This window comes from Lineus longissimus, chromosome 1, assembly GCF_910592395.1.
Source record: "Lineus longissimus chromosome 1, tnLinLong1.2, whole genome shotgun sequence".
In the NCBI taxonomy this organism is placed as follows: Eukaryota; Metazoa; Nemertea; class Pilidiophora; order Heteronemertea; family Lineidae; genus Lineus; species Lineus longissimus.
The window spans coordinates 9,716,274-9,838,169 of record NC_088308.1 but is presented as its reverse complement, the minus strand read 5'-3'; the positions used below and the strand labels follow the sequence as shown (position 1 = coordinate 9,838,169).

Sequence of the window (121,896 nt, the reverse complement as noted above, 5' to 3'; positions counted from 1 at the left end):
TACGTTAACCATCTTCCTCAATACAGTGGTTGGTTTGTCGTCCTTTAAAACGTTCTGTGCCTACATGTTTCTGGTGCTGATGTCGCCTCTGTGGCAGGCCATGACCAAGCCAGTATTCGTCAGACCGGTAAGTCGGGGTAATCACTAATAGGCAGTTTTCGGTAGGAGTAGTATTCGTTTAGGGGATCAAAGAAAGTGCAATTGCTAACCAGCGTCTTAAATGCATCTCACCCCATCCCGTTCGAATTTCTGATCTTGCTAGTTCTTTGATGCCGTATGTCGATTCGGACATAAGCAATTTGATAAATACTTTAGACACCTCATTGTCAGTATTGGTTGTCTCACAGAACAACGCTCGGGTCGCGGGAGATGCATGGTATTTTGCCAAGACCTCAGCTATCGAATCGGTTGTGGCCACCATTTTAGCTCCACCCTTGCGGTGTCAGGAGAGACAACAATGCCTCCAGTCCAGTATCTATTCTTTAGGCGAAGTTTCCTCAACATTTCCCTTCTCGACTCTTCAGGTACTAGTTGTGTACAACTTCATCTGCTGTTTTGTAAGCATCTGCACCTTCCTCGGATTTGTCTATTTCGGTTTCATCAAAAGTCCGTCAATCTACGGTATGAAACCCGTAGAGGGCTTGGGAAAAGTGTACTACCTGTACTACTTTACGAAGAACTTAGAACTGATGGACACTGTCTTCATGGTGATTAGACATAGACAACGCCAGATCTCCTTCCTACACGTGTTTCATCACAGTTCCATGGTAATGCTGAGTAACTTTTCTGCCGCCTACACCCCGTGGCCGGCAATAGCTTTATACCTCGGCATGAACAGTTTTGTCCATATCTGTCTCTACATCTATTACGGGATGGCCGCCATGTGTCCTGACCACCCACCTCAATGGAAAAAACAAGTCACCCAACTTCAAATAGCCCAGTTCTTGATCGGATTTTGTTTCAGCGTCTACGGGTATCTAAACCATAATTTCTGCATCTATTCCATTTTGTATGCACTCATCATGACTGTGTTATTTTCAAACTTTTACTACCATTCCTATGTCGGTAGACCCGTGGATCTTGGGAGAAAAAAAAGCAAAGCGGAATAGAGAGGTGGTTTTGTCATTGGCTTGTATAACACTGTATCACTGTATCACTACATGCGGCAGAAATCAAACAGCGTACATTGTATTGAATTGGTTTTCTCCAAGAAGCACATGCTATGTCACTGACATTTTTATCCATAATACATTCACGATTCGTACTGAACAAAAACGCGACTTAATCAAAAATAAGGTAAAAAAGCTCTATAAGACCAGGTTGATAATACCGCCCAATACCACATTTATGATGTTTATTCACAAGGATATTCATCCAGGTTAGAGGTGTTAGGCCTATACAAATTCTCGTCAGACCTCATTGGTTGGAATCGTGATTTTGGGTAATCCTACATGTATGATTAACATATAATGGGCGGGCAAGAAATATATGATCTGGTCTTATACAGCCGAGTTGAGAGTATATTGTATGTTTGGACCACCTACTGTAGTCACATATAGCTTCAAGAAATCCATATAATTTTGAATTACACTATAATTAGCCATTATATGTTTTAGCAATCAAATTGTTCCAGATGAAGAACCAACATGCTCTATGTTATATCAGCAGTGTATGATACACTAATCGACGTGCAAGGGACATGTAGTTTTGATTCATGTGGACATCGGCCGAGAGCATGGTGGCTCTTCTTCTGGTGGAGGTTCGCTTTAATGAATATTCTACGGCGGTGGGCACGATTGTCAGTGTGCACGATCTATCTGGTGCGTATCATATTGGTCTATCACCATCCGAATAAATTAGATGTAGGCTACGTCACCTATTTCGATTTCGCTCTCGTTTATTAAATAAATTTCTCTTTCTACATTATCTGCTTCTCTTGATTATATTTTCAAATATGTGGGAATGGATGAGGTCAAGTATTGGGTTTAACCAGATTTTAAAACCGGTTTTAAGAAAGTTTTAGGCTGCGCTAAAACTGGTATTTGACCTCCCAACATGTTTTTGGTTAAAACTGTCTTGAAACTGTCTTTAGACAGATTTAAGACAAGTTTGAAAACTCTGATAAAACTTTGGAAGTTTTAATCTGAACAGAGAGCTAAAAGTTTTGTAAAATGCACTACCAAATGTACATGGTCGGTTTTAAGTCCTAGGGCTTAAGACTGTGCTGAGGTCAAATATCAGAATAAAACCAGCAGTCATGTTTGCTCTACCTGTAATAGTTGCTGTTGCTCAGCAAAGAGGAGACAACTTTGTAAGAAAGCCTGCCTTCAGCGGAGAACCAATTGAGAGGCATTTGAGACTAAACCAGCGCATGATGCATGAGAACTGATTCAGCAAATCCTTAAGTTTTAGCCTGGCTTTATCTTAGTTTTTATCTAAGGTTTTATCTCGGTTTCAATCTAGTCTTAATCCTAGGGCAGTTTCATGTGGTCAAATTAAGACCGAGAGTTGGTTTTAAACCGGGATAAACTTGGTTTTAACTCGGTTTTGTCTTAAACCCAATACTTGACCTCACCCATTGTACTGTAACGTGAAGTCCTGGAACTATAGGCTTCACGGTATTCATATGGTTAATTTGTAAAACGGATAGGGACTGGCCTTCTCTTAATTCGGTAAGCTCTTCGCCTTTGTTTCGCACCTTTCTTAAGTAATCACATTGGTCAAAAGTTCGAGAGTTAGAGTCGCGCGTTCGGAGTCTAATAAACAAAGTTTCGTAAGTCATGTCTTAAAGGGATAGCTAATCAGTTTCGCTAGTAAAAGTATTGTTTAGCGTCCCGGTGTAACATCTGTGGTTTTTCCCCATGTGTCAGTGTTTCCAAACAATAGGCAGCTAGAGAGACCACGACTTTTCAATAGGGGGGATACACAGAAAAACTTGTCAATCTATTTTTGAGCGTTCCCAAACAATGAGGGGAAACACTCAAAAACAGAAACACTCAAAAACATTACACCGGTCGTGGTCACCTGGAATGTGGCTGTCCAAACACGGCTTTGCGCTGGTAAATGTCTACCAGAGGGAGGCACCTGACATGGTCAGTTCTTTCTGGACCCCCTCATATCAGATGGCCTCGGCAGTTCTTTGATTAACAACCTTTCATAATAATGCCGGACTCTGGACTCGTGGCTCGGCTCCTGAATACTGGTGCGACACACACACTCTCTCTCTCTGTTGCCAACCACCTCTGAACTAGGACTTTGAGCGTGCTCTGCCGTTAAGGATTACAAACTGATTTTGATTGTAAGTACGAATAAACTACATGTACATGTATTCTAATTAATACTCTTGTCTTCCGGCTTCATCGTCTACCAGTAGTTAGTCTCTTTGCAAGTGCAACCGGTCTAAGGCAGCAGGTCTTCTGGTTACCCCGTATCCAGGGAGCTTGTGTTCATGGTAGCAGAGCATCTATGGACTGTTCACGAGATCATTCTCTCAAATGCCAAAAACATTGATCTACATCGATTTGTTTTTTCTTTGGAAATGCTTCTCAAAAGTTCATATTACGATGTGTTCTCATTGACCTACACGGACAGCCGATGGTACACGCGCCGTTAGTCCAAAAAACAAAAATAAATTTGTAAATGAATTTAAAAAATACGTAATACACTGAACATAAATTTCAGTCTACCGCTGCATGATAACTGCATTACGGTATTGTGTATAACTGCACTTCTATTTTCTTGACCCGCGACTAATACGAACGGCGTAACTCTTTCACATAATCGCTGAGTGCCAATCAGGATCTGGTTAAGAATCAGAACGCACGAAAGGTTACACTGACCTGTCCATGCGGGTGTACTTTAATCTGTCCATAAGGCACGATAGTTACGACATTTTGCATGCAAAAGAAAACCACCAACAGACTAAAGCATAGAGTAAGCTTAGTCTATTCTTGATAACTATAAGAGTAGAAGGTGGGCAAGAATAGGAAGACCTTGACCTATCAAGATGTTTGAAAATTTAAATTTGAATTTTGTTGTTGATTAGCTGAGTTTGAAATCAAACGAGGCTAACCGTTGGCCTAGATACTTGAAAAATATACATGTCTAGGTAACCGTCATCAGCTCAGAAGCAAAAAATGGTTAAAAAGAGCCATTTTTTGCTTTGGATAGGTCAACGCTTCCTATTCTTGCCCACCGACTGCTGTTTTATTGAAGACTGGTAAAAATGTACAAGAAAACGACTACATATTTGTGCACATGCATTTAAAAATGTCAAAATGCGCTACTTGAAAGCCAAATGCCATGCAATATAGTCCTCATAGCTAGCGGTACGACAACCTTGAAGAATCCACCAGGATTTGGGGAAAAGTTTGATCATGGGTATGGGCAGTCTCTCCCTGCGTACAATTTTGATTCTGTTTTCATGATTATTGTCACATTCTTCCCTTGAAATAGTAGGCACTATTATGATGCCTTTACAGTGAATTAGTTCAGGTTTGTAAGTAGAAAAAGCAAATTCGAGTGATTGTTTCATGAAATTCGGTTGAGCGCTGCTCAAATGGGTGTACGACCTTCATATAGCTTCCAGTATTTGCTCCTAATCAGCTTGTCCAAGTCGGCAACACCAAGAAATTCCAGGCACTGGGTTATTGTTCTGACTTTTGAACGTTTCATGAAAAAGATCTTGTTCATGGTGAAAGGTCCGAATTGTTCCGATGGATCGATACTTCTGTTCAGAATGAACAGGTCGTCCAGGTGTAAGAAATTCCCCAGAGCCACTAGTGTACCTTTACCATCTTGTTTCACTTCTCGAATGTTATCGTTGTATGCCTCCTCTCCCAGCACATACACCTGTTTTGGCGAATGCACCCCGTCTGGGTAAAATGCCTGGTGCAGTGCATAATTTAGAATAGCGCGGATCGTCGAGGGCAATGATGCTTCTCGTAGGGCGTCCATTCTAGAAATGAGCACCCCTGCGCCTAATTCAGTATTATAATAATTAAGAAGTGCTGTGATATGATTGGCTGCGATATACGTACATTTTTAATGTATGCCCTGTTTGTTATCCCGAATTAGGCCAATCAAAACAGTTGACTTTGAATTTCAAATAATACAATACCCAGATGTTTTCATGACAGTCAGAGATTTGAAATTCAAATTTTAAAATTCAGAGTTGATATGATTAGGCATCTATCAGATTTGTGTACTTAACACATTCTTGCACCTTCCAGAATAAAAAAACCCCTAAAATTCTCCATCACCGACTTGGGTTGTTACTCTTAGACTCATCTGATTAGAATTACTATGAAGATTCTGTGTAAGGCATCAGTTCGTGTAAAAAGTGCTGGTACGTGTAAGTATTTCTCTTCATCAATATCAAAGCAATTGTGAGGTAGATATGGTAAAGATATTTGTTCAATATTTGTCATGAATGCATTGCCAAAATTGCATTGTTTAACTGTTTGTTTAACAAGCATGATGAAATATTCACTTTTTTATTCAAGAATACAAATAACCAGTTAATTCAGAGATGACATGATTTGTCATCTATCAGATTTGTGCACTTACAATATCTTTGCACCTTCCAGAATAAAGAAAACAACCCTAGAATCCTCCATCACCACCTTAGGTTGCTACTCATAAACTAAGCATTCACACCATTGTGTAAGTTTGCACTCTTTTATCACACATTTAAATAGATGCAGATACATGTATTCCAGGCATCCGATGCATAGGCCTACTCGGCTGTAAATGACGTTTAAATCTGTGCGTACCACCAATCGTAGAACACAGTAATTCTTTTATTATGTGTAATCAGGAAAGTAATTTGCAGTTGTGGAATAGTCAAATGTACATGAAGTAATAACTTGATCAGAACAACGTTGATTCTAGTGCTTCTGATTGAAGTATGTTTGGTCAAAGAAGTTATGTTTCCTCTTCTCTGTTTCAGAAACCATGGCGTCTTTTTCACTAGAGGCCTTTCTGGATAACATGCGACTATTGGTAAACAATTGTCTTAACGAACACCTAGAAGGCATACCAGATGTGGAAACAGAGGAATTTCAGTCTATGATCAACCCGATGCGAAGCTGTATTGATAGCGGACTCTTTCAGGGTGTGGATGGTATGTGTAATTATCTGCTATTTCCTCAGGTAGAGGAGAAATTATTTTCTGACATCCTCCTTCATGATATTGTCACCAGCTCAACCACAGACAATGGTACCTCCTCAAGACTCGGTGCTCCACCATTTGAACTGGTGGCAGAAGAGTCAGTAGTTCAGACTAACGAGGGTCAAACAAATGACCCACAAATATCATGTAAAAGTAGGCCTAGTGGTAATCATCCATCGGCACAAGAGCAAACACCAGCAGCAGCATGCATGAGTAGCTGCAATGATCAGACACCAGCACCAGCAGTACAAGTTAAAAACCAAGCTGCTAAAAAGCAAGAGCACACATCATCTGAAAACAGGCGTCACAAACAAGCCCTGAAACCAAAATTGGATTTAGATCGAAAAAGAAAAGGTACAGAATTTCATGTACCAATTTTACGCAAGATTTTGAAAAGGGAACCATTCATCGTCATATCCGATGATAGTGATGCTGATAAGAATAAAAATAATGATATAAAATGCAAAAATCCTTGTACTAGTAAATCAACAAAAAACAAGAAAAGGTAAATGCCATTAGAAAATCTTGGAGCAGCCCAACCCAAATCTGCCTAGCAACTCACAAGATTACAGTGGAACATGGAAAAGGGCTCCCCAACCAAAATGTTCTACATCCAAAAAGATATAAAAAATGAGCAGAAGCAAGAACCAAATATGTCAAAAAATGAAAAAAATAAACCGAAGCAAGAACCAAATAGATCAACAGATTTAGGTAATTTCTTAAAGAAATGGAAAAAAGAACTCAAAAACAACAAAACCGAAAACTCAAACACTCAAGACTCTAAACAAGTGTCTGATGATCTAGCACACTCAAGTACTGAAGACTTCAAAAAAGAGATTGCCGAACTCACCTCCTGTTGTGAAGAAAAATGGGTTTTTTAGGCTAAAGAACCAACAAGGCAGAAACCCCTTTCATCCATTGTTGTGGCAAAGGCCCAAATTGACAAACACAATAAATACCAATCAATCAAAAGAGATACTAAATTGCAGGAAGAATTGGCGTGTAATCTGCATAGAGGGGCAGGAGTACCATTTAAAAAATGTGGAATCAAAGAAATGAAAATGTTTCAGAATGCATTGGATGTATATCAACTCATAGTCTATAACAACAAGCATTTTGACAAAATCATATTCATAGGCCCTGAAGCACCAAACAAATTGTTTATTTACCACTATCGAGACCATTTTGCTGTAATCACTAAGATGGCGTCATTTCTGAATAGGTCATTCTTCTGTCCATACTGTTTGAAGGGTGATAATGACTATGCTTCTCATGCCTGCCAAGAAAGCTGTCCGTGTTTAGATGCCAACCAAACTGTGTTATTGTAAAATGGAAAAAGTTATGAAAAAATGTTATCAGTGCAAACGCATATTTAAGAGTTTGAATTGTTTAAGGAACCATCTGGAAAAAATAATGCAAATCATAGTGTGCGTGATCTGTTCACAAATCATGATGTTGGTAAAAAGACTAGTCTAAGAGATACTAGAAAAATCCACAAATTTACATGTCATACTGTAACACGTTAATATGTAGTGCGTTAAAGCCAAAGGAGCACAAATGCTACGTTCCCACTGTAGCTAAAGCTATTAGCTAAGTCCAATGGAAAAATGCGCACGATCTATTTTGATTTTTAATGTCGACAGGACGAACTTGTCAAAAATGAAGATGAGGAATATGAGCATAGGCTTAATTTGTGCATGGCACACAGTTGCTGTGTGAAATGTGGTATGGACGAAACCATCATGAATGCATGTGAACATTGTGGTCCTTTTAATAAGGAAATGATTTTTGAGGGTGATACATGTGCTGACAAGTTTTGTGAATGGCTTTTTGATGGCAGCAAGAAAAGGTCAACAGTACTTGCCCATAACAGTAGTGGGTGTGATTCATTCTTTATTTTTCAATATCTACACCGGAATGGCGTCAAACCAGAAAATTTCATCAAGTCAGGTCAGAAATTGATATCATTTGAGGCCAAGGGTTTGAAATTCATTGATTCACTGAGCTTTTTGACTATGTCTCTTGCTAATTTATAAAAAACCTGGGGACTTAGTACCCAAAAGGAACCTTTCCACATTTGTTCAATAAAAAGAGAATGCTGCCTATGTTGGGAAATATCCAGACATTTCCTATTATGATTCTGATTCTATGCAACCATGTGAAAGGGAGACTTTTCTCAAATGGTATCAAGAGCAAGACGGGAAAATTTTCAATTTTAGGGAGGAGTTTATTGCATATTGTAAAATTGATGTTGATATTCTGTGTAGGTGCTGTACTTCCTTCATAATCCTCTTTGAAAAGGTGACTGGTATCAATCCATTTGAAAAGAGTGCGATCGACGCAATTTCATGCCAGCTAATACTATAGCAGTTATTCCACTATATGGCTATTTGAACAAGGATAACCATTCACATATTCCTATAATGTGGCTTGAATGGCTTATGAAAAAAGAACACATCAATATTCTACATGCAAAGAATCAAGGTGAACAATATATTGGGGGTTACAAAGTTGATGGGTATGACCCCACTAACGAAGTGGTTTATGAGTTTGACGGATGTTTTTTTTCATGGCTGCCAATTATGTCATCCTAATAGGGACACTGTCAATCAACGCTGTGGGAGTTGCATGAGAATACACTATTCAGGCGTAAGCACTTGGAGGGGTTTTGTAAGAAGGTAATACACATTAGAGAATGCCAGTTCTTGAATGAGATCAAAAATGATGAAGAACTTAAGACATTCACCGAAAATATCCATTTCTTTAAGCGGTTAAACCCTAGAGATGCCTTCTATGGGGGTAGGACCAATGCATTGACTTTGTATTACAAATGCAAACCAGATGAATGTATAAAATACATTGATTTTACATCCTTGTATCCTGCAGTATGTAAATACAACCATTTTCCAATAGGTCACCCAAAGGTATTGACGGATGACCAACTTGAGGGCGTTGATCCTTTGTCATGTGAGGGGTTAATCAAATGCACTGTTTTGCCTCCGAAGGACCTGTACTTGCCTGTTTTGCCTGTTCGAGTTGGGAATAAGTTGAAATTTCCATTGTGTTACGAGTGTGCCGATCAGTGCCTCGATACATGTACACATTCTAATCCAGAACGGTCATTAACCGGAACATGGGTTATTTTTGAAATTAAGGAAGCAGTAAAATTAGGTTACAAAATTACACAGGTTTATGAAATTTGGCACTTCTCTGAAACCATGGTGTATGATCCAGGAGGCAAGAAAGGCGGTCTTTTCACTGATTACATCAATGCATTTTTGAAAATAAAGCTTGAAGTAAGTGGTTGGCCTGACGGTGCAAGACAGAAATAGATAGGCAGACATATATGAGGACGCTATTGAGGGCATTGGCCAAATTATGTTTATGCTCGGGGTAGGGTAAGATTGGTGAGTGACCTATATTTATGAAGACTGAATATGTCTCAGAACCATCAGAGTATTTTCAAAAAATGACAGATGACACGATTGAGGTCAGAGATGTACAAATGGTTAATGATGAATGTGTCCTCATGATGACCTGTTCAAAGGAGCAATTTGTTGAGGCTAACAATAAGACCAATGTGGTCATTGCAGCATATATGTAACAGCACATGGGAGACTGAAATTATTTTCAGAGTTGAGTAAACTTGGTAAAACTGTGTTGTACTTTGATACTGACAGCATAATTTATCGTGAGAGTTCAAACACTTCGTCATACAGACCTGTTTTAAACGACTTCTTGGGCCATTTTAAAGACGAACTCTCGGGAAACACAATCACTGATTTCGTGTCTGGAGGCCCGAAGAACTATGCATACAAATTAAAGACACCAGAGTGTGATGGTGTGCAAACGGTATGCAAAGTACGGGGATTCACTTTGAAATACCGAAATGGTCAATCAATTAACTTTGATTCAATGAAACGTTTGATCCTGGAGAACCGGTTTGATGAGAGGATTGTTGTTAGGAATCCTCGAAAAATCGAACGGAAGAAAGATTTCAAAGTTGTATCTGCACCCGAGTCAAAGGCTCATGGAATTGTGTATGATAAGAGGATTATCACAGAGAGTTTTCAAACAATACCATTTGGCTACCAACACTAAGGGTTAGGCATTTTTCATTTATCAGCAGATACCAACACAAGTGCATTCTTATGTTTGCTTAGTAGATAACCTGAATTGCACTCTGTATACTGTATGTATAGCCTTTTTTGGTCTACTGTGCTATGATACTGATTGTTATTATTAGCAATTATGTGTAATCTTATGATTGTGATATTAAACTACTACTAGAAATTCATATAATTGCGATAAATTGTTCGTCATTATACTAATGTCTCCTATGTAATCATGTATAATTTGCAAGTATGAACTAAATGTATGTAACATGCACTGTGTGTATGGTAATAATGATATCAAAATCATATAAATATTTTGTTTATTGGCACGCTAAGGTTGAAATACATCTCGATATATACATACATAAAAGTTTACCTTATGTTATCATTTGAGTTGTGCCTTACATGGTATTGAACATGGAGGTGACAGAGGATGCCCTCTACTTTTAGGGCAATCATCGCAGGGCCCTCAGGCTCGGGCAAATCATGCATAACGAAAGAAATCATAGCCAATGCACCAAATTTGATAAAACCTTGTCCAAAACGAATCATTTGGTGTTGTGGTGGTGATTGTGCTGATGATTTTCTAAGCTTCTCATCAGGTGTTGAAGTTGTTTCAGGACTTGATTATCCCAAAACTGACCCAAAAACCCCCATCCTTTTGATATTTGATGACCTCATGTGTGAGGCTGACGGAAGAATCACTGAACTGCTCACAAAAAAGTCACGTCATCAAAATATTAGCACAATTTTTATCGTGCAGAACCTTTTTCACAGAGGTAGGGAAATGAGGACAATAAATCTTAATGCAAGCTACCTGATGTGTTTAAAAAATGCCAGGGATTCTTCCCAAATAATGCACTTAGCACGACAGTTTTTCCCAGGGAAGACAAAGGCAGTCTAAGAGGCTTATATGGATGCCACTTCAACGCCATTTGGCTGTCTTTTTCTTGACTTTCAAGCCAATACACCATCATTTTTAAGAATGAGGAGTCCGATACTTCCAGGAGAGCAACAGATTGCTTACCTGATAAAATAGGAGACACAAGCATGTATTCTCATATTTTGATTCATATGCTGATGGATGAACACCTGCCCTCAGTCAGCCATGGTTAAGTATCACATTAAAAACTATGTACATCGATTAGAGCAGCTAAGGACTGCCCCTTTGAAGAGGAGAAAAGCCATACTGAAAACAGCTGACAAAGGGTTAATCAAAGCTGTCAGCGAGTCAGCCAGGAATTGCTTTAAAGGCAATGTTCCAATGAGCAAACATCAGTTCAGATGTTTGAAGAAGCACAGAGCTGTCCTCCGTAATTGGGCACACAAGAAAACTTCTCTGAAGACCAGGAAGAGAATCATTCAAAAAGGTGGGTTTCTAGGTGCATTATTGGGACCTGTTATTGGCGCCATAAACCAGCCTGTTTTCAAAATGAACCATGTCAGAAAAATGTCTCCGATACCTCATGAATTAGCAGGAAAACTGATTAATGAGCAGAGACATAAAGAGATCACCAGACCACAATCACATCATGCCATGAATATTGATAGGAAAATGCAACAGATTTTAGAAAGGGATGATTTATCCGAACATGATAAAGCACTAGCATATTCCCAGAGTCGCAGAAATTACCTAGAGGCATTACAGGAGAGGCCCACTGCACCAGTTATACAGCCAATTAAAGAATAACCTTCTCCAAGACCGACTGATAATGTAGAGAACAAGACTGTATCTTCAGTAGTTCCTATCTCAACTGATGACATTTTGGATAAAATACCAAAATATGGACAGAAGAAGGCCCAGAAATTCTTAGCAGCCATCCAGCGGGATCCTGGTTTCAAGTGGGATGAAAAAAGTGAGAGGAGGTTGTCTTCAAGGGTAATACCATTATTTACAATCCGTTTCCAAAGTAGGGTTTCTGCTATGTGCGCGTCATCCATGGACCAAAGGACGACGCCAATATCGGCAGAGAGTTCGTTCACAACCCTCTCCCAGTGCTCACGGTTCTGCGAGAAACCTAAACATGCACAGAAGAAGTGAACGTGCGAATCCATATAAACTTTATCACAATTTGAGCACTGTACTTTAGTTTGAGTTTAAATAGGTTGAATAGCGCCTCCAGAAGCAAGCAACAGCCCCACCCGTAGCAGAAATAAGAACTGCTTAGTGACGTCATTGTTTCGATATACGGCATCTCATTTGCATATTTTTACAACCTTATTTACTACGAGTTATAAATATGCCAGTAGCACGTGGATCATGCCGGGCAGCGCTGTCAGGTGTTTCCACTATGGGTTACATAATCGGCTACATTGAGGCCAGTGTTCTAGTAAATGAAGTTAGCAATGATAGCGAAAGAATGTTAGTGTATGTTACGCAGTCAATAGCGATAGTAGTGAGTTGGAGAGAGGAGAAAATGGAAAATGGAGAGAATAGTAGTATGGATTTCGAGTCGCCGGTGGATTCTGGGCCGGTGGAGAGCGAGGCCCCTGATCCGAACAGTACAGAAGAAATGGAGCAGCATATTATCCAAGACTTGTTTGACAACCATGACGACTCAAGATATTTGCCAGAATTGCAGGCAATGAATATGAGTGAAGAGGAGATGGGACCTGATGCGTTTATCCGCGAGCGAATCGACGAGACGAGGCATTTTTCAAGCATCCGAATGGTACCTTACAGATCCGCAAGGGGCGCGTTACCGAAAATGTTGCAAAAATCAATAAGGTGATCGTAAATATTGTCATATTTTTCAAGATGAGAGTATGTAAATGATACGCAAACGGTAAACCAATGAAAGGCCAGTATCTATTGAACCTTACAAGGGATTTGGGGGCCTTGAAACTCCTTATATTTATCAATGAAACCTTATTCCCGCCTAAGGTTTTGACCGGGCCGTGCAAAACTCCCCTTTTTTCCCGGGCACTTCCCTTTAAATAAAGTGCTACGCCACTCCTGTAAGAAAAGGTCCTTGGTCCTTATTTCAAGGAATCTTAACACATAGTTCCTATCACCGGCGTTGTTTGCAAGCCATAGATTGGACGCACCTTACCTGTTAAGAATAGAATTTATATTACTACACCAGTTGGTTAATACCTAAATCAGCAGAAGCACGTAATGACATAAACAAAGACCTTAGCAGTGGGTGAACAGTCGATATCAACTTTTGCCAATATGCTAATATTGCCAGCTGACATCTTACCCAAATTGGGTACAAACCTAATTCACCATAGCAAACACTGTTATTACATTTGGGGACACTCAGTAAACGCTTACAAAATTTCATGGGTAGAGTTTCTAGTTGGCTGCATTTACTGCTGCCCCAGACTTCGCACCCATAACTCATGGTACTTACAACATAGGTGTCGAACAGTGAGCAAGTATCCCGAATGCTGAGGTTGAATTTACTCAACCTTTCAAGAAGCAGATAGTAACTACGCTGACCACGTTCTACCATGCGATTAATTGCGACATTGAAGTTCAAGTTGTATTTAAAACGGACTCCTAGATATTCGAATTCGTCAATATTTTCCACTAGGCCATTATTGAAATAGAACGCATCGTTGGCGCTAACTCGACCATTCTTCCTAAAAACCACTGTCTTCGTTTTACTCAAGTTGACAGATAGGCCCCACATTAAGCAATACTCATGGAGAGCGTCCAAATTGCTTTTGTAGACAAACGGCCGATCTCGAAACCAAAACTGTGTCGTCTGCATACATTATACAAAAGATCCGGTTTGGACCAATCTTAAAACCACCCGACACACCGGGCACGTTCTTCTAGAAAATCATTTAGATCTGCGGTGAATAAAGAAAACAACAGAGGAGACAGCGTTTCACCTTGTTGGAGACCAGTAACACTGGTGAACTCATTACTCAGTTCACCATTCCACCTGACCTTTGAACACAAACACTTTTGCATGGAATTTAAGATACCGAGCATTTTGCCTTTCAGACCATATTTCATAAGCTTATGCAATATACCTTTTTTGTACACAGAGTCAAACGCGCGTTAGTAGTCGACGAAACAACAGTACAACCGTTCCTTTCTATTGAAAGACTGCTCCACCATACTCTTAAGTGTGAACGCTGCATCGATTGTACCAAGTCCGGGTCTAAAACCAAACTGACCATCGTCAAGCAGGTTGTGTTCTTGAGACCAGTTCATAAGCCGGGCGTTTAGCACGGATGTAAATAGTTTGCCTAAATTACTAATAAGAGAGATACCACGATAGTTAGAAGCCTCATTGGCATCGTTCTTTTTATGTAACGGCACAATAACAGAATTGCTCCAAAGCTTTGGGTAGGTGCTTACAGAGAACACGAGGTTGAATAACTTATTCAAGACCGGTAATAACTTAGCCTTGTTTTGGAGGATATATTCATTTAAGATACTGTCTTCCGCGGGGGCCTTATTCCTATTCAACTTAAAGATGGCGCGAAGAAGGATCTCAGCATCACCGATGACATAATCTAAGGACAGCTCGGGCGTGTCAACTAGGTTAGATATGTTTGCCGCTATATCGTTTTCTACTTCGACATTTTCAAAATAAAGGTCAGCATCCTGTTTCCGGATGTAGTCATAAAACTCATTAGCGACCAGCGTGCTGCGAGGGCTGACCTCTTTCCCTTTCAGGATTTTATAAAACTTCCTAGGATTGCGTTTTTTCAGCTCCTGCATTGGAAGAGATACGCCATTTAAGTAATTGCGCTTACACCTTCTTGTACATTGCTTAAACTCCTTTTTCTTAGACACTAGCAGTTCATAGTTGGACCTAGACCGGCTCCTTTTGTACACATTTAGCGCGGCCTTGTAGCATTTCATTTTATCATAACATTCACGTTTGAACCACGGTTGGGAGTGTTTCCTAGCGGGATCACGAAAGAACACTTCTTGAGAAAAATATTTATCCCCAATTGACTGTAATGTTGAGGTAACGAGTTCTGCAGACTGATTTACTTCCAATTCATTCGCCGGTATGGGCTGTAGATCTTTTGTAAGTTTGTCTGTTGCATTCTCCAAGTCATTTTTTAACTCGTTAGCGTGTGCATTGTTCAATGACAATCGATTATGCGAAATATGTGTGTTTATTCGTCGAGAAATAGTTCTGACACATGTGGTGCATTTACAGATTTGTGCTGGGTGCTAGGTGCTTGTTTACAACGATCTATTTACATATCCGTGAAAAATCAAGGTTCAAAGAATTTAACTAGTGCACAGAAAATCAATCATTTCTGTTAATTCCCTATGATTAAACGACGCATCCCCTACGTCTCGCATGACCATCAATTCGCTAATCTGTTCCGCTAACCTATTTTGCCCGTTCTTATCATTCACTATATAAAAAACCCTCAACATATCTCCCCAGCTGTCCACATTGTTCCTATCTAACCCATATTTTGCATACAACATGTTGACACTTCTCCCCAGTGAAGATTCACTCCCCTGACACACAAGCTGAAAACACAAGCTGACAAATACATTCTTAGATGAAGACATACCACCCATAAAATTCATTAACCGTTTTTCTAATTCAATTTCAATACAAAAGTCGTGAACAATGCACGGCAGTAAATCATTGTGAGTCCTGTATGGTAGATTTAAAACCCGTCGCAGACACTTCCGCCACGCAACAAACAATTCCTCCATATAAGGCTTAGACAAGTCCAGAAGCTGGGAACCATATAAAGACATACAAAAACTTTTGAAAAGTGCGTACCTTACATGCGCATGGGCAAATCTGAACTGTGTCATTAACATGTTAGTTCTTTTGTACAAGTCATTTATTAAAAGCTCTACTCTTCTCCGATCAACACGAGGACCCAAAATAATACCGAGGTGTTCTTCCTCCATAGATATGAGTATCTGTGTGCCCTCAAAAAACAATGCCCTTGGTGGATCATCTAACCCAAAAACTAAAAATCTACTTTTTGATGCATTGAACGAAATATTAAAGTCAATTGAAAAACAACTTGCTGTACTCAACATTTTCTTCAACCCACGTAATGAGGGTGCAAGCATGATTAGGTCGTCTGCGAAGGCAAAGACGCCACAAAAGAGGTTACCAACATGGCACCCAAAACCAGCCTTCTTTAAATTCGCCACTAGCTCATCTATGTAAATACCAAAGAGTACAGGAGACAATACACCACCTTGTTTCACACCATTAGAGACAGCAAATTCTGCTGAGACACATTCCCCCCATTGAACTCTCACCCGTTGTTGGGTGTATAAAGATGCCAGAAACCTTGCCGCAAACGGGCACAACCCTTTTTTAGTCAAAAGACGGAATAACTTTACAAAATGCACGCAATCAAAAGCCCGGCTAGCGTCCAGCATGACACAATATACTGCTGTGTTACAGCTTTTATAATAATTAATGACCTCATTTACAATTGAACTGCACGCCGCCGTAGAAACACCAGTCTTAAAACCAAATTGAGCATCCGAGGTCTGTAAAACCTTCTCATACTTTTTTAAGAAAATGTTGTCCATAATTTTTCCGATGATGCTACTTAAAGAGATACCACGATAATTATCTGAGACATTCAAAGACTTTCTGCTGTTCTTCGGAATTGGAATAACTCTGGTTTGAACGAAACCACGGGGACAATAACCATGACTCATCATGGAACTCAATAAAAGTGACAAATACACATTCAACCTTTGACTCCAATTGATAAAAAGATCTGACATTATTTTAGGATTACTATCCGTCTTTCCGCGCTTTAATCGCCTGATCCCACCAACTACCTCTTGGAATGAAATACCATGACTGGCATCACAATTACCATCCCGACAACCACTGGCGATTCCTAAATCCAGATCCCTCTTCAAGTCATTCATCTCATTTACATTGTACGACACCGAGTTATACAAACTTTTGAATTTTTCGCCAAAGAGATTACATGTAGCATCCATGCCACTAACTCCGTCCATGCTATTTGGTTGCATAGCTCTTGTTCCCTTAACCTTCTTCACATTCTTCCAAAACTCATTTTTATCATTATTTCCGAGTGACTCGGCTAACTTATTAGCTGCAACCCTATCATGATTTGTCTTGTTTCGTTTAACTGATAGATGATACAAGGCCCTTGTATGGCGCCTTATGTCAGCGATCACCCCCAGCCGCGGCCTACCATTCTCCTTCCAGAGATTATGCCAGAACATAGCTCGTTGCCTATACTCTTTCACCTCATCGGTCCACCCGGCTCTGCCCTGGTCCTCACGTACCCCACTTTTCACATGTTTTAGAGGTATAGATTCCTCCCCAGCCGAAATGCACGCCGCAATGATCTCCTCATGAAGCCGATCAATTACCTCATTGTGCATGACACAGAATGGATCGCCGCAGCGTGTCAGGTCATCCGGGATAGCAATAACTCTCAGGTTTTCATCTAAAGCCTCTTTGTATCTCATAATGTCCTCAGGTCCTGCTTTATCCCAGTCTAGTATTTGCCTAGACTCATTTCTTACGTCCTTATTTTCATATCCAAAGACCTGAACATCAGTACTCAATATCATAGAAAGGCTGGAGTGATCTGAGGGGTTGTCAGCCCTATGCAGAGCAGTGTACTGCTTGATCCTATTAAAAACATTTTCTGAGATTATAAAATGATCCAAAAGGGATCTTGCGCCTGTGATCTTACTCTCAAATGTATATTCTACATTACATACGGCATGCGTTCTTCCACAGAACAGACTCTCCCTCTCCAAAAAGTTCAACAACGCCCTAGTATTATCTGACCCGGCCCTGCTGAAGTCGGTATTCCAATCCCCTCCAATAATAACATCATTAACATTTGACATTTCTATAATTGCAGAGATCTCTTGCAGGACACCATTAAAAATTTCAATATCTTGCCCATCAGTAGGCATGTACACATTTATCAACAACATTTCATTTTGTAAACCAGGGCTATCAACCTGCACAGCGCATACCCTCTTTGATTCCCATTGAATTGGTTTAACACATGCATCACTGTGAGCGTTCCACGCGATTGCAGCGCCACCGTGTGGCCTGCCCACCAACAAAGATTCACTTGCCATACCAGTGACACCATGAATATTAATGGTACTCCCAATTTCACTACCAAGTTTCTTAAGTTGCTCATTATACAACCAATGTTCCTGTATGAAGAGGAAATCCGCATCCTTACTAAGGTCTCTTAAATATTCATGTCTACCAGGCCCAGTACCATTACTGTTGTAAGTAGTGCATTTCAAAGTGTTCAAAAGTGTAGCCAGAGTTATTGTCAGTAAAAGAATTAGGGACCTACTTATCATCAACACCTTGCTGTCCGTTTTGTTCGCGACTTTTAGACGGAACGACATACTTGCGGACCGTGACGCCCTCCGGCCACATGTCCTCACTCATGACACATTTAGCGCGGCCTTGTAGCATTTCATTTTATCATAACATTCACGTTTGAACCACGGTTGGGAGTGTTTCCTAGCGGGATCACGAAAGAACACTTCTTGAGAAAAATATTTATCCCCAATTGACTGTAATGTTGAGGTAACGAGTTCTGCAGACTGATTTACTTCCAATTCATTCGCCGGTATGGGCTGTAGATCTTTTGTAAGTTTGTCTGTTGCATTCTCCAAGTCATTTTTTAACTCGTTAGCGTGTGCATTGTTCAATGACAATCGATTATGCGAAATGCGGGTATGGTTGGTAGGAACGGCAGCTTCAGCATTAACACTAGCAATGGTACAGCTAATCGGGGCATGGTTGGACACTGTGTTTGGATCACCCACTTTGAATGACTCTACGACACTTATGATACTATGATAAACGAGGAGATAATCGACAACGCTCCTGCCATTATGCGTAAAGCAAGTGAATTTTCCGTTATCGGGGTTTGTTCCTCCATTTACAATTGACAAGCCGCATGAGTCACATAAGTTAAACCACACAAAATCCTCGTTTCGCTTTGACAGTAGCTTGACGAATTTTGCTAACCCATTACGGAAATATATCAACACTCCACCACTATTTCGCCTAGCGTTTCTGTGCACTATAGATCGGTAACTGTGAAAGATGTCAAAGCCCTCGAACGACAAGGAAGCATTAGACGAACGTTTACCTGTCCATGTCTCGACCAGAATTGCAATGTCATGGACCTTCACCTTCGTCAATGAATTCAGGGTCGTCCTTCGATGAGTTAAAACCTTCTACATTCCAGCATCCTATCCGAATTTGCCCAACTACGCCTTCCGTACTACGCCCCTAAACCACCAATTCACCGCCTTCATACAGTTTGTCCCTGATCAACCTGACCGACTTGCCGGCCGCTTTGGCCTCTTTTAACTTGGGAATGAGGGACTTGCGTTTCCGAACAATTTCATCTGGCCATTGCTCCGAAATACCATAACTCGACTTTGGCAGTTTTTCAAAGCCTCGTTTGCGAACCATTTCCCTCTGTTTGAATCGCGAGAACTTGGCGACGATCGGTCGTATTTTGCCATCAGATAATTTACCGATTCTATGCACTCTTTCAAATTGAACATCGTCGGCCAAGTCCAACACTTCCTTCATGAATGATTTGAGCACAGCTTCACAATCCTTCTTGTTTTCCTCTTTGATGGTGAAAAACAACAGGTTATCTCGCATGGACCTGCAGTTAAGGTCCATCAACTCATCTTTGAGCGATTGGGTACAGCGGGGGATTTATCGATCCTAGTTATATCTTTTTTGTCGTTTTCGACGGTATCTACGAGGGCCTTCTGTGAAGTTTCAAACGAGTCGAATTTGTTCGATAGGAATAAACAGAACTTTTCCATATCGACAGCATTTTCCTCCAAAGCCTTCAAACCGACTTCAACCTTTTTGATACGAACGTTAAGGGAAGTTACCATGGTCTCGATGTAATCGAGTTTGTCCAGCTTTTTTGATATTGCGTCTTAAGATGATTGAAGACTAGTGTTCGATTCAGATACGATTGCTGCTATCTTATCAAACACTAGGGGCTTGGACAAAGCCTTCTCTATCTCGCTTTCTAATGCCTTTGACACTTGAGTCGCGGACGTGCTGGGCATCTCAAAAAGGTTTGGGAGGGACAGTTGGCGTTTCAGCGGCGGTGATAACCCAGGTCAACTCCTTTTCTCTTGCACGGCTGATTCGACGAAACAGAGCGCGAACTTGTGTCGTTTTCGGGTGTCGTATTCGTCCCGGACGGCTTTCCTTTTGGTGATTTCTTCGATTTCCTCATGATTGCGATTACGTCAGCAACTAATAGGCTTGGATCAATGGAAATGTGATTTAGCCTTTTAAAGGCAGCCAAGCGGAACGAATCGCCTTCGCTGTGCTTTCTGCTGTGGTGTGTCTACACTCTGTAGCCATGTACAAGTATACGGGACGCTGCTATGTTCAAAGTTCGTCCCTGCGCATTCACAATCAAATCCTCAGAGCATCTGTCGTCGGAAAACAGGAAGAGATGCTTCCAGCGCATTGCGATACTGAATGGTATTTTCAAAGTCACTTTGAATGCATATTTTCCATTTTATATAAAAGACAGCTCACAGCCATCGTCTGTAAGACTCGAGCAGCATTCTCCCGCGACAAGATATGAGACCAAGTATATTTATTATGTAAATCATTCATTTTAGAAAAAAATGTTACAATTCAATGTATCTCCTACTGTTGAGAACGAATCGCGAATGGCGTTATGATAACACCGCGTGAGGTTTTACTTGATAGCTAAAAAAGGCACTCGATCTCCAGTTCTTCGAAGTTCAACAATTCCCAAATGCAGTGACGCTTATTTCTAGATAGGTGTAAAGGCTTTACTGTATTTGATATCAATTTGCACTTGGAAACAAAGCAAATAGGTTGAGTGTCTAAGGTCAAGATGTCATTGTTCCGGTCCGAACTCGAATATCCTACATTACTAATCCGAGAACCGCCATCCCTGTGCCTCAGTTACAAACTCTGGTATTGTTTCAGCAAGGAATGGGTGTTTGCTCGTACGTGTATTTGGAATGTCAAACGTAGTGAGATTAATCTTGTCTTTAAATTTTATTGGTAAACTCTCTTATAATTCTTTGCAACCGTAAGGAGATTTAATTATCTGCAAAGTGACACTTAGTTGTGATCCTTGGTTTTGCCGAGTATAGTGCCATGGTAGGCGATTCGCTGACTGTACCATATTCTCACGGACATTTTGTGAACAACGCATATTAGAAAATAGAGACAATTCTTTTAGAGTTTTCAATCATTGTACGTTCTCGAGCAAATGTACCAATCAAATGAATTCAGTGTCTCATAAGATAGTCTTCCTATAGCTTATACCTGTAGCAAAATAAACTGCTAGTCATCACGCTGGATTTCCTTCAAGGAAATTTGATTTGAAAGAAGCTTTGATTCGGGTCATCCACAGTTTTGTTTTTATGGCTACTCAATTTGCAGCTCTTGTCGTGCGAATTGTAGCTCACCGACAGACAGGTTAGAGACTTCCTGCAAGCGTCGAGACAAGTCAGCTCACAGCGTGAGGTGGTCTGCTCTGCTGATGCTGCAACGCCTTTGCCAGGTTCTGGGCCTACGAAAGTTCTACCTGCAAGGAAAAACTAACTCAAAGATATTGTGCATGAATGTATAATATCACCCAGTGTAACTTGAGTTACAAAATGTAATATCGCAATCTTTTGTTCTCGGAAAGTGCACTGCCCACCGCTAGCTCTTAAAATGGGGACCATGTGGTGGATAGTTTGATCTGATGAAAGAGATAAAGATTATGCTGTTGATCAGCTATTTACCGTGTGTCTCAAGATATATCGTAACTTGAGGGTTGATAGTTGCTTACCCTGACTTAATGGTCTGCTGTTCCTCGTCAACTCGAAGCAAAACCTTCTCGCCTTTCAGATGTCAGCAGCATCCAAGCCAATGTTGAAAACCATGGTGCAGCTCATTTTGCCCTTGAATACATGCGATGTCCCGGTCCTGTGTCCGATATTTAAGTGTCCGACATCTGTACGGAGGTTTATGGCCCCAGCAACATGTTCAACGACACTGTCATTCAAAACTTGCAAAAGTCTCCTTGAAACCTTGTTGAAACTCACAGCGACGAATGTCCAGTAATGTGCAGAGAAAGATCGCTTGAAATACTTGTTAGACTCCCGTTGTAGTCTGACTGTTAGAGTGTTGACATCAGGATGCAGCCAGATATATAATGGTAATGGGGGTGGTGCTCCAGCATACCATTCTATAAATGGACAAGACCCCGGGCAGCGTACCAAAATATACGCACACCATGTAAAGCCGTCACCAGTTCCAACATCAAGCTGCGGTGATACACTTATTTTGAGATATGACCTCGGGTCGTAGAATTCTAAGACAGTGTCCGGAACACCACTTGGTCCCGTCGCCAGCCGAATTTTGTTTGCCTGTGCGTGGTGTCCGTTCCCTGAGAAATCTTTGGCGAATGCCTCGAGGTTCATCGGCCATAATCCAACCAATTTAGGAGAAGATGGGTATTGGGCTGAAAGCAAGATACGACAGAATTAAGCTGACATGGTCGCTTGTCACCTCCGAAGTCGTGGGTTTGATCTCGGTCTGATCACCAATTGTAATAGAGACCGTGATGAACCGTTACATAAGACTGGGTCATACATGTACATACGACTTATGTTGTCACTTGTCACTGTTCACTGGTCACTTGTCATGAGCAAGTTTGTTGAGTATCGTGGCTTGAAAACATTATATGATACGACCTGACGGTGAAAAGTGACATCGTGATTATCATGTAGTCAGATCTTTAGAAATTACTTGTTCCATCTTCATGTCACGGATGACAAGTGAAAAAATAAGACGATACATATGAAAAATCCGGCCATACATGTGCTTTTTTCCTTCGCTCGTATAATACTTACCAAAGACGTGGGTTTCTAAAACGTAAATTATCACAATTAGTTGTGCGATTCTTGATCGAACCATGTTGAACATCTTCTTCACTCACAGGAAGAACGGAAAGGAAATTGTGTGTCTACGCAGGAGCCACCACGCACTTGCAGGCTAGTCAAGCCAAGCTAAGTTTTTGACAGCAACAAAAGCTACTTAAAAATGTGTGAGCGAGGTTACGTTCAGACCAATACTGTTGTCATGGTTTTGCTTATCACATCTCCGCCTACATTGTACCTCATGGACATAGGAATATTTAATTGCTGCCATTGATTCCATGGATTTTTAATGCTTTCGAACAACCTTCTCTCTGTGTTGGAATCCGATCAATCGCAAGCTTAATTGTTATCACGCTATGAAGCCTCTTTTTTCGATGGCCAGCTAGCTGTTGCAATGCCAAGATAAACCAGCAATGAGCTGGTTCCAAGCGTCCTTACACACGATTGTATTGGGTAACTCGTGGCAACAATTGATTCTCCTTATTCATTAACATATCAGCAATAAATATTGTGTATGACAACAACAAAATGTTGGTGCTCAGGAATAATATACAGTAACCAAACATCGCCATCGCTGTACTAGTACATGTATGTCGTGATGTCAGACTAAAATAATGCAACGCATATTCTACGCAATACAAAGATCTAGATGAAGTAATTATCAGTCTCCCGAAAGAGACACAAGACTCAGCACGCTAAGATTGTCTGAGAAAGACATAGAAGCACATGCTCCATATTCTAAAAGACGAATATTATTTCCAAGTAAGAAATTTGAAGAAAAAAGACACTAGTCAATGACTCGTAACTGTACTCACACCTTGTCCATCACTATGCAAGAATAGAACCTCCATTGATCCTTCAAATTCTCTAAAACGTTAAAATTGGCAGTTTTTAGTGGGTATCGAGTTTAATAGGGATAAATGGTATGAAATGACAGTGTACCATGGGTGCTTCATCATATATAAAATCCTCAGGCGTCAACCAACATGCAACCAACTATTAAAATCGGTCAACTATATTCCAGTGGTCATTTAGTTTATATCGTGGCAAATAAGCCATCCTTCATTTTAGCTTTCTATTGCTCTTTTTATATCGGCCAGCTGCATGTAAATGGGTTTCCCTTATGTATCGGTCTACCAGTCTCTTAGCTAGTAATTGCATGAATATTGTTGACACTGCGTACTATCTTTCGTTCTGCCATGTTTTTGATACAGTGCGCATGAATCATCACAAAAGTCGAAATCATGGCAGACGATATCTGATGCTTCAAGGCAATACTCCATGCAGTCGCCAACATTATCATTGACCATCTGTCTTATACTTCAATCATGCATACGTTTAGCTTTACTCCGTCCGTACAAGTATCATACGTATACTTCAAACGTCCATCAAACACGAATTATTCAAATTTGGTAGGCAGGAGAACCCTCGCCCATCTGTTTCCCGTGGTTAAAAACATCGCATGTTAAGTAAAAAAACAGCGCCAGGATCTGAACTACCACATTCTGCACTTCACTCTTCTATTTCACCTCCCGACCATCAGGCACGTTGATAATTCATTTTAAGAACTCCCAAGAACTATCATCATCATTTTGGTATCCGCCATACACCAGTCAGGACGGTGGTTCAAACTTCGGCTCCGAAAACTAGACCCAGGTAAGAAATACACGTACATGTACTGCGAAAAATCTCACCAGACTATTTTTCTGTTTTTCTCTTCGGTTGATGTCTTCTAAACGTCGACTAACTTTATCTACTACACGCCCGTGAGGACGGAAGCCCCTAAATAGGAATAATAATTATCGGTGGTCAGGAAAATAGAAATGCAGTAATACATGTACACACTTTGGAATGGTGCTCCATCAGATACGAGACAGATTCTTGGAACAAAAACGTTGTAGACACAAAACAGCTGCATTCCAAGTACGCGCTTTGCTAAGCATTTGGAAACTTTATGCCCTTTTCAACAGTCCATGATTGTAAACGTTTTTGTATCAATTTCTCGAAGAGTTTGTACACCATCGGAAGTAAGGCATAGCTATTCTGGTCACTCCTTTCCTTTCATTTGCCTTTGTACAAAGTGTGTATGACTACTTGTTTTGCTGCACTGGATAAGTATGCCTTCTTCAGAAACCAATTAAACAAGTCAGTCAAAATCTAAACTGCATGGCATTTATGACTACCACATTTGATATGTTTCTTTGAAATCCCATCGAATCCACAAGCTTTCCCATTTTTGAGAAGGCGAATGCAACAGGTCACCTCCTCAAGAGTGAATGGATCATCCAGGGGTGACATGCATGTGTGCGTTTACTGCGGATCTCTGCATGAGATCAACTTCGTATTCAACCTCTTCACGAAAGGTTTCATCGTATTTGCCGCTAGAGTCTGGTGTGTATATTTCGGCGAAATACTCTGACCATCTGACACTAATGTCTTGCGTATCATAGGAAAGTTTGTCATCGAAGCGTATGGGGGATGGGAGCCTCTCTGCAATTCGGCATCAGCTTCTTAGCAGCTTCCAAAAGTGAATTTGGTCGCACTCGGAGTAGAAATTTTCATCTTTTGCATGCTTTGTGATATGTGTGCGCAACGGATGAAGAATCCCCAGGTTTACCCGCTAGCACCCAGGCTCGGCGTGCCTCTTTCATGTCATTTTGTAAATCCTTCAGAGAATCGTTACAGTTTAGTCGGCAGTTTCTGCGAAAACCACTGAAAGGTATTGAAACTTCAGCCGCTGTTGCCATGGCTGAGATAACACTGTCATAGTGCTTGTCATTGACGCTGTTTGGAGCGAGATCACTCGGACATACTTTAGGAAGAGATGCTTCCAGCGCATTGCGATACTGAATGGTATTTTCAAAGTCACTTTGAATGCATATTTTCCATTTGATATAAAAGACAACTCACAGCCATCGTCTGTAAGAGTCGAGCAGCATTCTCCCGCGACAAGATATGAGACCAAGTATATTTATTATGTAAATCATTCATTTTAGAAAAAATTGTTACAATACAATGTATCTCCTACTGTTGAGAACGAATCGCGAATGGCGTTATGATAACACCGCGTGAGGTTTTACTTGATAGCTAAAAAAGGCACTCGATCTCCGGTTCTTCGAAGTTCAACAATTCCCAAATGCAGTGACGCTTATTTCTAGATAGGTGTAAAGGCTTTACTGTATTTGATATCAATTTGCACTTGGAAACAAAGCAAATAGGTTGAGTGTCTAAGATCAAGATGTCATTGTTCCGGTCCGAACTCGAATATCCTACATTGCTAATCCGAGAACCGCCATCCCAGTTTTGCGTCACCTGTGCCTCAGTTACAAACTCTGGTATTGTTTCAGCAAGGGATGGGTGTTTGCTCGTACGTGTATTTGGAATGTCAAACGTAGTGAGATTAATCTTGTCTTTAAATTTTATTGGTAAACTCTCTTATAATTCTTTGCAACCGTAAGGAGATTTAATTATCTGCAAAGTGACACTTAGTTGTGATCCTTGGTTTTGCCGAGTATAGTGCCATGGTAGGCGATTCGCTGACTGTAGCATATTCTCACGGACATTTTGTGAACAACGCATATTAGAAAATAGAGACAATTCTTTTAGAGTTTTCAATCATTGTACGTTCTCGAGCAAATGTACCAATCAAATGAATCCAGTGTCTCATAAGATAGTCTTCCTATATATTTTATACCTGTAGCAAAATAAACTGCTAGTCATCACGCTGGATTTCCTTCAAGGAAATTTGATTTGAAAGAAGCTTTGATTCGGGTCATCCACAGTTTTGTTTTTATGGCTACTCAATTTGCAGCTCTTGTCGTGCGAATTGTAGCTCACCGACAGACAGGTTAGAGACTTCCTGCAAGCGTCGAGACAAGTCAGCTCACAGCGTGAGGTGGTCTGCTCTGCTGATGCTGCAACGCCTTTGCCAGGTTCTGGGCCTACGAAAGTTCTACCTGCAAGGAAAAACTAACTCAAAGATATTGTGCATGAATGTATAATATCACCCAGTGTAACTTGAGTTACAAAATGTAATATCGCAATCTTTTGTTCTCGGAAAGTGCACTGCCCACCGCTAGCTCTTAAAATGGGGACCATGTGGTGGATAGTTTGATCTGATGAAAGAGATAAAGATTATGCTGTTGATCAGCTATTTACCGTGTGTCTCAAGATATATCGTAACTTGAGGGTTGATAGTTGCTTACCCTGACTTAATGGTCTGCTGTTCCTCGTCAACTCGAAGCAAAACCTTCTCGCCATTCCGATGTCAGCAGCATCCAAGCCAATGTTGAAAACCATGGTGCAGCTCATTTTGCCCTTGAATACATGCGATGTCCCGGTCCTGTGTCCGATATTTAAGTGTCCGACATCTGTACGGAGGTTTATGGCCCCAGCAACATGTTCAACGACACTGTCATTCAAAACTTGCAAAAGTCTCCTTGAAACTTTGTTGAAACTCACAGCGACGAATGTCCAGTAATGTGCAGAGAAAGATCGCTTGAAATACTTGTTAGACTCCCGTTGTAGTCTGACTGTTAGAGTGTTGACATCAGGATGCCGCCAGATATATAATGGTAATGGGGGTGGTGCTCCAGCATACCATTCTATAAATGGACAAGACCCCGGGCAGCGTACCAGAATATACGCACACCATGTAAAGCCGTCACCAGTTCCAACATCAAGCTGTGGTGATACACCTATTTTGAGATATGACCTCGGGTCGTAGAATTCTAAGGCAGTGTCCGGAACACCACTTGGTCCCGTCGCCAGCCGAATTTTGTTTGCCTGTGCGTGGTGTCCGTTCCCTGAGAAATCTTTGGCGAATGCCTCGAGGTTCATCGGCCATAATCCGACCAATTTAGGAGAAGATGGGTATTGGGCTGAAAGCAAGATACGACAGAATTAAGCTGACATGGTCTCTTGTCACCTCCGAAGTCGTGGGTTTGATCTCGGTCTGATCACAAATTGTAATAGAGACCGTGATGAACCGTTACATAAGACCGGTGTGGCGGAGATAGTAGTCCTAGGGCTGATAGTTCGTGTAACAATAGCCCGCATTGCTAAATGTTTTGGTTAGGGTTAGCGGTACAATAGATCATGCTGCTTAATTGGTCAAATACAATGCTACCGGACTATGACTCCAGGGGGACAATATCCGCTGTCACACCGGGTATTACATGTACATACGACTTATGTTGTCACTTGTCACTGATCACTGGTCACTTTTTCACTTGTCATGAGCAAGTTTGTTAAGTATCGTGGCTTGAAAACATTATATGATACGACCTGAGGGTGAAAAGTGACATCGTGAATATCATGTAGTCAGATCTTTAGAAATTACTTGTTCCATCTTCATGTAACGGATGACAAGTGAAAAAATAAGACGATACATATGAAAAATCCGGCCATACATGTGCTTTTTTCCTTCGCTCGTATAATACTTACCAAAGACGTGGGTTTCTAAAACGTAAATTATCACAATTAGTTGTGCGATTCTTGATCGAACCATGTTGAACATCTTCTTCACTCACAGGAAGAACGGAAAGGAAAGTGTGTGTCTCCGCAGGAGCCACCACGCACTTGCAGGCTAGTCAAGCCAAGCTAAGATTTTGACAGCAACAAAAGCCACTTAAAAATGTGTGAGCGAGGTTACGTTCAGACCAATACTGTTGTCATGGTTTTGCTTATCACATCTCCGCCTACATTGTACCTCATGGACATAGGAATATTTAATTGCTGCCATTGATTCCATGGATTTTTAATGCTTTCGAACAACCTTCTCTCTGTGTTGGAATCCGATCAATCGCAAGCTTAATTGTTATCACGCTATGAAGCCTCCTTTTTCGATGGCCAACTAGCTGTTGCAATGCCAAGATAAACCAGCAATGAGCTGGTTCTAAGCGTCCTTACACACGATTGTATTGGGTAACTCGTGGCAACAATTGATTCTCCTTATTCATTAACATATCAGCAATAAATATTGTGTATGACAACAACAAAATGTTGGTGCTCAGGAATAATATACAGTAACCAAATATCGCCATCGCTGTACTAGTACATGTATGTCGTGATGTCAGACTAAAATAATGCAACGCATATTCTACGCAATACAAAGATCTAGATGAAGTAATTATCAGTCTCCCAAAAGAGATACAAGACTCAGCACCCTAAGATTGTCTGAGAAAGACAGAGAAGCACATGCTCCATATTCTAAAAGACGAATATTATTTCCAAGTAAGAAATTTGAAGAAAAAAGACACTAGTCAATGACTCGTAACTGTACTCACACCTTGTCCATCACTATGCAAGAATAGAACCTCCATTGATCCTTCAAATTCTCTAAAACGTTAAAATTGGCAGTTTTTAGTGGGTATCGAGTTTAATAGGGATAAATGGTATGAAATGACAGTGTACCATGGGTGCTTCATCATATATAAAATCCTCAGGCGTCAACCAACATGCAACCAACTATTAAAATCGGTCAACTATATTCCAGTGGTCATTTAGTTTATATCGTGGCAAATAAGCCATCCTTCATTTTAGCTTTCTATTGCTCTTTTTATATCGGCCAGCTGCACGTAAATGGGTTTCCCTTATGTATCGGTCTACCAGTCTCTTAGCTAGTAATTGCATGAATATTGTTGACACTGCGTACTATCTTTCGTTCTGCCATGTTTTTGATACAGTGCGCATGAATCATCACAAAAGTCGAAAACATGGCAGACGATATCTGATGCTTCAAGGCAATACTCCATGCAGTCGCCAACATTATCATTGACCATCTGTCTTATACTTTAATCATGCATACGTTTAGGTTTACTCCGTCCTTACAAGTATCATACGTGTACTTCAAACGTCCATCAAACACGAATTATTCAAATTTGGTAAGCAGGAGAACCCTCGCCCATCTGTTTCCCGTGGTTAAAAACATCGAATGTTAATTTTTAAAAAAGCGCCAGGATCTGAACTACCACATTCTGCACTTCACTCTTCTGTTCCACCTCCCGACCATCCGGCACGTTGATAATTCATTTTAAGAACTCCCAAGAACTTTCATCATCATTTTGGTATCCGCCATACACCAGTCAGGACGGTTGTTCAAACTTCGGCCCCGAAAACTAGACCCAGGTAAGAAATACACGTACATGTACTGCGAAAAATATCACCAGACTATTTTACTATTTTACTCTTGGGTTTATGTCTTCTTAACGTCGACTAACTTTATCCACTACACGCCCGTGAGGACGGAAGCCTCTAAATAGGAATAATAATTATCGGTGGTCAGGAAAATAGAAATGCAGAAATACATGCACACAATGCCTTAGCTAGTGCAGTTATTATGCATTGAATCTGCTGAAACTTGGTATTCATAGTATGTCTACACAATGGCAATGCTGAAATTTATAGTACGTATTTACGCAATTGGAAATTTTCAAATTCAATTCACAAATTTCAAATTTTTAACGAATGGCGTATGCCTCGGTTTTGGTCTACATTTTAGCTCCACCCTCGCGGTTTGGGTGAGACAACCAATACCTCCAGTTCGGTATCAATTCCTTAAACCGTCGACTCACTTGTGCTACATTACATGCCCGTGAGCACGGAATGCCCCGATGTAGGAAAACAATCTTGGGCGTCAAATGCTCCATAAACCGTACGAGCCTCTTCTATAATAAGGAGTTTTCGCTAAGCGCCCGAAACGCTATTATTCCATTGTTTGCCATCATTATCAGGCGCGCGGTCGAACAATTGGATGGGCGTTCACGTCGGGGTTTCGGGGCATTTTCAAAAACTCCCTATATATACACGCCTTTCGCTTCGAATGCTATTCGAAAGCAGGTTGAGGCCGACAGTCAGAAATTCAAAAAAAGATTTTCTTTTGACTGTGGCAACGTCAAACTACCCCGGAAACTATCAGCTAATATTGGAACGAAGAGGCGAGATAAGTACATGAGTTAAAGTAAAACAGACAGGATTTAGAATTCTCGACACGACTCATATTCCTTTTACATCCCAGGAGGATTGTTTTGATTGACAGAAACAGAAAAGTATTGCACATTTCAGCTAAGTGAAAAAGCATAACCTAAAGTCCTACGTCTTCGTATCTATTCTATTTTTTTAGGCCTCAGGTAAATAGAAATTGTCGGTGCAGTTATTATGCAAGCAAATGACCTTATGTGTATTCATAATATCAGTCTACACAAAGGCTTTGTTTAAAAACAGCTACCAAGATTCAGTTCGACGCAATAACTGATTAACATCATCGTTCCGTTTGTTTCAGGATGAAATATCTTCTACCCTTTTGCCTTGTCCTAATAGCGGTCATCGTCGAAGTCACATCAGGTACGTTCAGGTATAGTCCACCGAGCTGACATTTGTTGGGTGGGCCAGCGCCGGTCTAGTTCAGGCACGACAAAGAAAGCCTTTCAATTGTATTACGCGAAGTCACTATTATTATGGGCGGTTATTTCCGCATTAAATGATGTCCTAAAACGCGTCTTAATAACTGGCGACTCGTGTGTGAAGAGCAACCCGTGCGTACAGAGCAAAACGCGCGTATCTAACTCGCGACCCCTACAAAGAACATAACGCGAATGTATAACTACTGTCGCATAAACGTGCCGTCGGATAACTAGTGTTGGATAACTAGTGTCGCATAAGTGCTGTCGCATAAGTGCTGTCGCATATAAGGTTCCTCAGCCTCCCGCATCGCGGCGCTCTTGTGTCTTGATGATTATTGTTTTTGCTCTAAGGACGACATTAAAACGAATAATTAGGCTATTGCTTGTAGGCCGAGGCCCTTATATACATGTAGTACACTATGTACCGGTATCCTTATTGCATCAATTTTATTCTTACCACCAGGTACAGGTGTGGAGGTTGAGGTCGTAGATCTACTAGTACTAGTAGCAGGCACTGCAGATGCTGCAATATTATCAACCCGATTATCAAGAGGGACCTGGTTCTGTGTAGGCCTGCCCAACAAATTCACAACGTCTTGCAGCATGCGTGCTGCCCGCTGGAGCACATGTGGATCTTGATTAGTAGCCATTTTTCTCTTCTGTCTCAAACTCGGGATTACGTCGCTTAGAACAAAAGTAATAATAACTAGCGCCGCGATGCGGGAGGCTGAGGAACCTTATATGCGACAGCAGTTATCCGACAGCACTTATCCGACACTAGTTATCCGACGGCACGTTTATGCGACAGTAGTTATACATTCGCGTTATGTTCTTTGTAGGGGTCGTGAGTTAGATACGCGCGTTTTGCTCTGTACGCACGGGTTGCTCTACACACACACACGAGTCGCCAGTTATAAAGACGCGTTTTAGGACATCATTTAATGCGGAAATAACCGCCCATATATTATCATCCGGCTAGCGCGACGCTGCAACGTAAACAAAACGTATTCGAGTCTATAAAGCACCTCACATTCAGTTGCAGTGAAATATAGTCTTTTTCTTAAAAAAATATTTTACACAGCGTCGAAGAAATACCTTTATAATTCTCCACTAAGACTTGTTATAGTCGTCTGATAAACAAATCAGATTATGATCATCTCATCTATTGATTTCTTTGACATATTTGACATCACACATACCAAGCATGACAGGTATATGCCGACATTAAATTATCTTCATTGTAACAATCACAAATCATAAACTTTAGGAAGTGACTATTTGGCAAGCTCGGCTTACCAAACAGCGACTTTTTTTGTCCTGAATGGAGAGCCGAACTCATTAATATTTATAAATGCCCAAGGGCTCATTAATATTCATAAGTTAGTAACACTGTAACCTCGTACCCAGTGTAACACATGATCAGAAATCCCAATGTAAAATGACACGAGAATCCCTGGGGACGAGGTTGCTGACACCGGGGCCATTCGGTTATCTGAGACCGTGTGCATCTGTCAGTATTTTCAGATTATGCACAAAAGGGTTTTCAGATTATGCACAAAACTTCAATGATCGAACGTACGCACACGGCAATCGAGTGCCATTGCCGTCATTTCGCTTCAGAGGAATTTGGTTACTCTAAAGGAAAAACCGCAGTAACAGACCATTTTCAGATCAATACGCCATTATGCATATTCATGAGTAGGCGTGGTTTATTCATCGGCTTGCCAAACAGGAAAGAAATTTTGCTCTGTTTGGCAAGCCCGGCTGCCAAACAGGGTGGCTTTTTAGTGCTGTTTGGCAAGCGGCTCTCCAAACAGGACAAACAAAGATGCCTGTTCGGCGAGCGGCTTACCAAATAGACCCGGCCTAAACTTTTATACAAGTCGTGTATTTGAAAAAGTTTAATCACAAAACGTATTCATCGTGTGGCTTCACATAAAACCGGTCGATATACAGTACCTACTTGTATGATTTGCCGCGGCCTGAGCAGCCGTCCGAGTATTTCAAGTGGGGGTAAATAGGAAGAGCACCGCCATAAAGCCATGCATACTGGTGTGTCAAAGGACCACTCATACATGACATACTGGTTGCGGAGGGAAGTATTCAGGCTGGGGAATGTGGCCACGTCTATGCCTGGGCGATGTGAAATTTCTGTTGAACGTTGGCCAGAACAAAGTTAACAATCATGGGCAATTAAACAAAATGGTACGCGATCATCTTTTGCGCATCGTTTGGAGCAATTACATGAAACGGCTGTCGTACCCATTTAGAAGCAGTGATAGGACAGGACCAAGGACATTTGGAAGAACCAACTTTATTGATTCAATTACTGACAACATTTATGTTTCATGGCTAAAATTCTGCTTAGGTGAGAATACTTGTCGTTAGGCATTTGCTTTTATAACTTTTTGACATTGTCACATCTCAATTTCATAGAATTTTGAAAGTGTCAAAGGATTACCTCATGAGTATAAGAAGCGACAGTTACATCGAGAAATGTCATCAAAAGAATAAGCAATAATTCCATAGCCAAGTAAAACCACAGAAATTCATAACAGGTCATCTTCAGGACTTATTACGGCTTTAAGGCCCGGTTTTGGATATCATTTCTCACTACACATGTTACATGATCACCCCGGGATTTGCGTTATTATAAGCGGCTGTTCTTCTAGACACACTCACTCCGACTGTATGAACCATAATATGGACTTAGAAAATTTACTAGGCCGAGGATGCGGCAAATTATACAAGTATGTACTGTATACCAGAGTAGCGGAAAACCTGGTCGAGCGGTAAGGCGTCACCATTATAACCGATAAAGACAATGTCACAACCTTGGGCGTCCAAATATCGACGATATTAACTAGTTCGTCAGGTACAATACCACTGATCCGTCACCAATCTTATCCTTATGGACCAATGAACTAATGATCTCAGAAACAGAGGCTTAGACTTGATATCTAATTCATAAGTTTTATTTACAACAACGGAGTTCAGAATAATGACGTGCAACATAATTATCCGTGGTGCCTGTTTACATCATACTTATATCTAGAGCTTCATAACACCCCAAAACATCGCACAGTTTTGACACACCTCTCAATTCATGAACCCGTTCATGATTACCGCATAATTAAACCTAAAGGTGGGCCCAACAGGCTCGCACATGAGGCCTATAATTACAACTGGAGCCTCCATTAGATAGGCACTGATGCATTGTCGGGGAAGGGTTAGACTACCTTCATTCTCAGTTGTTTTAGCAATCTGCAAAGGACTTTCCCAAGAGGATATATGGCTACCTCCCATGCTTCATTCTGACAATATCAGGCCATTTCACTCGATACATACTTATGCGTAAGGGGAAATCGTGTTGTAGGCCCTGTTCGGAAGAGGATGCTCATGCTTAGCCTTGCTAGCATTGTCCCTTAGACCAGAAATTTGAGGATTGGGTTACCTCTCATGCCTCGTCGTGCTGGCATTCTCCAGTGGGGCTGAAGGGGTGGATGTCGTCCTGGGTGCCGACAAATGGTACCCAGGTTCGAGATCGACTGGACAATAAGCACCCTGGGTACCATTACACTAGACAAACAGCACCCAGCTTCTTTTTGCCTGGCTTACGGATCTTAGGGACGAGGACGTTTCTTGCAATCTCGTTTTATCTCGCGCCGTGGTACTTGCGGCATAAGCAGTGCGCGAAATAAAAAGAACAGATAAACAGAAAAAAACGCGTTTAGGCCTACAGGTCTTTGAAAGCACATTTTGGATGATTTATTCAGAAAAGGTATGTAGGAGGGATCTATTCAGAGAGCGCAGTTGGAAACAGGGACGGTCGCCATCTTGCAAAATGAGATGTGTCATGCCATTTGGTGGAGACGGGAAAAACTCTGTTAGATGGGTCATTATCTTATTGTGAAACTGATCTACTACTCGGTCAATAATCTGTCAACAGCATAGCCCCTCAACCCTCTCAACCCCCCCCCCCCCCCCCCCCCCCCCCCCCAATGTCGCTCAAAACACTCCTAGAACATCAAACTCGGAATGTACGTCTTTGAAAGAAGACTGCTTTCCTTGGTCTCTTTATATTAAAATCTTTACAATTGACATCTGGATAGTTTGAATTAATAAAAAGATTAATCAACGACAGTGAGCGTCGTTTAAAAAAAAAATCCTTCAATAAACATCCTGGGCACGTCAGCTGTATTCTTGTTGTCCGTGGGAAGTAGCAAACTTGAGGACCATCCCAATCGAACTGCCCTCACTGCTCCCCACGGCCTTCCTCGAACTAAATCCGTTTGCAAATACAAATAAGCGATGCTGTTAATTAAAGGAATGGTCGGCTTTTTATTGCAGTATGTTTGTTCTTCTTCTGGTTGATGAGTAAACTATTTTTCTGAACTTGTTTGATGCTTTTCCAATTTTGTTTCAGCTCTTAGAAAGTAGAAACGCGTTATTCGTTATTTTCAGTACGCGCAAGTACTGGCGCGAACGACCTTTCCCGCCACGAGAGTGCACCTAGATCCTAACTCCAGGAAACGCCTTCTAGTGCATCGTTCCACATGGAAAGGGTCGACGCATGGAGAGCTAACTCAGGTCAAATCGGAGTCAACATCGGAAAAGCACGATAATTCAGTCAGATTTTGAATTTTTCCTTTTTTTGCAATTTGTTGATGGATACTACTTATGTAGAATACATGCAGGGGGTAACTGGGCAGCCGACAGCTGGGTTATATTCTCCTTAATAATACCAATGGTCCTTTAAATATTGATAGACAGCAAATTTTACTCATAGTTTTTAATAAAAAGAAGATCATTATTTTGTTAATTTTAACAAGACGAGGGGGGCGCAAATCTAATTAGAATATGATGTATATAATCCATAGAAACTTGAGTATTCGTCACTCTGTTCTTGGAGCTCGTGAGGATGACCTCGCTAGTCCTTGTCAAGTTGCTTTTGCTGGTGATTGCCTTTCTCTGTGCCGAAGGTGAGTTATGATACATGAATTACACAATATTGTCGTTAATGCCTACTTGGGCACAAGACAACCGGTCATTCTTGAAACTTGGACATGTTGGATGTTTATGCACAGGATGAACAGTCGCTTCCGCAAGTGTCAAAATCCGCATCTTAGCTGCACTCAATGATTAGTTGCAATATATAGTGTCGGAGGGATAAAACTACTCTGTTGTGGCCATTTTCCGTGTTTCTCTGGAATTTGAATTTCCCGCCTTGTAAACCCTTTTAATGAGCCCTGTTTGTTACTTGTGTGAACCCCTTTGCTCTGGTGGACCCTTTTTAGCCTCCTTTTTATTGATCTACACCATTTTGCTTTCTTCTTACTCATTCATTTCTAGTTTTACCAGTTTCAAGTTATGATTTTCCTTAGGGTAGCTCCCCTTATCAGCACACAAATCGCTTGGTAAGCTTAAATAATATGTATAGAACCCTTTTTTTAATATGATTTATGTATAAACGGTCCGCAGGAAGGATTCTTGTGCCCCTTTGTGCAGCCCTAAACCACTTTCCAGTGTCCATGTTCTCAGGCAGCCCTGCAGAGCATGCGGTCCCTTTATAAGTTAATTTACATGGGGGTTTTCCTTGGGATTTCCCTCATTATCATGCAAATCTTTGGGAATTCCCAGCTCTGGCTTTTTGCTACCTGGTTTGTTTACAAACAATAATGCACTTTAGATGTGGTGGGGGAATTTATTGTAAAAACGTATATAGGATAAGTTAGGTCTTTTTCTTTTCTCTGGTCTTTGGTCTTTCTAATGTTTATTTTCTGTACTTGTTGGCTATTATTTCTGTACTTGTTGGCTATTGTTTCACATGTTGATGTTGTACTTGTATTTACATATGTACTTGTCTTTATTTGTATTTTCAGTAAATCTCTGTAATCAAGGGAATTTCTACGTTTGTGTTGTTTTTTGAGCTGTCCCAATATACTCGACTATCGTACAGTACAAAGTGAATCCGATACCGGCCTGATTGATTAAGGGTTGAGAAAGGTACCACCGTTTTGGCTAGAACTTGAAATCTAAAATCTTCAAAATGATCGTAAATGCCCAGTTGCAACCTGGAAGGCTGTTCTCTAGGAAACAAAGAACAGACACCCCCTTGAAATTAGCATACACTTCGTTTTAAACAAATTCTAATTGCTTTTAGATTTCAAGCACTAGCCAAAATGATTATGCCTTTTGGTCAACCAACAATTCAATCAATTTTGTGCCTTATCTTTCCGATTCGGGACTCACTAAAAAAGCTGGTTAATGCTGTAGCCAGTGTTGTAGTCTCTTATGCGGCCGGTGCGGACTTTGAACTAAGATGACATCCTGCCTATACTTGACGGTCTGTATAGTAGCTGGTGTCAGTGTCATATTACTGGTGTTCGTCCATCCTGATTCACGGCCGTGTTTGCCTCTCTGAAGGTCAGGGACAGATCGCTGCGCTGTTCCCACTCTATATTCATTTCAGGCCTACAGCGCAATGAACGAGGGGATGATGATGATCGCCGAGAACTCGACGAATTCAGTGGCAAAATCCCAGGTAAATTCAATCTGAATCGCATTTGCAGAAAATGAAAGACTGCGGTTGTTTATACCAGCGTAACACTGAATATTAATCCAGTCATCTTGATTTTATACTAAAAATTAGTAGCGAAATTGACAACCATTTCAAACATATACATGTACTGTGTCGGGGAGCAACATGTCATTTGTGTGAGTCTCGTTCCATGGCTTATACATGTACATGTAGTCTATTCGTAATGTCATACCCGGATTGTTAGTAAGGCGCAGGAGGGCGGGACTTCTGGGTCAGGTTTCTATGAAATTTGGTTGGTTATTGGTCTTACCCTTAAAACCAAACGGGATCATTTCATTTCAGTAACCATGTTCACGAGATATTTCTTTGTATGCATCTGTGTACGTTAACGTAGCGCATTGAATTTGGACATTTTCCGCACTGTAACGGTTTGTTTTTCTCCCATTCTCGATTAAATGTTCGAGCTATAACTTTTTTGTGTCCATCTACTCATGTCCCAACAATAAATGAGGAATATTCAGAAACAAAATATGGAATGCGCAGCATACCTTTCAAATGACCATCGGACTTCAGTGAAGACATTTTTTAAATTTCAGTCTGCACTGAGAATGCTGAACGAGTAGAATCCTGTTTGGTTTTCAGCCAAGCATCAATAAAAACCTAACCTTAAGAAATCCGACCAGTTGCTCGCCCTCCAGAGCCCAAAACGTTGCGGACATGGGGTTTTCGAATGGACTGAAATTATTAACTCGATATAAAGGTTTACTGCATGGGGTTAGCACCCACCGATATTCTTAAAGTTTGAAGGTACACCAAGCCATGGATGATCCTCCGTCTGTGTAGGTTCAGCCTGTGCCTCCCCATCGTGGCCTTTCAGTTAGGTATTTTTTCCTTGACGAAGACGATGAAGTCCCTTTGCCTGCGACGGACAAATCACGTCACACCACACCATTCCCTCATGTCATTGTAGAAATACCACTGATTCTAACTGACGATGCCGGTGAAAGGCCTTTGAGCAAGAGATCCGTGACTATTTTTGACCGGCCCGGCCATGCCTCAGAGACGCATGCCTGCACCACTGTCACCGCGGTCCCAGAAGATCTCCGAAACCCTGAGATAATGATGCCAAACGGACTTGATGTCTTCTACCAGAAATATACCCACGCGTATGGAATCCCTATCATTGGTAAGGTTACTCTCCAATGACAAGATCCAAATTCACCAAGCATAAAAATGGAAACCAGTGCATTTCAGACTATTGCACACAAAACAGACCGTATCTCCCGCCGTAATTCTTCTCAATACACGCTCCGTTCTTTTTATCAACATGATCAATGCGGCGTAGCGTTCTGTTGCTTTTTCTAGTAACTGGAGCTGCTCCTTAGTCAAGGTGATTAACTTATTTTGATTTACCGGGCCGTGGTGATCATTCACTTGCTAGGGACTCCTTGTTCATTTTACGTTTCATGGGGCTACCTTTCGAAAGGAACATTCGGTGCATAATCACGAGAGTTCCCCTAAAGCCTAATTCGTTAGGGGCATCAGCAAACTGTTTCGTCGGGGTCAGTTCTTGGTGTGACAGATACATGTATTTCAAAAATAACTTATAAGTTCATTAAAGACTTGAATATCCATTAACCATCTTTTTTTCAGGTTCCCAGAAAGTGACCGATTCTGCGTTACGTCGGGCGTGTTACCTGGTTCGATTCTTGTTTGCCGATAGACCCGATGTCCGAGAGATGTTCTATAAGAAGTATACTCGATTCGGTCTTATGGCTTATGATGAAATGACCTCAGACATCCCAGAACATAAACACCTGACACCCCATAGTTACTGGGATGGGAGAGCCCGAGGCCTTGGGCCAACACTCGATTGGCCAATCGTTACTGGGGGTGAGGAAAATACTGTATGCTTGAAGGCAGACAGGTGAGCTGTGTGACCTACGTCAATTTCAAATATTTTTCCTAAAAGCGGGGCGAAAACCCCATCTCCTTCCTTTCCACGCCTCAGTAATTGTATACTGCTATTGAAGGGCGCGGCCATGAAAAAGCCAGTGTCAGACAAACAGTTAACAAATAAACTTAATTTGCACTAGGAATCAAACAGATCGAGATAAAAGCAAACACTCATGTAGCCATTATGGTCCCTCAGGTTTTTTCCTCTTCTAGCACGTGGTAACCTAATATTTCAGATTTTTTAAGTCGAGGACTGATTTGGAAGAAATTTGGCCAGTATTAATTTGTAAATCCGCTTAATGATTCACATTGTTACTTGCAAAGGTACACCACTGAGGACATTCCTCTTCACGAGTTAGCCCACGGGGTAGCTCAACATGGCGCCCGTTATGCCATTCCTGACTTCGATGAGCGACTGGATGCGTTATATGCGGCAGCCAAGGCCAGTGGAGAGTGGAACTCGACATACGCCATGACCAACAGCGGAGAATATTGGGTGAGCAGTAAAGCTTGCAGCACACTAGCCGCCAACTTCGGCGTTCACCGGCGTTTTTTGCCGCAAGAGTCCTGAACGCCTGAAAAACCCCTAGTCTGCTACGTACGGCGTCGGCGGACGCGACTTGACGCCACTTGCCGCAACTAAACGCCAAATAACTAACATGTTTGATTTTTGACGCGTGTCACCGCGCTTGAACGCAAGAAGAAGCCAGGTGTCTTACGGATGGCCGCCTGACTTGGCGTCGGCGGCGAGGCTATGGCCAATCAGCTTGCGTCTTGATATCACATGATTTCAAAAGGGCAGCCTAAAGTGGCGGAAAAGACGCTACTGGTCGCCAATTCTGGGCAGGTGTGCTCTGACCGTGATCCACTGGCCGCCAACTTTGGCGTCGAGAGGCGTCAGCCAAACGCTTCTTGTCGCCAAAGTTGGCGGCTAGTGTGCTGCAGGCTTAAAGCAGCGAGTTGTCGCCAATTCGGGGGACTACACGCTCGAATTGGGAACTCATTGTTGAAATCAACAAGGACATGACGTGTAGATGTGCGCTTGTTTGCGAAAACCTATTTTTAGACATGGCGCGGGTTGATCCCAGACAACGCGGTGCCTGTGCTCGAACCGCCGGGCGTTCAGTTTCGGGAAACACGTCTTTCTTGGATATTTGTCTGACTGGTCGTACTGAGTGTATACACATTCTATACGAAATACGACCAACGGAAATCGCCGAACGAAGCCAAGTTTGATTCATATTGTGTTGGGTAATTCAGAACTGTAAGGTTCTTTTATCCATAAGGTGTAGAAACAAAAAGTGGCAAATATATCTACGCATGTCTACGCACAATGGCTGTTGAAACTGTTAAACAGTCATGACATTTGTTCGACTCCTTGACATCACAGTATAAGTTAATGATTATTTTTCCTTGAAAATAGGTAAATAATTCATTTTGGATAAAAAGCCCCAGACCACAAAAAGACAACAACAACAACATCGACATTAATTAGCTACAAGAATATCACACCACATCTGTTTGAATGTTATATACGAGATTTGACTAGTGATTTGGTCAGATAGATGATTGGCCGTCATTGGTGTTACGTCATTACTATTTCTGAGCGCTTTAGGTTTTACATAATGATGATGCACGCGTCAATAGTTTGATTATTAGAAAATGACCCATATTTTCCGCATCAATTATTGTTGCAATTGCTATAAAGCCAATAGTAGATCATACAGCCAATAATGATGTCCATACATTTCGTTAAAACATACTTCCGCACAGCCTGGACCCATTTTTGAGTACAGGTACAGGGCCGTATTTAACTTTTTTGTCCAGGGGGGGCAGTGGGATAGATCGCCGAAGGCGATCTGCATGCGCCGCAGGCGCATCCGAACGGGGGGGGGGGGGGCCGGGGGCCCTCCCCCAGAAAAATTTGAAAATAAAAGGTCTGAAATGGCATTTTCCTGGCATTTGGAAGTGTGAATCAATAGTATTTTTACTCTAAAAAAGGACCACTTTTATGAAGTATTTTACGAAAATACCACATTTGGACAGAAAATGTTAATTTTCATAGTTTTTCATAGCTAGTCTTTACCTAATGTTGCATCATTGTGTATAACCATAGAAGACTAGGGTCAGGGCACTCGACTGGTCAGATTAAGGGTTGCCCCTGAGTTGATAACATCTGCTATCCATAATATGCTGCTATCATGCTGGTAAAGCTATGGCTAAGATTAGTTTGTCTTTTTATTACTGTCTGAAAATTTTTTTTTCAACATTTATTGCACAGGGGGGGGGGGGGGGCAGCTGCCCCCCCCCCTGCCCCCCCTCTAAATACGGCCCTGAGGTAGTAAATTATTTGCTGTGGATATTTTAGAATCATGCCGTCATTTAAGCGAAAACTAATTAGATTTTTGCAGTTCTTTCGGGCCAAAAACGCCAAGCAGCTAACTTTTAACGTCTCATTTAACAATACATGTACCGCATGAATAAATGAGTCGAAGTAAAAAACTGTGCGGTCATCAAGTTCTTAATATTGCATGCCTGCTCGTGACTAAATTTAGCTTGAAAACGTGAATTTTGATACGGATATTTTGGCTTCAAAGAGTTTCCGAGGATTCATTCTCCTTGCATTCCCTTACCGTAGTTCCGAAGAAATGTTGGATTTCCTGCTTCCTATTATATCTAGCAGTGAACTAGCACCTGTACGAGCATGGACATGTCATGCAGAGATTCTGAAACCAGGTGCACTGTTCAATAGATTGGTGTAATGAATGAAGACATAATCGTAATGATGGCGGCGTAGGCGTTTAATACTGCATTGGAGTGTGTATGTCGGCCGGGTGATCAGCTTTTGCACTGTCTAGTTTTGTGTGTTTTTCCTGTTTTGGAGAAAAATTGAAATATTTCGAAAATGAACAGACTAAACTACATTTTTTTCGCATTTTTCTCGAGCATTGGCTATGGTGCTTCGCGAGAAAAAAACTTTATTTTTGGATATACAGTACCAACAAGAACATTTTATAAAATCACGGTTTTTAGTGATGTCTGGTTTGAAATTTTTAGTTTGAGGTGGTCTCATGTGCTCGGAGCCAATCGTGCGCTAATTACTGACTTGTATTCATTAAATAAATGAGACGAGTTCGTGTAGAAAGAGGAGATCACGGCCTTTCTCGTGATGTACAGCACCAACTGGTCATTCTTTGAAAAGCGCCTTCAAAACGCATTTTGAAATGGGTGTCATTTGCAATTGAGAACACCCTGACGTCATGCACTTTTGGGAAAACTGTTGAGCATGACCTCACACAGTTTACAAGTCTCATGTAAAACGTATAGTACAATAGCCACCGTGCTGAAATCTACTCAATATTTTTATGTTAGTTGAGCCTGACTGTGCACAAATTGTACATACTTTCTCTTTGTCCAATCCATCTCCAAGATATACAACCTTAAAAGAAACAGTTTTTTTCTCTTGAATAACACGAAATAACGCGCCACTTTCCCCGGACAAATCTGGGTGTTCAGAGAAGACATTCGTTTTGTCTTCCGCTGGAGATTAGGTTCAGACCACAGGCTTTACTTGACCCAGGAACAAACCTTCAACAGATAGTGTAAACAAGGATAAGTCCTACAAAAAGTCTTCAAGAAAGCTTCAACTTAAAGAAGAATTAAAAACATCTTAACGACTTCCTTTTATTATTCAATATGAGGTAGCGACATTATCGCCGCTATTTTTCATATAAATGTACATTTCTATTATTTTCCATTCGCAATCACCAGGCAGAAGCAACGCAGAGTTTCTTTAATGATAATTTAGGCTCGAAAGTACCCAACAGGGCAGTACTGGAGGAGAAGGATATGGGGATCGTCAAGCTTCTCCAGGAGATCTGGCCGTGTAAAAACAAGTATCTCAAAAGATGCTACAGTTCAAGAGGTAGGAACCTTTCGCCGTGCCCTTGGTTTTTTAATGTGGCCATCTGGGCGACCACCTTTAATTTCCGTTAAAGCCTGCCCGGGTAACCGATCATGTAGAAAGAAGTACATGTACTAGCCATGTTAAACACTTTTTAGGATTCGTCTCGTCCCGTTAGTTCTCTTGCTATGTTTCTCGTTCTAGAACTTGAAGACGCACAAGTGTTGAAGATGAACTGCAATGGAACGAAGAGTACGGTATTTACCGTTTCAGAAGGTGAGTCATTGGGGGCTTTTTGTAATCAAATCAGCTCAAATTCATTAGACGTTGAACTTGTCGAATTGCTTCTGCGGCCTGAATTATTCATTGGAACACCATACTCAATATTTCCCGCAAACAAAATGGGTTAATCATGCTGATCCAAAAATAATTCTTTTGAAAAATCAAATAAGGCTGAGAGCCCAACTTTTGTGACCGATTAAAAAATTGAGAATGCACAGATTTTCTTGTTTTTCCTTTATTTACAAAAATCAAAGTACATGTAGCTAATTTACTATAGCAAGTATAAAGATGAGAGAGGTACATGTTTATACTAGTATGTTTTGCTCGTATGAAACCTTGCAGACTAAAATTTCGGTCCAGTTCGAATCCAGGTTTGGCCATCAGGTGGCTAAAATCGAAAACACGGAAACTGCTTGATCATTGGTAAATTTTTATTATATGACATGAAGCTTGATACATATGTTTTCCTATGTAATGACACCTGGAAGACCAAAGTTCGGTCCGGTTTGATTCCTGATTTTGCCACTAGGTGGCTGAAACCGAAAACAGAAAAAGTGCTATATCTCCTGAACTGATCGAGGGTTTAATCATCATTGATGATGCGTTCAGTGATGCGGGTCGGCCGTTGATTCATTACCTGATGGTTGAAACGCGGTAGGCCTATATAGCACTGGCCGCACCTTGTGAAAATTGCCTAGCGGGTTCGTTAACATGGAGGCTGATCCGGTAACGATGTGCAGCTTCCGGCTAAGCCCGGCATTGACCTTTCAAGACTCTGGCATTCCTTGTTCAATTAAGTAAATCATATTTCTGAATAAACGGGGTTTGCGTTCCTCTCTCGTCTTTTGCTTGTGTTTATTAAGCATGTTTATATGGAGTCCCACGGACACGGAAACGGTCTATTAAAAGCGGCCTCTGGGGGTATGGAATCTGCGTGCATGCGTATTTACATATTCGGGCACAATCGCTCTCCTATTTGCTAACTAGAAGCGTAGGACAAAACCTTGTTCGTTACAGTAGTGGTATTGCGGTGGCACAGCGGTATCACTTTGTAACTCTCAACTGGCATGAAATGTCATTGTGTGCGCTAGATTATGGCTGCACTTGGTCCCCTAGAAAGGTTTCTGGTTAGGCTGGGTATTAGTTTTTGCAATTATAAAGCGCTTTGAGACAGTAGAGATACATGAAATACAGCTAGTGAAAGGCGCTATATTAGAACTCACTATATAACAGAGCCCCATGCCACGATTAAAAGAACACAACACATTGCCTGTCAGCTTTATTTTGGGCTGTTCGTTCTTCTCTATCGGGTACATTATACATTGTTCTTTCAATTTACTCCCATTTCAACGCCCGTAGTACAAAATCATCATTTCATTGCATATCTTTGCATCTTTCCAGATTGCTTCGACAAAAACCGTGACTGCGAGAATTGGGCAAAACACGGGGAATGTACGAGAAATCCAGTTTATATGAAAAGGAACTGCGAAAAAGCCTGTGGGCTGTGCACATTACCTGCAACCAAGTACAGTGGTAAAGGTGAGCTAGCAATTCATAAAGTGATGTTATAGTGATGTTAGTTTGGCCAAACCGGGTCTATTCGAGTTGGATATCTTATACGTCACACAATTTATCAATAATTGTCTATACTCTGTTTAGACCAGTCAATATATGATTTTACTGTGAAAAAATGTTTCATCCAAGCCCAACCAAAACGAATGTGGTTTGAAAGGTCTAAATATGTCTTGTAGGAAAACGACAATCCTCAATTATGACAGTAGCTCATAGTCCACTCATTAGAGTGAAATAAGATATGTCTCTGTGGTTCGAACGCGTAGGCCATTTAGACCACTCAATAAGCCTTTATTCAATCCTACCCTCCAAACAGAGAGTCGAGTGGTCACATTTACTTGAACAGCTGCATCGATTACAGCAGAATTTAGTTTACTGCGATATAATGGGTTTCCAGGAATTGGATCATCTCGGTTTTTTTATGGACCTTGTACAATAACAAAATGTTATTTTTAAGCAGTCCACAATAATTTTATTTTTTTGTGGACACTGCAGTCACTTAAATGCTTTACATGCAACGTACGGATCATAAATTTGTGCAAAAACTTCTCCATTGAATAATAGTGAGAGCAAGTTGAGCTATACGCCACAATCCCATACATGAGTGTCGACCTTTAGTTGATTGTTAAACTAATACGAGTTACCCAACTTTAGAATCGGATATATGAATGGAACTTGCATGTATACTGATACGAATTTTAGTATGAAATATGACATTTTCTGTGAATCTCTAAACTGATACCAGTGCTCATGATATTGCAGGTACAATGTACGGTAATTTTGACCATTAGTTTAGACCATGTTAAAAGAGCGAAAACAATTGTTTTCCGTATGCGAGTTCACGAAGTGAAATGTCCACGAAATTGCACCACCAGACTACAATCTCAAAGGCTCCGACACGCGGCTATCGTCGTCGGCGTCACAGTAGCTTGGAAATTAACATTACGAAATGCGGACGCCGATGGTCGTTGGGATTTCAAGTGGGAGCTTGTTGGCACTTGTGTTCGGAGATCGATTTGCTGCATTTGAGAAGAATTGTCCCTGTTTTTTCCCCCAATGGTATCACACACTTGACCAAGCTGTAACCTTCATGAAATAAGTATCGCTGATTTTTCATGCATGCAGCTAATAAAGGCAAGAGGGTTGTCGGGAAGCCAATCCTGACTTGTGGTGATGTGGCTGCCGACTGTCAGAATATCACTTGTACCGCCAACATCACCTATGCCATTCAACAATGCCGGAAAACATGCACCAAGTGTAAATATTACCTAGGTAGGTGTAAAAAACATTTTTATAAACGGTGAAGGTGATTAGGATTTGTTGTTTAGCGCCGTATAAGGAAGTGTTAGACTTTCAAGCTGAAATGTTAAACACTGCGTGAATTGATATTGCCTTGCAATGGTCACCTGTGAAAACTAGCGTAATTGTTATTTGGCGGTATACCCTAAATTGTCTCAATGATCAGTCGCATGCCAAATCTGTACCTCGTTAAGAGTTTGAATATGGTTTCGGTAGAACTACATGTACATGTATGTTCGGGCGTTTGACCAAGACTGGTCGCGTCAAATTACTTGTAGTAGAAATCACATCGTCATACATCGTTCTATAGTCATCGTTTAGTTCATACAGTCCTCACATCGAGCGTTATTGTAATAGTCGCACACTGACGCTGACATATGGTGTCCAGGAGAAGAGTACGACAAGTTGTGAACCGCCCCGCCAAAAATTACAATGACACGCTCAACATCCTGACGTGGTGCTTTGTTATGTCATCACTTCACCTTGGAACTGCGTTTAAGTTGTGTTACGGACGTACATGTCGCTCTGAAAGTACTGAATGGTCTTTCAAAATACCATTTTATACTGCCTCTAAAGCGCTTTTGATATCCATTTTCAGAGAAGGACTATGGGACTTTTAAAGCATCTAAGGCGGTGGACGAGACCCAGTGTAAATCAGGTAGGTTCGCATGACCACGGTGTCTAATCGAAAAAAAAATTATTTGATTCGTACAAATGTATATGTACTTAATATCGCCAGTTTCGCTCCGACATTTGGAAGGGGTGACGGATGCTTACATGATACGGTGTCACCTCTGCACACTGCCTGAACAACTATAAAGGAAATCGACACGATTAGATATGAATGAGAGTATAATCACGAACATGTACAAATGAAATAATTTGTGTTTGATTTGAGACTTTTAAAAAGCACATGATACAGCTCACAGGTAGAACAAATATTCTACAGGTTTTTGTACCTGGTATTGTTTTATGCACCAGAAGTAAAACCAGAGTAGATGCTAAGCTAAACAATAGACCCGTGTCATTGAAGGAGTATTGAAGCTTTGAAGGACTTAGACGCTGTAGAGGGTCATCGTTCACCGCCTTCTGGATCAACCACGTATCCAGGATAGTTAAAACAACTTTAAAACAACAATGTACGAACTGAACTTGAAATAATTATTTTTGTACTTTAATAATCTTCCTTCAAAAAATGTTTGGGTAGTGAAGTATTGATGGTTCACCCTAACCCAGGCAGAAAGAATAGCGCGTGATACGTGGAGTAGGCCGTCGGGTGAACGTAACTGTTCGATCATGGTCTTTCAGGAGATGGCTGGAAAAGATGCTGGTGGGACGAGGAATACAAAGCTAGCTCAAAGTGTACCGAGGATGGAGGAAGGGTTAGGTTAATTGATGGCAAGTATAACTGCGCGTGCAGGTACAAGGGCAAACCTATGTACACAGATTGCAGAAAACTAAAGGCATGAGAAGAAGATATGTGACGTCACGGGAAGAATCGTCAGGAGTTTTGGCATATTTTCAATCGATTTAGTAGTGATTGATTTGGATCTTATGAACTGTAAATCGATTGAAATTCAAGAATAAAGTCGATGAATAATGTAACCATTTCTTCAGTGGTTGGTTTGTTGGGGGGGGGAGGGGGGTGAGGACATCTGAGCCTACTGTCGGATTTGCGTCTTCAAATTTGAAGGGTTGCGAAAGCAAAACGACCTAAGTCATTTGTTGATGCACTGGTCGTCCTGCCTTGCAGCCCTTTTTTCATTCCTTCATGATGTGTAGAAGTCTTTCTCAAACATGTCAAAGGCATGCAAGTACATTGATATTGAAGCATATTTTCTCTGCCAATATTGGCATCCATAGACGAAGTGCACACAAATTTACGCAGCAAGAATATTCGAAAAAATGCCATAAATGTCACGATTTCCTAAAAATTTTCGAACCTGCTCTAATGTTACCCTTTTTGATATCATCAAGGTGAATATTTTTCCTATTTTGAGCCTTTCAAAAATGGTAAAGGGCAAAATATATCTCACAGCAAATGATCGTCTGCACGATCGAACCGAATCACATGCCATATTCCACACTCTACAAAAAAATAGTGGGTTTAACAACACCAAAATGCACTTCGCCTTTGGAGAAAGTATTTCCGACAAAGAATATCTACCGAGTTTTTGCAATATAAGAAAGGTTCAGAAGTCCGGAAGTTACGTGGATGAGCTATTTCACGGCAGCACTCAATGACGGCCAATTCAAGCTGTGACAGTAGGTCCGCCTCACCACACTACTATCAATACGCTGCAGTATGTTGAAAGACGAATACGAGGCATCCCTGTTAGCCTAAATGTGTGAGGTGATTCATACTGCAACTAGTAGCGTCTGATACATCAACTAAATCCAGAAGTATTAAGGTAGCAGGAAGGGTTGGGCGTTTTGTGGTTTCTGAGTCTGAGGGGGTTGGTGTCTGTTGACTGTGCTTTAAGAGAGACTAGGCATGGCGCCAGTCTCTCTTAAAGCACAGTCAACAGGCATTTGGTCTCAGTATTTGGGTTTTGATTGCCATGACTGTACCCCTGTAAAAGTCAGAGGAGGAGAAGTTTGGAATGATGAAAGCATTGAAGAAGAAGAAATGTTATTTTTGAGGAAAGCAAAATTTATTATGAGACTAGAAGGCAGTGTCCTGACTTGATTATTTTGAAAATGGCGGTCTGAACACATTAAAAGGTGGAACATGGCATTTTATCGACTTTGAAGTGTTCCGCAGTTAAAGGGAGACTATAGGCAGCAGCTAGGTAGGCAAGATAAAGTCATACAAATTTGCCAATAGGGGTCAGTCATATCTCTAGGCATGGCGCCAGTCTCTCTTAAAGCACAGTCAACAGGCATTTGGTCTTAGTATTTGGGTAAGTACAGAATCAAGGCAGCTCAGAGAGCAATGATTGAACGATGGTGTGGACAAGTCCAAGGATACTGCATCAGTCACGACCAACTTCTCATCAGAAAGCGTCACCACCAGCATATTCAATGTTCAGTTCCAACCTGTACCAGTCCAATGCATGCCTGTCATGGTCAGCAGTGGTCAGCTTAGCGCGATATGGAACATTCTTCTGAAACTCAAGCGAGGGAAGTCTGCTCATTAGCCTATCTCGCGCACTGCTCCTTCTGGTCAAACATCGTAGTGAAATCGTGGTACAGTGGGGCGTCCTCGAGGATTGCAGCTGGTCGGACAGACGTGAGGTGGAATGTGGGCGGCTGCACTTCTTCGTTGATGTGCGATGGCAGATAGCACAGTTGTTGCGTTGCATGACAGCTGAAAGTGAATGTGATATCATAGAAGTGAGGCGTTTGCAATGAGACTATAGGTGAAGTAGAAGCAAGGAGTGAAATGGGCCATCTTCCAGTGACTAATATACAGAGTAAGGGCACTGGGTGTTGTTAGATTCAGCATTGAATGTATTCCTCGTACAAGCGTGAATAGTATGGACATACAGTGAGAGGTGAGAGACCCCTATTGACTACTTCTTGTAACTTTATCTTGGATATTATATTAGTATTGAACTTCTAGCCATGGAATATGAAGAAATTGAAGTTGTAGGCATGGAATATGAAAAATTATTCAACGGTGAAAGACATTATTCCATGAGGCTTTGCCGTGATCGCAAAGGACGCGACGCGATTGGTTCACATGCTAATGAGGTATGATAATGATAATTACCTCTATAATGCTACTTGGATAGCGACTGTGTCGTTGATTGCAACAGTGGTCAGGTCTATGTCAATTTGTGCCTGTAATGTCAATGAAGTATGATGAGGTGATGACGATAGTGCAATTATTAAATATTGGCAAGAGATCATACTACAACATAGGTCTTGTTTTTGACAGATGACTGTGCGACATTCCCATTGGGTCTTGTTAGAGTCAGCGCTGCATGTATTCCTTGTACAAACTTGAATAGTTGTGACGGACTTTGAGGGGTGAGAGACCCCTATCGGCTACTTCGGCTAACTTTATCTTGCCTACCTAGCTGCTAGCAATAGTGCCCCTTTATCAAGACTGAAACCCACTGTGCGGGGCTAAGAAATTACCTTTATAATCCTAGTTGGATAACCACTGTGTAGATGATTTGAAGAGTGCTCTGTGGATGTGTGCCTGTAATGTCAATGAAAGTATGATGAGGTGATGACGACAGTGGAATGACGAAATATTGGAAAGAGATCTATTCCTAGAAGAACATATGTCCTGTTTTGACTAGGTGGCGCATTTTAGAATCAGCAGTGAGCACTGTGTGTAACATGGTGGATGGTGGAGGCAGCGGAGATAATAACTGTGTCGAAAGTATTGTTATAGGGCCTTCCCTAGGCCCATGGGGGTTAAATTTACAATCCACGATTGAAAAGACGTAGTTTGATCGCATTCAACTATAAATCCATTGAACAGTTGTGTTCCTTTAGTCAACCGATGACCTTTTGTTGGGCCATGATCGGGGATTGTAAACTGTAAATGTATTATGGACTGGGAGAGGGGGGAAACACAAGTGAAATAGACCAAAACAAGTGATTTTGGGGCTTTGGTTTAGACGCATGCCCCACATGCGCCATGCGGGATTATACGGTTCATGTGAACTTGTTGACATCTACATGATCTAGTGCTGTTATTGGTCATGGTACATGGTAGGCCTAATCATCATGGCTATATGTTTCAGGAAAAGCTCGGAGTAAAATGAACTGCCGATGAATAATGATGTTGTTCATGTTTACCATGTTTACTAGTACATAGCCATAGGGTATGCACTGGCCAGTGCACTTTCTGCACGTCGTCATGGTCATGTACTGTACGTAATACCTTGCATATTTTGTTTTTTGAATGCGCATGCTTTTTGGGCAAAATCACTTGTACCAACACTAATGAATAATGTCTTCTTATCCCTATGACTCCATACACAGTGAGGGCATTGTCCCATTCCCATCAAATGGTAACTTATTGTACCGTATTAGGGTGGAAGTTGGGGAGCAGATACCTACCGTTGCACGCCTGTCATAAATCAGCAGTGATGAGCTTAGCGCGATATGGAACATTCTGCAGAAACTCAAGCGAGGGAAGTCTGCTCATTAGCATATCTCGCGCACTGCTCCTTCTTGTCAAGCATCGTAGTGAAATCGTAATGGAAAACGTCTGGCTTTGCGCCAGACGTTGAGACTAATAAGTGAAGAACTAATAGGTAAAGAACTTCTACTTGCGCGAGACTGCTCTGATAAAATTATCATTGCAGAGACTACGGTGACGTACACATATATTTTTTACAATCAAAAATGCCCTCAAAAGACGACATGGAATGATTATTTTATTGATATTTCCTACTATATACCTTCCAATTATCACTTTATACAAATAGATCGGCGTTAGGTCGCATGCTTTTCTTTCCTGGTGACACTATAAAGCAAAATAGTTGCAACCCCGTAAATGCGCTATAAGTCCAATAATAAGTGACGGTGACCCGTTATAAATGTTTCGCCAGCTTCGCTTTTTTGCCGCTACGCGGCGCGTTGGGCCCTTGCGTCCAGAAGTATTAAGGTAGCAGGAAGGGTTGGGCGTTTGTGGTTTCTGAGTCTGAGGGGGTTGGTGTCTGTTGACTGTGCTTTAAGAGAGACTAGGCATGGCGCCAGTCTCTCTTAAAGCACAGTCAACAGGCATTTGGTCTCAGTATTTGGGTTTTGATTGCCATGACTGTACCCCTGTAAAAGTCAGAGGAGGAGAAGTTTGGAATGATGAAAGCATTGAAGAAGAAGAAATGTTATTATTGAGGAAAGCAAAATTTATTATGAGACTAGAAGGCAGTGTCCTGACTTGATTATTTTGAAAATGGCGGTCTGAACACATTAAAAGGTGGAACATGGCATTTTATCGACTTTGAAGTGTTCCGCAGTTAAAGGGAGACTATAGGCAGCAGCTAGGTAGGCAAGATAAAGTCATACAAATTTGCCAATAGGGGTCAGTCATATCTCTAGGCATGGCGCCAGTCTCTCTTAAAGCACAGTCAACAGGCATTTGGTCTTAGTATTTGGGTAAGTACAGAATCAAGGCAGCTCAGAGAGCAATGATTGAACGATGGTGTGGACAAGTCCAAGGATACTGCATCAGTCACGACCAACTTCTCATCAGAAAGCGTCACCACCAGCATATTCAATGTTCAGTTCCAACCTGTACCAGTCCAATGCACGCCTGTCATGGTCAGCAGTGGTCAGCTTAGCGCGATATGGAACATTCTTCTGAAACTCAAGCGAGGGAAGTCTGCTCATTAGCCTATCTCGCGCACTGCTCCTTCTTGTCAAACATCGTAGTGAAATCGTGGTACAGTGGGGCGTCCTCGAGGATTGCAGCTGGTCGGACAGACGTGAGGTGGAATGTGGGCGGCTGCACTTCTTCGTTGATGTGCGATGGCAGATAGCACAGTTGTTGCGTTGCATGACAGCTGAAAGTGAATGTGATATCATAGAAGTGAGGCGTTTGCAATGAGACTATAGGTGAAGTAGAAGCAAGGAGTGAAATGGGCCATCTTCCAGTGACTAATATACAGAGTAAGGGCACTGGGTGTTGTTAGATTCAGCATTGAATGTATTCCTCGTACAAGCGTGAATAGTATGGACATACAGTGAGAGGTGAGAGACCCCTATTGACTACTTCTTGTAACTTTATCTTGGATATTATATTAGTATTGAACTTCTAGCCATGGAATAATGAAGAAATTGAGGTTGTAGGCATGGAATATGAAAAATTATTCAACGGTGAAAGACATTATTCCATGAGGCTTTGCCGTGATCGCAAAGGACGCGACGCGATTGGTTCACATGCTAATGAGGTATGATAATGATAATTACCTCTATAATGCTACTTGGATAGCGACTGTGTCGTTGATTGCAACAGTGGTCAGGTCTATGTCAATTTGTGCCTGTAATGTCAATGAAGTATGATGAGGTGATGACGATAGTGCAATTATTAAATATTGGCAAGAGATCATACTACAACATAGGTCTTGTTTTTGACAGATGACTGTGCGACATTCCTATTGGGTCTTGTTAGAGTCAGCGCTGCATGTATTCCTTGACAAACTTGAATAGTTGTGACAGACTTTGAGGGGTGAGAGACCCCTATCGGCTACTTCGGCTAACTTTATCTTGCCTACCTAGCTGCTAGCAATAGTGCCCCTTTATCAAGACTGAAACCCACTGTGCGGGGCTAAGAAATTACCTTTATAATCCTAGTTGGATAACCACTGTGTAGATGATTTGAAGAGTGCTCTGTGGATGTGTGCCTGTAATGTCAATGAAAGTATGATGAGGTGATGACGATAGTGGAATGACGAAATATTGGAAAGAGATCTATTCCTAGAAGAACATATGTCCTGTTTTGACTAGGTGGCGCATTTTAGAATCAGCAGTGAGCACTGTGTGTAACATGGTGGATGGTGGAGGCAGCGGAGATAATAACTGTGTCGAAAGTATTGTTATAGGGCCTTCCCTAGGCCCATGGAGTTAAATTTACAATCCACGATTGAAAAGACGTAGTTTGATCGCATTCAACTATAAATCCATTGAACAGTTGTGTTCCTTTAGTCAACCGATGACATTTTGTTGGGCCATGATCGGGGATTGTAAACTGTAAATGTATTATGGACTGGGAGAGGGGGGAAACACAAGTGAAATAGACCAAAACAAGTGATTTTGGGGCTTTGGTTTAGACGCTTGCCCCACATGCGCCATGCGGGATTATACGGTTCATCATCATCATGTGAACTTGTTGACATCTACATGATCTAGTGCTGTTATTGGTCATGGTACATGGTAGGCCTAATCATCATGGCTATATGTTTCAGGAAAAGCTCGGAGTAAAATGAACTGCCGATGAATAATGATGTTGTTCATGTTTACCATGTTTACTAGTACATAGCCATAGGGTATGCACTGGCCAGTGCACTTTCTGCACGTCGTCATGGTCATGTGTGATACCTTGCATATTTTGTTTTTTGAATGCGCATGCTTTTTGGGCAAAATCACTTGTACCAACACTAATGAATAATGTCTTCTTATCCCTATGACTCCATACACAGTGAGGGCATTGTCCCATTCCCATAAAATGGTAACTTATTGTACCGTATTCGGGTGGAAGTTGGGGAGCAGATACCTACCGTTGCACGCCTGTCATAAATCAGCAGTGATGAGCTTAGCGCGATATGGAACATTCTTCAGAAACTCAAGCGAGGGAAGTTTGCTCATTAGCATATCTCGCGCACTGCTCCTTCTTGTCAAACATCGTAGTGAAATCGTAATGGAAAACGTCTGGCTTTGCGCCAGACGTTGAGACTAATAAGTGAAGAACTAATAGGTAAAGAACTTCTACTTGCGCGAGACTGCTCTGATAAAATTATCATTGCAGAGACTACGGTGACGTACACATATATTTTTTACAATCAAAAATGCCCTCAAAAGACGACATGGAATGATTATTTTATTGATATTTCCTACTATATACCTTCCAATTATCACTTTATACAAATAGATCGGCGTTAGGTCGCATGCTTTTCTTTCCTGGTGACACTATAAAGCAAAATAGTTGCAACCCCGTAAATGCGCTATAAGTCCAATAATAAGTGACGGTGACCCGTTATAAATGTTTCGCCAGCTTCGCTTTTTTGCCGCTACGCGGCGCGTTGGGCCCTTGCGTCCAGGTGTAACGTATTAGGTTGTCTCTAATCCCTATACCCCGTGACGTTGGCGCGATAGGCGGAGAATGCCACCAGCAGCTTTCGGCATCCTCTTGATCCACCAATTCACCGGTCTTAATTACTAACACATCCGTAGATGAGCACGAGTAGCTCGACATTGTTTTGCAAAAAGGATAACCTGGGCCTCAAATTCAGTTTTTCTCTGTTACTACGATCTCAATCAAAGACAAAGTTATTTTATTCGTACGCTATTTACCTCATTTATAACAACTCAACGTGGTGATTACTTCACCTTGCAGTTGTACAGGCAGGTAGCAAGGTTCGACATCGTGTCATGTAATCACCTGTCACCCATTCCATTTGCCACATTAACGGCGAATACGACGACCTAAAATAGTTATGCATGAGCGATATCGCGTTCGAAAGAAAAACATTTGTCTTTGATAACACACCGTGTTTTCAATGATGCAGAGGACAGTTTAGTAACATATCATAAACCATCATGCGGTTTTGACTCGGCAAGCAAAACGCGAGTTGGCAAGCACTTTGTCTGGTGGTTTCGGTTTGTCCAAGACGAAGTTCAACTGGTTGCACTATATGAGCAAGCCGTGAGTTGAGACTTGGTATTCGTAGGCCTGATTTGAAATTTTTTTCAAAGTCCAGTGAAGTTGTCAATTTTTAGCCTAATAATATAATAGCGATGATGTCCATTTTACATGGAAATTAATGACCAGACCTATTAACCGACCTGCGCGTTTAATACGGGATACTCAGTTATGTCAGTCCTGGAGGTTACCTGGCGTTTACGAGCAATGTTGAAACACGTTACATGTGTTGTCACACTGGGCTATTCAGTCAGTATAGAAGACTATCCATGTTCGCCTAAAGTCCTGTAGCGCACACAAACGAAAAATCAAAGCTGCCTTTACGGTGGCCCATAGAGGACATGCGTTTATTTTCAATATATTAGAATATTTTTCTTTTTACAATGCGATTTTTTTCTCACCAATTACAACCGCCGTCGGATTTATTTCTCACCGCCAAAAAAATAATTCCCACCGCCGGGTTACAAAATAATAATTCCCACCGCGGTGGAAAATGATACCCACCGCGGTGGAAAATAATATCTACCGCGGTGAGAAATGTTTACAACCTAGATTGTGGCTGGACTAGTATCAGGTCAAGGAGAGTAACAACATAAGAAAGATCGGAGCGGGAGCTAATTCGTTATTGACATCGCAAGGATGAAGACAATTGAAGAGGTAGCTCAGCTATTAGGCTTGGCTATGTCCTGTGCTGTGAAGATGCCGGCTCTTTGTAATGATAGGACCTGCTTTGATTTAGTAGCTTGTGGCAGTAGACCTGAATAATACAATGTCAATGACCTACGTCTTCAATTGTTTTCATCCTTGCGATGTCAATAACGAATTAGCTCCCGCTCCGATCTTTTTTATGTTGTTACTCCCCTTGACCTGATACTAGTCCAGCCACAATCGTGGTTGTAAACATTTCTCACCGCGGTGGATATTATTTCCCACCGCGGTGGGTATTATTTTCCACCGCGGTGGTGGGAATTATTATTTTTAACCCGGCGGTGGGAATTATTTTTTCGGCGGTGAGAAATAAATCCGACGGCGGTTGTAATTCGAGAGAAAACAATCGCATTGTAAAAAGAAAAATATTCTAATATATTGAAAATAAACGCATGTCCTCTATGGGCCACCGTAGCCCTTAAGGCCTGGTTATGCTGCAGACGAATGCGACCACGCGACTTTCCGCGCGACTTTCCGCGCGACTATCCGCGCGAATCGCCGTTCATACGTAACCCGGTTATTGATGCGGCATGTCGTAATTCGCGACCTTGTCGAGCTGGACGTTTGTATAGGCCTACATGTACTTTCTTTTTAGACATAATTTGATTTATTCATCAAAAAAGTTTACATAAAAATTAGTACAGTCACAGGGCTGAAGCATAGCATTATTACAATACTTCCACTACCTAACCAAGCAAAAAGGCGTCTAGTCCTCAGACACTGACACCGCTGATGAAATTTTGGCAATGTACCTGTACACACGGAGGAGAAGGAGACAGAGGCGTATACGTGTGCACGAGATTTTGCAGAAACGAGACAAATACGGAGAATACCATCATCTAGTGAAGGAGCTTCACTTTTACCCTGACAAGTTTAAGGAGTACTTTAGGATGACAGAGGAACAGTTTGACTATGTCCTGGGAATGGTACAGACGTATAGTATTGGTTTTTTTTGGATTTCCTAAATAAGTAGCTCGGTTGTATCCCGCGACATTGCATCGACGAAGCCTACAGTAAACCGAGCCACGTGTGTCGATCGCCACGTGGTTGCAGATGAACGTAAACAAAACATCTGATTGGTTGTTAAGAAATATGCCGCGCGACCTTTTGCCAGAAATTCGCTCTGGGGGCAATCTGGTTGGCTTTTCGCACGGACAAAAATACAGCCGCGTTCGCGGTCGTAGTCTGTATGAACGACTACATTTAAATTCCATTTAATCAATCCAACGCGAACGCCGCGTCCGCGTTCGTGGTCGCGTTCGCGTTCGCATTCGTCTGCAGCACAAATAGGCCTTTAGAAATGGGCATTGTGTCGCAACCGTTGAATGCTTGATGACGGAAGAAATGTTGCTGCGTAAATGAAAGAAAGGCAGGTGCATTATTTCAATGGCAACATGCCATTCCTCCCACCGGGATATGGACGCATTTTATCGAAAGAAACAATGAATAATTTTGTTTATTCTTGATGATCTGGCTCTTCATCAAAAACCTCTTCATCATCTTCCTGGTCACTTTGTTCAATTTCAACTAATTGTCCAAGTTCTACTTGTTGACCTTCATTGTCGTCTATAATGGTCAAATGGCCATCTCCAAAAGCAGTGCGCACAGCATCAGCGCTGATCCTCTCCCAAGACAAGCTGATCATTCTCAAGACCTCTCAGTTCGATTTGGGGACATTCTCTATCATCCTCGGTGTGACAGATTTCCCAGGCCATCCAGATGGCACGAATAGTTGGCATTTAAAATATTTCATGATGCTAATATCCAGGGGTTGGAGAAGGCTTGTACACTATCCAGGAATGAAATAGAGATGACCTCCAGCCTCTTCAAGCATGTTCTGAAATTCCCGATTCCTATGCGGTTGGTACTGGTCAAGGATCAACAAAAACGTATCCTCGTCAACGAATGGTAGCAGTATTTGCTAGCAACCAATTAATCCGCGTCTCTGTTCTGACCCATCCTCGTGAAAAGAGTTTTGTTTTGTTATCAACTGTTAGCGATCTTTACAATCTCTTATACATTGCTAATAGTGAAGGCAAATCAGCATGTATCAAAAGGGACAGGGTGCTATAAAGAGAGCCATCCCTTAGATTGTGATTTCATGAAAAACTGTCAGGGCGAATTTCATGAAACTTGCATTGACGGCACCATGGCCCAAGTCATGCGAGTCATTAATGACCTTCGCACCCACTAAATTAGGAGAAAAAATAATAAGGAATTTTAGAATGAAATTACACATTAAAATTGCTGCGACACCATTCTCAAAGATGGCGAACAAATAATTACACATTTCCTCCAGGAACAGCGACAATGTGGGGTTTTATGATCAAAATTGTTCATGTTTTCACCAAAAACTAGGCTTCTTGAATTATAATCAGTCATTGTGACAATAATTTGCCGCCATGCATGCCCTGAGCGATGTTCTCAGCTAGGATCAGTTTCATGAGGTCTGTGGAGAGAGCAAAGTGGTTCGTAGGAAATAAATTATGACATTGTACGAGTAATTCCACATGACAATTGGACAACAATGACAGGGTGTTGTTGTAAGCCACTTGATACATATACATCAAGAAGTCTTGTCCTTTTCATATTGGTCGAACAGGAAACATTGTGTTCTCCCTGACATTTTCAGTAGCATGATCTTGTAATTCCTGGATGACTGGTCTATCTGCAGCTTAATTTTGGAAATAATCTCCAGTATCAGCCTGTCGCCCATTTACGGTTGGGAGCTCCTCATACGAATTCCTGGGGTCAACTTCATTTGCTAATCGCGAAATGTCCGTGTATGGATTCGATATAGGCGCGCGTTTTGTGACGGTATCCTCGCATGCACATGGCCCAAAAGGTGGGCCTGAATGTATTCATCTAAATATCGAATCTTCTGAGCTAATGAAGAGGCATGGAGATGTCGCCTTGGGCTCGGGATACAAACCGATGTCAGCTTTACCACTGTCACCATCTTCATCATCTGTCGTCATGGCCATACATTACCATGTACAATGGCTCAGGAACAGCAGAGCGATAATTTCATATTCACCATAAATACTGTACTTCTAATCACGTGAAAAAAGTTATCGAAATTCTAATCGGACAAACCCTTTACACAAGTCTTATTCAATGATCGGTACTGTTGAGTCATCATTACACTACTACTATTGTGCGGGAATAGTTAGACCAATTGTGATCAAATTACGTTTGTAATCCCAGTCGAAGGGTGATTAATGCCATGTCTCGAACCCGCTATTGTTCGGGTAAAAATTGACAACTTCGCTTAGAAATGTTTTTCATATCAGCCTTGGGTCAGACGGCGAGGTATGCGCGGGACTACTGTATGTTACCAAACTGTCCTCTGCATCATTGAAAACACTGTGTCCTATCAAAGACAGAATTATTTGATTAGAACGCGATATCGCTTATGCATAACTATTTTTGGTTGTCGTATTCGCCATTAATCTGGCAAATGGAAGGGGTGACGGGTGATTGCATGATACGATATTACACCTTGCTACCTGCCTGAACAACTGCAAGGTGAAGTTATCACCACGTTAAGTTGTTATACATGAGTAGAATGCGTACGAATTACATAATTTTGTCTTTGATGGACATCGTGGTAACAGAGAAAAGCCAGTATTTGATGGCCAGGTTTTCTTTTTTGCATAATAATGTCGAGCTACTCGTGCTCATCTATGGATGTGTTAGTAATTAAGACTGGCGAGTTATTCGAGCAAGAGGAACCCGAAAGTTACTGGCGGCATTTTCCGCCTATTGCGCCAACGACGCAGGGTATATGGGTTCAGATCAGGATTGTACTCAAGGATGCGCGAATACTCTCGTCGCACATTTGATTTCGTTTCTTGATTCTCCTTACTCACCAGTGCAATGTTTCCACATGTATTAGTGTTTCCATCGTGTTCGGAGAACAGGAGAAAAGGGTACTTGATTCTATATGTACTAAATGTGTCATAAAACGGCTTATTTTGTTAATCATCTTCTTTTTGTTTATTGAACACTAGGATACTAGGGACAACCAAATACGTTACACCTATATTTGGTTGATGTTGTCGACGCTTCTAGTTACAGAATGATTTCATTCTCACACATCCAGGCCTAACCGGGATACCTCGTCTTCGTCTTTCAACAGACTTCTACTACATACTCTAGCGCCTTGATAGTAGTGTGGTGAGGCGGTCCTACAGTCACAGCTTGAATTGGCCGCCATTGAATCTGAATGTGCTGCCGTGAAAAGCTCTGTCGGACTTCTGAACCTTTTTTAGATAGCGAAAACTCCTTAAATATTGTCAAAGTGTATTTTAAGTCTTTGTCCGAAATCATGTTTCCTCCAAAGACGAAGTGCATTTTGGTGTTGTTAAACCCACTATTTTTGTAGGATGTGGAATATGGCAGTGGATGTGATTCGGTTAGATCGTGCAGACGATGATTAATGTTGCGATATGTGTTTTTGCCCTTGACCATTTTTGATAGGCTCAAAATAGGAAAAAATGTTCCCCTGAGTAATATATAACAGGGTAACATTAGAGCACTCTCGAAATATATAGGAAATCGTGTCATTTGTGGCATTTTTTTCGAATATTCTTGCTACGTACATTTGTGTGTATCATACATGCAATAGGCTTGTGGTATTCGACCCGATGACTCGACGACACGATGACTCGATGACGCGATCAAGTTGGAAGTTTTTAAAGAATATCACTGCTTGGACTGTAATTTATGGTAGTTGATAAAGCTTGGAATCAGTGAAACCATGCAACCAGTGATAAACCTTGGAATAGTCAGTACTAAACCGTGGAATCACTGTGCAAGTACCGCGTGAAATCGGGCGCGTTCCTTCCACGATTTATACCCTCCCAACTGCGAATCTCGTCCCAGCTGACTTTATTGATAGCAATTTGCCAGTAGCTCCAGAATCAACCTTTTTGTGGAGGATGACGTCATCATTGAATGCATTGGAAATGTATTGTTGTCGTTAAAAAATAAACTTATGTTCATGACGGGCCGCCATTGGCAAATATCTAATTCTTGCTCTTCGATGAAAGCAAAAGTAAGCTTTTGTGATTGTTTTGTATTCCATATACTAAAATAAAACGTTTTTATTAGAAGAATCATTTGTATATATAATGCTCTGATAAAGCTCAGTAGATATGACAAACATGCACACGGGAATCACTAAAAAAATGTGTCCGCTTAGAACTGGTTACATCACGAAAATATATCTATTCCCCTCGATGTGTACATGAATATGTACGACGAAATCGCTCACAGCGAAGGAATTTATTCACATTTTTCATCTCCAAACCCGGCTAAAACCTTCGGTAATAAACCTTCATCTACGTTTCTACGGATAAGTGCCAGCCGGTACTGCATGATGTAGTCAATCTTCTCTGTATCACCCTGTATGATCACACCGCTCCGTAGTTCAAATAGGCCCCGTGTGGTGGCGTAGTAAGCGGAGCGCTGATTTGTCCATATTGTGGGTGTGTGGTGGGCGTGTCGTGACGTGCATGCCTATATTTGGGAGATCAGTAATGTGCACTGGAGGCGAGGTATGACTGGGTTGTTCTAAAATATAGATTATTGAATCGGATATGCGACTGATTTCTAAACTACCGTCAAATACTTGACTTGCAAAACTCAGCTCGACGCCGAACTGCAGTGCCACTCGCGGACAAAGATAGAACAACTCGACATTTTTTTCACCGGTTTTCTCGCTGCGCATGCGTACCAGCGTCATCTTTTGTTGATTTCCGCTGGTACGCATAAGTGAAGGAAAATAAAAAAGAACCGATCATTACCAACCCCTTTCCAATTCCAGCTGTTTTCACCGTATCTAATCCGACCATTTTTCGTTTCCCACAAGTTCGCATTTTTGATAAAACCATGCGCCATGTTGCTATGCAAGCCACTGGTATCTTACCGTGAATACAGCTAAATACACCTAAATATAGCTGGTTCAGATCAACCTCCTACCCAGGTTCTTTACAAGCAGAAATTCCAATTGTAACAAAATTAGTCTTTCACCTCTTCGTTCCGTCTAGGACAACTCCTGCGTCCGTATTTTACATGCACCCGCTGTGCAGCAAGTGGGTTGGTTCTAAAAGCGGCATTGGCACTGACATTGGCATTGGCATTGGCATTGGCAATCTGCCAAATGAGTACCAAATATGGAAGTTTGATAAGCTGCAGACCACACGGGCAACAGCCTTCGTAAGGCTTATTACAGAGCTGCCCAAAATAATTCAAAGACTACTTGCTCGCTCAGGGGAGTTGGTGTAACAATAATAATGACTAATAATAATGACTATGAACTATAGTTGTCTGTTGAGCCATATAACCCTGAAGGCTATTTGATTCACATTTGGGGTTTTTTCTGCGTGCAGGCTTCAGGTCTGGCAGCTCATCGGAATCTAAATCAAAACACAAAGTCCTGTGTGCATCGAGTTTCTTCCTCTATGGCTTTGAGCGTATGCTTGGCTCACTGTTACTGACGGTTACTTCATTGCGAGCTCTTCCGATTCTGAAAAAAGGAACCAAGGTTTAGACTGCTGGTATCATCATGTCCACAGGAACACAGGGCGGTCACCCTAGAGGTCGTTCATTTAGTACGCACCTTTTTCAGATTTTCAGGACCCTTCACTAGCCCCCCCCCCCCCCCAGGCCCATACGCAAAAAAGGTAGAAAAAGGTAGAAACCCAGTGACTTCTCCGGGCTCGCCTCCATGTCTTCGGCCATGCTTTCTTTTCCCGCGTGTGACGTCATCAGGTCGGCGGCAGACCAGGTGCCCACATGTACATATAAATGTAAAACATCGTCGGGAAATCTTTCAATATTAAATTTGGTGTTACTTCTCCTGTCTAAAGAATATTCATGAACAATGGTCACTAATAAATGGTGTTATTTTGGTGTTATTTCGGAATTTGGCAGATTGCCAATGCCAATGCCAATGCCAATGTCAGTGCCAATGCCGCTTTTAGAACCAACCCGCAGCAAGTACCTGTTTTCCAGGTCGGGATTTTATATACATCCGGACCATTTTTACTGGAGCAAGTTTTCGTGTTTGAAGTCTATTTTCATCAAAACTGCGCCAAGTTAGACTGTCAAACTTTAGGGATACATTTGTCCTTGGGAAATCTATTGATTGAGAGCCTCCTGGTAAGTTGTTAAGTTGGTGAACGCTTGTATTTCACTATTTTTATGTTGCGATTTGCGACTTTCTGAAAGCTGTCCCCCATGTTGGATGACGTCAGACCTCCACATTGTTTTGGATTGTGAGTGACGAACTTTCCAGTGGTAACTTTGCAAAGTGTTTTAAATCAGGTAAATGTTGGTGTAAAAGTTATTTCAAAGACATGATTTATTTCATAAAGATTTGTAGCATCTTTTGGTGTCATTTTCAAAGCTGTGACTTTTGGGAATCTCTTGTACTTTGCGCCTAAAGTTGGCACATGTTTCAAAACGTGTTTGTTTTGTTATCATTTCGAGGATCTGTAGCCCGTGGGTCACCCCCGTGGATTCTGTATAAAACCCTAATCAGCTGGACGTGAGAGCAGATCGGGTGCTAGCATATCTAGCATCAGGAGGTTCTAGCCCTCCGGAGTTGACATTCACCCCAGTCACATACTCCTAGCTTGCAGTTGCACAACATTGCAGAACAAGCCACATGTTACATATATGTTGGTCTTGCATTGAGATTGTTGTGTGAGTCAAGTTTCAAATACAGCTTTGAAGGTGGTCACACTGATACTAATAGAATTTAGCCTAGGTAAGCGCCCTAAAGATATCTTTCTATTATATTTGCAATTTGAATTGTTGACTTTTGTTCAGCAAAAGGGGCAGAGTACTGACTTTTATACAACTTATGGGCAAGTTTAACAGTCATAAAATGCCTAAATATTCAGCACCTAGTGTGCATGTTTATGCTGATGATCTAGTCACAATAGGCACTTTTATTGAACTGGAAAACCTGGTTGCTTTCCTCCATGAACTTTTAGATTTGTTGACCCGTTTGATAAATGGTGAAGATGTGGATATGAGCCTATATCCAGCCATCAACCACCTAGTTTAATCTGATTGAAACCTTTTTGTACCCGTTGTAAAATCATTGACATTCGCGTTTTGAGAGTTATAATAAAACTATTTAGTTAGATGAAGGAGTTGTGCCCTTTTGTGATAGCTTAGTAGTAGTTTTCATCCGGACTCATATCAGTGACCAAAAGCAGGTCACCTTGCCCAATTCTCACCCAGTCTCTCATATTGGAATGAGAGAAGACATAGAGGACATGTCCTTGAAGTCAGGTTACTAGATCAAATCAGGAGGACCAGAGTCCTTGGATTTCCCCAGGTTGTGACAACTACTGCCCCATAAAAAGCCTTGACTTGGTTGTGATTTTGTCTCCAGGACATTATCACTGACGCTTTACCGCTCGGACAGGTTTCGCGCTACACAATGTTAAAATGACCGAGCTAAAACCACTGCTATTAGAGCGGTAGCCCGGAGACCAGGATCATGGGATTCCGTATTTTAGCAAAATCCATAGCAACGATCGTGTCATCGAGCAATCGCTTCGTCGAGTCATCGAGTCGAATACCACAAGCCGTTACACATGTCTGCCACGAGTCTGCGCCCAGGAGACGGACACGCAGATTACACGATTGGGATCATGGAAATTTAACCGACATGTAGAACTGATTCACTCTATTACCATGTACTATCTACAGACTATCAAAATGCAGACATGTCAAAACAACATATTCTGCTATTGTTGATATACGCCCGGGGATATAAGCGAGATTGTGGTAATAATAATCACTCGACCCTGACCTCTAGATCATTCATCAACCCAAACACATTTATGTATGCCACAAAGTAAAGAGGACGATCCAGTCCCGGCATCAGACGGCTGTAGACCGATATGGTCGTGGACGGGGTACTTATACATGTAGGTTAAGATTCATAGCTGGCTCGATAAATTCTGGAAAATTTGAGAAAGGACCATCTAATCGAGAACGCACGTGAGTAGAACCAGTCATACCTGTGATTTTATAGAATCGTCACTGTAGAAAGGACGAGCTCTCGTGAATTTGAAGGATATCAATAAGGCAGCTGAGGCTATCGACCTACTTGTAATTCTATGGCTATGCAAGCCAAGGCGTCACGAGGGCTCCTGGCTGACTTTGCAGTATCGAACTACTGATGAGCAGTGTTTCAGAAGAGAGTTTTGAAGACGATCCACTTTTTATAGCAAATCTTTATTAAGACGGAACACAGCATGACTGAAATAAAATTAAGTGTCGTGATCCCTTTCCGGGGAGACTGACCTCTCGGGTTTCTATGTTTAGCTGAGATCGCTCGCCCATGACCACAACGCTTGTACGATATAACTAACTCGAATATGCAGTGGTACATTAAAATCTCACACCACCTCGCACACATGTAAGTGTTGAATCATAACCCGCAGTGACTGCCTTTTGAGCCGCGCGATCGCGCCCGCGCACCATCGCGCGCCTCAATTTTTTTTAGGTGAATGAAACATCGCGCGCCTGCCCTTTAAAATGCATTAAAAAATCGCGCGCCTAAAAAATGATTGCGACGCAGTGGAAAGTGATGCTAATTACACAGGGGTCAGTAAGTCAGACATTTCAATTATCGAACTATTTTTGTGCTAAAGACTAGGCCATGATAGACAGAAATTATAGAAACCGGACGCGACTGCCGCAGGTGCACGAGCCGAGATGCAATATTCCCGCCGAAATTATATACTCAAGAGAAGACATACTATACCGGTACTCCGACGTAAATCTCGCAGTTCTGGAAATATCTTAAATCCATAATTGCACAGCAGGCTACGAAAATAATCATCTAGGCCTACTACCCAAATCATGCATTGAAAATTAGACCGACAATATTTTCATCAGGGAAAAACTTCAACAGAGACACACCCGACCGCAGACATAATAAACATGCCATTCCACGCCTCACACACGTGGCGTTGATTGACACTTCATCGGGATAAATTAGGTCAGTCAGCAACTTGTTAACGAGGTTTTTTTTATTAGTTCAGTCGGTTCTGGAGCCCGCCGACACGAAAATCTCCGATTAAGAAACGCTATCGCTCCCAATGTCAATGAAAGTGTGGTCGAAATCACGCAAACAATACTGTCCGTCCAGTCACGCCAGTGTAACCAAGGCCTAGATATCATACTTGCTATTGTAATAAAGTTTGAGAAACTGATCTTTAATCATCACGGAGGCATGTAAATCCTAAATGCAATTAATAATCAAAATCAATCCGTCGGCCATGTGTCGGCTACCTGACGAAACATGCAGGTTTCCCGCGCTTCGTGAATAGAGGTGTTATCTTGACTCAATCAATTATACCACATCCGGACTGGCGGAGATGGCGGTAGGAACAAAGGCTAAGATATCATATCGCACACAGAACTCACGTCGGCATACCAATGTGATTTATGGTTCTGAGTGACTCGGGTTAGGCCTTGGCTACTTGGCTCGACATCTTTTCATTTTATTACTTCGTTCTATCAATTTTTTTGTGGGTGATTAAAATGAAGCCCGATAGTTTACATATTATTTTTGGTATTTCACGCAATGAGATTTCATTTGCGCGTTGCGTGGCTGGCTAGGCTTCCCACCAGGCTTGAGGAGTTGACCAGGAATTTGAGGACCACGCTACGCAGATTGAGCATTGTATTTGAGAGATTAGTGAAATTGCAGTTCACCCTTCAAATAGTTTAGGCCTATACTATCTATTTTTGTATTTTCAGGTAAACTACTGGAGGATGGCAATGATGGCGAAGTTTACTGTAGACATGCGTCAGTTCTGGTTTTCGATCGATTTGATTTGATTGAATTGATGGATACGAATGATGTAGGCCACCAAGTCAACAGCAGGCATCACTCCCTGTTTCATGACAACCAGGGGATGTTAATAATTATTGAACACAGAGCCTGGCAATCATTTTTACAAAAATTGCACTTAATGTTTTACTTCTAGAACTGTACTTATATGTCTTTGTAGTTGCTCCACATGGAGGTTTTATCAATAAATTATTATTATAATAAAATATTATTATTATTATTATTGATAAAATACAAACAAGAGAATAACTTACCTCCCATCATAACACTATCCCATGTTCATTAGCACTCGCCAGCGGGACCAAGCCAACATAGCCACTATAAAATACTTACGTTTGGCCATTTGTCATGCATCCCGGTAAAGCTATAGGCCTAATATCGAGGAACACAAAAGCAAAGTAAGCGCAGTGGCCACGGGCCACCATGGGTTTGCGTTTTTATTCACGAGCTGATGGTTAAATTGAAGCATGAAGCATTTGATTTTCATATCATTCTTTATTGATGCGTTAAATTTGAAGCAAGAATGGTAGCTGCAATACTAGGCCTAATTTAACCACTTTTCTCACCTGAAAATAAAAAAAAAATTTAATGAAGGGTGGACTGCAGTCAATCATCTCTCAGTTAACTATCAATTAATCGGCGAGTTTAAAACTTCAAACGACACCTGATGATCATGACGCGTTAGCAATAAAAAATCACCTATGCTCCAGATCTCTCTAAGCATGCAGTCTTGCGCATTTAGAAGGTATCGTTTGTGATTGACTTCCATACTGTGTGACCAGCGTGCTTTGCTCATTCATGCAATGGTGTCGGAACAATTTTTATTAGGTGTCTGGACTGCGTAGTATGCATCAATGTAAATAAAGCAGCGTTTTGTGACCTCCCGATAGTGGAATAGGTGCTTCTAATTACAAGTTGTATAAACAACGAAGTTTACTGCTGGCTGGAATGGGATCGTAAGGAAGTTTAGTCAATTAAACACCTGATATATTTAACAGGGCGGCGGATTTTTAAAGGGGGCGGCCGCATTTTAACGGTTTAGGCCAGTTGTCAATTTTAACGGGGCGGCCCGCCCCGTTAAAACGGCCCAGTGGAGAATTTCACTGATCGGGTTTTCCTCAAACAGAGAACCAATCGGATTGAAGCTTGCATATCACTCCCCTGACTAACAATGGCGGGCATAAAGCGGCCCCAGAAGGGGAATTCTGTTCAACTAAGGACATTTAACGGCTGGTCTAAGGTTGACAGCATCCAAACAAAGGTTGAAAACATTGATGGGAAACAGATGGTGACTGAGGTAAATGATAGTTTGTTATCATGAGTAGCAGCGGCCTGTGTTTCAAAGCCAGCGCCGGACAATTTGGAGGATGACTAAATCTGAGTCTGTCATCATTCATGGCCCATGAAGTTGGTTGAATTTTGGGCTTTTTTAGCTACTAGCTTTACCATGCACAACTTTCTCAGCTGTGCAACACAGTGAGTTGAGTGACAGGGCCTATACTCCCCATTGTTAATGTTTATTGTGTTTCTACTAGTGTTTAGACATGTTTGATGTTAAGTTTGTTTTCATAACTTTTTGAGTTTTCATATGTGCAATCAACACAATGAAATCTGTTTTATTTTTTGGAATAAATTTTATTTCTTTTTGATATTGGCATTTGAGTGTTTTCTCTACAGCAGTGCAATGCATCATTCAAAAAGCAAGTGAAGCAGATTCATTCCTTCTATACTTGAGTCAGTGGAGCCCCTCCTTTGCCTGTGAACTACTGGTATACAACATACTGGTCACTCTCCATCATTTTCATGGCCAACCAAGGACAACTTCATGACTAGCTGTGCACACTGGTAAATTTCCGAGAGAAAACGACGTTGTCGATGGATACCAGAAGAAAAGTTGGTTGGTGGTAAAAAAAACAGTGCACCAAGGTTTTTATGGTGCACTGAAAACCATGCACCTGGCTTTTTCAAAAGGCAGTCACTGAACCCAAGGAAAAAGTAAAGTGTCGAATACCGTTGATTGCGCTTCTACAAAGAGCGGGCAAATTTGGCAGAAGTACGACGAAAAGAAATGAAAAACACACTGAAATAGTTGTTGCGACGAAAACCCGAGGTCAAGGACACGACTGCGAGCCGCCTAAATAAGCCGCATATGATTTTGCGACTGCGGCTGGTCTTCGAGCAACTGAGCTTTGACTATAATAGACTCTTATTTTCAGATAATCAAAGAAAATGATCACGATCTGGGTTTTCTTTGAGATCGTGATGGGCATGCCATCTTTCATCACGTTCTGCTTCTACATGATGATGATATTCCTATCGCTGCTTTGGCAGAGAATAACCAAGCCCTTTGGTATGCGACCTGTAAGTACGGCCACGGTACCGTATATGTACATGTAAAATCGTCCTTAGTCAACCCGCAGATATATACACGTGTATAGTTTGACACGATTCCGAAGAAGACGACGAAAATGCGGCAGAGCACAGTAGCAATGATTTTCTGGTCACTAATGTTAATGCATATCTGGCATTTGAGGTTAGTTAAGGTCCGTGACGACATGATTAGCCAACGAGTTGACTTGGTAAATTCTGTTTTCTTGTTGTACTTGCAGGTGCTTGTCGCATACAACTTCATCTGTAGTTTCCTGAGTTGCTGCACGTTCCTTGGCTTCATCTATTACGGCATCGTCAAGAGTCCATCACTGTACTACATGAAGCACGTTGAGGGTCTGAGTTCCGTTTACTACCTTTACTACCTCACCAAGAACATCGAACTAATGGACACAGTCTTCATGGTTTTAAGACACAAGCGGCGACAGATCTCATTCCTTCACGTCTTCCATCACAGCTCAATGGTCATGCTGAGTAACTATGCAGCCACAGTCACTCCGTGGCCCGCAATCGCACCTTACCTCGGCATGAACAGTTTCGTTCACATTGTCCTCTACTTTTACTACGGCTTGACAGCCCTGCAACCCGACAACCCACCTCAGTGGAAAAAGGCTTTAACCCAGCTGCAAATCGCCCAGTTTATGATTATACTAGTATTCACACTTTATGGTTACCAGTTCCATAAATTCTGCGTATACTCAATATTCTATCCACTAAGTATGATGATCCTTTTTTCTAACTTCTACTACGCTGCCTACCTTACACAACACCGGGAAAGGACTAAACTATTAAAAAGTAAAGATCCGTAACTATTTCATCTTTCACGAAAATTCATGAATCATTACATCACATTCGTGCCAGACGAGGCGCCGTGATGACATCAAGTCATGTAATAACATGTCCCGTGGTCATTGTCAATGGTCATCACACTGTATAATGTCCCAATGCATATTCATGCTATTCCCTCTCAGGCAAAAGTATCCATCCATGGATCATTGATGGGTCCATCGATGGATCTTTGATGGTTATCATCAAACCATGTTTTACATATACGTATCCCATAGATTCTACGTTGGTCAATGGCAAATCCACTGATTCTAATATAATTCTAATATCCCCCCAATTCTTACATAAGTTCTTTGATGGCCCTTCCAAAATTCTATGACGAATTCCATCCATGGATCAGTGATGGACCCATGATTGTAGATAGGACTGTATGTGGTTCAATCCATGTATGATGGAGATTCTCCATCATCGATCCATGGATGGAACCACCATGGGTCTTTGATGGAGATTCTCCATCAAAGATCCATGGATGGGCCCATGGATGAAGCGTTGATAATTAATCCCCGTCATAAATCCATGATGGACACTTCTGCTTGTTATGATGCAACGAATAAAGAAACAATCGCAATTTTTTTTTAAATTCTTAATTTGTCCTGTTTCGAGTCACTTAACAAATTGTTTAGAGAGGAGTGCGAAATCAAGGGTCAACGAGACATTAATAGGACTGCTACTGTATTGTACCAGTTCTGTATCAACAGCTGTTGCCATATTGTTTATACTAGGCTATAGGCCGGACTCATAATCGCGAGGTCTTGGGTTCGATTTTCGGAATATAAAGACCATCGCTATTTTGTGTCAGTGTCTGAGCGGTGTATAGGCAACCTTATGGTTATTGAGAAAGATTTTTCAAGAAAGAGAGGCGCAAAAAAAATCCCTCCAACTAAATCTTGATGTGCAAATCATTGGCTAGGCGACATCAGGGGCCGGATGTACGATTTTGTACACGGAAGGGGATGCAGCCAGGACCAAGGGCAAAAGGACAAGCCCCTCGAATTTTGCAGCGGAGTCCGACGACCCGAACTGTTTATCTCCCTACGTTTCCAAGATTCTGATCTCCTTCCAAAATATATGGATGCACCATTGCCTTGAATTGTGCTGCCTCTACATTTTAGCTGCCCGATTTAACAACGGTCGACCAGTGATATTATGTACAATGGCGGATCCAGAAATTTTGAAAAGGGAGGGGCTTATGAGGCGCCATTTGGGAATTGAATTATTTGCCAAAATCATTTCGTCGTTTTAAATTATAAATGATCATGTTGGACTTTGATACATAGTTGTATTTCATTACTTTGAACAGTTATTTTCTATTCAATCCTGCATTATTTATTGGACACCACAAGACTTTGACATGCTAATGGCACGGACGCCCACTCACTGCTAACCTTGTTTCCAGCTATTATTCCGAAGTGGACAGGTAGAATTTTAATTCATTAGATACCCAAATGGCGTTTCATAATGGCACAGCCCCTCCCAGTGAGATTTTACATTGCTCTTGGGCCTTTATCGAAATTAGTCCAACGCCTCTGAAACGCTGTCCTCGATGCATATGGAACCGGCTTGTGCGCTCCGCAAATGAGTAACCTGCGATTAATCATGATCGCTAGACCAGTCACAGAGTCTCCCGCAAATGACTCCACCGAGAAACAAGATGTATTTATCGCATGAGGCTCCCATTTTTCACCGCAAACAAGCGATCCGTGTATATTGCTACTCTCAATGAGCTACAATAAGAATCACATCTGTTTGGTATTCGGCCAGGTTCCAGCGATGACTGATTTCTGTCATTTTAGAAAAAATTGTTACAATACAATGTATCTCCTACTGTTGAGAACGAATCGCGAATGGCGTTATAATAACACCGCGTGAGGTTTTACTTGATAGCTAAAAAAGGCACTCGATCTCCGGTTCTTCGAAGTTCAACAATTCCCAAATGCAGTGACGCTTATTTCTAGATAGGTGTAAAGGCTTTACTGTATTTGATATCAATTTGCACTTGGAAACACAGCAAATAGGTTGAGTGTCTAAGGTCAAGATGTCATTGTTCCGGTCCGAACTCGAATATCCTACATTGCTAATCCGAAAACCGCCATCCCAGTTTTGCGTCACCTGTGCCTCAGTTACAAACTCTGGTATTGTTTCAGCAAGGGATGGGTGTTTGCTCGTACGTGTATTTGGAATGTCAAACGTAGTGAGATTAATCTTGTCTTTAAATTTTATTGGTAAACTCTCTTATAATTCTTTGCAACCGTAAGGAGATTTAATTATCTGCAAAGTGACACTTAGTTGTGATCCTTGGTTTTGCCGAGTATAGTGCCATGGTAGGCGATTCGCTGACTGTACCATATTCTCACGGACATTTTGTGAACAACGCATATTAGAAAATAGAGACAATTCTTTTAGAGTTTTCAATCATAATACCAGTCAAATGAATCCAATGTCTCATAAGATAGTCTTCCTTTAGCTTATACCTGTAGCAAAAAAACTGCTAGTCATCACGCTGGATTTCCTTCAAGGAAATTTGATTTGAAAGAAGCTTTGATTCGGGTCATCCACAGTTTTGTTTTTATGGCTACTCAATTTGCAGCTTTTGTCGTGCGAATTGTAGCTCACCGACAGACAGGTTAGAGACTTCCTGCAAGCGTCGAGACAAGTCAGCTCACAGCGTGAGGTGGTCTGCTCTGCTGATGCTGCAACGCCTTTGCCAGGTTCTGGGCCTACGAACGTTCTACCTGCAAGGAAAAACTAACTAAAAGATATTGTGCATGAATGTGTAATATCACCCAGTGTAACTTGAGTTACAAAATGTAATATCGCAATCTTTTGTTCTCGGAAAGTGCACTGCCCACCGCTAGCTCTTAAAATGGGAACCATGTGGTGGATAGTTTGATCTGATGAAAAGAGATAAAGATTATGCTGTTGATCAGCTATTTACCGTGTGTCTCAAGATATATCGTAACTTGAGGGTTGATAGTTGCTTACCCTGACTAAGTGGTCTGCTGTTCCTCGTCAACTCGAAGCAAAACCTTCTCGCCATTCCGATGTCAGCAGCATCCAAGCCAATGTTGAAAACCATGGTGCAGCTCATTTTGCCCTTGAATACATGCGATGTCCCGGTCCTGTGTCCGATATTTAAGTGTCCGACATCTGTACGGAGGTTTATGGCCCCAGCAACATGTTCAACGACACTGTCATTCAAAACTTGCAAAAGTCTCCTTGAAACTTTGTTGAAACTCACAGCGACGAATGTCCAGTAATGTGCAGAGAAAGATCGCTTGAAATACTTGTTTGATTCCCGTTGTAGTCTGACTGTTAGAGTGTTGACATTAGGATGCCGCCAGATATATAATGGTAGTGGGGGTGGTGCTCCAGCATACCATTCTATAAATGGACAAGACCCCGGGCAGCGTACCAGAATATACGCACACCATGTAAAGCCGTCACCAGTTCCAACATCAAGCAGCGGTGATACACCTATTTTGAGATATGACCTCGGGTCGTAGAATTCTAAGGCAGTGTCCGGAACACCACTTGGTCCCGTCGCCAGCCGAATTTTGTTTGCCTGTGCGTGGTGTCCGTTCCCTGAGATATCTTTGGCGAATGCCTCGAGGTTCATCGGCCATAATCCAACCAGTTTAGGAGAAGATGGGTATTGGGCTGAAAGCAAGATACGACAGAATTAAGCTGACATGGTCGCTTGTCACCTCTGAAGTCGTGGGTTTGATCTCGGTCTAACCACCAATTGTAATAGAGACCGTGATGAACCGTTACATTAGACCGGGTCATACATGTACATACGACTTGTCACTTGTCGCTGTTCACTGGTCACTTTTTCACTTGTCATGAGCAAGTTTGTTAAGTATCGTGGCTTGAAAACATTATATGATACGACCTGAGGGTGAAAAGTGACATCGTGAATACCATGTAGTCAGATCTTTAGAAATTACTTGTTCCATCTTCATGAAACGGATGACAAGTGAAAAAATAAGACGATACATATGAAAAATCCGGCCATACATGTGCTTTTTTCCTTGTATAATACTTACCAAAGACGTGGGTTTCTAAAACGTAAATTATCACAATTAGTTGTGCGATTCTTGATCGAACCATGTTGAACATCTTCTTCACTCACAGGAAGAACGGAAAGGAAATTGTGTGTCCCCGAAGAGCCACCACGCACTTTCAGGCTAGTCAAGCCAAGCTAAGATTTTGACAGCAACAAAAGCTACTTAAAAATGTGTGAGCTATGTTCAGACCAATACTACTGTTGTCATGGTTTTGCTTATCACATCTCCGCCTACATTGTACCTCATGGACATAGGAATATTTAATTGCTGCCATTGATTCCATGGATTTTTAATGCTTTCGAACAACCTTCTCTCTGTGTTGGAATCCGATCAATCGCAAGCTTAATTGTTATCACGCTATGAAGCCTCCTTTTTCGATGGCCAACTAGTTGTTGCAATGCCAAGATAAACCAGCAATGAGCTGGTTCTAAGCGTCCTTACACACGATTGTATTGGGTAACTCGTGGCAACAATTGATTCTCCTTATTCATTAACATATCAGCAATAAATATTGTGTCTGACAACAACAAAATCTTGGTGCTCAGGAATAATATACAGTAACCAAACATCGCCATCGCTGTACTAGTACATGTATGTCGTGATGTCAGACTAAAATAATGCAATGCATATTCTACGCAATACAAAGATCTAGATGAAGTAATTATCAGTCTCCCAAAAGAGATACAAGACTCAGCACCCTAAAATTGTCTGAGAAAGACAGAGAAGCACATGCTCCATATTCTAAAAGACGAATATTATTTCCAAGTAAGAAATTTGAAGAAAAAAGACACTAGTCAATGACTCGTAACTGTACTCACACCTTGTCCATCACTTTTCAAGAATAGAACCTCCATTGATCCTTCAAATCCTCTAAAACGTTAAAATCGGCAGTTTTTAGTGGGTATCGAGTTTAATAGGGACAAATGGTGTGAAATGACAGTGTACTATGGGTGCTTAATCATCCTCAGGCGTCAACCAACATGCAACCAACTATTAAAATCGGTCAACTATATTCCAGTGGTCCTTTAGTTTATATCGTGGCAAATAAGCCATCCCTCATTTTAGCTTTCTATTTTGCTCTTTTTATATCGGCCAGCTACATGTAAATGGGTTTCCCTTATGTATCGGTCTACCAGTCTCTTAGATAGTAATTGCATGAATATTGTTGACACTGCGTACTATCTTTCGTTCTGCCATGCTTTTGATACAGTGCGCATGAATCATCACAAAAGTCGAAACCATGGCAGACGATATCTGATGCTTCAAGGCAATACTCCATGCAGTCGCCAACATTATCATTGACCATCTGTCTTATACTTCAATCATGCATACGTTTAGGTTTACTCCGTCCGTACAAGTATCATACGTATACTTCAAACGTCCATCAAACACGAATTATTCAAATTTGGTAAGCAGGAGAACCCTCGCCCATCTGTTTGCCGTGGTTAAAAACATCGAATGTTAAGTAAAAAACAGCGCCAGGATCTGAACAACCACATTCTGCACTTCACTCTTCTGTTCCACCTCCCGACCATCCGGCACGTTGATAATTCATTTTAAGAACTCCCAAGAACTATCATCATCATTTTGGTATCCGCCATACACCAGTAAGGACGGTTGTTCAAACTTCGGCCCCGAAAACTAGACCCAGGTAAGAAATACACGTACATGTACTGCGAAAAATCTCACCAGACTATTTTTCTGTTGTTCTCTTCGGTTGATGTCTTCTAAACGTCGACTAACTTTATCTACTACACGCCCGTGAGGACGGAAGCCTCTAGATAGGAATAATTATCGGTGGTCAGGAAAATAGAAATGAAGAAATACATGCACACAATGCCGTAGTGCAGTTATTAGGCATACGAATCTGCTGAAACTTGGTATTCATGGTATGTCTACACAATGGCAATGCTGAAATTTATAGTTCGTATTTACGCAATTGGAAATTTTCAAATTCAATTCACAAATTTCAAATTTTTAACGAATGGCGTATGCCTCGGTTTTGGTCTACATTTTAGCTCCACCCTCGCGGTTTGGGTGAGACAACCAATACCTCCAGTTCGGTATCAATTCCTTAAACCGTCGACTTACTTGTGCTACATTACATGCTCGTTAGCACGGAATGCCCCTATGTAGGAAAACAATCTTGGGCGTCAAATGCTCCATAAACCGTACGAGCCTCTTCTATAATAAGGAGTTTTCGCTAAGCGCCCGAAACGCCATTATTCCATTGTTTGCCATCATTATCAGGCGGTCGAACAATTGGATGGGCGTTCACGTTGGGGTTTCGGGGCATTTTCAAAAACTCCCTATATATACACGCCTTTCGCTTCGAATGCCATTCGAAAGCAGGTTGAGGCCGACAGTCAGAAATTCAAAAAAAGATTTTCTTTTGACTGTGGCAACATCAAACTACCCCGGGAAACTATCAGCTAATATTGGAACGAAGAGGCGAGATTAGGGCATGAGTTAAAGTAAAACAGACAGGATTTAGAATTCTCGACACGACTCATATTCCTTTTACATCCCAGGAGGATTGTTTTGATTGACAGAAACAGAAAAGTATTGCACATTTCAGCTAAGTGAAAAAGCATAACCTAAAGTCCTACGTCTTCGTATCTATTCTATTTTTTAGGCCTCAGGTAAATATAAATTGTCGGTGCAGTTATTATGCAAGCAAATGACCTTATGTGTATTCATAATATCAGTCTACACAAAGGCTTTGTTTGAAAACAGCTACCAAGATTCAGTTCGACGCAACAACTGATTAACATGATCGTTCCGTTTGTTTCAGGATGAAATATCTTCTACCCTTTTGCCTTGTCCTAATAGCGGTCATCGTCGAAGTCACATCAGGTACGTTCAGGTATAGTCCACCGAGCTGACATTTGTGGGGTGGGCCAGCGCCGGTCTAGTTCATGCACGACAGAGAAAGCCTTTCAATTGTATTACGCGAAATCACTATTATCATCCAGCTAGCGCGACGCTGCAACGTAAACAAAATGTATTCGAGTCTATAAAGCACCTCACATTTAGTTGCAGTGAAATATAGCCTTTTTCTTAAAAAAATATTTTACACAGCGTCGAACAAATTTAATACCATTATAATTCTCCACTAAGACTTGTTATAGTCGTCTGATAAACAATCCAGATTATGATCATCTCATCTATTGATTTCTTTGACATCTTTGACATCACACATACCAAGCATGACAGGTATATGCCGACATTAAATTATCTTCATTGTAACAATCACAAATCATAAACTTTAATACAAGTCGTGTATTTGAAAGAGTTTAATCACAAAACTTATTCATCGTGTAGCTTCACATAAAACCGGTCGATATACAGTACTTACTTGTATGATATGCCGCGGCCTGAGCAGCCGTCCGAGTATTTCAAGTGGGGGTAAATAGGAAGAGCACCGCCATAAAGCCATGCATACTGGTGTGTCAAAGGACCACTCATACATGACATACTGGTTGCGGAGGAAAGTATTCAGGCTGGGGAATGTGGCCACGTCTATGCCTGGGCGATGTGAAATTTCTGTTGAACGTTGGCCAGAACAAAGTTAACAATCATGGGCAATTAGTTAATGGGGAAGACCTATAGGCGCTTTGGTTGTCCCCATTACTATGGTGTACTCGCGAGCAAATTTTAAACAAAATGGTACGCGATCATCTTTTGCGCATCGTTTGGAGCAATTACATGAAACGGCTGTCGTACCCATTTAGAAGCAGTGATAGGACAGGACCAAGGACATTTGGAAGAACCAACTTTATTGATTCAATTACTGACAACATTTATGTTTCATGGCTAAAATTCTGCGTAGGTGAGAATACTTGTCGTTAGGCATTTGCTTTTATAACTTTTTGACATTGTCACATCTCAATTTCATAGAATTTTGAAAGTGTCAAAGGATTACCTCATGAGTATAAGAAGCGACAGTTACATCGAGAAATGTCATCAAAAGAATAAGCAATAATTCCATAGCCAAGTAAAACCACAGAAATTCATAACAGGTCATCTTCAGGACTTATTACGGCTTTAAGGCCCGGTTTTGGATATCATTTCTCACTACACATGTTACATGATCACCCCGGGATTTGCGTTATTATAAGCGGCTGTTCTTCTAGACACACTCACTCCGACTGTATGAACCATAATATGGACTTAGAAAATTTACTAGGCCGAGGATGCGGCAAATTATACAAGTATGTACTGTATACCAGAGTAGCGGAAAACCTGGTCGAGCGGTAAGGCGTCACCATTATAACCGATAAAGACAATGTCACAACCTTGGGCGTCCAAATATCGACGATATTAACTAGTTCGTCAAGTACAATGTCACCACTGATCCGTCGCCAATCTTATCCTTATGGACCAATGAACTAATGATCTCAGAAACAGAGGCTTAGACTTGATATCTAATTCATAAGTTTTATTTACAACAACGGAGTTCAGAATAATGACGTGCAACATAATTATCCGAGGTGCCTGTTTACATCATACTTATATCTAGAGCTTCATAACACCCCAAAACATCGCACAGTTTTGACACACCTCTCAATTCATGAACCCGTTCATGATAACCGCATAATTAATCCTAACAGTGGGCCCAACAGGCTCGCACATGAGGCCTATAATTACAACTGGAGCCTCCATTAGATAGCCACTGGTGCATTGTCGGGGAAGGGTTAGACTACCTTCATTCTCAGTTGTTTTAGCAATCTGCAAAGGACTTTCCCAAGAGGATATATAGCTACCTCCCATGCTTCATTCTGACAATATCAGGCCATTTCACTCGATACATACGTATGCGTAAGGGGAAATCGTGTTGCAGGCCCCGTTTGGAAGAGGATACTCATGCTTAGCCTTGCTATCATTGTCCCTTAGACCAGAAATTTGAGGATTGGGTTACCTCTCATGCCTCGTCGTGCTGGCATTCTCCAGTGGGGCTGAAAGGGTGGATGTCGTCCTGGGTGCCGACAAATGGTACCCAGGTTCGAGATCGACTGGACAAAAAGCACCCTGGGTACCATTACACTAGACAAACAGCACCCAGCTTCTTTTTGCCTGGCTTACGGATCTTAGGGACGAGGACGTTTCTTGCAATCTCGTTTTATCTCGCGCCGTGGTACTTGCGGCATAAGCAGTGCGCGAAATAAAAAGAACAGATAAACAGAAAAAAACGCGTTTAGGCCTACAGGTCTTTGAAAGCACATTTTGGATGATTTATTCAGAAAAGGTATGTAGGAGGGATATATTCAGAGAGCGCAGTTGGAAACAGGGACGGTCGCCATCTTGCAAAATGAGATGTGTCATGCCATTTGGTGGAGACGGGAAAAACTCTGTGAGATGGGTCATTATCTTATTGTGAAACCGATCTACTACTCGGTCAATAATCTGTCGACAGCATAGCCCCTCAACCCTCTCAACTCCCCCCCCCTCCCCCCAATGTCGCTCAAAACACTCCTAGAACATCAAACTCGGAATGTACGTCTTTGAAATAAGACTGCTTTCCTTGGTCTCTTTATATTAAAATCTTTACAATTGACATCTGGACAGTTTGAATTAATAAAAAGATTAATCAACGACAGTGAGCGTCGTTTGAAAAAAAAATCCTTCAATAAACATCCTGGGCACGTCAGCTGTATTCTTGTTGTCCGTGGGAAGTAGCAAACTTGAGGACCATCCCAATCGAACTGCCCTCACTGCTCCCCACGGCCTTCCTCGAACTAAATCCGTTTGCAAATACAAATAAGCGATGCTGTCAATTAAAGGAATGGTCGGCTTTTTATTGCAGTATGTTTGTTCTTCTTCTGGTTGATGAGTAAACTATTTTTCTGAACTTGTTTGATGCTTTTCCAATTTTGTTTCAGCTCTTAGAAAGTAGAAAACGCGTTATTCGTTATTTTCAGTACGCGCAAGTACTGGCGCGAACGACCTTTCCCGCCACGAGAGTGCACCTAGATCCTAACTCCAGGAAACGCCTTCTAGTGCATCGTTCCACATGGAAAGGGTCGACGCATGGAGAGCTAACTCAGGTCAAATCGGAGTCAACATCGGAAAAGCACGATAATTCAGTCAGATTTTGAATTTTTCCTTTTTTTGCAATTTGTTGATGGATACTACTTATGTAGAATACATGTAGGGGGTAACTGGGCAGCCGACAGCTGGGTTATATTGCCCTTAATAATACCAATGGTCCTTTAAATATTGATAGACAGCAAATTTTACTCATAGTTTTTAATAAAAAGAAGATGATTATTTTGTTAATTTTAACAAGACGAGGGGGCGCAAATCTAATTAGAATGTGATGTATATAATCCATAGAAACTTGAGTATTTGTCACTCTGTTCTTGGAGCTCGTGAGGATGACCTCGCTAGTCCTTGTCAAGTTGCTTTTGCTGGTGATTGCCTTTCTCTGTGCCGAAGGTGAGTTATGATACATGAATTACACAATATTGTCGTTAATGCCTACTTGGGCACAAGACAACCGGTCATTCTTGAAACTTGGACATGTTGGATGTTTATGCACAGGATGAAGAGTCGCTTCCGCAAGTGTCAAAATCCGCATCTTAGCTGCACTCAATGATTAGGTGCAATATATAATGTCGGAGGGATAAAACTACTCTGTTGTGGCCATTTTCCTTGTTTCTCTGGAGTTTAAATTTCCCGCCTTGTAAACTATTTTAATGAGCCCTGTTTGTTACTTGTGTGAACCCATTTGCTCTGGTGGACCCTTTTTAGCCTCCTTTTTAGATCTCCACCATTTTGCTTTTTTCTTACTCATTCATTTCTTGTTTTACCAGTTTCAAGTTATGATTTTTCCTTGGGGTAGCTCCCCTTATCAGCACACAAATCGTTTGATATAAAGCTTAAATAATATGTATAGAACCCTTCTTTTACTATGATATACTGTATGTAAAAACGGTCTGCCGGAAGGATTCTTGTGCCTCTCTGTGCAGCCCTAAGCCCCTTTCCAGTGCCCATGTTCTCAGGCAGCCCTGCAGAGCATGTGGTCCCTTTATATGTTAATTTACATGGGGGTTTTCCTTGGGATTTCCCTCATTATCATGCAAATCTTTGGGAATTCCCAGCTCTGGCTTTTTGCCACCTGGTTTGTTTACAAACAATAATGCACTTTAGATGTGGTGGGGGAATTTATTGTAAAAACGTATATAGGATACGTTAGGTCTTTTTCTTTTCTCTGGTCTTTGGTCTTTCTAATGTTTATTTTCTGTACTTGTTGGCTATTATTTCTGTACTTGTTGGCTATTATTTCACATGTTGATGTTGTACTTGTATTTACTTGTCTTTATTTGTATTTTCAGTAAATCTCTGTAATCAAGGGAATTTCTACGTTTGTGTTGTTTTTTGAGCTGTCCCAATATACTCGACTATCGTACAGTACAAAGTGAATCCGATACCGGCCTGATTGATTAAGGGTTGAGAAAGGTACCACCGTTTTGGCTAGAACTTGAAATCTAAAATCTTCAAAATGATCGTAAATGCCCAGTTGCAACCTGGAAGGCTGTTCTCTAGGAAACAAAGAACAGACACCCCCTTGAAATTGGCATACACTTCGTTTTAAACAAATTCTAATTGCTTTTAGATTTCAAGCACTAGCCAAAATGATTATGCCTTTTGGTCAACCATCAATTCAATCAATTTTGTGCCTTATCTTTCCGATTCGGGACTTATTAAACAGCTGGTTAATGCTGTAGCCGCTGTTGTAGTCTCTAATGCCGTCGGTGAGGACTTTGAACTAAGATGACATCCTGCCTATACTTGACGGTCTGTATAGTAGCTGGTGTCAGTGTCATATTACTGGTGTTCGTCCATCCTGATTCACGGCCGTGTTTGCCTCTCTGAAGGTCAGGGACAGATCGCTGCGCTGTTCCCACTCTATATTCATTTCAGGCCTACAGCGCAGTGAAGGAGGGGATGATGATGATCGCCGAGAACTCGACGAATTCAGTGGCAAAATTCCAGGTAAATTCAATCTGAATCGCATTTGCAAATGAAAGACTGCGGTTGTTTATACCAGCGTAACACTGAATACTAATCCAGTCATCTTGATTTTATACTAAAAATTAGTAGCGAAATTGACAAAAAAGTGTTCTGATTGATAACGACGTATCTTTGTACACACAGTACATGTATATGTTTGAAATGGTTTAGTCAACACACTCGGGGAGCAACATGGCGCCATTTCTCGACAGAACTGTCATTTTTGTGAGTCTCGTTCCATGGCTTCTACATGTAGTCTATTCGTATGAAATTTGGTTGGTTATTGGTCTTGCCCTTAAAACCAAACGGGATCATTTCATTTTAGTAACCATATTCACGAGATATTTCTTTGTATGCATCTGTGTACGTTGACGTAGCGCATTGAATTTGGACATTTTCCCGCACTGTAACGGTCTGTTTCTCTCCCACTCTCGATTAAATGTTCGGGCTATAACTTTTTTTGCCCATCTACTCATGTCCCAACAATAAATGAGGAATATTCAGAAACAAAATATGGAATGCGCAGCATACCTTTCAAATGACCATCGGACTTCAGTGAAGACATTTTTTTAATTTCAGTCTGCACTGAGAATGCTGAACGAGTAGAATCCTGTTTGGTATTGAGCCAAGCATCAATAAAAACCTAACCTTAAGAAATCCGACTAGTTGCTCACCCTCCAGAGCCCAAAACGTTGCGGACATGGCGTTTGCGAATGGACTGAAATTATTAACTTGATATAAAGGTTTACTGCATGGGGTTAGCACCCACCGATATTCTTAAAGTTTGAAGGTACACCAAGCCATGGATGATCCTCCGTCTGTGTAGGTTCAGCCTGTGCCTCCCCATCGTGGCCTTTCAGTTAGGTATTTTTTCCTTGACGAAGACGATAAAGTCCCTTTGCCTGCGACGGACACATCACATCACACCACACCCTTCCCTCATGTCGTTGTAGAAATACCACTGATTCTAACTGACGATGCCGGTGAAAGGCCTTTGAGCAAGAGATCCGTGACTACTTTTGCCCGGCCCGGCCATGCCTCGGAGACGCATGCCTGCACCACTGTCACCGCGGTCCCAGAAGATCTCCGGAACCCTGAGATAATGTTTCCAAACGGTCTTGATGTCTTCTACCAGAAATATACCCACGCGTATGGAATCCCTATCATTGGTAAGGTTTCTCTCCAATGACATAGATCCAAATTCACCAAGCATAAAAATTGAAACCAGTGCAATTCAGACTATTGCATACAAAACAGACCGTATCTCCCGCCGTAATTCTTCTCAATACACGCTCCGTTCTTTTTATCAACATGATCAATGCGGCGGAGCGTTCTGTTGCTTTTTCTAGTAACTGGAGCTGCTCCTTAGTCAAGGTGATTAACTTATTTTGATTTACCGGGCCGTGGTGATCATTCACTTGCTAGGGACTCCTTGTTCATTTTACGTTTCATGGGGCTACCTTTCGAAAGGAACATTCGGTGCATATTCACGAGAGTTCCCCTAAAGCCTAATTCGTTAGGGGCATCAGCAAACTGTTTCGTCGGGGTCAGTTCTTGGTGTGACAGATACATGTATTTCAAAAATAACTTATAAGTTCATTAAAGACTTGAATATCCATTAACCATCTTTTTTTCAGGTTCCCAGAAAGTGACCGATTCTGCGTTACGTCGGGCGTGTTACCTGGTTCGATTCTTGTTTGCTGATAGACCCGATGTCCGAGAGATGTTCTATAAGAAGTATACTCGATTCGGTCTTATGGCTTATGATGAAATGACCTCAGACATCCCAGAACATAAACACCTGACACCCCATAGTTACTGGGATGGGAGAGCCCGAGGCCTTGGGCCAACACTCGATTGGCCAATCGTTACTGGGGGTGAGGAAAATACTGTATGCTTGAAGGCAGACAGGTGAGCTGTGTGACCTACGTCAATTTCAAATATTTTTCCTAAAAGCGGGGCGAAAACCCCATCTCCTTCCTTTCCACGCCTCAGTAATTGTATACTGCTATTGAAGGGCGCGGCCATGAAAAAGCCAGTGTCAGACAGACAGTTAACAAATAAACTTAATTTGCACTAGGAATCAAACAGATCGAGATAAAAGCAAACACTCATGTAGCCATTATGGTCCCTCACGTTTTTTCCTCTTCTAGCACGTGGTAACCTAATATTTCAGATTTTTTAAGTCGAGGACTGATTTGGAAGAAATTTGGCCAGTATTAATTTGTAAATCCGCTTAATGATTCACATTGTTACTTGCAAAGGTACACCACTGAGGACATTCCTCTTCACGAGTTAGCCCACGGGGTAGCTCAACATGGCGCCCGTTATGCCATTCCTGACTTCGATGAGCGACTGGATGCGTTATATGCGGCAGCCAAGGCCAGTGGAGAGTGGAACTCGACATACGCCATGACCAACAGCGGAGAATATTGGGTGAGCAGTAAAGCTTGCAGCACACTAGCCGCCAACTTCGGCGTTCACCGGCGTTTTTTGCCGCAAGAGTCCTGAACGCCTGAAAAACCCCTAGTCTGCTACGTACGGCGTCGGCGGACGCGACTTGACGCCACTTGCCGCAACTAAACGCCAAATAACTAACATGTTTGATTTTTGACGCGTGTCACCGCGCTTGAACGCAAGAAGAAGCCAGGTGTGTTACGGATGGCCGCCTGACTTGGCGTCGGCGGCGAGGCTATGGCCAATCAGCTTGCGTCTTGATATCACATGATTTCAAAAGGGCAGCCTAAAGTGGCGGAAAAGACGCTACTGGTCGCCAATTCTGGGCAGGTGTGCTCTGACCGTGATCCACTGGCCGCCAACTTTGGCGTCGAGAGGCGTCAGCCAAACGCTTCTTGTCGCCAAAGTTGGCGGATAGTGTGCTGCAGGCTTAAAGCAGCGAGTTGTCGCCAATTCGGGGGACTACACGCTCTAATTGGGAACTCATTGTTGAAATCAACAAGGACATGACGTGTAGATGTGCGCTTGTTTGCGAAAACCTATTTTTAGACATGGCGCGGGTTGATCCCAGACAACGCGGTATGCCTGTGCTCGAACCGCCGGGCGTTCAGTTTCGGGAAACACGTCTTTCTTGGATATTTGTCTGACTGGTCGTACTGAGTGTATACACATTCTATACGAAATACGACCAACGGAAATCGCCGAACGAAGCCAAGTTTGATTCATATTGTGTTGGGTAATTCAGAACTGTAAGGTTCTTTTATCCATAAGGTGTAGAAACAAAAAGTGGCAAATATATCTACGCATGTCTACGCACAATGGCTGTTGAAACTGTTAAACAGTCATGACATTTGTTCGACTCCTTGACATCACAGTATAAGTTAATGATTATTTTTCCTTGAAAATAGGTAAATAATTCATTTTGGATAAAAAGCCCCAGACCACAAAAAGACAACAACAACAACATCGACATTAATTAGCTACAAGAATATCACACCACATCTGTTTGAATGTTATATACGAGATTTGACTAGTGATTTGGTCAGATAGATGATTGGCCGTCATTGGTGTTACGTCATTACTATTTCTGAGCGCTTTAGGTTTTACATAATGATGATGCACGCGTCAATAGTTCGATTATTAGAAAATGACCCATATTTTCCGCATCAATTATTGTTGCAATTGCTATAAAGCCAATAGTAGATCATACAGCCAATAATGATGTCCATACATTTCGTTAAAACATACTTCCGCACAGCCTGGACCCATTTTTGAGTACAGGTAGTAAATTATTTGCTGTGGATATTTTAGAATCATGCCGTCATTTAAGCGAAAACTAATTAGATTTTTGCAGTTCTTTCGGGCCAAAAACGCCAAGCAGCTAACTTTTAACGTCTCATTTAACAATACATGTATCGCATGAATAAATGAGTCGAAGTAAAAAACTGTGCGGTCATCAAGTTCTTCATATTGCATGCCTGCTCGTGACTAAATTTAGCTTGAAAACGTGAATTTTGATACGGATATTTTGGCTTCAAAGAGTTTCCGAGGATTCATTCTCCTTGCATTCCCTTACCGTAGTTCCGAAGAAATGTTGGATTTCCTGCTTCCTATTATATCTAGCAGTGAACTAGCACCTGTACGAGCATGGACATGTCATGCAGAGGTTCTGAAACCAGGTGCACTGTTCAATAGATTGGTGTAATGAATGAAGACATAATCGTAATGATGGCGGCGTAGGCGTTTAATACTGCATTGGAGTGTGTATGTCGGCCGGGTGATCAGCTTTTGCACTGTCTAGTTTTGTGTGTTTTTCCTGTTTTGGAGAAAAATTGAAATATTTCGAAAATGAACAGACTAAACTACATTTTTTTCGCATTTTTCTCGAGCATTGGCTATGGTGCTTCGCGAGAAAAAAACTTTATTTTTGGATATACAGTACCAACAAGAACATTTTATAAAATCACGGTTTTTAGTGATGTCTGGTTTGAAATTTTTAGTTTGAGGTGGTCTCATGTGCTCGGAGCCAATCGTGCGCTAATTACTGACTTGTATTCATTAAATAAATGAGACGAGTATGTGTAGAAAGAGGAGATCACGGCCTTTCTCGTGATGTACAGCACCAACTGGTCATTCTTTGAAAAGCGCCTTCAAAACGCATTTTGAAATGGGTGTCATTTGCAATTGAGAACACCCTGACGTCATGCACTTTTGGGAAAACCGTTGAGCATGACCTCACACAGTTTACAAGTCTCATGTAAAACGTATAGTACAATAGCCACCGTGCTGAAATCTACTCAATATTTCTATGTTAGTTGAGCCTGACTGTGCACAAATTGTACATACTTTCTCTTTGTCCAATCCATCTCCAAGATATACAACCTTAAAAGAAACAGTTTTTTTCTCTTGAATAACACGAAATAACGCGCCACTTTCCCCGGACAAATCTGGGTGTTCAGAGAAGACTTTCGTTTTGTCTTCCGCTGGAGATTAGGTTCAGACCACAGGCTTTACTTGACCCAGGAACAAACCTTCAACAGATAGTGTAAACAAGGATAAGTCCTACAAAAAGTCTTCAAGAAAGCTTCAACTTAAAGAAGAATTAAAAACATCTTAACGACTTCCTTTTATTATTCAATATGAGGTAGCGACATTATCGCCGCTATTTTTCATATAAATGTACATTTCTATTATTTTCCATTCGCAATCACCAGGCAGAAGCAACGCAGAGTTTCTTTAATGATAATTTAGGCTCGAAAGTACCCAACAGGGCAGTACTGGAGGAGAAGGATATGGGGATCGTCAAGCTTCTCCAGGAGATCTGGCCGTGTAAAAACAAGTATCTCAAAAGATGCTACAGTTCAAGAGGTAGGAACCTTTCGCCGTGCCCTTGGTTTTTTAATGTGGCCATCTGGGCGACCACCTTTAATTTCCGTTAAAGCCTGCCCGGGTAACCGATCATGTAGAAAGAAGTACATGTACTAGCCATGTTAAGCACTTTTTAGGATTCGTCTCGTCCCGTTAGTTCTCTTGCTATGTTTCTCGTTCTAGAACTTGAAGACGCACAAGTGTTGAAGATGAACTGCAATGGAACGAAGAGTACGGTATTTACCGTTTCAGAAGGTGAGTCATTGGGGGCTTTTTGTAATCAAATCAGCTCAAATTCATTAGACGTTGAACTTGTCGAATTGCTTCTGCGGCCTGAATTATTCATTGGAACACCATACTCAATATTTCCCGCAAACAAAATGGGTTAATCATGCTGATCCAAAAATAATTCTTTTGAAAAATCAAATAAGGCTGAGAGCCCAACTTTTGTGACCGATTAAAAAATTGAGAATGCACAGATTTTCTTGTTTTTCCTTTATTTACAAAAATCAAAGTACATGTAGCTAATTTACTATAGCAAGTATAAAGATGAGAGAGGTACATGTTTATACTAGTATGTTTTGCTCGTATGAAACCTTGCAGACTAAAATTTCGGTCCGGTTCGAATCCAGGTTTGGCCATCAGGTGGCTAAAATCGAAAACACGGAAACTGCTTGATCATTGGTAAATTTTTATTATATGACATGAAGCTTGATACATATGTTTTCCTATGTAATGACACCTGGGAGACCAAAGTTCGGTCCGGTTTGATTCCTGATTTTGCCACTAGGTGGCTGAAACCGAAAACAGAAAAAGTGCTATATCTCCTGAACTGATCGAGGGTTTAATCGTCATTGATGATGCGTTCAGTGATGCGGGTCGGCCGTTGATTCATTACCTGATGGTTGAAACGCGGTAGGCCTATATAGCACTGGCCGCACCTTGTGAAAATTGCCTAGCGGGTTCGTTAACATGGAGGCTGATCCGGTAACGATGTGCAGCTTCCGGCTAAGCCCGTCATTGACCTTTCAAGACTCTGGCATTCCTTGTTCAATTAAGTAAATCATATTTCTGAATAAACGGGGTTTGCGTTCCTCTCTCGTCTTTTGCTTGTGTTTATTAAGCATGTTTATATGGAGTCCCACGGACACGGAAACGGTCTATTAAAAGCGGCCTCTGGGGGTATGGAATCTGCGTGCATGCGTATTTACATATTCGGGCACAATCGCTCTCCTATTTGCTAACTAGAAGCGTAGGACAAAACCTTGTTCGTTACAGTAGTGGTATTGCGGTGGCACAGCGGTATCACTTTGTAACTCTCAACTGGCATGAAATGTCATTGTGTGCGCTAGATTATGGCTGCACTTGGTCCCCTAGAAAGGTTTCTGGTTAGGCTGGGTATTAGTTTTTGCAATTATAAAGCGCTTTGAGACAGTAGAGATACATGAAATACAGCTAGTGAAAGGCGCTATATTAGAACTCACTATATAACAGAGCCCCATGCCACGATTAAAAGGACACAACACATTGCCTGTCAGCTTTATTTTGGGCTGTTCGTTCTTCTCTATTGGGTACATTATACATTGTTCTTTCAATTTACTCCCATTTCAACGCCCGTAGTACAAAATCGTCCTTTCATTGCATATCTTTGCATCTTTCCAGATTGCTTCGACAAAAACCGTGACTGCGAGAATTGGGCAAAACACGGGGAATGTACGAGAAATCCAGTTTATATGAAAAGGAACTGCGAAAAAGCCTGTGGGCTGTGCACATTACCTGCAACCAAGTACAGTGGTAAAGGTGAGCTAGCAATTCATAAAGTGATGTTATAGTGATGTTAGTTTGGCCAAACCGGGTCTATTCGAGTTGGATATCTTATACGTCACACAATTTATCAATAATTGTCTATACTCTGTTTAGACCAGTCAATATATGATTTTACTGTGAAAAAATGTTTCATCCAAGCCCAACCAAAACGAATGTGGTTTGAAAGGTCTAAATATGTCTTGTAGGAAAACGACAATCCTCAATTATGACAGTAGCTCATAGTCCACTCATTAGAGTGAAATAAGATATGTCTCTGTGGTTCGAACGCGTAGGCCATTTAGACCACTCAATAAGCCTTTATTCAATCCTACCCTCCAAACAGAGAGTCGAGTGGTCACATTTACTTGAACAGCTGCATCGATTACAGCAGAATTTAGTTTACTGCGATATAATGGGTTTCCAGGAATTGGATCATCTCGGTTTTTTTTATGGATCTTGTACAATAACAAAATGTTATTTTTAAGCAGTCCACAATAATTTTATTTTTTTGTGGACACTGCAGTCACTTAAATGCTTTACATGCAACGTACGGATCATAAATTTGTGCAAAAACTTCTCCATTGAATAATAGTGAGAGCAAGTTGAGCTATACGCCACAATCCCATACATGAGTGTCGACCTTTAGTTGATTGTTAAACTAATACGAGTTACCCAACTTTAGAATCGGATATATGAATGGAACTTGCATGTATACTGATACGAATTTTAGTATGAAATATGACATTTTCTGTGAATCTCTAAACTGATACCAGTGCTCATGATATTGCAGGTACAATGTACGGTAATTTTGACCATTAGTTTAGACCATGTTAAAAGAGCGAAAACAATTGTTTTCCGTATGCGAGTTCACGAAGTGAAATGTCCACGAAATTGCACCACCAGACTACAATCTCAAAGGCTCCGACACGCGGCTATGTCGTCGGCGTCACAGTAGCTTGGAAATTAACATTACGAAATGCGGACGCCGATGGTCGTTGGGATTTCAAGTGGGAGCTTGTTGGCACTTGTGTTCGGAGATCGATTTGCTGCATTTGAGAAGAATTGTCCCTGTTTTTTCCCCCAATGGTATCACACACTTGACCAAGCTGTAACCTTCATGAAATAAGTATCGCTGATTTTTCATGCATGCAGCTAATAAAGGCAAGAGGGTTGTCGGGAAGCCAATCCTGACTTGTGGTGATGTGGCTGCCGACTGTCAGAATATCACTTGTACCGCCAACATCACCTATGCCATTCAACAATGCCGGAAAACATGCACCAAGTGTAAATATTACCTAGGTAGGTGTAAAAAACATTTTTATAAACGGTGAAGGTGATTAGGATTTGTTGTTTAGCGCCGTATAAGGAAGTGTTAGACTTTCAAGCTGAAATGTTAAACACTGCGTGAATTGATATTGCCTTGCAATGGTCACCTGTGAAAACTAGCGTAATTGTTATTTGGCGGTATACCCTAAATTGTCTCAATGATCAGTCGCATGCCAAATCTGTACCTCGTTAAGAGTTTGAATATGGTTTCGGTAGAACTACATGTACATGTATGTTCGGGCGTTTGACCAAGACTGGTCGCGTCAAATTACTTGTAGTAGAAATCACATCGTCATACATCGTTCTATAGTCATCGTTTAGTTCATACAGTCCTCACATCGAGCGTTATTGTAATAGTCGCACACTGACGCTGACATATGGTGTCCAGGAGAAGAGTACGACAAGTTGTGAACCGCCCCGCCAAAAATTACAATGACACGCTCAACATCCTGACGTGGTGCTTTGTTATGTCATCACTTCACCTTGGAACTGCGTTTAAGTTGTGTTACGGACGTACATGTCGCTCTGAAAGTACTGAATGGTCTTTCAAAATACCATTTTATACTGCCTCTAAAGCGCTTTTGATATCCATTTTCAGAGAAGGACTATGGGACTTTTAAAGCATCTAAGGCGGTGGACGAGACCCAGTGTAAATCAGGTAGGTTCGCATGACCACGGTGTCTAATCGAAAAAAAAATTATTTGATTCGTACAAATGTATATGTACTTAATATCGCCAGTTTCGCTCCGACATTTGGAAGGGGTGACGGATGCTTACATGATACGGTGTCACCTCTGCACACTGCCTGAACAACTATAAAGGAAATCGACACGATTAGATATGAATGAGAGTATAATCACGAACATGTACAAATGAAATAATTTGTGTTTGATTTGAGACTTTTAAAAAGCACATGATACAGCTCACAGGTAGAACAAATATTCTACAGGTTTTTGTACCTGGTATTGTTTTATGCACCAGAAGTAAAACCAGAGTAGATGCTAAGCTAAACAATAGACCCGTGTCATTGAAGGAGTATTGAAGCTTTGAAGGACTTAGACGCTGTAGAGGGTCATCGTTCACCGCCTTCTGGGTCAACCACGTATCCAGGATAGTTAAAACAACTTTAAAACAACAATGTACGAACTGAACTTGAAATAATTATTTTTGTACTTTAATAATCTTCCTTCAAAAAATGTTTGGGTAGTGAAGTATTGATGGTTCACCCTAACCCAGGCAGAAAGAATAGCGCGTGATACGTGGAGTAGGCCGTCGGGTGAACGTAACTGTTCGATCATGGTCTTTCAGGAGATGGCTGGAAAAGATGCTGGTGGGACGAGGAATACAAAGCTAGCTCAAAGTGTACCGAGGATGGAGGAAGGGTTAGGTTAATTGATGGCAAGTATAACTGCGCGTGCAGGTACAAGGGCAAACCTATGTACACAGATTGCAGAAAACTAAAGGCATGAGAAGAAGATATGTGACGTCACGGGAAGAATCGTCAGGAGTTTTGGCATATTTTCAATCGATTTAGTAGTGATTGATTTGGATCTTATGAACTGTAAATCGATTGAAATTCAAGAATAAAGTCGATGAATAATGTAACCATTTCTTCAGTGGTTGGTTTGTTGGGGGGGGGGAGGGGGGTGAGGACATCTGAGCCTACTGTCGGATTTGCGTCTTCAAATTTGAAGGGTTGCGAAAGCAAAACGACCTAAGTCATTTGTTGATGCACTGGTCGTCCTGCCTTGCAGCCCTTTTTTCATTCCTTCATGATGTGTAGAAGTCTTTCTCAAACATGTCAAAGGCATGCAAGTACATTGATATTGAAGCATATTTTCTCTGCCAATATTGGCATCCATAGACGAAGTGCACACAAATTTACGCAGCAAGAATATTCGAAAAAATGCCATAAATGTCACGATTTCCTAAAAATTTTCGAACCTGCTCTAATGTTACCCTTTTTGATATCATCAAGGTGAATATTTTTCCTATTTTGAGCCTTTCAAAAATGGTAAAGGGCAAAATATATCTCACAGCAAATGATCGTCTGCACGATCGAACCGAATCACATGCCATATTCCACACTCTACAAAAAAATAGTGGGTTTAACAACACCAAAATGCACTTCGCCTTTGGAGAAAGTATTTCCGACAAAGAATATCTACCGAGTTTTTGCAATATAAGAAAGGTTCAGAAGTCCGGAAGTTACGTGGATGAGCTATTTCACGGCAGCACTCAATGACGGCCAATTCAAGCTGTGACAGTAGGTCCGCCTCACCACACTACTATCAATACGCTGCAGTATGTTGAAAGACGAATACGAGGCATCCCTGTTAGCCGAAATGTGTGAGGTGATTCATACTGCAACTAGTAGCGTCTGATACATCAACTAAATCCAGAAGTATTAAGGTAGCAGGAAGGGTTGGGCGTTTTGTGGTTTCTGAGTCTGAGGGGGTTGGTGTCTGTTGACTGTGCTTTAAGAGAGACTAGGCATGGCGCCAGTCTCTCTTAAAGCACAGTCAACAGGCATTTGGTCTCAGTATTTGGGTTTTGATTGCCATGACTGTACCCCTGTAAAAGTCAGAGGAGGAGAAGTTTGGAATGATGAAAGCATTGAAGAAGAAGAAATGTTATTTTTGAGGAAAGCAAAATTTATTATGAGACTAGAAGGCAGTGTCCTGACTTGATTATTTTGAAAATGGCGGTCTGAACACATTAAAAGGTGGAACATGGCATTTTATCGACTTTGAAGTGTTCCGCAGTTAAAGGGAGACTATAGGCAGCAGCTAGGTAGGCAAGATAAAGTCATACAAATTTGCCAATAGGGGTCAGTCATATCTCTAGGCATGGCGCCAGTCTCTCTTAAAGCACAGTCAACAGGCATTTGGTCTTAGTATTTGGGTAAGTACAGAATCAAGGCAGCTCAGAGAGCAATGATTGAACGATGGTGTGGACAAGTCCAAGGATACTGCATCAGTCACGACCAACTTCTCATCAGAAAGCGTCACCACCAGCATATTCAATGTTCAGTTCCAACCTGTACCAGTCCAATGCATGCCTGTCATGGTCAGCAGTGGTCAGCTTAGCGCGATATGGAACATTCTTCTGAAACTCAAGCGAGGGAAGTCTGCTCATTAGCCTATCTCGCGCACTGCTCCTTCTTGTCAAACATCGTAGTGAAATCGTGGTACAGTGGGGCGTCCTCGAGGATTGCAGCTGGTCGGACAGACGTGAGGTGGAATGTGGGCGGCTGCACTTCTTCGTTGATGTGCGATGGCAGATAGCACAGTTGTTGCGTTGCATGACAGCTGAAAGTGAATGTGATATCATAGAAGTGAGGCGTTTGCAATGAGACTATAGGTGAAGTAGAAGGAAGGAGTGAAATGGGCCATCTTCCAGTGACTAATATACAGAGTAAGGGCACTGGGTGTTGTTAGATTCAGCATTGAATGTATTCCTCGTACAAGCGTGAATAGTATGGACATACAGTGAGAGGTGAGAGACCCCTATTGACTACTTCTTGTAACTTTATCTTGGATATTATATTAGTATTGAACTTCTAGCCATGGAATATGAAGAAATTGAAGTTGTAGGCATGGAATATGAAAAATTATTCAACGGTGAAAGACATTATTCCATGAGGCTTTGCCGTGATCGCAAAGGACGCGACGCGATTGGTTCACATGCTAATGAGGTATGATAATGATAATTACCTCTATAATGCTACTTGGATAGCGACTGTGTCGTTGATTGCAACAGTGGTCAGGTCTATGTCAATTTGTGCCTGTAATGTCAATGAAGTATGATGAGGTGATGACGATAGTGCAATTATTAAATATTGGCAAGAGATCATACTACAACATAGGTCTTGTTTTTGACAGATGACTGTGCGACATTCCCATTGGGTCTTGTTAGAGTCAGCGCTGCATGTATTCCTTGTACAAACTTGAATAGTTGTGACGGACTTTGAGGGGTGAGAGACCCCTATCGGCTACTTCGGCTAACTTTATCTTGCCTACCTAGCTGCTAGCAATAGTGCCCCTTTATCAAGACTGAAACCCACTGTGCGGGGCTAAGAAATTACCTTTATAATCCTAGTTGGATAACCACTGTGTAGATGATTTGAAGAGTGCTCTGTGGATGTGTGCCTGTAATGTCAATGAAAGTATGATGAGGTGATGACGACAGTGGAATGACGAAATATTGGAAAGAGATCTATTCCTAGAAGAACATATGTCCTGTTTTGACTAGGTGGCGCATTTTAGAATCAGCAGTGAGCACTGTGTGTAACATGGTGGATGGTGGAGGCAGCGGAGATAATAACTGTGTCGAAAGTATTGTTATAGGGCCTTCCCTAGGCCCATGGGGGTTAAATTTACAATCCACGATTGAAAAGACGTAGTTTGATCGCATTCAACTATAAATCCATTGAACAGTTGTGTTCCTTTAGTCAACCGATGACCTTTTGTTGGGCCATGATCGGGGATTGTAAACTGTAAATGTATTATGGACTGGGAGAGGGGGGAAACACAAGTGAAATAGACCAAAACAAGTGATTTTGGGGCTTTGGTTTAGACGCATGCCCCACATGCGCCATGCGGGATTATACGGTTCATGTGAACTTGTTGACATCTACATGATCTAGTGCTGTTATTGGTCATGGTACATGGTAGGCCTAATCATCATGGCTATATGTTTCAGGAAAAGCTCGGAGTAAAATGAACTGCCGATGAATAATGATGTTGTTCATGTTTACCATGTTTACTAGTACATAGCCATAGGGTATGCACTGGCCAGTGCACTTTCTGCACGTCGTCATGGTCATGTACTGTACGTAATACCTTGCATATTTTGTTTTTTGAATGCGCATGCTTTTTGGGCAAAATCACTTGTACCAACACTAATGAATAATGTCTTCTTATCCCTATGACTCCATACACAGTGAGGGCATTGTCCCATTCCCATCAAATGGTAACTTATTGTACCGTATTAGGGTGGAAGTTGGGGAGCAGATACCTACCGTTGCACGCCTGTCATAAATCAGCAGTGATGAGCTTAGCGCGATATGGAACATTCTTCAGAAACTCAAGCGAGGGAAGTCTGCTCATTAGCATATCTCGCGCACTGCTCCTTCTTGTCAAGCATCGTAGTGAAATCGTAATGGAAAACGTCTGGCTTTGCGCCAGACGTTGAGACTAATAAGTGAAGAACTAATAGGTAAAGAACTTCTACTTGCGCGAGACTGCTCTGATAAAATTATCATTGCAGAGACTACGGTGACGTACACATATATTTTTTACAATCAAAAATGCCCTCAAAAGACGACATGGAATGATTATTTTATTGATATTTCCTACTATATACCTTCCAATTATCACTTTATACAAATAGATCGGCGTTAGGTCGCATGCTTTTCTTTCCTGGTGACACTATAAAGCAAAATAGTTGCAACCCCGTAAATGCGCTATAAGTCCAATAATAAGTGACGGTGACCCGTTATAAATGTTTCGCCAGCTTCGCTTTTTTGCCGCTACGCGGCGCGTTGGGCCCTTGCGTCCAGAAGTATTAAGGTAGCAGGAAGGGTTGGGCGTTTGTGGTTTCTGAGTCTGAGGGGGTTGGTGTCTGTTGACTGTGCTTTAAGAGAGACTAGGCATGGCGCCAGTCTCTCTTAAAGCACAGTCAACAGGCATTTGGTCTCAGTATTTGGGTTTTGATTGCCATGACTGTACCCCTGTAAAAGTCAGAGGAGGAGAAGTTTGGAATGATGAAAGCATTGAAGAAGAAGAAATGTTATTATTGAGGAAAGCAAAATTTATTATGAGACTAGAAGGCAGTGTCCTGACTTGATTATTTTGAAAATGGCGGTCTGAACACATTAAAAGGTGGAACATGGCATTTTATCGACTTTGAAGTGTTCCGCAGTTAAAGGGAGACTATAGGCAGCAGCTAGGTAGGCAAGATAAAGTCATACAAATTTGCCAATAGGGGTCAGTCATATCTCTAGGCATGGCGCCAGTCTCTCTTAAAGCACAGTCAACAGGCATTTGGTCTAAGTATTTGGGTAAGTACAGAATCAAGGCAGCTCAGAGAGCAATGATTGAACGATGGTGTGGACAAGTCCAAGGATACTGCATCAGTCACGACCAACTTCTCATCAGAAAGCGTCACCACCAGCATATTCAATGTTCAGTTCCAACCTGTACCAGTCCAATGCACGCCTGTCATGGTCAGCAGTGGTCAGCTTAGCGCGATATGGAACATTCTTCTGAAACTCAAGCGAGGGAAGTCTGCTCATTAGCCTATCTCGCGCACTGCTCCTTCTTGTCAAACATCGTAGTGAAATCGTGGTACAGTGGGGCGTCCTCGAGGATTGCAGCTGGTCGGACAGACGTGAGGTGGAATGTGGGCGGCTGCACTTCTTCGTTGATGTGCGATGGCAGATAGCACAGTTGTTGCGTTGCATGACAGCTGAAAGTGAATGTGATATCATAGAAGTGAGGCGTTTGCAATGAGACTATAGGTGAAGTAGAAGCAAGGAGTGAAATGGGCCATCTTCCAGTGACTAATATACAGAGTAAGGGCACTGGGTGTTGTTAGATTCAGCATTGAATGTATTCCTCGTACAAGCGTGAATAGTATGGACATACAGTGAGAGGTGAGAGACCCCTATTGACTACTTCTTGTAACTTTATCTTGGATATTATATTAGTATTGAACTTCTAGCCATGGAATAATGAAGAAATTGAGGTTGTAGGCATGGAATATGAAAAATTATTCAACGGTGAAAGACATTATTCCATGAGGCTTTGCCGTGATCGCAAAGGACGCGACGCGATTGGTTCACATGCTAATGAGGTATGATAATGATAATTACCTCTATAATGCTACTTGGATAGCGACTGTGTCGTTGATTGCAACAGTGGTCAGGTCTATGTCAATTTGTGCCTGTAATGTCAATGAAGTATGATGAGGTGATGACGATAGTGCAATTATTAAATATTGGCAAGAGATCATACTACAACATAGGTCTTGTTTTTGACAGATGACTGTGCGACATTCCTATTGGGTCTTGTTAGAGTCAGCGCTGCATGTATTCCTTGACAAACTTGAATAGTTGTGACAGACTTTGAGGGGTGAGAGACCCCTATCGGCTACTTCGGCTAACTTTATCTTGCCTACCTAGCTGCTAGCAATAGTGCCCCTTTATCAAGACTGAAACCCACTGTGCGGGGCTAAGAAATTACCTTTATAATCCTAGTTGGATAACCACTGTGTAGATGATTTGAAGAGTGCTCTGTGGATGTGTGCCTGTAATGTCAATGAAAGTATGATGAGGTGATGACGATAGTGGAATGACGAAATATTGGAAAGAGATCTATTCCTAGAAGAACATATGTCCTGTTTTGACTAGGTGGCGCATTTTAGAATCAGCAGTGAGCACTGTGTGTAACATGGTGGATGGTGGAGGCAGCGGAGATAATAACTGTGTCGAAAGTATTGTTATAGGGCCTTCCCTAGGCCCATGGAGTTAAATTTACAATCCACGATTGAAAAGACGTAGTTTGATCGCATTCAACTATAAATCCATTGAACAGTTGTGTTCCTTTAGTCAACCGATGACATTTTGTTGGGCCATGATCGGGGATTGTAAACTGTAAATGTATTATGGACTGGGAGAGGGGGGAAACACAAGTGAAATAGACCAAAACAAGTGATTTTGGGGCTTTGGTTTAGACGCTTGCCCCACATGCGCCATGCGGGATTATACGGTTCATCATCATCATGTGAACTTGTTGACATCTACATGATCTAGTGCTGTTATTGGTCATGGTACATGGTAGGCCTAATCATCATGGCTATATGTTTCAGGAAAAGCTCGGAGTAAAATGAACTGCCGATGAATAATGATGTTGTTCATGTTTACCATGTTTACTAGTACATAGCCATAGGGTATGCACTGGCCAGTGCACTTTCTGCACGTCGTCATGGTCATGTGTGATACCTTGCATATTTTGTTTTTTGAATGCGCATGCTTTTTGGGCAAAATCACTTGTACCAACACTAATGAATAATGTCTTCTTATCCCTATGACTCCATACACAGTGAGGGCATTGTCCCATTCCCATAAAATGGTAACTTATTGTACCGTATTCGGGTGGAAGTTGGGGAGCAGATACCTACCGTTGCACGCCTGTCATAAATCAGCAGTGATGAGCTTAGCGCGATATGGAACATTCTTCAGAAACTCAAGCGAGGGAAGTTTGCTCATTAGCATATCTCGCGCACTGCTCCTTCTTGTCAAACATCGTAGTGAAATCGTAATGGAAAACGTCTGGCTTTGCGCCAGACGTTGAGACTAATAAGTGAAGAACTAATAGGTAAAGAACTTCTACTTGCGCGAGACTGCTCTGATAAAATTATCATTGCAGAGACTACGGTGACGTACACATATATTTTTTACAATCAAAAATGCCCTCAAAAGACGACATGGAATGATTATTTTATTGATATTTCCTACTATATACCTTCCAATTATCACTTTATACAAATAGATCGGCGTTAGGTCGCATGCTTTTCTTTCCTGGTGACACTATAAAGCAAAATAGTTGCAACCCCGTAAATGCGCTATAAGTCCAATAATAAGTGACGGTGACCCGTTATAAATGTTTCGCCAGCTTCACTTTTTTGCCGCTACGCGGCGCGTTGGGCCCTTGCGTCCAGGTGTAACGTATTAGGTTGTCTCTAATCCCTATACCCCGTGACGTTGGCGCGATAGGCGGAGAATGCCACCAGCAGCTTTCGGCATCCTCTGGATCCACCAATTCACCGGTCTTAATTACTAACACATCCGTAGATGATGAGCACGAGTAGCTCGACATTGTTTTGCAAAAAGGAAAACCTGGGCCTCAAATTCAGTTTTTCTCTGTTACTACGATCTCAATCAAAGACAAAGTTATTTTATTCGTACGCTATTTACCTCATTTATAACAACTCAACGTGGTGATTACTTCACCTTGCAGTTGTACAGGCAGGTAGCAAGGTTCGACATCGTGTCATGTAATCACCTGTCACCCATTCCATTTGCCACATTAACGGCGAATACGACGACCTAAAATAGTTATGCATGAGCGATATCGCGTTCGAAAGAAAAACATTTGTCTTTGATAACACACCGTGTTTTCAATGATGCAGAGGACAGTTTAGTAACATATCACAAACCATCATGCGGTTTTGACTCGGCAAGCAAAACGCGAGTTGGCAAGCCCTTTGTCTGGTGGTTTCGGTTTGTCCAAGACGAAGTTCAACTGGTTGCACTATATGAGCAAGCCGTGAGTTGAGACTTCGTATTCGTAGGCCTGATTTGAAATTTTTTTCAAAGTCCAGTGAAGTTGTCAATTTTTAGCCTAATAATATAATAGCGATGATGTCCATTTCACATGGAAATTAATGACCAGACCTATTAACCGACCTGCGCGTTTAATACGGGATACTCAGTTATGTCAGTCCTGGAGGTTACCTGGCGTTTACGAGCAATGTTGAAACACGTTTCATGTGTTGTCACACTGGGCTATTCAGTCAGTATAGAAGACTATCCATGTTCGCCTAAAGTCCTGTAGCGCACACAAACGAAAAATCAAAGCTGCCTTTACGGTGGCCCATAGAGGACATGCGTTTATTTTCAATATATTAGAATATTTTTCTTTTTACAATGCGATTTTTTTCTCACCAATTACAACCGCCGTCGGATTTATTTCTCACCGCCAAAAAAATAATTCCCACCGCCGGGTTGAAAATAATAATTCCCACCGCGGTGGAAAATAATATCCACCGCGGTGGAAAATAATATCTACCGCGGTGAGAAATGTTTACAACCTAGATTGTGGCTGGACTAGTATCAGGTCAAGGAGAGTAACAACATAAGAAAGATCGGAGCGGGAGCTAATTCGTTATTGACATCGCAAGGATGAAGACAATTGAAGAGGTAGCTCAGCTATTAGGCTAGGCTATGTCCTGTGCTGTGAAGATGCCGGCTCTTTGTAATGATAGGACCTGCTTTGATTTAGTAGCTTGTGGCAGTAGACCTGAATAATACAATGTCAATGACCTACGTCTTCAATTGTTTTCATCCTTGCGATGTCAATAACGAATTAGCTCCCGCTCCGATCTTTTTTATGTTGTTACTCCCCTTGACCTGATACTAGTCCAGCCACAATCGTGGTTGTAAACATTTCTCACCGCGGTGGATATTATTTCCCACCGCGGTGGGTATTATTTTCCACCGCGGTGGTGGGAATTATTATTTTTAACCCGGCGGTGGGAATTATTTTTTCGGCGGTGAGAAATAAATCCGACGGCGGTTGTAATTCGAGAGAAAACAATCGCATTGTAAAAAGAAAAATATTCTAATATATTGAAAATAAACGCATGTCCTCTATGGGCCACCGTAGCCCTTAAGGCCTGGTTATGCTGCAGACGAATGCGACCACGCGACTTTCCGCGCGACTATCCGCGCGAATCGCCGTTCATACGTAACCCGGTTATTGATGCGGCATGTCGTAATTCGCGACCTTGTCGAGCTGGACGTTTGTATAGGCCTACATGTACTTTCTTTTTAGACATAATTTGATTTATTCATCAAAAAAGTTTACATAAAAATTAGTACAGTCACAGGGCTGAAGCATAGCATTATTACAATACTTCCACTACCTAACCAAGCAAAAAGGCGTCTAGTCCTCAGACACTGACACCGCTGATGAAATTTTGGCAATGTACCTGTACACACGGAGGAGAAGGAGACAGAGGCGTATACGTGTGCACGAGATTTTGCAGAAACGAGACAAATACGGAGAATACCATCATCTAGTGAAGGAGCTTCACTTTTACCCTGACAAGTTTAAGGAGTACTTTAGGATGACAGAGGAACAGTTTGACTATGTCCTGGGAATGGTACAGACGTATAGTATTGGTTTTTTTTGGATTTCCTAAATAAGTAGCTCGGTTGTATCCCGCGACATTGCATCGACGAAGCCTACAGTAAACCGAGCCACGTGTGTCGATCGCCACGTGGTTGCAGATGAACGTAAACAAAACATCTGATTGGTTGTTAAGAAATATGCCGCGCGACCTTTTGCCAGAAATTCGCTCTGGGGGCAATCTGGTTGGCTTTTCGCGCGGACAAAAATACAGCCGCGTTCGCGGTCGTAGTCTGTATGAACGACTACATTTAAATTCCATTTAATCAATCCAACGCGAACGCCGCGTCCGCGTTCGTGGTCGCGTTCGCGTTCGCATTCGTCTGCAGCACAAATAGGCCTTTAGAAATGGGCATTGTGTCGCAACCGTTGAATGCTTGATGACGGAAGAAATGTTGCTGCGTAAATGAAAGAAAGGCAGGTGCATTATTTCAATGGCAACATGCCATTCCTCCCACCGGGATATGGACGCATTTTATCGAAAGAAACAATGAATAATTTTGTTTATTCTTGATGATCTGGCTCTTCATCAAAAACCTCTTCATCATCTTCCTGGTCACTTTGTTCAATTTCAACTAATTGTCCAAGTTCTACTTGTTGACCTTCATTGTCGTCTATAATGGTCAAATGGCCATCTCCAAAAGCAGTGCGCACAGCATCAGCGCTGATCCTCTCCCAAGACAAGCTGATCATTCTCAAGACCTCTCAGTTCGATTTGGGGACATTCTCTATCATCCTCGGTGTGACAGATTTCCCAGGCCATCCAGATGGCACGAATAGTTGGCATTTAAAATATTTCATGATGCTAATATCCAGGGGTTGGAGAAGGCTTGTACACTATCCAGGAATGAAATAGAGATGACCTCCAGCCTCTTCAAGCATGTTCTGAAATTCCCGATTCCTATGCGGTTGGTACTGGTCAAGGATCAACAAAAACGTATCCTCGTCAACGAATGGTAGCAGTATTTGCTAGCAACCAATTAATCCGCGTCTCTGTTCTGACCCATCCTCGTGAAAAGAGTTTTGTTTTGTTATCAACTGTTAGCGATCTTTACAATCTCTTATACATTGCTAATAGTGAAGGCAAATCAGCATGTATCAAAAGGGACAGGGTGCTATAAAGAGAGCCATCCCTTAGATTGTGATTTCATGAAAAACTGTCAGGGCGAATTTCATGAAACTTGCATTGACGGCACCATGGCCCAAGTCATGCGAGTCATTAATGACCTTCGCACCCACTAAATTAGGAGAAAAAATAATAAGGAATTTTAGAATGAAATTACACATTAAAATTGCTGCGACACCATTCTCAAAGATGGCGAACAAATAATTACACATTTCCTCCAGGAACAGCGACAATGTGGGGTTTTATGATCAAAATTGTTCATGTTTTCACCAAAAACTAGGCTTCTTGAATTATAATCAGTCATTGTGACAATAATTTGCCGCCATGCATGCCCTGAGCGATGTTCTCAGCTAGGATCAGTTTCATGAGGTCTGTGGAGAGAGCAAAGTGGTTCGTAGGAAATAAATTATGACATTGTACGAGTAATTCCACATGACAATTGGACAACAATGACAGGGTGTCGTTGTAAGCCACTTGATACATATACATCAAGAAGTCTTGTCCTTTTCATATTGGTCGAACAGGAAACATTGTGTTCTCCCTGACATTTTCAGTAGCATGATCTTGTAATTCCTGGATGACTGGTCTATCTGCAGCTTAATTTTGGAAATAATCTCCAGTATCAGCCTGTCGCCCATTTACGGTTGGGAGCTCCTCATACGAATTCCTGGGGTCAACTTCATTTGCTAATCGCGAAATGTCCGTGTATGGATTCGATATAGGCGCGCGTTTTGTGACGGTATCCTCGCATGCACATGGCCCAAAAGGTGGGCCTGAATGTATTCATCTAAATATCGAATCTTCTGAGCTAATGAAGAGGCATGGAGATGTCGCCTTGGGCTCGGGATACAAATCTATGTCAGCTTTACCACTGTCACCATCTTCATCATCTGTCGTCATGGCCATACATTACCATGTACAATGGCTCAGGAACAGCAGAGCGATAATTTCATATTCACCATAAATACTGTACTTCTAATCACGTGAAAAAAGTTATCGAAATTCTAATCGGACAAACCCTTTACACAAGTCTTATTCAATGATCGGTACTGTTGAGTCATCATTACACTACTACTATTGTGCGGGAATAGTTAGACCAATTGTGATCAAATTACGTTTGTAATCCCAGTCGAAGGGTGATTAATGCCATGTCTCGAACCCGCTATTGTTCGGGTAAAAATTGACAACTTCGCTTAGAAATGTTTTTCATATCAGCCTTGGGTCAGACGGCGAGGTATGCGCGGGACTACTGTATGTTACCAAACTGTCCTCTGCATCATTGAAAACACTGTGTCCTATCAAAGACAGAATTATTTGATTAGAACGCGATATCGCTTATGCATAACTATTTTTGGTTGTCGTATTCGCCATTAATCTGGCAAATGGAAGGGGTGACGGGTGATTGCATGATACGATATTACACCTTGCTACCTGCCTGAACAACTGCAAGGTGAAGTTATCACCACGTTTAGTTGTTATACATGAGTAGAATGCGTACGAATTACATAATTTTGTCTTTGATGGACATCGTGGTAACAGAGAAAAGCCAGTATTTGATGGCCAGGTTTTCCTTTTTGCATAATAATGTCGAGCTACTCGTGCTCATCTATGGATGTGTTAGTAATTAAGACTGGCGAGTTATTCGAGCAAGAGGAACCCGAAAGTTACTGGCGGCATTTTCCGCCTATTGCGCCAACGACGCAGGGTATATGGGTTCAGATCAGGATTGTACTCAAGGATGCGCGAATACTCTCGTCGCACATTTGATTTCGTTTCTTGATTCTCCTTACTCACCAGTGCAATGTTTCCACATGTATTAGTGTTTCCATCGTGTTCGGAGAACAGGAGAAAAGGGTACTTGATTCTATATGTACTAAATGTGTCATAAAACGGCTTATTTTGTTAATCATCTTCTTTTTGTTTATTGAACACTAGGATACTAGGGACAACCAAATACGTTACACCTATATTTGGTTGATGTTGTCGACGCTTCTAGTTACAGAATGATTTCATTCTCACACATCCAGGCCTAACCGGGATACCTCGTCTTCGTCTTTCAACAGACTTCTACTACATACTCTAGCGCCTTGATAGTAGTGTGGTGAGGCGGTCCTACAGTCACAGCTTGAATTGGCCGCCATTGAATCTGAATGTGCTGCCGTGAAAAGCTCTGTCGGACTTCTGAACCTTTTTTAGATAGCGAAAACTCCTTAAATATTGTCAAAGTGTATTTTAAGTCTTTGTCCGAAATCATGTTTCCTCCAAAGACGAAGTGCATTTTGGTGTTGTTAAACCCACTATTTTTGTAGGATGTGGAATATGGCAGTGGATGTGATTCGGTTAGATCGTGCAGACGATGATTAATGTTGCGATATGTGTTTTTGCCCTTGACCATTTTTGATAGGCTCAAAATAGGAAAAAATGTTCCCCTGAGTAATATATAACAGGGTAACATTAGAGCACTCTCGAAATATATAGGAAATCGTGTCATTTGTGGCATTTTTTTCGAATATTCTTGCTACGTACATTTGTGTGTATCATACATGCAATAGGCTTGTGGTATTCGACCCGATGACTCGACGACACGATGACTCGATGACGCGATCAAGTTGGAAGTTTTTAAAGAATATCACTGCTTGGACTGTAATTTATGGTAGTTGATAAAGCTTGGAATCAGTGAAACCATGCAACCAGTGATAAACCTTGGAATAGTCAGTACTAAACCGTGGAATCACTGTGCAAGTACCGCGTGAAATCGGGCGCGTTCCTTCCACGATTTATACCCTCCCAACTGCGAATCTCGTCCCAGCTGACTTTATTGATAGCAATTTGCCAGTAGCTCCAGAATCAACCTTTTTGTGGAGGATGACGTCATCATTGAATGCATTGGAAATGTATTGTTGTCGTTAAAAAATAAACTTATGTTCATGACGGGCCGCCATTGGCAAATATCTAATTCTTGCTCTTCGATGAAAGCAAAAGTAAGCTTTTGTGATTGTTTTGTATTCCATATACTAAAATAAAACGTTTTTTTAGAAGAATCATTTGTATATATAATGCTCTGATAAAGCTCAGTAGATATGACAAACATGCACACGGAAATCACTAAAAAAATGTGTCCGCTTAGAACTGGTTACATCACGAAAATATATCTATTCCCCTCGATGTGTACATGAATATGTACGACGAAATCGCTCACAGCGAAGGAATTTATTCACATTTTTCATCTCCAAACCCGGCTAAAACCTTCGGTAATAAACCTTCATCTACGTTTCTACGGATAAGTGCCAGCCGGTACTGCATGATGTAGTCAATCTTCTCTGTATCACCCTGTATGATCACACCGCTCCGTAGTTCAAATAGGCCCCGTGTGGTGGCGTAGTAAGCGGAGCGCTGATTTGTCCATATTGTGGGTGTGTGGTGGGCGTGTCGTGACGTGCATGCCTATATTTGGGAGATCAGTAATGTGCACTGGAGGCGAGGTATGACTGGGTTGTTCTAAAATATAGATTATTGAATCGGATATGCGACTGATTTCTAAACTACCGTCAAATACTTGACTTGCAAAACTCAGCTCGACGCCGAACTGCAGTGCCACTCGCGGACAAAGATAGAACAACTCGACATTTTTTTCACCGGTTTTCTCGCTGCGCATGCGTACCAGCGTCATCTGATTTCCGCTGGTACGCATAAGTGGAGGAAAATAAAAAAGAACCGATCATTACCAACCCCTTTCCAATTCCAGCTGTTTTCACCGTATCTAATCCGACCATTTTTCGTTTCCCACAAGTTCGCATTTTTGATAAAACCATGCGCCATGTTGCTATGCAAGCCACTGGTATCTTACCGTGAATACAGCTAAATACACCTAAATATAGCTGGTTCAGATCAACCTCCTACCCAGGTTCTTTACAAGCAGAAATTCCAATTGTAACAAAATTAGTCTTTCACCTCTTCGTTCCGTCTAGGACAACTCCTGCGTCCGTATTTTACATGCACCCGCTGTGCAGCAAGTGGGTTGGTTCTAAAAGCGGCATTGGCACTGACATTGGCATTGGCATTGGCATTGGCAATCTGCCAAATGAGTACCAAATATGGAAGTTTGATAAGCTGCAGACCACACGGGCAACAGCCTTCGTAAGGCTTATTACAGAGCTGCCCAAAATAATTCAAAGACTACTTGCTCGCTCAGGGGAGTTGGTGTAACAATAATAATGACTAATAATAATGACTATGAACTATAGTTGTCTGTTGAGCCATATAACCCTGAAGGCTATTTGATTCACATTTGGGGTTTTTTCTGCGTGCAGGCTTCAGGTCTGGCAGCTCATCGGAATCTAAATCAAAACACAAAGTCCTGTGTGCATCGAGTTTCTTCCTCTATGGCTTTGAGCGTATGCTTGGCTCACTGTTACTGACGGTTACTTCATTGCGAGCTCTTCCGATTCTGAAAAAAGGAACCAAGGTTTAGACTGCTGGTATCATCATGTCCACAGGAACACAGGGCGGTCACCCTAGAGGTCGTTCATTTAGTACGCACCTTTTTCAGATTTTCAGGACCCTCCACTAGCCCCCCCCCCCCCCAGGCCCATACGCAAAAAAGGTAGAAAAAGGTAGAAACCCAGTGACTTCTCCGGGCTCGCCTCCATGTCTTCGGCCATGCTTTCTTTTCCCGCGTGTGACGTCATCAGGTCGGCGGCAGACCAGGTGCCCACATGTACATATAAATGTAAAACATCGTCGGGAAATCTTTCAATATTAAATTTGGTGTTACTTCTCCTGTCTAAAGAATATTCATGAACAATGGTCACTAATAAATGGTGTTATTTTGGTGTTATTTCGGAATTTGGCAGATTGCCAATGCCAATGCCAATGCCAATGTCAGTGCCAATGCCGCTTTTAGAACCAACCCGCAGCAAGTACCTGTTTTCCAGGTCGGGATTTTATATACATCCGGACCATTTTTACTGGAGCAAGTTTTCGTGTTTGAAGTCTATTTTCATCAAAACTGCGCCAAGTTAGACTGTCAAACTTTAGGGATACATTTGTCCTTGGGAAATCTATTGATTGAGAGCCTCCTGGTAAGTTGTTAAGTTGGTGAACGCTTGTATTTCACTATTTTTATGTTGCGATTTGCGACTTTCTGAAAGCTGTCCCCCATGTTGGATGACGTCAGACCTCCACATTGTTTTGGATTGTGAGTGACGAACTTTCCAGTGGTAACTTTGCAAAGTGTTTTAAATCAGGTAAATGTTGGTGTAAAAGTTATTTCAAAGACATGATTTATTTCATAAAGATTTGTAGCATCTTTTGGTGTCATTTTCAAAGCTGTGACTTTTGGGAATCTCTTGTACTTTGCGCCTAAAGTTGGCACATGTTTCAAAACGTGTTTGTTTTGTTATCATTTCGAGGATCTGTAGCCCGTGGGTCACCCCCGTGGATTCTGTATAAAACCCTAATCAGCTGGACGTGAGAGCAGATCGGGTGCTAGCATATCTAGCATCAGGAGGTTCTAGCCCTCCGGAGTTGACATTCACCCCAGTCACATACTCCTAGCTTGCAGTTGCACAACATTGCAGAACAAGCCACATGTTACATATATGTTGGTCTTGCATTGAGATTGTTGTGTGAGTCAAGTTTCAAATACAGCTTTGAAGGTGGTCACACTGATACTAATAGAATTTAGCCTAGGTAAGCGCCCTAAAGATATCTTTCTATTATATTTGCAATTTGAATTGTTGACTTTTGTTCAGCAAAAGGGGCAGAGTACTGACTTTTATACAACTTATGGGCAAGTTTAACAGTCATAAAATGCCTAAATATTCAGCACCTAGTGTGCATGTTTATGCTGATGATCTAGTCACAATAGGCACTTTTATTGAACTGGAAAACCTGGTTGCTTTCCTCCATGAACTTTTAGATTTGTTGACCCGTTTGATAAATGGTGAAGATGTGGATATGAGCCTATATCCAGCCATCAACCACCTAGTTTAATCTGATTGAAACCTTTTTGTACCCGTTGTAAAATCATTGACATTCGCGTTTTGAGAGTTATAATAAAACTATTTAGTTAGATGAAGGAGTTGTGCCCTTTTGTGATAGCTTAGTAGTAGTTTTCATCCGGACTCATATCAGTGACCAAAAGCAGGTCACCTTGCCCAATTCTCACCCAGTCTCTCATATTGGAATGAGAGAAGACATAGAGGACATGTCCTTGAAGTCAGGTTACTAGATCAAATCAGGAGGACCAGAGTCCTTGGATTTCCCCAGGTTGTGACAACTACTGCCCCATAAAAAGCCTTGACTTGGTTGTGATTTTGTCTCCAGGACATTATCACTGACGCTTTACCGCTCGGACAGGTTTCGCGCTACACAATGTTAAAATGACCGAGCTAAAACCACTGCTATTAGAGCGGTAGCCCGGAGACCAGGATCATGGGATTCCGTATTTTAGCAAAATCCATAGCAACGATCGTGTCATCGAGCAATCGCTTCGTCGAGTCATCGAGTCGAATACCACAAGCCGTTACACATGTCTGCCACGAGTCTGCGCCCAGGAGACGGACACGCAGATTACACGATTGGGATCATGGAAATTTAACCGACATGTAGAACTGATTCACTCTATTACCATGTACTATCTACAGACTATCAAAATGCAGACATGTCAAAACAACATATTCTGCTATTGTTGATATACGCCCGGGGATATAAGCGAGATTGTGGTAATAATAATCACTCGACCCTGACCTCTAGATCATTCATCAACCCAAACACATTTATGTATGCCACAAAGTAAAGAGGACGATCCAGTCCCGGCATCAGACGGCTGTAGACCGATATGGTCGTGGACGGGGTACTTATACATGTAGGTTAAGATTCATAGCTGGCTCGATAAATTCTGGAAAATTTGAGAAAGGACCATCTAATCGAGAACGCACGTGAGTAGAACCAGTCATACCTGTGATTTTATAGAATCGTCACTGTAGAAAGGACGAGCTCTCGTGAATTTGAAGGATATCAATAAGGCAGCTGAGGCTATCGACCTACTTGTAATTCTATGGCTATGCAAGCCAAGGCGTCACGAGGGCTCCTGGCTGACTTTGCAGTATCGAACTACTGATGAGCAGTGTTTCAGAAGAGAGTTTTGAAGACGATCCACTTTTTATAGCAAATCTTTATTAAGACGGAACACAGCATGACTGAAATAAAATTAAGTGTCGTGATCCCTTTCCGGGGAGACTGACCTCTCGGGTTTCTATGTTTAGCTGAGATCGCTCGCCCATGACCACAACGCTTGTACGATATAACTAACTCGAATATGCAGTGGTACATTAAAATCTCACACCACCTCGCACACATGTAAGTGTTGAATCATAACCCGCAGTGACTGCCTTTTGAGCCGCGCGATCGCGCCCGCGCACCATCGCGCGCCTCAATTTTTTTTAGGTGAATGAAACATCGCGCGCCTGCCCTTTAAAATGCATTAAAAAATCGCGCGCCTAAAAAATGATTGCGACGCAGTGGAAAGTGATGCTAATTACACAGGGGTCAGTAAGTCAGACATTTCAATTATCGAACTATTTTTGTGCTAAAGACTAGGCCATGATAGACAGAAATTATAGAAACCGGACGCGACTGCCGCAGGTGCACGAGCCGAGATGCAATATTCCCGCCGAAATTATATACTCAAGAGAAGACATACTATACCGGTACTCCGACGTAAATCTCGCAGTTCTGGAAATATCTTAAATCCATAATTGCACAGCAGGCTACGAAAATAATCATCTAGGCCTACTACCCAAATCATGCATTGAAAATTAGACCGACAATATTTTCATCAGGGAAAAACTTCAACAGAGACACACCCGACCGCAGACATAATAAACATGCCATTCCACGCCTCACACACGTGGCGTTGATTGACACTTCATCGGGATAAATTAGGTCAGTCAGCAACTTGTTAACGAGGTTTTTTTTATTAGTTCAGTCGGTTCTGGAGCCCGCCGACACGAAAATCTCCGATTAAGAAACGCTATCGCTCCCAATGTCAATGAAAGTGTGGTCGAAATCACGCAAACAATACTGTCCGTCCAGTCACGCCAGTGTAACCAAGGCCTAGATATCATACTTGCTATTGTAATAAAGTTTGAGAAACTGATCTTTAATCATCACGGAGGCATGTAAATCCTAAATGCAATTAATAATCAAAATCAATCCGTCGGCCATGTGTCGGCTACCTGACGAAACATGCAGGTTTCCCGCGCTTCGTGAATAGAGGTGTTATCTTGACTCAATCAATTATACCACATCCGGACTGGCGGAGATGGCGGTAGGAACAAAGGCTAAGATATCATATCGCACACAGAACTCACGTCGGCATACCAATGTGATTTATGGTTCTGAGTGACTCGGGTTAGGCCTTGGCTACTTGGCTCGACATCTTTTCATTTTATTACTTCGTTCTATCAATTTTTTTGTGGGTGATTAAAATGAAGCCCGATAGTTTACATATTATTTTTGGTATTTCACGCAATGAGATTTCATTTGCGCGTTGCGTGGCTGGCTAGGCTTCCCACCAGGCTTGAGGAGTTGACCAGGAATTTGAGGACCACGCTACGCAGATTGAGCATTGTATTTGAGAGATTAGTGAAATTGCAGTTCACCCTTCAAATAGTTTAGGCCTGTACTATCTATTTTTGTATTTTCAGGTAAACTACTGGAGGATGGCAATGATGGCGAAGTTTACTGTAGACATGCGTCAGTTCTGGTTTTCGATCGATTTGATTTGATTGAATTGATGGATACGAATGATGTAGGCCACCAAGTCAACAGCAGGCATCACTCCCTGTTTCATGACAACCAGGGGATGTTAATAATTATTGAACACAGAGCCTGGCAATCATTTTTACAAAAATTGCACTTAATGTTTTACTTCTAGAACTGTACTTATATGTCTTTGTAGTTGCTCCACATGGAGGTTTTATCAATAAATTATTATTATAATAAAATATTATTATTATTATTATTGATAAAATACAAACAAGAGAATAACTTACCTCCCATCATAACACTATCCCATGTTCATTAGCACTCGCCAGCGGGACCAAGCCAACATAGCCACTATAAAATACTTACGTTTGGCCATTTGTCATGCATCCCGGTAAAGCTATAGGCCTAATATCGAGGAACACAAAAGCAAAGTAAGCGCAGTGGCCACGGGCCACCATGGGTTTGCGTTTTTATTCACGAGCTGATGGTTAAATTGAAGCATGAAGCATTTGATTTTCATATCATTCTTTATTGATGCGTTAAATTTGAAGCAAGAATGGTAGCTGCAATACTAGGCCTAATTTAACCACTTTTCTCACCTGAAAATAAAAAAAAAATTTAATGAAGGGTGGACTGCAGTCAATCATCTCTCAGTTAACTATCAATTAATCGGCGAGTTTAAAACTTCAAACGACACCTGATGATCATGACGCGTTAGCAATAAAAAATCACCTATGCTCCAGATCTCTCTAAGCATGCAGTCTTGCGCATTTAGAAGGTATCGTTTGTGATTGACTTCCATACTGTGTGACCAGCGTGCTTTGCTCATTCATGCAATGGTGTCGGAACAATTTTTATTAGGTGTCTGGACTGCGTAGTATGCATCAATGTAAATAAAGCAGCGTTTTGTGACCTCCCGATAGTGGAATAGGTGCTTCTAATTACAAGTTGTATAAACAACGAAGTTTACTGCTGGCTGGAATGGGATCGTAAGGAAGTTTAGTCAATTAAACACCTGATATATTTAACAGGGCGGCGGATTTTTAAAGGGGGCGGCCGCATTTTAACGGTTTAGGCCAGTTGTCAATTTTAACGGGGCGGCCCGCCCCGTTAAAACGGCCCAGTGGAGAATTTCACTGATCGGGTTTTCCTCAAACAGAGAACCAATCGGATTGAAGCTTGCATATCACTCCCCTGACTAACAATGGCGGGCATAAAGCGGCCCCAGAAGGGGAATTCTGTTCAACTAAGGACATTTAACGGCTGGTCTAAGGTTGACAGCATCCAAACAAAGGTTGAAAACATTGATGGGAAACAGATGGTGACTGAGGTAAATGATAGTTTGTTATCATGAGTAGCAGCGGCCTGTGTTTCAAAGCCAGCGCCGGACAATTTGGAGGATGACTAAATCTGAGTCTGTCATCATTCATGGCCCATGAAGTTGGTTGAATTTTGGGCTTTTTTAGCTACTAGCTTTACCATGCACAACTTTCTCAGCTGTGCAACACAGTGAGTTGAGTGACAGGGCCTATACTCCCCATTGTTAATGTTTATTGTGTTTCTACTAGTGTTTAGACATGTTTGATGTTAAGTTTGTTTTCATAACTTTTTGAGTTTTCATATGTGCAATCAACACAATGAAATCTGTTTTATTTTTTGGAATAAATTTTATTTCTTTTTGATATTGGCATTTGAGTGTTTTCTCTACAGCAGTGCAATGCATCATTCAAAAAGCAAGTGAAGCAGATTCATTCCTTCTATACTTGAGTCAGTGGAGCCCCTCCTTTGCCTGTGAACTACTGGTATACAACATACTGGTCACTCTCCATCATTTTCATGGCCAACCAAGGACAACTTCATGACTAGCTGTGCACACTGGTAAATTTCCGAGAGAAAACGACGTTGTCGATGGATACCAGAAGAAAAGTTGGTTGGTGGTAAAAAAAACAGTGCACCAAGGTTTTTATGGTGCACTGAAAACCATGCACCTGGCTTTTTCAAAAGGCAGTCACTGAACCCAAGGAAAAAGTAAAGTGTCGAATACCGTTGATTGCGCTTCTACAAAGAGCGGGCAAATTTGGCAGAAGTACGACGAAAAGAAATGAAAAACACACTGAAATAGTTGTTGCGACGAAAACCCGAGGTCAAGGACACGACTGTGAGCCGCCTAAATAAGCCGCATATGATTTTGCGACTGCGGCTGGTCTTCGAGCAACTGAGCTTTGACTATAATAGACTCTTATTTTCAGATAATCAAAGAAAATGATCACGATCTGGGTTTTCTTTGAGATCGTGATGGGCATGCCATCTTTCATCACGTTCTGCTTCTACATGATGATGATATTCCTATCGCTGCTTTGGCAGAGAATAACCAAGCCCTTTGGTATGCGACCTGTAAGTACGGCCACGGTACCGTATATGTACATGTAAAATCGTCCTTAGTCAACCCGCAGATATATACACGTGTATAGTTTGACACGATTCCGAAGAAGACGACGAAAATGCGGCAGAGCACAGTAGCAATGATTTTCTGGTCACTAATGTTAATGCATATCTGGCATTTGAGGTTAGTTAAGGTCCGTGACGACATGATTAGCCAACGAGTTGACTTGGTAAATTCTGTTTTCTTGTTGTACTTGCAGGTGCTTGTCGCATACAACTTCATCTGTAGTTTCCTGAGTTGCTGCACGTTCCTTGGCTTCATCTATTACGGCATCGTCAAGAGTCCATCACTGTACTACATGAAGCACGTTGAGGGTCTGAGTTCCGTTTACTACCTTTACTACCTCACCAAGAACATCGAACTAATGGACACAGTCTTCATGGTTTTAAGACACAAGCGGCGACAGATCTCATTCCTTCACGTCTTCCATCACAGCTCAATGGTCATGCTGAGTAACTATGCAGCCACAGTCACTCCGTGGCCCGCAATCGCACCTTACCTCGGCATGAACAGTTTCGTTCACATTGTCCTCTACTTTTACTACGGCTTGACAGCCCTGCAACCCGACAACCCACCTCAGTGGAAAAAGGCTTTAACCCAGCTGCAAATCGCCCAGTTTATGATTATACTAGTATTCACACTTTATGGTTACCAGTTCCATAAATTCTGCGTATACTCAATATTCTATCCACTAAGTATGATGATCCTTTTTTCTAACTTCTACTACGCTGCCTACCTTACACAACACCGGGAAAGGACTAAACTATTAAAAAGTAAAGATCCGTAACTATTTCATCTTTCACGAAAATTCATGAATCATTACATCACATTCGTGCCAGACGAGGCGCCGTGATGACATCAAGTCATGTAATAACATGTCCCGTGGTCATTGTCAATGGTCATCAAACTGTATAATGTCCCAATGCATATTCATGCTATTCCCTCTCAGGCAAAAGTATCCATCCATGGATCATTGATGGGTCCATCGATGGATCTTTGATGGTTATCATCAAACCATGTTTTACATATACGTATCCCATAGATTCTACGTTGGTCAATGGCAAATCCACTGATTCTAATGTAATTCTAATATCCCCCCAATTCTTACATAAGTTCTTTGATGGCCCTTCCAGAATTCTATGACGAATTCCATCCATGGATCAGTGATGGACCCATGATTGTAGATCGGACTGTATGTGGTTCAATCCATGTATATACATGTATGATGGAGATTCTCCCTCATCGATCCATGGATGGAACCAACATGGGTCTTTGATGGAGATTCTCCATCAAAGATCCATGGATGGGCCCATGGATGAAGCGTTGATAATTAATCCCCGTCATAAATCCATGATGGACACTTCTGCTTGTTATGATGCAACGAATAAAGAAACAATCGCAATTTTTTTTAAAATTCTTAATTTGTCCTGTTTCGAGTCACTTAACAAATTGTTTAGAGAGGAGTGCGAAATCAAGGGTAAACGAGACATTAATAGGATTGCTACTGTATTGTACCAGTTCTGTATCAACAGCTGTTGCCATATTGTTTATACTAGGCTAAAGGCCGGACTCATAATCGCGAGGTCTTGGGTTCGATTTTCGGAATATAAAGACCATCGCTATTTTGTGTCAGTGTCTGAGCGGTGTATAGGCAACCTTATGGTTATTGAGAAAGATTTTTCAAGAAAGAGAGGCGCAAAAAAAATCCCTCCAACTAAATCTTGATGTGCAAATCATTGGCTAGGCTACATCAGGGGCGGATGTACGATTTTGTACACGGAAGGGGATGCAGCCAGGACCAAGGGCAAAAGGACAAGCCCCTCGAATTTAGCAGCGGAGTCCGACGACCCGAACTGTTTATCTCCCTACGTTTCCAAGATTCTGATCTCCTTCCAAAATATCTGGATGCACCATTGCCTTGAATTGTGCTGCCTCTACATTTTAGCTGCCCGATTTAACAACGGTCGACCAGTGATATTATGTACAATGGCGGCATCAAAAAATTTTGAAAAGGGAGGGGCTTATGAGGCGCCATTTGGGAATTGAATTATTTGCCAAAATCATTTCGTCGTTTTAAATTATAAATGATCATGTTGGACTTTAATATATACATAGTTGTATTTCATTACTTTGAACAGTTATTTTCTATTCAATCCTGCATTATTTATTGGACACCACAAGACTTTGACATGCTAATGGCACGGACGCCCACTAACTGCTAACCTTGTTTCCAGCTATTGTTCCGAAGTGGACAGGTAGAATTTTAATTCATTAGATACCCAAATGGCGACTCATAATGGCACAGCCCCTCCCAGTGAGATTTTACATTGCTCTTGGGCCTTTATCGGAATTAGTCCAACGCCTCTGAAACGCTGTCCTCGATGCATATGGAACCGGCTTGTGCGCTCCGCAAATGAGTAACCTGCGATTAATCATGATCGCTATACCAGTCACAGAGTCTCCCGCAAATGACTCCACCGGGAAACAAGATGTATTTATTGCATGAGGCTCCCATTTTTCACCGCAAACAAGCGATCCGTGTATATTGCTACTCTCAATGAGCTACAATAAGAATCACATCTGTTTGGTATTCGGCCAGGTTCAAGCGATGACTGATTTCTGTCATTTTAGAAAAAATTGTTACAATACAATGTATCTCCTACTGTTGAGAACGAATCGCGAATGGCGTTATAATAACACCGCGTGAGGTTTTACTTGATAGCTAAAAAAGGCACTCGATCTCCGGTTCTTCGAAGTTCAACAATTCCCAAATGCAGTGACGCTTATTTCTAGATAGGTGTAAAGGCTTTACTGTATTTGATATCAATTTGCACTTAGAAACACAGCAAATAGGCTGAGTGTCTAAGGTCAAGATGTCATTGTTCCGGTCCGAACTCGAATATCCTACATTGCTAATCCGAGAACGGGCGTCTGTAAATGACGAAATGAGAAATGAGAAATGAAATGAAAATGAAATGGAAATGAGTGTGTATAAAATATGGAATTTTACGGTAAGCGCCACAGATCATAGGGGTCATCTCAGAAATATTACTGCGTTGTGCCTGGTTGATATTTCCTTTTGGTACAAAACTTGAGCGACGGGAAAAGGGCATATTAACCCCTGATCTCCTCAGGATTGATCCTTATAGTAAGGGTCTCTGCGACGAGGGAAGGGCATATTAACCCCTGATCTCCTCAAGATGGATCGTTATAGTAAGGGTCTCTGCGACGAGGGAAGGGCATATTAACCCCTGATCTCCTCAGGATTGATCATTATAGTAAGGGGGTCTCTCAAAACATCGATGATCTCAAGGGGTAGAACTATGTTGTTTGTTTCAGTGTCGGGTAGTCGTTCCCTTCATGATTGATCTGGGGTCATTTTAGTAGAAATGTTGGTCGACCATCATTGCCAGGATTGCAAATTGATGGGTCATCTCAGATACTTAGTAGGAGGAGAGTCCAACAGCTGCAGTCAGGATTGGCCGAGGGGGGGGGGGGGGGGGCAAGCCTTTCGACTTGTTAGGATTGATTTAAGGCACAAAACATATTACAAATCCACATGGGCTATAGCAGCTTAGGACAGGCTCAGGGGTTGGTTCTAAACCTGGCACTGGCACTGGCATTAGTCATGAAAATGGCTAAGTCCAACACTCTTGCTAGTATGTAAGGGGCCTGACTGATGCGTTTTATCACGGACCTAAGGTCCATGGTTATATGGAAAAGTTCTTAGGCAAAAAAGTATTATATAGGCATAGAGAATTGAACTTTTAAAGGTTTATGAGTTTAAGGAGTAAGTTGAAAGGAGCAGAGAAGAAAACAATTTTGATGAGAACAAAAGTTTAATTAGTTTTGTGATTCGCATTCTTTATGCCAAAATAAAACCTTTTTGTCCTAAGAAGAACTTTTTCATAAAACGCACCAGTAAGGCTCCATAGGCCTACATACTAGCATGAGTGTTGGTCTTAGCCATTTTCATGACCAATGCCAGTGCCAGTGCCAGCGTGCCAGTGCCAGGTTTAGAACCAACCCCAGGCTCAGCACCTGACCGAGGGATGGGATAGGCCTATATCTCGCCTAAGAAGAGCAGTCCCTGCCATGGTCATCGTGCTAAAGGCTAGTAGGCCTATGTAGTAATAGGCTGCACGGGGATGTGGCAGCAGCAGAGCAGACATGTAGCCATTGTAGGCTAGGCCTACCGTACTGTGCGCGGGTGGGTTTTAGCAGGTTGCGGGTCACCTGTACTTATAATAGGCCTATGTAAAGTGACTTGCCTAGCATGACAATGCTAGCACCAGCTAAAATCCGCGGACACAGGATGACACAATAGGCCGGCCTATGTACATGAAGCATATGCATGCATTGCTATGTACATAATGTATGTTGCAGACAACTACTGGTACACTCTCATCACTCATTTGTCATTGCTCTATGACTCCTCTCAATCTCATGCTCTTTGCTGATGGTTTACAACCTTTCAGTCATGTCAGTAGGCCAGAAAATTTATGTTGTATGTCATTATCCAATTTCTGAGCGAGTAATGAAGCACTTACCGACTCTGCATCAATAAAACTCGCCATCTTGACAGCCTTTGTCTTACATTGGTCTTAGCCATGTGCTTAATGCTGCAGACCAGAAATCGCTGACCCACTCAAGTTCTTGTTTTATCTCAACCCATTATATGCAGACCAGAATCTGCCTCAGGGGTCCATTTCCATTTTATTTTCATTTCATTTCTCATTTCTCATTTCGTCTTTTACAGACGCCCTCCGAGAACCGCCATCCCAGTTTTGCGTCACCTGTGCCTCAGTTACAAACTCTGGTATTGTTTCAGCAAGGGATGGGTGTTTGCTCGTACGTGTATTAGGAATGTCAAACGTAGTGAGATTAATCTTGACTTTAAATTTTATTGGTAAACTCTCTTATAATTCTTTGCAACCGTAAGGAGATTTAATTATCTGCAAAGTGACACTTAGTTGTGATCCTTGGTTTTGCCGAGTATAGTGCCATGGTAGGCGATTCGCTGACTGTAGCATATTCTAGATCTCACGGACATTTTGTGAACAACGGATTTTAGAAAATAGAGACAATTCTTTTAGAGTTTTCAATCATTGTACGTTCTCGAGCAAATGTACCAGTCAAATGAATCCAATGTCTCATAAGATAGTCTTCCTATAGCTTATACCTGTAGCAAAAAAAACTGCTAGTCATCACGCTGGATTTCCTTCAAGGAAATTTGATTTGAAAGAAGCTTTGATTCGGGTCATCCACAGTTTTGTTTTTATGGCTACTCAATTTGCAGCTCTTGTCGTGCGAATTGTAGCTCACCGACAGACAGGTTAGAGACTTCCTGCAAGCGTCGAGACAAGTCAGCTCACAGCGTGAGGTGGTCTGCTCTGCTGATGCTGCAACGCCTTTGCCAGGTTCTGGGCCTACGAAAGTTCTACCTGCAAGGAAAAACTAACTCAAAGATATTGTGCATGAATGTATAATATCACCCAGTGTAACTTGAGTTACAAAATGTAATATCGCAATCTTTTGTTCTCGGAAAGTGCACTGCCCACCGCTAGCTCTTAAAATGGGGACCATGTGGTGGATAGTTTGATCTGATGAAAGAGATAAAGATTATGCTGTTGATCAGCTATTTACCGTGTGTCTCAAGATATATCGTAACTTGAGGGTTGATAGTTGCTTACCCTGACTTAATGGTCTGCTGTTCCTCGTCAACTCGAAGCAAAACCTTCTCGCCATTCCGATGTCAGCAGCATCCAAGCCAATGTTGAAAACCATGGTGCAGCTCATTTTGCCCTTGAATACATGCGATGTCCCGGTCCTGTGTCCGATATTTAAGTGTCCGACATCTGTACGGAGGTTTATGGCCCCAGCAACATGTTCAACGACACTGTCATTCAAAACTTGCAAAAGTCTCCTTGAAACTTTGTTGAAACTCACAGCGACGAATGTCCAGTAATGTGCAGGGAAAGATCGCTTGAAATACTTGTTAGACTCCCGTTGTAGTCTGACTGTTAGAGTGTTGACATCAGGATGCCGCCAGATATATAATGGTAATGGGGGTGGTGCTCCAGCATACCATTCTATAAATGGACAAGACCCCGGGCAGCGTACCAGAATATACGCACACCATGTAAAGCCGTCACCAGGTCCAACATCAAGCTGCGGTGATGCACCTATTTTGAGATATGACCTCGGGTCGTAGAATTGTTCCCTGAGAGATCTTTGGCGAATGCCTCGAGGTTCATCGGCCATAATCCAACCAGTTTAGGAGAAGATGGGTATGGGGCTGAAAGCAAGATACGACAGAATTAAGCTGACATGGTCGCTTGTCACCTCTGAAGTCGTGGGTTTGATTTCGGTCTGACCACCAATTGTAATAGAGACCGTGATGAACCGTTACATTAGACCGGGTCATACATATACATACGACTTATGTTGTCACTTGTCACTGTTCACTGGTCACTTTTTCACTTGTCATGAGCAAGTTTGTTAAGTATCGTGGCTTGAAAACATTATATGATACGACCTGAGGGTGAAAAGTGACATCGTGAATATCATGTAGTCAGATCTTTAGAAATTACTTGTTCCATCTTCATGAAACGGATGACAAGTGAAAAAATAAGACGATACATATGAAAAATCCGGCCATACATGTGCTTTTTTCCTTCGCTCGTATAATACTTACCAAAGACGTGGGTTTCTAAAACGTAAATTATCACAATTAG

At 41.7% G+C, this 121,896-nt stretch overlaps 4 protein-coding genes and 1 long non-coding RNA gene across 7 annotated transcripts; all 5 read left to right on the top strand.

Annotated features, from left to right (window-relative positions):
• The first annotated feature begins 1,112 nt into the window (after window positions 1–1,112).
• LOC135488027 (uncharacterized) lies at window positions 1,113–10,635 on the top strand. The gene is made up of 3 exons (XR_010446914.1): window positions 1,113–5,347; window positions 5,589–5,664; window positions 5,951–10,635. It is a non-coding gene; the product is annotated as an uncharacterized LOC135488027 (long non-coding RNA).
• A 19,630-nt stretch (window positions 10,636–30,265) lies between these two features.
• On the top strand, window positions 30,266–48,730 carry LOC135499048 (uncharacterized). Its single transcript, XM_064789690.1, has 12 exons — window positions 30,266–30,316; window positions 31,470–31,531; window positions 38,063–38,134; window positions 39,102–39,317; window positions 39,785–40,058; window positions 40,412–40,583; window positions 43,859–44,012; window positions 44,196–44,267; window positions 45,675–45,812; window positions 46,971–47,117; window positions 47,743–47,802; window positions 48,453–48,730. The coding sequence occupies exons 2-12, from the start codon at window positions 31,471–31,473 to the stop codon at window positions 48,611–48,613; spliced, it is 1,527 nt and encodes a 508-aa protein (XP_064645760.1). The 5' UTR covers window positions 30,266–30,316; window position 31,470; the 3' UTR covers window positions 48,614–48,730.
• A 15,595-nt stretch (window positions 48,731–64,325) lies between these two features.
• LOC135499036 (very long chain fatty acid elongase 1-like) lies at window positions 64,326–71,882 on the top strand. 2 transcript variants are annotated; one of them, XM_064789680.1, is made up of 3 exons: window positions 64,326–64,344; window positions 70,285–70,429; window positions 70,678–71,882. In XM_064789680.1, the coding sequence occupies exons 2-3, from the start codon at window positions 70,298–70,300 to the stop codon at window positions 71,263–71,265; spliced, it is 720 nt and encodes a 239-aa protein (XP_064645750.1). In that variant the 5' UTR covers window positions 64,326–64,344; window positions 70,285–70,297; the 3' UTR covers window positions 71,266–71,882. The 2 variants fall into 2 exon arrangements, with proteins under 2 accessions (XP_064645750.1, XP_064645741.1); XM_064789671.1 differs by lacking the exon at window positions 64,326–64,344 and adding an exon at window positions 65,851–66,204.
• Window positions 71,883–85,094: 13,212 nt separating this feature from the next.
• LOC135499029 (uncharacterized) lies at window positions 85,095–93,428 on the top strand. Its single transcript, XM_064789658.1, has 8 exons — window positions 85,095–85,296; window positions 85,650–85,821; window positions 88,557–88,710; window positions 88,894–88,965; window positions 90,373–90,510; window positions 91,669–91,815; window positions 92,441–92,500; window positions 93,151–93,428. The coding sequence occupies exons 1-8, from the start codon at window positions 85,109–85,111 to the stop codon at window positions 93,309–93,311; spliced, it is 1,092 nt and encodes a 363-aa protein (XP_064645728.1). The 5' UTR covers window positions 85,095–85,108; the 3' UTR covers window positions 93,312–93,428.
• A 15,578-nt stretch (window positions 93,429–109,006) lies between these two features.
• LOC135499013 (very long chain fatty acid elongase 1-like) lies at window positions 109,007–116,563 on the top strand. Of its 2 annotated transcripts, none has more exons than XM_064789632.1 (3): window positions 109,007–109,025; window positions 114,966–115,110; window positions 115,359–116,563. In XM_064789632.1, exons 2-3 carry the CDS (start codon window positions 114,979–114,981, stop codon window positions 115,944–115,946), a joined length of 720 nt encoding a protein of 239 aa, XP_064645702.1. In that variant the 5' UTR covers window positions 109,007–109,025; window positions 114,966–114,978; the 3' UTR covers window positions 115,947–116,563. The 2 variants fall into 2 exon arrangements, with proteins under 2 accessions (XP_064645702.1, XP_064645692.1); XM_064789622.1 differs by lacking the exon at window positions 109,007–109,025 and adding an exon at window positions 110,531–110,885.
• Window positions 116,564–121,896: the final 5,333 nt, after the last annotated feature.

Excerpts from the sequence above, each read along its gene's own strand:
- LOC135499029 (XM_064789658.1), top strand. The coding sequence starts at position 85,109 with ATGTTCTATAAGAAGTATACTCGATTCGGTCTTATGGCTTATGATGAA. Across the intron at positions 85,297-85,649 it reads GTATGCTTGAAGGCAGACAG|GTACACCACTGAGGACATTC; the intron begins GTGAGCTGTGTG and ends TTACTTGCAAAG. Across the intron at positions 88,711-88,893 it reads AAGATGCTACAGTTCAAGAG|AACTTGAAGACGCACAAGTG; the intron begins GTAGGAACCTTT and ends TTCTCGTTCTAG.
- LOC135499036 (XM_064789680.1), top strand. The coding sequence starts at position 70,298 with ATGATCACGATCTGGGTTTTCTTTGAGATCGTGATGGGCATGCCATCT. Across the intron at positions 70,430-70,677 it reads AGCCCTTTGGTATGCGACCT|GTGCTTGTCGCATACAACTT; the intron begins GTAAGTACGGCC and ends TTGTACTTGCAG.
- LOC135499048 (XM_064789690.1), top strand. The coding sequence starts at position 31,471 with ATGAAATATCTTCTACCCTTTTGCCTTGTCCTAATAGCGGTCATCGTC. Across the intron at positions 39,318-39,784 it reads GTATGGAATCCCTATCATTG|GTTCCCAGAAAGTGACCGAT; the intron begins GTAAGGTTACTC and ends TCTTTTTTTCAG. Across the intron at positions 40,584-43,858 it reads CCAACAGCGGAGAATATTGG|GCAGAAGCAACGCAGAGTTT; the intron begins GTGAGCAGTAAA and ends CGCAATCACCAG.
- LOC135499013 (XM_064789632.1), top strand. The coding sequence starts at position 114,979 with ATGATCACGATCTGGGTTTTCTTTGAGATCGTGATGGGCATGCCATCT. Across the intron at positions 115,111-115,358 it reads AGCCCTTTGGTATGCGACCT|GTGCTTGTCGCATACAACTT; the intron begins GTAAGTACGGCC and ends TTGTACTTGCAG.